At 45.3% G+C, this 127,644-nt stretch overlaps 4 protein-coding genes across 7 annotated transcripts in view; 2 read left to right on the top strand and 2 right to left on the bottom strand.

Moving 5' to 3' along the window:
- Window positions 1-2,664: 2,664 nt before the first annotated feature.
- On the bottom strand, window positions 2,665-31,802 carry ALDH18A1 (aldehyde dehydrogenase 18 family member A1). Of its 3 annotated transcripts, none has more exons than XM_068140479.1 (18): window positions 31,712-31,802; window positions 28,843-28,965; window positions 25,340-25,563; window positions 23,545-23,694; window positions 23,350-23,454; window positions 21,772-21,930; window positions 21,090-21,180; window positions 20,233-20,357; window positions 18,538-18,682; window positions 15,802-15,875; window positions 15,044-15,143; window positions 13,682-13,902; window positions 8,852-8,989; window positions 8,548-8,743; window positions 8,264-8,385; window positions 5,541-5,727; window positions 4,466-4,561; window positions 2,665-3,503 (listed from the first exon to the last, which is right to left on the bottom strand). In XM_068140479.1, the coding sequence occupies exons 2-18, from the start codon at window positions 28,934-28,936 to the stop codon at window positions 3,322-3,324; spliced, it is 2,409 nt and encodes an 802-aa protein (XP_067996580.1). In that variant the 5' UTR covers window positions 28,937-28,965; window positions 31,712-31,802; the 3' UTR covers window positions 2,665-3,321. The 3 variants fall into 3 exon arrangements, with proteins under 3 accessions (XP_067996580.1, XP_067996579.1, XP_067996582.1); XM_068140478.1 differs by having other exon boundaries at window positions 21,778-21,930; window positions 31,712-31,793; XM_068140481.1 differs by lacking the exon at window positions 28,843-28,965 and having other exon boundaries at window positions 31,712-31,796.
- Window positions 31,803-35,427: 3,625 nt separating this feature from the next.
- Window positions 35,428-46,733, bottom strand: TCTN3 (tectonic family member 3). Its single transcript, XM_068140477.1, has 13 exons — window positions 46,467-46,733; window positions 45,747-45,868; window positions 44,907-45,037; window positions 44,476-44,584; window positions 44,287-44,405; window positions 43,428-43,463; window positions 42,962-43,036; window positions 42,741-42,866; window positions 41,643-41,738; window positions 41,284-41,381; window positions 40,525-40,690; window positions 38,528-38,665; window positions 35,428-37,732 (listed from the first exon to the last, which is right to left on the bottom strand). The coding sequence occupies exons 1-13, from the start codon at window positions 46,700-46,702 to the stop codon at window positions 37,511-37,513; spliced, it is 1,674 nt and encodes a 557-aa protein (XP_067996578.1). The 5' UTR covers window positions 46,703-46,733; the 3' UTR covers window positions 35,428-37,510.
- A 1,901-nt stretch (window positions 46,734-48,634) lies between these two features.
- On the top strand, window positions 48,635-114,984 carry CFAP46 (cilia and flagella associated protein 46). The gene is made up of 57 exons (XM_068140474.1): window positions 48,635-48,699; window positions 49,910-50,034; window positions 51,214-51,345; window positions 52,770-52,834; window positions 53,351-53,515; window positions 55,689-55,812; window positions 57,178-57,272; window positions 58,035-58,142; window positions 59,029-59,128; window positions 60,132-60,230; window positions 62,363-62,553; window positions 63,723-63,951; window positions 64,659-64,782; window positions 65,218-65,341; window positions 66,087-66,217; window positions 67,270-67,418; window positions 68,328-68,452; window positions 70,259-70,471; window positions 71,856-72,069; window positions 74,877-75,058; window positions 77,521-77,652; window positions 80,916-81,081; window positions 81,919-82,003; window positions 82,112-82,250; window positions 82,731-82,914; window positions 83,353-83,512; window positions 84,128-84,318; window positions 85,574-85,687; window positions 85,986-86,147; window positions 86,500-86,648; window positions 87,866-87,964; window positions 88,263-88,392; window positions 89,290-89,436; window positions 90,643-90,843; window positions 91,072-91,178; window positions 91,903-92,073; window positions 92,831-92,966; window positions 95,522-95,710; window positions 96,586-96,774; window positions 97,414-97,548; window positions 98,413-98,592; window positions 99,496-99,663; window positions 100,729-100,826; window positions 101,450-101,529; window positions 101,937-102,088; window positions 104,233-104,354; window positions 104,765-104,847; window positions 105,491-105,655; window positions 106,616-106,692; window positions 107,173-107,233; window positions 107,313-107,348; window positions 108,230-108,332; window positions 110,159-110,271; window positions 110,894-110,975; window positions 112,075-112,211; window positions 112,669-112,755; window positions 113,463-114,984. The coding sequence occupies exons 1-57, from the start codon at window positions 48,651-48,653 to the stop codon at window positions 113,582-113,584; spliced, it is 7,596 nt and encodes a 2,531-aa protein (XP_067996575.1). The 5' UTR covers window positions 48,635-48,650; the 3' UTR covers window positions 113,585-114,984.
- Window positions 114,985-117,137: 2,153 nt separating this feature from the next.
- OAT (ornithine aminotransferase) overlaps window positions 117,138-127,644 on the top strand; it is a 16,055-nt gene continuing 5,548 nt past the window's right edge. For both annotated transcript variants that reach the window (XM_068140476.1, XM_068140475.1), the window contains exons 1-6: window positions 117,138-117,237; window positions 120,920-121,146; window positions 121,772-121,996; window positions 122,105-122,200; window positions 124,986-125,113; window positions 127,125-127,247. In XM_068140476.1, coding sequence (XP_067996577.1) covers window positions 117,155-117,237; window positions 120,920-121,146; window positions 121,772-121,996; window positions 122,105-122,200; window positions 124,986-125,113; window positions 127,125-127,247 — 882 coding nt within the window. In that variant the 5' untranslated portion in view covers window positions 117,138-117,154. The remainder of the gene's footprint in view (window positions 117,238-120,919; window positions 121,147-121,771; window positions 121,997-122,104; window positions 122,201-124,985; window positions 125,114-127,124; window positions 127,248-127,644) is intronic.

Below are 127,644 nucleotides of genomic sequence, written 5' to 3'. Positions count from 1 at the left end.
TCAGAGCTCTCGCAGCCGCTCCGCACACCGCAGGGCCGCCCCTGCCTCCCCCGCCCGGCTGTGCCCCCGGCCCCCTGCCGCGCCTGGGGCTGTCCTGCCTTGGAGCTGTCCTGTCCCAGCAGCACCCTGGCCCCCTGCGGCCAAAGGAGGAGGCGGGGAGGCAATAACAATATTAATGATGTATTGATCCAAACGCCGCCGCGCAGGAGACACGAAGTGAGGACAGCGACAGAGCCGGGGGCTCGGCGCCTGCGGCTGCCCTCCACTCCAGTCGGACAGCTGCAGCTCCGCGGCGCACAGCAGCAAGGCGCCGCTCGAAGGCGCGCGCGCGGCGTCCACAGCACCGCGCGGCTGCACAGCGCACTCGCGGGGGCAGAGCAATTCGCCTCTCCGGTCCCACAGCCGCGGAAGGCTCCATGGTGCAGGTCCCACCTCGCTCGGGACGCGCCGGCCCCGTGGTACCGCCGGTTTCCATCCTCTTTAGAAAAGGATTTTTGCTTTCAAATCCTTTTAGACTATAAATTAATAGAAACGTTCCGTATCCATATCGGCTCCTGTTCAGCTCCTCACACTAACACCTACAAGTTTAAGTAATTTTTAATCTCCCCCACCGACTCCCTAAGACTTTTCAGCCATTTCAAGCATTCAGTGCACTTGGAGAGGAGGCAGCAGCACGGAGGACTGCCGGGGGACACACGCCGCTGCACAGCTGCAGTGTCGACAATGAGACACAGGGTGGCAGCACTCAGCCCTGCTGCGGCATCTGCGCCTGTGGGCCGGGCGCCGCTCCCCTGTGCAGTTTTTTTTCCATCTGAATTTTAGACCAACAGACACACAAAGGAAAATCCACTAGTTTTTATTTTTCTGTGCACAATTTATATTTCGATTTCAAAAACTCCTGTGGCTCTGCTCAGGATGTGCTTTTCTGGAAGCCTTTCTAGATAACAGAAGAGACACAGGGGGGTCACGTCAAAGCCTTGCTGCACAAAAATCACTGCCCTTCTGCAATCTCTCGATAAACAGCACAGCTTTTCCTCTGCTGGAACACCTCAAACTCACACTTTTCCAGGGCTTTCCCTACCCTCCAAGAACGTTCAGGCATTTCATGAGGGGCTGCCCTCCTTTTCTTTTTATCACCCCGAGCTGGGAACAGCCTTCTGGGTAAGGTTTGCACCTTCACCTTGAAAGTCTCCAGAGAAGGAGATGCCACAACCTCTTTGGGCAGCCTGCTCCAGGGCTCTGTCACCCTCACTGTAAAGGAGTTTCTCCTCATGTGGAGGTGAAACCTTCTATGTTCAAGTTTGTCTCCACTGGCCCTTATTATTGTGCACCACTGTAAAGAACTTGTCCCCCCACTTGACTCCCACCCCTCAGATAGTGGTAGACATTGATCACATCCCCTCTCAGCCTTCTCCAGTCTGAACAGCCCCAGGACTCTTGTCTCTCTCCCCAGGTGAGATGCTCAAATCCCAAAAATCATCCTTGTGGCTCTCTGTTGGACTCTCTTCAGCAGGTCTCTGTCTCTTGAACTAGGGATTCCAAAGTACTGCAGGTGTGGTCTCAGCAGGGCAGAGCAGAAGGGGAGAACTTCCCTAGCCCTGCTGGCCACACTTTTCTTGCTGCACCCCAGGATGCCATTTGTCACATTGCTGTCCCATGCAGAACTTGCTGTCCACCAGCACTCCAAGGTCTTTCTCCATGGAGATGCTTTCCAGCAGGGCAGCCTCTAACCTGTCCTGGTGCCTGTTGTTATTCCTCCCCAGGTGCAGGAAGCTGCACTTGTCATTTTTTAACTCCCATGAGGTTTGCCTGCACCCAGCTCTCAGCCTGTCCAGCTCTCATTGGACGTCAGCCACCCTCCCAGTTTTGTATCATCAGTAACTTGCTGAGGGTACTCTCAATCCCCTCATCCAGACCATTGATAAAGATACTGAAGAAAACTGGGTCCCATACTCCCCAGTTTCCCCTGGGGAACACCACTGGCCACAGGCCTCCAAGTTGACTCTGTGCCACTGATGACAACCCTCTGAACTCTGTTGTGGAGCTGGTTTCCAATCCACCTCACTGACCAATCATCTATGCCACATCTCCTGAGCTTTTCTATGAGGATGTCATGGGAAACTATGAAAAGCTTACTGAAGTCAAGGTAGATGACATCCACTGCCCTGCCCTTGTCTACCTATGTGGTCACAATTTCATAGAAGGCCGGAGTGACATTTGCTTTGTTCCAGTCACCAGGCACCCCTCCTGTTTTCCATGACTTTCCAAAGGTGATGGAGAGGCACTCAGCAACATGTGCCAGCTCTCTCAGCACTCATGGATGCACCCCAACCCAGGGCCCATGGATTGTGTTCACTTGCTAGGAGTGATCTCTGACCTAGTCCAGACTCCCTCCACAGATGTATCATTTTGTGGACAAGTGTTCAATACTCAGTAAGAAACAGAAGAGGCTTCTGTACAGCTCAGGGAACAGCAACAGAGTACCAGATGAATGTTGTGGTGCTAGACCCTGCCATGCCCAGCAGGTCTACAGGGTGCTCAGGGAGCACCAGGCCACCTGCTGTGCCTTGCTGGTTGGAGGCAGAGCCTCCCTTGCTGCTGTGCACCAAGGAAAGCTCTCTTCACATTCTCACATTTATTCAGGAAAAGCCAAAGCAATACTACTTTAAGAGGAGGGACTATGGAAGGTCATGTTTTATATAAAACCAAAGAAAAATAAACCTTTGGTACAAGTAACAAAATTTATACAGTATACAGTTCTGTTATTTATCTACACTAGTCATCAGTACAAAGACATGAAGATAGAAAAGGTTTCTTAATCAAAAGCTTACGAGGTGTTTTGAACATCTGTCCTCTTACCAAAAGTGATCAAATACAAAGAAAGTGTAAAGCTTTCCTGCTTTTAAGAGCTGCCATGATCATGACTGAAAGACACACAAAAAAGCAACTATCAAGTTTGTTCCCCAAAACAGGTTTTTGAATAAAACACTTAACAAGAAAAAAGAAAGCTCTGTGTCAGAGCACATTTGCTATAGGAAGCATTTTGGGGAAAAAAAAGTTAAAATGCAGCAGATATCTAAGTCTTCAATTTTTTACCTTTATGTTTCAAAGAGGCCTGGAACCCTCTGGAAAAAGTGAGGTCAGTTTACAGATATGAAGGAAACAAAGAAGGGGGGGGGGGGAAATATCTTGGAAATGGGTTAATTTTGTATTCCTTGTACTGCGCAGTGACTGAGTTTCCTGAAGATGAAAACCAAACTCCCTCCCCAGCGAGTGCCCTGTAGCCTGAACATCTTCACAACTACTTATACCCCAGTGTTCTTAGTTGGTATTTCTCTGAGGGAGAGGGAGGCTCTCATGAAGATACTTCATGGTCCCGTGCTCTGAGAAGTCAGAAACAACATGATTGTCCCCTCTCAGCAGCCACTTCGTCGTCAGGAGTCCTTCAATTCCCACTGGTCCACGGGCATGGATACGAGAAGTACTAATTCCCACTTCAGCACCTGTAGGAAACACAAGATAAAGGTAGTTTATTCTCAGAAGACATTCACTTCTTACTAAGAAGTTTTGCACTTCGATGTGAGAACAGCTGCCTGCCTTTCAGTGAGCTGCCTTCCTCTGCTCCTCCCCACAAGCCAGAACTCATGTTTACTTGATTTAAGAAGTTAGAGGACCTTAACTACGAATTTTAATGCTTATACTTGTGGCTGCTACATTTATTTTTAGAGAGAAAGAGAGGTGGGTATCTCTTAGATTTGTTTCCTGAGAGTTTCATGCTTACAAAAGGCAGCTGAACAAACCAATTGTGATCTTATGTCCTTTTTCTTTTTTTTTCCCAATCACATTGAAGAGCTGCAGTTTTTAATCACATGGAACACTGAAATGTTTCAGATGACACAGTAATAGCCTGCTACAGAGATTTCTGAGTTTCAAGAAACAATGTTTCCCTCATTTTCTGCAGTTCACAGCAGGTGAACCTGTTCATTTAAGTATGTGACATCCCATTTACTTCCTGCCTTTCATTCCTCAACGCTGCAGGGCTGGCACACATCAGCTCAGTGTGCCCCACAGCAACAAAGCAGGGCACTCTTTATAGCATCAGCGGAAAGATAAAAGACAAACCGTTCACCAGAGCTGGGTGCCGCGCTGCATTTCCTATCATTACACACATGCAGCATTTATTTCAATTGACTAGATCTGCAGAGGATTCAAACCATCTTTGCTCCCTATTGTTAACCGAGGCAGTCTGAGCAGCAGCATTAGCTGCCTCTGCAGAAGAGCGATGCTGGACGGTCTGCTGACCTATGTGGATGGCATGTCTTGGCTTCAACTTCTACAATACCTTTCCTGAAAACCTTAGACAGTGAGATCAGAGATGAGTGCTGTCTTCCAGGGTTCAGAGTGCCACAGATCCCACACAACAGCAAATCCTGCAGTCATATCCCTGCGGTATTTTCTCTCTTACCAAGTCCAAATCTGTAGCCGTCAGAGAACCGGGTACTGGCATTCCAGAAAACACAAGCGCTATCCACATGCTGGAGGAAGAATTCTGCTGTTTCCTCTGGGGAAGAGGCAGAGAGAAAAAGAAAATCTAGTACATACAGAACAGTCAGGTGCTCCAATAAACACTACGTAATACAGTGAGCAAATAGAACAACACAACTTTGACATGCAAAGCCATCAGACAGTACTTGTGAACAGTCTAGGTTACTGCTCACTCATACCTTCTTCCCAGCACGCTTATCAAGTAGATACAACTGCGAATGGTACAAGAAGCTTGCAAAGATTAGCATAGAGCAGAAAGCTCTCCTAATTCTAAATACATCCAAAGCTAACCTAGGAACAGGGATAGTTGTATGGCTAGGAAGAAAAGACGGCTCTCTCTTGCAACATTTTCAATCAGAGAGTTAAACTACAGAGTCAGTTCTCCTTTCATCTCAAACATGGAACTGTTCCAGATAATTAAAAATTCTGAACCAAGCTGCCACTGCAGGTGATGTTTGGGAAATACCATGCAGAAAAATACTACATGGGTCAGCTGACTCACCCAGTGTAACACAGAACATGCGAGACCTGAGCATGCTCAAGCAGTGACGCATGCGTTAGTCCTCTGGAGGACTCCGTTCCCTGCAAGGCTGTGAGCTGCAGGTTACTCACTCTTAGCGACAAGACGAACGTTAAAAATCAGCTCTGTTTCCACTGAGGTACTATAGAAGCTCACTTCATCAGTCTTCAGTGGCCTAAACACATCTCCAGGAGATGTTCCTGCAAAACCCTCTGATGCACTAAGTCTGAAGAACAGAAGCAGACAGCAATTTGCCTGACAAGGGCCTGTGCTCACTTGCTCTCAGCCAATCCCTTAAGTCCATTCCTTAATCTCCTGGAACGAGGAGCCCACAGCGTGCCTCCTCTGAGGCTCCCTTGGCTCACATGCCTACTACAGACCCAAGAGAACAACTACTGCAATGTAAGCAGTTACAGTAACAAGAATCAGCAATGAAACCAAAGCAGTAGCTTAAGGATGCAGACTGATCACTAACCATTCTCTGTGATGATAACATCCGTGTGAGAACTTCCATACTTATGGATATGTTCAACAGCCTCTTGGACACCATCCACCACCTCAATGCAGCACTCCAGGTCCCCATACTCTGTGCGCAGTGATTTCACTTCTGAAGGGCTGAATGTCAAGTAAGATGCAAACTTTGGGCCAGCATGAATCTTCACCTGTAATACCAGAAATATTTTATGCTGCTGACCATACCAAACCCTTCCAGGTGATAGCAAAGCTTTCTGTGGCCTATGTGTGATGACGTTAACTTTTTCACAGCAGTCCCTACAATGCGGTGTCTTGGACTTGTGACTAAATGAGTTTTGAAAACAGACTAGTGTTTTGCCTGTTGCTGAACACAACTTGCAGCATGTCAAGGCTTTTCTCTTTTCCCCCAACTCTGTTCTCCTAGTGAGAAAGCTCACAGTGTGCTGGAAGCTGGTAGGGGACACAACCACGACAGCAGACACAAACGGTCCAAAGGGATGTTCAATGTACAACACTACTACCTGAGACAAGGTGGGTTTTGAAGAACACAGGCATCACTCAGGGACTGGCTGGGCACTGCTCTGCTTGTGACAGATGGTAAGCAATCAGCTTTAGCTCATTTGCAAAGGGTTTTAAGGCTTCAGTTTGGTTTTGGTGTAGTAGGGTTTTTTTTAAGTTTTTGTTCTTCTTGTTTTCTTGGTTTTGTGAGAGCGCGCGCCCGAGAGAGCACGCGCGCCCGAGAGAGCACGCGCGCCCGAGAGAGCACGCGCGCCCGAGAGAGCACGCGCGCCCGAGAGAGCACGCGCGCCCGAGAGAGCACGCGCGCCCGAGAGAGCACGCGCTGTATTTTCTCCCCTCTTCCCTTTTTTTTATTCCTCTGCCACAGTATCATAGAATCATTCAGGGTTGGAAGGGGCCACAAGGATCATCCAGTTCCAACCCCCCTGCCATGGGCAGGGACACCCCACACTAGATCAGCCTGGCCACAGCCTCAGCCAGCCTGGGCTTAAACACCTCCAGGGACAGGGCCCCAACCACCTCCCTGGACAACCCATTCCAGGGCTTCACCACTCTCATGGGGAAGAACTTCCTCCTCACCTCCAGCCTGAATCTCCCCACCTCCAGCCTCATTCCATTCTCCCTAGTTCTATCACTACCTGAGATCCTGAGCAGTCCCTCCCCAGCCTTCCTGTAGCCCCCTTCAGATCCTGGAAGGCCACAATGAGGTCACCTCGGAGCCTTCTCTTCTCCAGACTGAACAGTCCCAACTCCTTCAGTCTGTCCTCACAGGAGAGGTGCTCCAGCCCTCTGCTCATCCTCCTGGCCCTGCTCTGGACACCTTCCAGCACCTCCAGATCCCTCTTGTCATAGGGGCTCCAGAGCTGGAGGCAGTACTCCAGGTGGGGTCTCACCAGGGCTGAGTAGAGGGGGAGAATCACCTCCCTCGACCTGCTGGCCACACTTCTCCTGATGCAGCCCAGGATCTGGTTGGCTTTCCGGGCTGCAAGTGCACACTGACAGCTCATGTTGAGCTTCTCCTCCACCAGCACGCCTAAGTCCCTCTCCTCAGGGCTGCTTTCCAGCCAGTCACTTCCCAGCCTGTATTTGTGCCTGGGGTTGCCTCAACCCAGATGCAGGACCCTGCCCTTGGTCTTGTTGAACCTCATGAGGTTGGCTTGTGCCCACCTCTCCAGGTCCCTCTGGATGGCCTCCCTTCCCTCCAGCCTGTCTGCTGCACCACACAGCTCGGTGTCATCAGCAAACTTGCTGAGGGTGCACTCAATGCCACTGTCCATGTCACCCACAAAGATGTTGAACAAGCTTGGTCCCAGGACTGATCCCTGAGGGACTCCGCTTGTCCCTGGCCTCCACTGGGACATGGAGCCATTGACAGCTGCCATTGTCCTTCACTTTAATTTTCTTTCAACCCACAAAGTTGCTTTTGACTCCTTTTATGGTGCTTAGGGTGACTCCAATGCTCATTTCATGCAGTGTTAAGAAACATTAGCCTAGGCTTTGGCAAACTCAGCAGGCTGGTGAACTAGCAACAGCGTACAATAGCTGACATGCCAGCTCAGCTGCCTACCATAATGCACCCCTCGGTCAGGACTCATTGGAAATGAATCATGCAACCACATCACTTAATCATCCCGATGCAGCTCCTGCTACCTTTCTTGACAAAGCATGACCCATGTCAAGACAAGCAACTAGTGCACTGGCCATCTACTGTTCCTTTGATGTACCAGGAGGGAAAATGAGTGGGGATAAAGGCCATACAAGGTTTAAAAAAGTCACGGATGGAGTAGATTCAGAAAGGATTAAACAAGAAGGGGAATTCACTTGGGTAAGAAGCTAAATTAATAGACTCAAGAAGAAGAGACTTTGCCTCTGGGAGGTTAACAGCAGTTAAAGTCAGAATTAAGAAGGGTAAAGAAAGAGCTGTGTACGTGTTCTTCTATGGCAGAAGATGATCTCTGAAACAAAAAAGGAACTACTTGTACCCCAATAATGACATGCAGATGTCCTGAAGAAGCTGCCTTCAGATAATTTCTATGGAGCTTGTGATTGTGTGGAGAAGCAGAGAAAGTTCTCTGTAAGTTCATTTACATGTACAAAGAAACATGGATAAGTTAAGAGTTATGCCATCACAAACTTGCACCACCCAGACCAAATGTTTCTAACACGCTAGGCAAAAGCCCTCACACGAAAACGCGAGCAACTAACCTGTTCTACCCTCAACATGTCAATGATCTGATCGAACAACGGGCTCCTCAGCAAGTCTCGGTGAATTAAGAGCGTTTCCAGAGCATTACAGGCAGCAGGATATTCACACTTGGAGTCTCTGACTGAGGTTTAAGAGTAGATAATTGGTTACTTAACATTCACGACCAAGACTTTGAACAGCATATGATTTATCAATTACCACAACCACATCATTATATTCCAAAGATGAGAAATGGAAGTTGCAATTACACCGGTGAAATTCCAGACACCCTCTCCCAGCTTACTTATTCGTGTGACCTTCTCAACGCTGGCATCTGCGTCCACGTACACATGACAGATTCCTTCACTATGTCCCATCACTGGGATTCCCTTTGCAGCTTTCTGGATGTTCCTGACTAGCTGTGAGGAACCACGTGGAATGATTAGGTCTATCAGCTTATCCAAACGGCAGAGATCTTCTACATCCTCCCTCGTGTTCACCTGTGAGGGGTTGCAATACAAACAGTCTACGTTTTGAGCTCAAGTTCTGCCTGTGCTTTTTATATAAACCACAGCAAGGCAATTGCTGATTTCATTCCAGGCACCTACTAGTTGCACCGCATCTTTGATTCCATGAGTGGAGAGTGCTTCCTGTGTCAGATGATGAAGGATTTGATTGCTGTGTGCTGCCTCCTTCCCTCCTTTAAGCAGCAAGCCGTTTCCACTGGCTATGGCCAAAGCAGACACCTGTCACAGAAGGATTTATTTTTAAAAATAGTTTTTAAAGAGCAGAGAAAAGTCATCTGTCTTGTCTGTCAGAGTAGCAACACCAGAGAGGTTGAGAACAGGGGTTTTAATCTTACCAATGCACTCGGTGTCACTTACTAGTTTTTATGTTACAGTACCATAAACATCATGACAACGATGCAGCAGCACACCGAGCTCCAGTGATGCCAGGTGTTAGAGCTTCAGGAACAAACGTGAGGGGCTTGGAACACAAGCCCTATGAGGAGAGGCTGAGGGAGCTGGGGCTGCTTAGCCTGGAGAAGAGGAGACTCAGAGGTGACCTTATTGCTCTCTACAACTACCTGAAGGCGGGTTGTAGACAGGCAGAGGTTGGTCTCTTCTCCCAGGCAGCCAGCACCAGAACAAGAGGACACAGTCTCAGGCTGTGCCAGGGGAGGTTCAGGCTGGAGGTCAGGAGGAAGTTTTACACAGAGTGTGATTGCCCCTTGGAATGGGCTGCCCAGGGAGGTGGTGGAGTCGCCATCGCTGGAGGTGTTCAGGAGGAGACTGGATAGGGTGCTTGGTTGCATGGTTTAGTTGATTAGGTGGTGTTGGATGATAGGTTGGACACGATGATCTTGAAGGTTTCTTCCAACCTGGTTTATTCTATTCTATTCAGAGGAAACTGCAGTGGACAAGTTAGAGCAAACCCTGGACATAGGCTCTAGTATGAACTGGGAAGTTGTGTGAGCAATCACTCCAAGAATAATATTTTTAGGTGCAGGAATTCTTGTCCTTAACCATTCCAGCACAAAGTGGCTAATGAGCTCTTCCTACGAGCAGGAAGAACATTTTCATTGTGGAGTTTAAAATCTGATTCATAAACAGACAACAGTTGCCTTGAGTGTGGGGGAAAAGCCTTCCAGACAACAGGCTCAGCATCACCTGCATCATTTTGCTTTCATGTTTATCAGCAGAAGGAACAAAATGCTATCATTGCCTTTCTGTTTAAGATGCCAATTTCACACATTAGAGTCTAGCAACACAGACCATACTTAAAAAAAACACTCTAAATAAGCCACTGCTTTCTGCAAGTCAGATAAAAAGTTACTTTTGCTGTGCAAACACATGTCCAACCTGTTTAATCTTCACACAGTAATTCTTATTAGTGTTTCCCAACTGAACTGGAAACCTCCTTAACACAGGGGTAAAACAGAGGGTTTTGTTCTTTTCCACCTAGGAGTATGTCATGGGTGAGAAAGCTCTCCTTTACTTTCTTCTTTCCTCACCCCAATCCCATTCACAGTGGCCTCACAATTTGTCCATTGGAAAGAAAGGGAAAAAAAAAAAAAAAGTAGTACATACTCCCTTAGAAAACGAAATTGCCTCCCCTCCAGAATCTTTAAAACAACTGAATTAAGGATGTTTAGTAGTTTTTGGTTTTGGTTGTGGTTTGCTTTTTTCCACTGTACTACCATCCCCTGGGAAAGCTTGCACGTATCATTATCATCATCTGTATGCACATCACCAAACCTGCACTCATTAGTGTGTATCAGTGTGGGTGCTGTCAAGATGTGGACTCCAGAATCAGCCAGGCTCACACCTATCAAGCAGTTATTTAGTAGCACACTTTGACGTTTTTCTGTATGAATCAGCATCTACACCCATCAGATACATCTCCTCAGATCACTTCCTGCCCCCTTCTAAATCGAACGGGTAACAGGGTTTGATATTCTACCTCATCCTGCTGCCAGGATTGACAAGAGTATCGAAAAATAAAAAATACTTCAGAAAAATACACAGAGGTGTCATAGTCTAGAAAGCCTGCCTTAGGGATATTGTGTGTGCAGCTTATCAGCTGGATACTAAAAAGCAGTCTCGTGTTTTCAAAATGCTTTATACATATCTTGCTTCTCCAAAGGTCAGTTTCATGGGAGAAGGTAATTTAAATAAAGAGTTCTCTTCTGCAGACGTAACAGTATGATTAGGAGCTCATTTGAGAAAATGAAAAGAAAAACACTAAGCAAGAACTAAGACACAGAAACATTTGTGATTGAGAGGAGAACAGAGGATAAGCGGTTTCAGAATGCTTGAGCCCCTTCAAAGACCAGAAGAGCAAGACCACACTTCACAGCAACAACTGGACTTGGTGGCATCTACAGGAAGGAGTCTGTGAAAGACAATTGCAATCTGGCCTTGTAAGTATTAGAGGCAAAGTTGTTATTTGTATATGCTTTTAAATCTCAACCAGTGATCTTCAACTCTTTCACCTTTAGTGCAGCTCAAGGCCAAACTCTGAGCACTGACCTAACACTGGGAAAGCTACCTCCAGAGAGCAAACTGAACATGGTCTCTTCAAGGGCAAAGTTAATTTTCCCCTGTAATTGCTTACCCAAACATGCATGAGATGAAGCAATAAACTGAGAGGAGGCAACTGCTCCTTGCACTCAGAGATCATCCTACTATCAGCTACACCATGGGACAGAAACCATGCAATTCAAATGCAGAAGTATCAGAGATGATCCTCTGAAGCTGCATCAGAGAACCTGACAAGAGTGTGATGACAGGAGGCTGGCAGGAAGAAAAGCAACTACTCAGACAAGCTGTTCCATGCCTGTAAAACAAAAGCCAGGGGAAAAGCCAACCAAGAGTCAGTCTGGTGTAAGTTTCGAGAGAAGATAAGAAGATAAAGATGGAACAGAAAGGAGACATCAGCTACAGAAGGCAAGAGACCAAGGTAGAAGTTCAGGAAGACAGGCTACAATTCAACAAGGAAACACATTGGTTGTCTACAAAGAACAGAGCTAGCAGCACTAATAATGGTGGAGAAGCCAGACCAGTGCCTTTCTGTTTCAAGGGACCTTCACCTAGAGCATACTTCCTTTTGGTATGAAATGTGGAGGGACCACTCGCAAAATTCAGGCATGAAGAGCCAAGCTGTGAAGCAGCTGAGTCTCACTTCCTCTTAAATTGCCTGTACCCATCCCTTTCCCTTTAAACAACTTCTCATGTGTTAGAGAACTCCTCAATCAATCTTCCTCCTAGACACCCAATGTGAATTGTGGGAGACACTGTTGATAGTGAAGGGGCTTTTGTTTTCCTATTAAAATCCACTACATAGTTTCATAGTTTCATTCAGGGTTGGAAGGGACCACAAGGATCATCTAGTTCCAACCCCCCTGCCATGGGCAGGGACACCCCACACTAGATCAGGCTGGACAGAGCCTCATCCAGCCTGCTCTTAAACACCCCCAGGGACGGGGCCCCAACCACCTCCCTGGACAACGCATTCCAGGGTCTCACCACTCTCATGGTGAAGAACCTCCTCCTCACATCTAGCCTGAATCTCCCCACCTCCAGCTTCATTCCATTCCCCCTAGTCCTATCACTACCTGACATCCTGAGAAGTCCTTCCCCAGCCTTCCTGTAGGCCCCCTTCAGATACTGGAAGGCCACAATTAGGTCACCTCAGAGCCTTCTCTTCTGCAGACTGAACAGCCCCAAGTCCTTCAGTCTGTCCTCATAGGAGAGGTGCTCCAGCCCTCTGATCATCCTTGTGGCCCTTCTCTGGACACATTCCAGCACCTCCACATCCCTCTTGTAATAGGGGCTCCAGAACTGGACACAGTACTCCAGGTGGGGTCTCACCAGGGCTGAGTAGAGGGGGAGGATCACCTCCCTCGACCTGCTAGCCACACTTCTCCTGATGCAGCCCAGGATCTGATTGGCTTTGCGGGCTGCAAGTGCACACTGAGAGCTCATGTTGAGCTTTTTGTCCACCAGCACCCCCAAGTCTCTCTCTTCAGGGCTACTTTCCAGCCAGTACACTACAGTTGCTTAGTAAAGCAGTCAGGAGTTAGAAAGTAAGATCAAGGTTGCCTCTGCAACATTAGTTCATCCCCCATGTTTTTGTGCATTCTAACAGCATCTACTCACAGCAATGCTCCCATACAGCGCTGCAGATGAAGCTATTTGCCTTTAAGATGCCTGCCTCATTCCTGGCACAAGATAAATTACATCCACTCATAGGACATTACTTGAGATTTTTCACTAGCCTTTCCAGCAACTTCAGTTCTTAAGAATTTAGAACATCTTTCTTCCTCATACCCATCCCACTACAACCAGGTAAAAGCTACCATTCTGCCTCACTGCACACAAGCAGAATCAGGACAGGATAAACCACTCAAAGCCTGGAAGTTTTCTGCTTTCTGTGCTCAGCCTTTTATTTTTAACTATTTTCTTCTTTGTATTCCGCGCCCCCCCCCATATATTCCAAACAGTTACCAATTAATTACCAGCATCTGTATGAAAGAGCTCCTATTTCATCTCAGCCTTTAGCTGGCGTGCAGCATGGACCGATAAAACAAGTGCTTACTGGTAGGAGCCTCCCAAGCCAGGAGCTAGTTCCTTGAATGCACACTCATAAGACAGTGGCAGGAGCTGCACCACCTGAACTTCAGAGAAACCCTTTTGTACCTTGAGTTTAAACAACCAGACTGAAACACCAGGCCTGAATGACTCAGAACACTGCACAAACAAGTGCTGAGAGTCTCCCTGCGGGAAAACGGGGATGCCAACGGAACCAATTTGGGAAGAGCCCGAGCAAGAGTCCCTTGAAACAAGGCCTCTTGCAGCCTCAACTGCTCACCAACAGAGGTGTCCCCCCCAAGTCACCACAGAGCGGCCGCAGTGCCGCCCGCCCTCCCCACGTACCTGTGGCAGGCAGTCAGGCCGGGACTCAAAGATGACGAGGAGGACGCCGATGGGCACTGTCACCTGCTCCAGCTCCAGGTCCTTGGCCACGCGCGTCCTGCGCAGCACGCGGCCCACGCTGTCCCGCGAGGAGGCTGCAATCTGCCGCAGGCCGATGGCCAGGCTGTTCAGCTTGGATGTGGACAGGCTCAGGCGCTTCAGCAACGGCAGCGCCAGCCTCCCTAGGAGACACAATGACTGTTGCAGACTGGCCTGGACAGGCTCAAGTAAAAGCTACTGAAGTAGTGAACCAAAGGTAAACTCAACTATTTCCCATGCCTCAGCAAATGAAAAATGCAATCCAGTAGCCACAATAAAACCACTCAAAGGTGACAATAATTTCACCCACCATCACATTTTCATTTAATGTGGTTTAAGTGATTTGTACATGAAGTGACATCAACACCCACAAGAGTATTTGTCCTATTTCAAGAACTGCTTATGTGTCTGAATCTCTTACAAGTGTCTACCTTTGCAGTGTTTCTGGAAGGCTTGGGGAGCAATTTCATCTTTTGATGTCACAGACAGAAATCCCAAAGCACAGGCATACACACAGCCCTTCTGTTCAGAATGGGCAAGCTACCTGAATTTTCCAGTCCGAACACATTCGGACAGCAAGTTCACCGCTCTGGCAGGAAGAGATGGTTCCCCTGGACCCTCAACACAAAGCGTGACAATCCAGGATACCTCATTTTCATACGCTGGACATCTCCCTATGGACACATCCCAGTCCCAGCCTCCCCAGGAACGCAGCAGTCCAGCACAGGAGAATGGGCTTAATCTGAGCCTCCCAAAGAGAACCTTCCTCAGACAGAAGGGGACGTGGGGCTTTTTGGAGCTTAAGTATAGAGATGACAGCCTTCCCCTCAGGAGCCAAACATTATCTTAAACAGCCCAGAAAATGCTCACTTTATGCATGGCACTGACAGAGGTGGTGTTTGTTACAGCACATTTACAAAGCCAGTGGCCTCTGGCAAAACAGATCACTACTTCGTGTTGCTTTGGTTTTGGTTGGCTGTTTTTGTTGTTGGGGGGGGAAGGGGACAGGTTTGGGGGCAATTTTTTTGTTGTTGGTGTTCTGTTGGGGTTTTTTACAATACACTGCTTACTGTTTTGCAAAGCCTGAGGATCTTCCCTGATGAAGGCAACTGTTTTGTGTAATTACAGACGCTGCACTGCTCACCCCGACAAGCTCTCAAGGTCCTAAAATCACTAATCTGTGACAGCTAATCCCAGGTGACAGAAAATTCCAGTTCTGCTCATTTCCTTCAAGGCCTGGAGAGATTAAACACATTCATGATATGGAAGGACTTGAAATACTACCTTTGTTTTCAGCCTCTTCTAAGTCCTTTTTGTTTGCCAAGAGAATTTCTTCTCTCTGGTCAGTTAGTAAGTCAGCAAGACGATAAATGATCTCTGCTCTCTGAAACAGAAAAGTTTCTGAGCTAATTTCTTACACACAGCCCCTGCCATTTGACATCTGGTCCCCTCAGTACATTTATGTTGACCAAATCTTCTCACTGTCCTGACTCCCCTGGTACCTGGAGCCAGCTGAGTTTTCCAGCCTGCATCACACTGAAAGACAAGGCCACTGTTTGGACCTCTACTGTGTTTTTAATTATCTTGCTTTCCACAGTCAGTCTTCTTCCCCAAACTCAAAATGTTCTTCCTTTAAGACCCTTGTCGTCTTCACAACAGATACCACATTTTACCCACCCAGCATCGGCGCAGCAATTGATAGTCTACATCTCCTCTTTTGCATAGCCTACACGCACAAAGGAGGGAATGGCGCAAGTTATTCCAGGTAATTCCGCAGCAGCTCTGAACTCAGCTTATCTCTGAGTGATATCTGATGCCATTACACTTTTCTATAATCCATGGAAGAAAGCATGCATTACTTCATAGTCCCAAGGTACATTTTCTTTCTGCTTTCATCACCTCTTTCAGCATGCTACAATCCAAGTGATGGACTGGGCACACAAAGAACAGATTCTTGTCCCAGGGGGCACAATTGTGTTATAAATCTGTGTTGTAAAGAAGCCACATACAGCTTAACAAGTGGGACCATATTGTTCTGTCACCTGCTCAGGCTGTAGAGCTGCCAGGGTCCTGCCACCAGCCCGAGCCATTTCACCCTGCTGCTCCACTGTAGGACCTGCAAAAAAACCCAAGATACGCTCAGCAGACAAAGTAACAGCACACATGGAAGTCAACACCAGCCCTCTCATCTTCCAGTGCTCTGCCCAAAGCAGGAAAGCAGCAGTTCTTAAAGAGACACATTCAAGAAGTCTGTTGCAGGCCAAAGCTGAAAATCTGTCACAAAATACTGCTACAGCCCCAGATGTGAAAAGGCTTCTCCTGGATTCTGAAAGGCCAGCATGTCAGGCAAGAGTGCACCACGTGTCAGAAAGACTCACAAGGCAGACAGGAAAGGAGGCAAACTGTCAAGCTGAAACACCCAACTGAGAAAACCAGAGAGGACAACAAAATAACAAGGGGATGTGCAAGAGAAGCCAAAATCCCATCTAACAGCTTGCAGAAAAATTGCTTTCCTTCTGCTTCACTCTTTCTGCATTTCAGAAGGGCTCATGTAGAAGAAAGATGGTATATTTGTTGGGTTTTTTTTGGCAGGATCTCAAAGAATATGTCTCAAAGTGCAACGACACAGAATGGAATACTTCTGTTTCACCAGGTTCGGGCAGCATTTCCCTGCTACCTGAAGCTACCTCACAAGCAGGTCATGGATAAACAAGTTGTGATTTTTAACTAAGATTGCCTGGAAAGCAGATGACTCGACAGTGATAAGTGTGACTCTTTGATTTGAGAAGGGGCCCACAGAAATTGCCAGAGCAGAAATTCCAACGTTACGGAAAATATCAAGAGGCAGAGTGGGAAGGGTAAGAAAGGAACCGGTGGACACGTGATTAATTAGACTTACTTAAGAAGCGTTACAAGGGTTTTTGTGAGCAAAGTCATGCCTTACTAAGTATGGCATGTTTGGTGCTCATCCAGAAAAGTGACAGGGATGTAAGCAGATGCAGCTGATCTAAAAATGGTACATGCATTTCCCAAGTGTGTACTTTGGAAGACAGCAGACAACAACATTTTCCACAACAGCAGAAGAGTCTGTAAAATTCCACAGGGACTTTTGCTGTTTGCCATAGCAGAAAGTGACTCAGAATGGGGTCACAAGATGATAATCTTTATGACTGATGTAGACTTATCACATTAGGGCTAACAGAGAAGTTGTCATTATCACACTTTTCCTGCAAAACAGCTTTCCAGAAGAGGATCTGGGGGTCCTGGTGGACATGAAGATGACCACAAAGCCAGCAAGCAGCATGCCCTTGCCACAAAGGCAACTGACAGTGTCCTGGGCTGCCTTAGGAAGGATGCTGCCAGGAGGTCAAAGGACGTGATCCATGCCCTCTGCTCAGCACTGGAATACTGTGCCCCGTTCTGAGCTCCCCAGTACAAGAGTGACATGGACACTGGGGAGTGAGTCCAAGGAAAGGCCACAAAAGATGGCAAAGGGACTACAGCATGTCTCATCTGTGGAAAGGATGGATGAGAGACTTCAGACTGTTTACTCTGGAAAAGAAAGCTCAGGAGGCATCTCATCAGTATGTACATATACCTGAAGGGATGGTGTATAGAGGACGGGGACAAGCGCTTTTCAGTGGCACCCAGTGACAAGGTTAAGAGACACAAACTTGCTACATGCCTCCAACCAGGCCCGGCACCACTGACCACAACCCTCTGTGCTCTGCCATTCAGACAGTTCTCAATCCACCTCACTGTCCACTCATCTAGCCCACACTTGCTGAGCTTACTTATGAAGATTGTTATGGCAGACAGTGTCAAAAGCCTTGCTGAAGTTGAGGCAGACAGCACCCATGGCTCTCCCCTCAGCTACCTAGCTGGTCACACCTTCATTTCTACCTTGAGTGCTATATGTAATTCTGGGTTTTGCTCATCTCAAAAAGGACACAATAGAATGAAAAGTTTCGAGCAAGAGAAACAGAGACAAGTAGGTTTTTGGAACAAGTGACCTTTGGTACAAATGAAAGAGAAATAATGAAGGCAAAGATAGATGTTTCATGTCTTCAGAGCTGAACAGGAGTTGATCATCCATAAAGGTGGCAGGGGCATCAAATAAAGCTATTGGGAAGAAAAGTCAAAACCTTCCCCACCCCTGAAAATCCAAATTAAAACAAGTGGTTCTTCATAGTTCCAGCACTAAGGTTTACACCCAGTATCTAGTTAGGGCTCTTGACTATTTTGACACAGAATCCTGGGGATGCTAGGTCTTTATGTGGGTTCAAATTCATACAAGCAATCCATTAAGGGTTTTTATATATCACGAAATTCAGCTCTGCTACATTGAAATTCTGCTCTGCCGAGGCGACAGATCTTTAGTCTGACCTTCTCCAGCAGCTATGACACCATGCCCATAAGGCAGGAGCAGTAAAACATTTCTGCCTACCACAACAGAAGACTGAGGTGTCAAAGGAATTTGTGCTAAGAAATTAAACACTATCTTAGTTCAGCTGCACGTTCTATGTCCAGATTTTCATATCCCCATGGCTAAAAATGGGGAAAATTCTACTTGCTGCGTTCTTCAAATGCAAGTCTGATGCAGCAGTTTATCATCTGGAGGGAACATTTTCTATTCCTGCTTTAGAAAATACCTTCCACAATCTGTTTTTCCAGAGGAGTGTGGTTTCCCAGTTATTACACAGATCTACCCAAATTTTGACTCCCACCTTTCAAGAAATCTCTACAACTCTTCATGTACACACAGCCTCTGTACTCACCTGCAGGTTTTACCTCTGAAAAAAAGGTTCCAACTTTTTTTCCTTCCACAATATCTGTAATGACGTGACCTGAGATCTTTGGGTGGGTTCCATTGGCAATCACTACAGAGGTGCCTCCTTGGAGGGCCCAGAGAGCTGCTTTCACCTACAGCAAGGGACAGAGCCAGTTCTAGGAAATTCATTTCTGGTTTGAACCGTCACTCTCAGCAAGACTTTTCCCACCACTCTGATAACTGATGCTTGTAAAGAGCATTCAACAGGCCACAGGAATGCCCACAGGTAGTCCCAGATGAGCTCAGCTATGTGTGCTTTGCCCTCCCTGAGCTGGCTGCCGCTTTGGAAGGGCGCCACAGCTCTTCCCAACAGCCAGCTTCTTTTCAGGGCATCTGCAAGGGTGCCTTGCTCAAATGCTCTTCATCACCACTGCCTCGTGTTACAGGTTCCTCTTATACTGGGTTTAAGGAACCCTAGGTGTCTGGGATTTCTTTAAGAGATTCTGTTGCCCATTTCTGACACTGATGAGCCCTCGATAACTAATACACTTCAAGTGACCATGGGATTTCACTTGTGCTGTGGAGCACTGCTCCAGCCATTATGGCATCAGGTGAGAACATTATGCAGTATCTTTAGCTGTCTGAATTACTCATTAGAGTTTGATCAGTCCAAGCACTCATTGAGAGCCTGGTTAAGATACAGAGGTATCCTCATTGATTATAACCCTTTGGTGAAGCTATCAAACTGCTGGGCTGTCATTAATTTTCTCTTAAACTCCTATGTAACTAAGAGAGAAGCTAAAGGAACCCATACGTTGTTCCAGGGTATTCACACAGTAGTTACAGCTGGAAAGGATCTCTGGAGATCATGTAGTCCAACTGCCTGCTCAAACAGCGTCAACTAGAGCAAGTAACTCAAGATGGTCCAGTCAGGTTTTGAACAGCTCCAAACACAGATTTCACAAGTTCCCTCATCAGTGTGCTCCAGTGTTTCAGCAAGCGCACTGTGAAGTTCCTGCATTCCAGTTTAATTTCTTCTATTTCAGTCTGTGCCCACTGTATCTGGTCTGTTCCCTGGACACCACTGAGAAGAGTCTGGGTTTGCATTCTCTATATCCTGCCTTCGGATATTTATACACAAACCTCTTCTTCCCAGGGGTAAGCAGCCCTAGCTCTCAACCTCTCCTAGAGACAGAGGCTCCAATTCTTTAATCATATTCATGCCTCTTGGTTGGATTCCCTGTAGTATGCCATGTCCTTCTTGCACTGCAGCATCTAGAACCAGACACAGCCCTACAGACATGGTCCCACTAGAGCTGAAGAGAAGGAAGTAGTATTTTCTCTCAACCTGCTGGCTATGTTCTTTTCTAATACAACTCAGGATGCTGTTGGCCTGCTTTGCCTAAAGGGCATACTGCTGGCTCACATTCCACATGGTGTCTACCAGGACCCTACGTCCTTTTCAGTGAACCTGCTTTCCAGACAGTCAACTCCCCAGCCCACACCAGCACACAGAGTTGGTCCTCCCTAGAGGTAGGACTCAGCATTTCCCACTAGTGAACTCTGTAAGGTTCCTGTCTGCCCATTTCTGCAGCCTGTCAAGATCCACCTGAACTGCAGCACCCACTATCTTCTCCATTTCCCTTTCTCACACCTCACTTTCTTTCAGAATAAAACCCCTATAAATGTTCCGTATTTCTACCTTGGCTTCCATGCCTCCCATTCCCACTCGGGATTTGGTTCCAAATGTTACAGACTGCTGGTCTCCCGGGTAGAATATGTCAATGAGCTTCGCATCATCGGAGCCTGGAGGGCTGTCAAAGAGTCCTGAAATAATGAAAATCCATTAGTGTCATACACTCTCATCATATATATCCTCCTCACCCATGAGACAAAAAGATAAAAAACCAATCCATCCATGAGGCTGGAAAGCTGTCAGTCCACTTTACAGGGCTGGAAGCACTCAATGAACTCTGACTTCTGTGTGAGTGGAAGCAGGAAACATGTAGCAGGCAGACTCAAGAACTGTAGCTTTACCAAAAGCATGATGAGTAAGAAACCGCTGCATCCATTCTTGCATGCAGCATGGCAGCCTGCAAGCTGAGAAGTAGTGACATTTGGTTGAGGTTGCAGAAACAGTTCAAAGCTTTTCTATGTTCAAAATAAGAACTTCGGTATGCAAGCCCACAACTGAAGAGGCAAAGGACAGTCCTCACCAAAATCTCAGATACACCAACACTGGCAAGCTATTGTAGAATATTATTTGGCATATACTCCTTGCTCCAAACACATAGTCTTTAAGCTGCATATTACTCATGGAATTCTGCATGGTTTTCTGGAACAAGTCTCAAGGGCTTTCTCACCCACTCAGATTTAGCAGTGGGGCAGACAGTCTTTGGCTTCAACAACAGCATCAGCATGGGGTGCATGCCTTTTGAGGCACATGGCAAATTGTCCCTGTACCAGACAGGAACTGAGGAGCTCAGTGAAGGCCAAATATAGATTCGAGTATCTGACATACTTCGATCCAACAAGAAAGTAAAGCAATGACTCACAAACCTTCTACATCTGAGAGAACAATCAGGAGATCGGTTTTCATTTCCACAGCAAGTCGTGCTGCCAGACTGTCATTGTCCTTCACACTAATCACCTGCAATGCACATTCCTATCAGCAACACTGAACTGCAGGAGGCACCAGGAAACATTTGGCTGCAACATACAAAAGCAAGCTACTGCTGCACTACCAGGTCCTTCTGAGCTCACCTGCTCACATGCACTGGAAACTCAGAGGTGATCTTTGTGTGAAATGTTTTTGTAATGCAGTAAAACTTTTGGAATATGCTTTTGGAATGCCGTAAACCAGTACTAAAATGACAAGCAGCATGATCAGCACCTGCATTCTCCACCTCAGTGTCCAGTGACAGGACAAGAGGTACTAACTGACCCTGGTTTAAACAAGGGTGCCGTACCAGATGCCCTGCACAAGTCTCTGACAACTTTAGGTGGAAACCAAACAGGGCATGCTTGCTTTTGGCACAGCAGACATCATCTGCCCTGCTTTCAGCCTACATTGTTGTCTCACGTCAGAAACAGACAGGTCAGCACAGTCTGCCAGTACCCTCTGCCCACAGTATTTTTTGTTGCAGGCGTCAGAGGTCCCCAGTCATGGCATTAGTGAAGTATACAGATAGTGTTGTACCATCTATAAGCAGGACCAACTCCCTTAGAATACTTTACCCACATTTACCCCCTGCAGATCACTGTTGGGCTCTGGAGGTGGGACAACAGCATCATTAGTGTTAATTATAGGGACAATATTCATTCTTAGTAGCTCGTGCAACGTTCCATTTAAGTTCCGACGTTTCTGTTCATCGTGGAAATCCAGATTGGTGACTAAGATCTGAAAGGAGGAGGAAATCAACACATATTGAGCCCACCACACAACATCATGATGAACAAATGTGTTCACCTTCAGATCAGTACAGAAACCTAAGCCACGCTGAAGGAGAGAGAATCCAAGAGAGAAATGCTCTTTTCACAACACTTCCAGGTTTACATGCCTTACCTTCCACCAGAGTCTACAATGGCCATTCTCAAGCTGACAGATCACAGGCTCCAGGAATCAAATTAGAAACAAAAATAAAAGCAGAATGGGGATGCTGATGGTAACTACTAAGACCCTAAACAATTTGACAGATTACTCAGGATACTGCATTTCCTGTTTTCCTTCCCACTGTGATGGTTCTACTGTCACAAGCAGAGGGGGATTTTGTCTCAAGTTTTCTCAGCTCTAGAGCTCACTTGTTTTTCTGAAAGAATCTTGGTCCACCAGCCTCCTGTATGCAGACAGCATCCCTTTTTGTTATTGTCAGACAAGAAAAAAACAAAACCTCAATGCTTGCTCTGAAGATGTTTGGGGTTTTGTTTGTGGTTTTTTTCATTTTTACTTTGGTATTGGACAGTTGAGAACTAAGCAAACAACTCCCCCACCACAAACATTACGATAGCAGTGGGAGTCAATGTGTACACTGACTTCACTGGCATGAGCAACTAATTCTTCTAAATCATAAGAATGGTGTTGTCTGCAGACCTGAACAAGATTGTGATCTAGTGCAAACTGCAGTGACCGTCAGCTATCCTGCAAACATGTTAGTGATGCCAGCTACACTGCACTACAGGGAGAAGTTCCTCCAAGTGAGGTCTCATACTAGGCTCCTACACTCATTAGAAGTGTCTCAATGAGTGAAGTCTTACAGCTGATGCAATTCTGTGTTCTCAGAGTATTTAAGATAAGCAAAGCCTGTTTAAGAGTTGTTCAATTAATACAGCTGCAGTATTCAGCAAAGGTGGAAGACCCAAGCTATGGATACAATCACTCACAAATTAGAAAGGCTTGAGGAACAGATGGACAGCGAGTTCTGAAATGTGCATGGGTGCTTCTGTCAGCTCTACAGACTATGTGCAAGTTCAGCCACTTGTGATTTTTAACCTCTCACTTTGGATTGCCAACTTCAGCTTTTGTGAAGTCCTTAACAGAAACCACCCCCACCCCACACACTGGAGCAGGACACACACAAACTCCAAAGTGAAAAAGCATATTTGCTCCACCTTGACAAGAGGTCACCCCCTTTCAGAATTACTTAGCAAGCCACTCTTGCACAAGCTGCTGTGTACACTACAATAATAAGCCCCCAAAGAGGATGACAATAGAAATGCAAGACCACAATAACAGCATATACAACCATGGCAAACAAATCCAAGAGCAATTCCATCACTAATTGAGGTAGTAAGTCAGTCTAGGAAAGACAAAATCCCTTACCTGAGCTGCACAGATGCTGTACTGTGTAAACATGGCCTCGTAGAGAGCCATTAGTCCACTCTGGCCAGCTGCTGCACAGGCTCGGGCCTCCAAGACTGGGATAGCCTACAAAGATAAAGACCAGCTGTCAGGCAGTAGCTGTAGGAGGTATTACCCAACGTTCAAGGAGGAGCAGGGGTGCCCCCAGGCACTCACCATGTCTTTGAGCTGACTCTGGCCAGAGTGCAGTGCCTGCCTCACGCTCTGAGAGAGCAGGATCTCGTGGCGCAGCCGCTGCTTGCCGAAAGCCACAGCACCACTGGTGACAATCATCATCTCCCGGCCCTGGTTCTGCAGCATTGACACCTGTGAGTGCAGACACGAGAAACAGGGCCTGCAGTAAGACCACTGCCAGCACAATAGCTCTGGCTATTACAGATAACCTTATACTCAGCAGTTCTTGCTTAGGCGACTGTTGTGTTCCATCTGAGGATGCACAAGGCAAGGTGACCACCCTCCAAGATACTTCTGAACACCTTCCTAGCCACTTCGGAGCTAGGCAACGGCCTCCATGCAATCTGTACCTTCTGCCAAATCTGCTTTCCACACTACCAGTCTTTATGAGAGAGTCATGCTGGACTTTTCACAAGATGTATTATAAGGTAACACTTCATACTCCTCACCCCTCCACCTCCATTGCTACAGATTAGGAGAGGTAAGATATGAAAAAGCTGTAAAGTAGCAGCTGGACCTTCCACAAACCTCCTTAGTCACCATCCCTTCCCAAAGCTGCCATTATATAACAATTTGGAATTCTAGGAGTGAAGAACCTAACTCTGAACAGTATAGACTTATCTACTTCTTCCTTACATGTATCTGACCAGATTCTTTTCTAAGCTCCCCAGCTAAATGCCTTAAGTTCATTTATTGACTTTTCTTCCCAGAGAAGATATGTCCAATCCTCACCAAAGCAGTAACTCCCCTTTGCAGAACCAGTCCATGGTTGATCCTACCAGCTTTTCCTGCAAGTAATGAGGTTTCAAGCTTTCTCCTGGAGAAAATCTGCAAATGCTCAGATAATCAAGATGAGTCTACTTTTCCTGCAGATTTCACAAACTTCAGTGCCACCTTCCTGCTAGGTATAGTTAATGCTCCAGTCACGTTACCTACGCATAAAAATCTCACTGTGGAAATCTCCCCCTCAACACTAGGTCTGGCTGACATGAAGTTTACTTCCTTCCCCAGTGCCCGTATAGTGCTGTGTTCTGGGTTTCAGGACCACAACAGTGTTGGCAACATTCTGATGTCCTGCCTGATACTAAACAGTGTTTGCACAGCGTCAAAGCCTTCTCTTTTTCCCATGATAAGCAGTACTTGCACAGCTTTAAGGCTTTCTTTTTCCCACTAAATCCCATCACAGTAGGTATGCTAGGGGCTGTGCAAGAAGCTTCAGAAGGATGCATTTGGGACAGGTAGTAAGAACTGGTCAAAGGGACATTCCATACCACATAAGATCATGTTCAGTAATAAAACCAGGGCAGGAGAATAGGAAAGGGGAGTGGGTCATCTTCCAAGGTGGCTGCCGCTCAGTGACTGGTTGGGAGTTGGTCTGCTTGCTTGAGGTAGTGAGTGATCACCTTAGCATCACATGTTTCTTTTCCCCTTTCCTTTGCTTATTATAACTTTATTTCAACCCATGACTTCCCACTTTCGCTCCTCCTGTTTCCTTCACAATTTGACTGGTGATGAGGCAGAGGTGGGGGAGCAAGCAAGCATCTGTGTGGGTGCTCAGCTGCTGGTCAAGACCATCCCACCGCATCTTCAGGCGCCAATTTACTGAGTTGCATGATTTATGCTACCACAGCACAGAGGCACAAAGGGGGGAAATCCCAACACCGCTTTAAAAGGCCACCACTGTTGCACAAGATCTTCCTACAATCCTGTGTGTCATCCAACAGCCACCAAGCATCTGAAGCTAAAAATGAGCATTCCACAGCAGTCCCAGAATTACCTGCTCCACAATAGATGCCAGCCGGCCGAGGGCCAAACCACACTCATCCCCTCGGGTCACAACAGCACTGCCCAGCTTCACCACGATGCGCTTGGCATGCTTCAGCTCGCTGCGGTGCGCAAAGGACTTGCCGTGCGTGCGGCTCAGCGGCACGGTGATGAAGGGGATGTTGCTCCAGCAGCGCAGGGACTCGCTCCTCACTCTCTGGCTACGGCCAGGGAAATCTGTGATTGAAGAAAGAGAGACACAGAGAGAAAAAGGGCAGTTTTAAGTGTTTCCTTCAGACTTTAAGCCCCATGAAGTGGTCAGGCGGTTGGACTAGATGATGGGTGCAGGTCCCCTCCAACTGATCTAAGTCTAGCTTAGTCACTCCTAAGCAATAGCTCATCTGAAGAGGTAGAGGCTTCTTCACAAATCAGTAAATTGAACCCTCAGGTGTGGTCAGAGAAATCTCATTTTATGTATCCGTTCAATCTCTCTAACCTTGATGCTCTGCGACACAAAATAGATTAATTTGTAACCTAAAGTGGGTGTAACTTCTGCTGGAGAAAAGAAGAATGGACATTGTGCTACAGAAATAAACATCCTTTAGCAACGTTTTGAATTAATTCTTTTGCTCATTATACACACAGAAGCAGCTTAAATGATCAATCATAATTGAGAGAGCTGCACTAACATGTCACATACACAGAAGTAGAAAATGGATTTCACTTGCCCCTCATTTTCACGAGGGCATACTTGTGAACCTACATAAGGCCTACCATACATAGGAAAAAGTGAAGGAGTCAAATTTAGCTGCTCTTTGTAGCCTTATACATTAGCATACGGACATTTGCTTATCCCACACACTACAACTAGAAAGGTGTAAAAGCCATTTCCAGTTCTCTTGCCTACAGCTTCAGGGTTTAGGAGCTTCCAAGGAGGCAGCTGTTGAGGCATAACCAGTATCTGAAATCACTTTTTTCCCAGAAAAACAAGGAAAAAGACAACGGTTCTAGAACAAACAGAGAATCTGATTCATCTCCAATGAAGTACTAATTGCTAACTATCCTCTGTGACTGTCAAAAGCTATCTATTTTAGGTATTTTAGACTGGACTGAATTCGGCTCCCACATTACATAGGCAACACGCTTCAGGTGAGGAAAGCGCATTAGCTTGCTTCACAGGTGGCTAGGGAGAAGCCGATCCAGCCACGCAGACTGTGTCTGGGACAGAAAGGTTTCCAGGCGCTGCAGTTTTGAAATCCTGCACCTTGTCAACAGCTTTGACTCCTTAATAAAGGAACGGAAACGTATGGAAAAGACTCAAGAGTTCGGCACTGCAGATCCTTCCAAGTAACCTGTGTGAAGGTTGCTTCCCAGGAGTGAAGCAGAATTTCGCAGTGCACAAAAGCTGAACAGGATCCCAAGAGAAGCAACGAAGAACAAAATAAAACTGTGATAAATGCTCAATTCAGCTTCAGAGCACAACTGGTGAAATAACCAGACTTGCTTCAGTACTGGATAGTGGCTGCTGTCAACAGGAAGGACTAACGTTCACAGTGTCAACTAGTTCACTGACTTTGCAAAATGTGGAATATTTAGAAGCACTACAAATGCAGAAGTCAACAGAGCTAGAGTCAGGAAAAAGTTTTGTATTATCAAGACCTTAACATTTGTTAATTCATATGAATATTAACAGCAGAACTGCTAACACACAGACCAATGGGAAACTAATCTTGCATGCAGCAGTAGAGAGTCAATCTCTCAATCTAAGAGAGGCTATCTATACACACCGGCTGTACCGCAGACCACTAATCAAAGAGACAGGGACCCCTTCTCTCAAGTCAGGACTTCAGGGAACAGCTATTTACTAGGTACCTATGTATTTACACTCTGGTTTCCTGCAAGCTTCTAATCCAAGTAATTTTCAATCATAGACTCATAGAATCAGTCAGGGTTGGAAGGAACCACAAGTTCCAACCCCCCTGCCATGGGCAGGGACACCCCACACTAGATCAGCCTGGCCACAGCCTCAGCCAGCCTGGGCTTAAACACCTCCAGGGACAGGGCCCCAACCACCTCCCTGGACAACCCATTCCAGGGCTTCACCACTCTCATGGGGAAGAACCTCCTCCTCACATCCAGCCTGAATCTCCCCACCTCCAGCCTCATTCCATTCCCCCTAGTTCTATCACTACCTGAGATCCTGAGCAGTCCCTCCCCAGCCTTCCTGTAGCCCCCTTCAGATCCTGGAAGGCCACAATGAGGTCACCTCGGAGCCTTCTCTTCTCCAGACTGAACAGCCCCAACCCCTTCAGTCTGTCCTCACAGGAGAGGTGCTCCAGCCCTCTGATCATCCTCCTGGCCCTGCTCTGGACACCTTCCAGCACCTCCAGATCCCTCTTGTCATAGGGGCTCCAGAGCTGGAGGCAGTACTCCAGGTGGGGTCTCACCAGGGCTGAGTAGAGGGGGAGAATCACCTCCCTCGACCTGCTGGCCACACTTCTCCTGATGCAGCCCAGGATCTGGTTGGCTTTCCGGGCTGCAAGTGCACATTGAGAGTTCATGTTGAGCTTCTCCTCCACCAGCACCCCCAAGTCTCTCTCCTCAGGGCTACTTTCCAGCCAGTCCCTGCCCAGCCTGGATTTGTGCCTGGGGTTGCCTCAACCCAGATGCAGGACCCTGCACTTGCTCTTATTGAACTTCATGAGGTTGGCTTGTGCCCACCTCTCCAGCCTGTCCAGGTCCCTCTGGATGGCCTCCCTTCCCTCCAGCCTGTCTGCTGCACCACACAGCTTGGTGTCATCAGCAAACTTGCTGAGGGTGCACTCAATGCCACTGTCCATGTCACCCACAAAGATGTTGAACAAGACAGGTCCCAGGACTGATCCCTGAGGGACTCCGCTTGTCCCTGGCCTCCACTGGGACATGGAGCCATTGACAGCCACTCTTTGGGTGCGGCCATCAAGCCAGTTCCTTATCCATCTAGTGGTCACCCCTCACACCCATGTGTCACCAGTTTGGAGACCAGGATGTGGTGCGGGACAGTGTCGAAGGCTTTGCTCAGGCCCAGGTAAAAAACATCAGTTGCTCGCCCCTCGTCTATTAACGTTGTCACCTGCTCATAGAAGGCCACCAGGTTGGTCAGGTAGGATTTGCTTTACTAAAGATGTCTGTGGGCTGAAAATGTAGATAGGGGAGCAGGCATAATCTAATCCTGTCATCCAGGAATGTATGAGGTTGACATAAAGAACTTGTACAACAGCAGTACTTTCCCAGCTGGTCTTTCTGTTTGGAATGCATGACAGAATGAAAAATACATCCCCTCACACCCCCAGCTGAATCACTGAAGGAGAAAGTACCATTAAGAGAGTATAGCTTCAACCACAACTCACTTCAGAGGCTGTAAGTTTTGAATGGTGTTAATGAGATGATTCTCCTTTCAACAGAGGAAAGAGCACAGCATGCCCAGACACATACTGCCCAAGGTTATTAGAGATGTGTGCTTTCTCTCATACATACGTAGACAGGAGACAGCTGCGACGGCATGGGGTGAGAACACAAAGCACCACCCAGGGGAACGGACAAGAGGACTCAGTGCAGCTTGACACAACATTTTGAGATGCCTCTGCAAACCAAGGATATCTGTAAGTTAAAAGGAAGGGAGAAAGGTAGTAAAAAACACGGTATGGTTAAATATCAGTGAACATCCATCTCTATTTCTTTCCCCACTGCCTCCCCAACTCGTTCTTTTAGTACACTCTTAACCCAGTTTCCTTGTGCAAGCGACAGACAGCCAACTCTCTCCACTTTGCAGAATTCTCACTGTGATTTAGAAGAGCTGAAGGACTCTGATCCCTTCCTGCTGGCAGAAGATCATTATTAAAGGTCAAGATCAAAATGTGGTTCCCCAAGAAGGGAAAAGACTATTAGTGAGTCTACAACAGAGAAAAGTCACAACTTTGTTCAGAAAACCAAAAAAAAAAAGGGAAGAGGTTGTATCACCCAGAATCCCTTCTACCCCTGTTACCCTGAGTGGAACCAACAGCTCCCTCTTCACAGACCATCTCCCTTAGCAAACACAACCAGGCACTCTGCCTGAAGTTCTACCTGCCAGATATTTCCTGTGACAACCTCTCCTGTCAGGCCTTCAGCTCCCACTGCAGCAATAATCCTGTCACTAGAATGCAGATCCATACTAGCTAGGTCAAGCTGCATTACCTCCTTCCTTGCTCCTCCTGATTTATCAGGGAACCACTTCACATTATCACTACAGGGCTGCTTGCAACCAAACCCAACCTTGCCATGGAAGACTGCCTCATTTCCTTTTGTCAGGTACAACTTTGCTAAGAGGAAGTAGCCAAGGAGGAATGAGAAGTGGTAGATGGTATCAATCTTTTGAAGGAAAAAGCATTGCAAAGAAATTGCATGATTTTGAAACTAGCTTCAGAGAAGAAGCAAGGAGACTAAGTTAACAAGAAGACAGAAATGGACATTCTAAAGCAGTAGCACAAAAGGAGATACATGCAATGGGAACGATGGTGACTAAGTTAACAAGAAGACAGAAATGGACATTCTAAAGCAGTAGCACAAAAGGAGATACGTGCAATGGGAACAACGGTGCCAGAAAGCACAGACAGAGCACGCGGCTGTGAATGGGAAGCCAGTCTGAGGCTGCAGAACAACTCCTTTCTCTCTTTTTACTCCAACAAGAATTTAAAATTAGTTTCAATCCTCATTGCCTATTCCCAGCACTTCCACACCTGGTATAGTCAGGGTCTTCAGTAACAAGCCCCAAAGGGTGCATAATTAAAAAAATTTTAAAAATAGATCCCGAGTGTCTGCCTTGCCTGGAAGGAGAGGAAAACATAAACACAAATGCATTACTCAGGTCTGTCTCCAAGACTCTAGTAGCAGCTGAATTTTTCATTTTTTTCCTTACCAGGTAAATGTACTGTTTCCAAACTAACCTCCAAAACTGATTTTAAAAAATATCATTCTGGCACATCTCTTTAAATATCCAAAGCTATGCTTAAATTACTGCCCACAGAAAGCAACCTACTATTGGCTAGTTTTCACGGATTTATTATATTCACAGTATCATTTAGGGTTGGAAGGGGCCACAAGGATCATCTAGTTCCAACCCCCCTGCCATGGGCAGGGACACCCCACACTAGATCAGCCTGGCCACAGCCTCAGCCAGCCTGGGCTTAAACACCTCCAGGGACGGTGCCCCAACCACCTCCCTGGACAACCCATTCCAGGGCTTCACCACTCTCATGGGGAAGAACTTCCTCCTCACATCCAGTCTGAGTCTCCCCACCTCCAGCTTCATTCCATTCCTCCTAATCCTATGAGCAGTACAGTACATTTAGATTCTGGTGCAGATCAGCGCAAAAAGCCTCAGTTAACTTCCCAAGCAATCAGCAGTCTCAAACCCAAAACTGGTGCCTTCTAACAACAATCCTCAACACTGCTTTTTCAGTAGGTTGGCTGCAGGCCCATGGGATCTCTGCAACAATCTGCAGTGAGTTGATAAAACAGAACTAAATAAACTGGGTTTATGGGTTTACATATAATGGTCAACATTTCAACTAAGTGTTAGGAGACTCCACCTGTAAAAAAAGTCTGGAAACCAAACTCCTACAGAAAGAGTTATACTGTACTACAGCCAAGCAATTAAGCAGAGACAAACCAAGTTCCAAGGAAATGCACACAAGTTTAATGACGTCTTTTACCATGGCACAAATAAATGCGCTGTAGCCTTCAGAGGGGTTGTTATTTAAACAGCTTTGCTATCTTACCAACTCAAATTTTGCAAGAAGAAAGTAAAACCCGTGCAGTTCTCGGTGCGAACTCGAAAGCAGGAAATTTTCCGAGGCAAGCCAGCTCATCAGAACTTATTAACATAAAGCAAAGCTTCAAATAAATTGTCTTTAGAGCAGTTTGCAAATATCTTTACCCAGGCCCTGTGGAAGTTGTACACCGAAATAAGAGGCAAGTCAAAGCGACAGCTGCCATGCAATTCTCTTCCCAAGAACCCATTCCAGGAGAACAGTGCGCTCGCAGCAGCCTGCATCTACTGGCACTGCACTGTGCAGCGGCGTAAATCGTCACTGGCCTGTCAGAGCCATTCTCGCCACTCAACGACTCAAGAGACAGAGGCCGCGGAAGCTCCGTGTTGCTCCCCCGCCTTACACCTTGTCTGCAAGGAAGCTGGCAGCGCACGCAGGGTGATGCTGCACGGCGGCAGCTCTAGAGACGGGACTGGGACCTGCGCCTGCCTGCGCTGCAAAGGCCAAGCTGACGAGCGGAGCGCTTCGCCCTCGGGGCAAGCAGCAGAACCTACTCCAGCACAGGCTGCCGCAAAGCCCAACGGCAGACAAGTCACCTGTAGCACGTTTATCACGGACACTCTCCGCGTCACTCCTCGCCCCAGCGCCGGGACCACACCGCGCGAGCCTAACGCCGACTGTGGGACACAGCCCACAGCAGCGGCGCCGGCGAGGAAGCCCGGAGACGGCCCCCCTGGCCCGCCGCAGCCAATCCCCGGCCTCCCCAGGCGGCCGGCGACAGCCCCCCTGCCCCACCGCAGCCAATCCCCGGGCTGCCGCGGCAGGCCAGCTGACCCGCCGCAGCCAATCCCTGGGCTGTTGTGAGGCGCGGCGCTGCCCCAGCAGATGATGTAATTCTTCTCCACGTTGCAGCACAAAATCCAGGGCTTTGCGAGTCACGGCATCAACAACTGTTTTCTGTCTAGCCCCAGACTAGTCCAGACAGCTCTGCCCACAGCACAGGCTACCCCGCCAGCTCCCACATCAGCTTCCCCTGACCTTGATTCTCCTCTCTCAGATGTTTGCAGTCTGATCAGACAGCAGATGAAAGGGAGCTGTAGCCAAATCTTTTGAGAGTGGCTTTACTTCTGTTTTCTCCACTGTAGCCCAAACCCAGCTGGATAATTTATTTCTGATGACCTATCTTTTCTCCAGAAAGAGCTGCACTCAGTATCCATCAGCATCTCAGCCTCTGAGAACCATGTATGCTCAGCTCAGCATTCCCTACCATTCCTTATTTTCTAAGCCATTTGCCTTTACCTAACTTTCCTGTTTTATTTTCTACCTTCACCATGGCATTCAGCTTCTATAAATGCTAAGCTTCTATAAATGCTAAGCTAGTACCTAAATCCTAGTGGGGAAATTAAACCACACATCAGTAGAACAACAGCCTGTCAGATGCCCAGATAAAGTACATGGACAGAACAAGAAAGAAATTAAAACTACCTGAATATTCTCCTGGTCTCCAGCTTCTTGTGGCTCTGGGGCCATTTCTTGTGGCTCTGGGGAGGCCTGTGGATGTGGTCTACCTGGACTTCAGCAAGGCCTTTGACACCGTCCCCCATAGCAAACTGCTGGCTAAGCTGTCAGCCCGTGGATTGGACCACTACACTCTGTGCTGGGTTAGGAACTGGCTGGAGGGCCGGGCCCAGAGAGTGGTCGTGAACGGTGCCACATCCAGCTGGAGGCCAGTCACCAGTGGTGTCCCCCAGGGATCAGTGCTGGGCCCTGTCCTCTTCAACATATTCGTTGATGATCTGGATGAAGGGGTAGAGTCAGCCATCAGCAAGTTTGCAGATGACACCAAGTTAGGGGCAGATGTTAGTCAGTTAGAGGGTAGAAAGGCTCTGCAGAGGGACCTCGACCGACTGGAAAGATGGGCAGAGTCCAATGGGATGGCATTCAACAAGTCCAAGTGCCGAGTGCTGCACTTTGGCTACGGCAACCCCATGCAGAGCTACAGGCTGGAGTCGGAGTGGCTGGAGAGCTCCCAAACAGAGGGGGATCTGGGTGTGCTGATCGACAGCCACCTGAATATGAGCCAGCAGTGTGCCCAGGTGGCCAGGAGGGCCAATGGCATCCTGGCCTGCATTAGGAATAGTGTGGCCAGCAGGAGCAGGGAGGTCATAGTGCCCCTGTACTCTGCTTTGGTTAGGCCGCACCTTGAGTACTGTGTCCAGTTCTGGGCCCCTCAGTTTAAGGAGGACATCGAAACACTTGAACGTGTCCAGAGAAGGGCAACAAGGCTGGGGAGAGGCCTTGAACACAAGCCCTATGAGGAGAGGCTGAGGGAGCTGGGGTTGTTTAGCCTGGGGAAGAGGAGGCTCAGGGGTGACCTCATTGCCCTCTACAACTACCTGAAGGGTGGTTGTAGCCAGGAAGGGGTTGGCCTCTTCTCCCAGGCAACCAGCACCAGAACAAGAGGACACAGTCTCAAGCTGCACCAGGGGAGGTTCAGACTCGAGGTGAGGAGGAAGTTCTTCACCGAGCGAGTCATTCATCATTGGAACGGGTTGCCCAGGGAGGTGGTTGAGTCATCGACCCTGGAGGCGTTCAAGAGGAGATTGGACGTGGTACTTGGTGCCATGGTCTAGGCATGGGGTCTGTGTTGATAGGTTGGACTCGATGATCCTCGAGGTCCTTTCCAACCTAAGTTATACTGTGATACTGTGATACCTTCTCTACACTACTCACGATTTTATGGGCTTGTAGTGCACCCACCTCATTCCTCCCTCTGCTGTGCTGCTCAAGTTGGCCTTAAACCTTTCTTGCACCAGAAGTACACCCCCTGCTCAAAGCTACAGCACCCACCCCCCTTTGTAGAACAGCATGATTGTAGCCAATGATGTAGCACAAGCCAGAGAGCAGCACTGCAACTCCTTAGAGTACACTGCCACTAACAAATCAGTATAGGATGCTTTTGCTCTCCTTTGTACCAAGGCTCTTTCATATATATAAAAAAACATGTCCACTGCTCTTCCTCCACCTTCCTGATTATGCTACACACAGTACAGCAATTATCCAAGGGAGAATTGAGAACTGCACAGAGCACTCAAGTTTGCACGAAGCAAGGTTTATACAGTGTCATGATTAGTCTTTTACCCTGCGCTCCACTCCTTACCTGGTAATTTCTACTACTCTGTTTGCTCTTTGACTTTCACTACACCTTGAACTGACTTTTCAGAGAGAGTATCCAGATGTTCTCTTCCTTAGATGCTGCAGATGAACAAAACAAAAATACATTCTGAATACCTTTAATTTTTCTTCTGATGCAACAGCAGCAACCAAAAAATTACTGAAGCTAAACCTGAAAGATGCTCACTCCGCCTATGGAAGAGTAGAGTAGACCAGACCAGACCGGAAGAGACCTTCAAGATCATTGTGTCCAACCTATCATCCAACACCACCTAATCAACTAACCCATGGCACCAAGCACCCTATCCAGTCTCCTCCTGAACACCTCCAGTGATGGTGACTCCACCACCTCCCCAGGCAGCCCATTCCAGTGGGCAATCACTCTCTCTGTGTAAAACTTCCTCCTGACCTCTAGCCTGAACCTCCCCTGGTGCAGCCTGAGACTGTGTCCTCTTGTTCTGGTGCTGGCTGCCTGGGAGAAGAGACCAACCTCTGCCTGTCTACAACCCCCCTTCAGGTAGTTGTAGAGAGCAATAAGGTCACCTCTGAGTCTCCTCTTCTCCAGGCTAAGCAACCCCAGCTCCCTCAGCCTCTCCTCACAGGGCTGTGCTCCAAACCCCTCCCCAGCTTCGTTGCCCTTCTCTGGACATGCTCCAGCAAGTCAACCTCCTTCCTAAACTGAGGGGCCCAGAACTGGACACTGGACTCGAGGTGTGGCCTAACCAGTGCAGTGTACAGAGGCAGAATGACCTCCCTGCTCCTGCTGGCCACACTGTTCCTGATGCAGGCCAGGATGCCATTGGCCCTCCTGGCTGCCTGGGCACACTGCAGGCTCATGTTCAGCCTACTATCGACCAGCACCCCCAGGTCCCTCTCTGCCTGGCCGCTCTCAGCCACTCTGACCCCAGCCTGTAGCACTGCATGGGGTTGTTGTGGCCAATGTGCAGAACCTGGCACTTGGATGTGTTAAATCTCACTTATGACAACCCCTGGCAAGGAGTTATCTCAGAAGAGACAGGTAGCAACAGGTAACAACAGAAGTTCTTCACTGGCACAAATACAGGAAAGGGAAGGTATTCTAAAGTGACTAAATGTAACATACTTGTTACAAAACAGGGAAGAAAGCTTTATTTCTTACCCTTTATAAACTGCTTCTCAGTGTCATCCAGAGCAAATCTGAGAAGGCAAGCACGTACACGTATTTAAGGAAATAAAACTGTTCTTAGCGTCATAGTAAAGAGACACTAGCCAAAGGTTTTTGGAAGCGTGTAAGCCTTGCTCATTAAAGTCTCTCTCTACAGCTTTATTACTTCTCTCAGAGAGCTATCAGGTTTCCTTAAAAAACCTCTTATCTAAACCTGTTCTATCTCCTGTGAAGAAACACCAAGCGAATAACATAGCCTTATCATCACAAGTCAGGTGAAACCCGAGGTACTAACTTTAAGGGGTGTCAAGCAAGTGTCAGGAGAGTTTAAATATTTTCTTTTGGCATGAAGAAATCTCCTAAGTAGACACAAGAGGCAAGCAAGGAAGAATTATCAAGGGAAGTGATAGCTCTGCTGTCACACTGCTCCAGAAAAATGAGACCGAGCAGCTCTCAAGTAGTGTGGTGCTTGCAGGGGTCCATACCATCACTCTGCCAGCAACTCCATGCAGTAGCAATGCCCTGGAGCTGCCACGAAAATTTGAACCGAAGTCCGCAGAGCTCTGGAATGCTTTGCGAGGACCAGAAAAGGGACGACGCCTTTGCTGCCTCCATACCGCTACAGGTTTAAGGATGAGGTTTTTATTTCTTCCTGGAGGCGTCGTTCCTCTGCTGGCAGCAGTGAAGCAAGGCCCCTGCTCCGCTACAGCTTACTGCGCCGTGGCGAGCGGCAGCGATGCCCCGCCAGCCTCTGCGCCCTCCCGAGGCGGTGGGAACGGCCTCTGCCCCTGCCTCTCTGCCACAGGCTGCTCCCCCGAGACCGGACTCAACTGGCGACTCACAGCGGGGAGGGGACGCCCGGCTGTGCCGGTCTCCCGGGCCGGGCACGGCCGCACTCAGCGCCCGGTACAGCCGCTCCGGCCCTGGCCTGCGGCACAAGAGGCGTTCCGGGGCGATCGGGCGCGGTGCTGGCCGCCGCCTTCGACCCGGGTCCGTCTCCGGGCGGCGCCGCCGCAGGGGGCGAAGCGGCAGAGCGGCCGCGCCCTCCTGACCTTCTGTCAGTCAGGGTATCTCCCCAGCGCCTTTTTCGGGTAGTTTTTTCCCTCTTTGCGTTTGTAATGAGGAAGACAGCACAGCTGGCACACACAATGGATGAACGAAAGAACAAACAGAATGTTCACATTTTCTTGCCCCTACAGTTACTTGACCTTAGGTGGGAGGGATTCTTTTCGTTATCTGATGAGGTTTAGGTAAATAATACATTGCTTAAAAAAAAAGGAATGTGTATGGCCCAGCAGGCTCATAGAGCAGATTTCTTCAGCCTCTGAGACACAGTAGGGGAGATGAGATAATCAGAAAATCAGTAAACTTACATTCTGGTCCCTAGAGGCTGAGCCAGAGCTGTGCTGAAAAAAGCTTTAATCTCAGAGTAGATCCACAACTCTTCCTAAAATAGTTGTGCCTTTTTTGTTTTACTTTATGACTGTTCACAACTCTCTCTTGCTGTGCCACTCAATGTCAATTGTATATCTGGATTTGAACAGGCACAGAAAAATAAGTCAAAGACTCTCAGAGAGGCATGACTGTCAGGTAACAAGGTTAGAGATTAAAGGTGACTGGCAATGTCTATTTATAATTCAGGCTGTCTTGAAGGCTCCTGTATTTTAAATGCTCAATTATTCCCATGTAGAAAAATCAGGCGCTTCAAGAGGAAGACTGAACGCAGCTCCAAAAGGCCTGGACTGAACATTGCTCGTGTCTTCATATTCCTGGGTTTAGAAAGCACTCTAGGTTTCTAGAAACGATGAAATGTTCATTTTAACGTCCTCCTCCTTGTTCCTCAATGCAACATCCCTTGATCCTTCCCTCTCTCAAGTGTTTCACTGCAGTGAGGGGTGCAGATGCTACATACAGAATAGGGGCAGGAGAGGACGCAAGGCAGAAGCTCATCCAAGAACAGAAGGTGCATAGATACCAGGCACAGCATAAGAACCTGAGGAGAAAAGTCTGTAATAACATTCTCAAGGTATCAATTTGCTTACCAAACTTCAAGTCCAAGTCCTGTCTATGAGACTTTTCAGAAGCAGAGAATACCAGATATTATTAATATCAACAAAAAACAGCCAGCCAGGTAATCTCTGTAACTTTGTTCCAAACTCAGTGCCACCTTGAATGGGAAAAAGATGTCAAATGGGAGCTTCCAGTGCCCTTGGGGCTGGCCTCGTGGTGCTTCTGGCCATCCTGTCATGTCAGTGAAGGTCACAACAGTTGTCAGAGGTACCATGCTTGTGCTCAGGAGCTGTAATGAGAAGGAAAGCACAGTTTAGCAAGCTTCATGCAGAAGATACATCCTTACTCAATCTGCTAATGGAGACTCATTGTAGATGACTGCCAAGCCAGATGTCTTTAGGGTGGTAGGCCTTAAGTGTTCCAGGTATATTTTCATGTTTAGCAGCTCCTTTTTCCCAAAATGGATATTTAGCAGGTAAGTTGAGGGCACAGGCCTCAGGAAACATCAGCAGCTCCTGTGCATCATATAAAGTTACCTATTTTTCATAAGATAAGATCACAGGGACTTTGAGCAGGTGGCTGCCACCAGAAACAGACAGGGCTGCCACCATATTTGATCCTTTCAATAAGAGAGACCCAAAACAAGGATGATTTTCTTCCTCACATTTAGGATATTGTTTCAGAAGAGAGACAACTGGAACAGGGAAAACTGATCTGCTCAGGCCTCACTTCCTTTCCATTTCAACAGAATGCTGTATGACAACAAATGCACTTGGTCCTTGAGCTGTGGGGAGTACATGCCTCTATTTGGACTCTGCAAAGATACTTCACAAGCTGACTCCTCCTACACACTTGCACCAGCACCAATCCTGAGAGCTGAATGAGGACAGCACTGACAAGACCATAAACCCACTTTCCTCTAAGGAGTTGGTAAACACAAACTCTTATGACAGCAGCCAGACCACTGCTAAGGTTCTGTCAATCTCCACTTAGTAATATCAAAAGCATTTGATTCCTTGGTTCTTAAATAACCTGTGACTCCCACTGAATTACTTCTCTGCATGAGGGGTTGTAAATTCCATACCTTCAGGGGGTAACACTGATAGAAGTACCGTGCACCCAGTATTTGAGCTTGGGGGTTGGACAGGAAGCCCACTTTAGCCCACAGTATCTGAATCTCCAGGGTCACAGGAACCATGCAGCAGGAAGTGCAATTCACAGCCTGAAAATATAACCCAAATCTTAATACAGTATTTAAAATGTGAAAAAGGACTGTTATGGTCAACATCTAATATTCTGGTCACAGAACTTGCATCAGTCACTTCAGGGCTTACCTCATAACTTTTGGTCAGGACAAAATTAATAGACGAGGGGCAAGCAACTGATGTCATTTACCTGGACCTGAGCAAAGCCTTCGACACTGTCCCGCACCACATCCTGGTCTCCAAACTGGTGACACATGGGTTTGATGGGTGGACCACTAGATGGATAAGGAACTGGCTTGATGGCCGCACCCAAAGAGTGGCTGTCAATGGCTCCATGTCCCAGTGGAGGCCAGGGACAAGCGGAGTCCCTCAGGGATCAGTCCTGGGACCTGTCTTGTTCAACATCTTTGTGGGTGACATGGACAGTGGCATTGAGTGCACCCTCAGCAAGTTTGCTGATGACACCAAGCTGTGTGGTGCAGCAGACAGGCTGGAGGGAAGGGAGGCCATCCAGAGGGACCTGGACAGGCTGGAGAGGTGGGCACAAGCCAACCTCATGAAGTTCAATAAGAGCAAGTGCAGGGTCCTGCATCTGGGTCGAGGCAATCCCAGGCACAAATACAGGCTGGGCAGTGACTGGCTGGAAAGCAGCCCTGAGGAGAGAGACTTGGGGGTGCTGGTGGACAAAAAGCTCAACATGAGCTCTCAGTGTGCACTTGCAGCCCGCAAAGCCAATCAGATCCTGGGCTGCATCAGGAGAAGTGTGGCTAGCAGGTCGAGGGAGGTGATTCTCCCCCTCTACTCAGCCCTGGTGAGACCCCACCTGGAGTACTGCCTCCAGCTCTGGAGCCCCTATGACAAGAGGGATCTGGAGGTGCTGGAACGTGTCCAGAGAAGGGCCACAAGGATGATCAGAGGGCTGGAGCACCTCTCCTGTGAGGACAGACTGAAGGAGTTGGGGCTGTTCAGTCTGGAGAAGAGAAGGCTCCGAGGTGACCTCATTGTGGCCTTCCAGGATCTGAAGGGGGCTACAGGAAGGCTGGGGAAGGACTTCTCAGGATCTCAGGTAGTGATAGGACTAGGGGGAATGGAATGAAGCTGGAGGTGGGGAGATTCAGGCTGGATGTGAGGAGGAGGTTCTTCCCCATGAGAGTGGTGAGACCCTGGAATGTGTTGTCCAGGGAGGTGGTCGAGGCCCCATCCCTGAGGGTGTTTAAGAGCAGGCTGGATGAGGCTCTGTCCAGCCTGATCTAGTGTGGGGTGTCCCTGCCCATGGCAGGGGGGTTGGAACTAGATGATCCTTGTGGTCCCTTCCAACCCTGAATGAAACTATGAAACTACCCATTTCACAGCTATATCCACCTCATTTCTAAACAGAATGCCTCAGCTCTACCACTTTGCATTCTATTAGACCATATCCTGACAGATTATTGATTATTCAAATAGAACTTCCCTGTACTTGGATTGCAAACATTGAGCCTTATTAGGTAAGATAGAAAATTGAAAATCAGGAAGGATGATAATAATAAAGACTAATAGGAAGTAACCAGGTACTATTAGTTCTAGAACACTGTCAGAATAAATAATGCAACACAAACTCTTTTTGCCCATTTAAATAGCAGGAACAAGATTCAAGAGATATTGTCAACATCTTTCTGTTGTTTAGTAAGTCTCCTACTACTGTGAACCATAATAAGAATGGCTGCTTACAGACACTAAGACCCCTGAGAGTCTTAGAAGAAAGTAAGCCCTACAGAAAAAGTAAGCCCAGATGAACAAGCTGGTTCTTCCCCCTCCCATGCCCATACTTCTCCAAGGCAATAAGAAGATGTGAAAGGAAAAGTATTCACAGCTGGTCTTTTTTCCTTTCTCCTACCTGCACACTGCAGTTCTGAATCAGAATGGTTGTCCACCCTTCCTCCTGGGCTGAATGAGCACTGCCAGTTATGGCAAGATCCTCTGCTTTACTCATTCCCTGGAGAGCCTTGTACAACTCCTGCTGGATGGAACTACAGTTACCCTCTTCCAGTGCTGGGGACAGGCTGGAAATGAGACAGTAACAGGTTTGACAAAATTATTTCCAGGACAGAAAAAATCCCAGTCTGCAAACACCCTTCCTATTGTAATGAGTATTTCTTCCACTCTTTTAATGAGTCAGCAGAATCATTATGGAAGTGCTGCTATTGAATGGATGTAGTTTCAATTCTCTCTGCAATGAGAAGTGAGAAGAACATCCTGGCAGGATAACACATGGTCAGGAAAACTGGCAGCTCTTGGCCCTCTTACCATGGCAGTGGTCATACACCTGCCCTGTCAGCAAGAGAAGAATGATCCAAATCTTTCTAACAGTCATTTTGGAAGATTATAGTTCATTCCTTAAATACAGACTCCACTCTTGCTCAAGTCATGTTGCCAGACTACAGCCTCAAAATGGCCCAGAAGACCTTTACAATGGTGGGGTTGTTCTCTCTAACATTCAAGTCCTTTCAGGAGTATATGAAAGATCTGTAGATCCATTGGTGACCCTGGGGAAAGACCTAGGCTGCACAGCAGTGTGTGACAGACTGTGGAAAAATGCGGTGAGTCTACAACATCCAAACATGTCAGGAAGGGCAAATGCAGAGTGTATTCCTACCTGAGCATGCAGCCTGTCCTCATATTTCTTCCAAACTGGACTGTGTGTCTGAGGAACTGTGAGCAACTTCCATCACCCTCACTCTGTAAAATGCTCATCTGACAGGCTGTATGTAAAGAAGTCAAACAAAAGCAGACAATGTAGGAGAAACCCAGATTGTATTCAGCAATTCTTTCACCCCAGTTTCTTCCTTATTCCTGTCACAGGATTTCAATTCAGTTGTGACCAAAAGGTCTGCTGATGGCTGCAACTTAATACTGAGGTGTGCCCTTACAGGCAGAATCTCAGAAGTCCACAGGAGAGTACCAGAAGTTAATAAACCCAGTGACAAATAAAACCTGACAGCAGAAAAGGGATACATGATGCATGGCACCACTGCTGGCAATCAACAGTGGTGCTCCGGTGATGTAGCCAGGGTTTCCACTTCTAGGCAACATGTGAGGAGGAGTCCTGGTCTACCAAGAGGCAAAGGGAAGAAAGAAAGATGAAAACATCAGTGCCAGTGAGCTCCATCCATCTCAGAAGATCAAGTTCACATTCTAAAGAATGTCAATCTAAGGCCATTTTTTGAAGGACAGAATATTGTGCACTACTAAAACCTCCATTATTGGTTTCCAAACCCTCTTTCTAACCTGGCAAGTTTGTTCTGCAGTCCAGGAAGTCAAAACTGAAGGTCAGTACCCTGAAACACAGATACTACCAGGACAGCTCCTGAGGCAATTAATTCCACTTGGTCAGAGCTTGTGTCTAAGGAAGTGAACATATCAGTCTGGGCAATTCTACAGGCCGTCTGAAGAACAAACCCTGCTCTGACCCTGATGCTGAGCAGCAGATTCTACTTCTAGATCATTTTATGGGAAGAGCCTCTGGGGATAACTTGAGCAAGGTTGCATTGCACACTTATCAACCCCTGAGGGTCACCACAGCCCACTTTATATTGCCTCTAGGGGACAAGGTTTACATGAACTTCAACACACCTTAGTATTTACCACCCCCTCCAAAGTGCTTCTTTTTCCTGCTGCATGGGCACAGTTAAGTAAGTACCTGGAATAAATTTAGCAACTTTGCTCATAGATACTGAACACCTCAGATACAGCACCAGCTCAAATCCTTTCTTTTGCAAGGCCATACTGATGACCCTGATCTCTTCCTTTCCCCTTCTGCCTTTACCAAATCTCCAATAAAAAAAACCCAGATAAAAATAATCAGCCCCTTCAAAATTCTGCAGTGCAACACTACACACTTGCACTGAGCCTGGATTTTTTCTGAGAACACGGTTTACTTGAGACCAGATCAGGGTCCCCTCTTTCCTTCAAATCACCAGCAGGGTCCTAGGGTGGTGGTACTGCCATACCACTGCAGCACTGCTCCAATCTTCTCACATCATCTGCACAAACTGAGTCACAAATTATAGACTACACACTTGGCAAGAACCCAGGGAGGATGGGAGCACTGACCCAGAAGTACAAAGTGAAGCGCTGCTGCAGAGAGGATCCCGAGTTCCCAGAGATGTTGCTCACTTTGAACTGGACAGAGACACTCTGAATTCCATGCGTGCCACTGAATTCTATCCCATAGATCACCTGAAAGTCCCATTCAGGGAAAAATTAAGAGGCAGAGCCAGGTAAGAGGGCAATCTCCTGAAGCTAGTGTTGAGCTGCCCAAAGGAAAGAAATACCTCAGAAACAACATTGTTACATGTGTTGCCTTCCAGGTAGGGAGCTCCAGGTGGTGCAGCTGCAGTGATCTTTACCTGGGGACAGGAAGCACATGAACAGCTAGCAACCCTTTCAAAGGAGTGTGCCTTTCTTCAACACTGGTTTCCCATCCAAGCCAGATTTACCTTCCTGTGGTAGCTGTAATATGTGGACATGTCACCTTGCTCCAGATGCTCATCACCTTCTAAGAAAACAAGCTCCCTCTCTGACTCCAGCCTTATTTATACCCATTAATTTAAAAGCACATCTTTCTTTACATCCTTTTTTCCCGATGATGTCTCACTATAATGCCCAACTCATTTTGTCTCAAACACACAACCTTCCCATTTGCCCAAATTCCCAGCCCCTGAGCATTTCTATGAATGGGTAAGATTCCAGACATTTTGTTTCAGAAGCAGAAAATATTTTCTTTGGCAATAGACTGACCTTCATGGACCACACAGTGGTGTCAGCAATTGGGACCTGGGAAAAACAAACAAGCAAAACCACTACCACCAAAAATTGATTTTCTGGGTTTGCAAGTACCTAAAGTCATGAAGCAATCACTAAATAGAGCCTACACATCATACTGACAAAAGCTACTTTGTTTATTCATCTAGAAATCACGTACGTAATTCACAGGAAGCAGTTTCTAGAACATCAGAAGATGGCCCTGCTAATGACCTGCAGAATGCAGATACTTTAAAATGCCAGCATCTTTGATTCAATTCCTGGAGACCCCACTTCTGCAATTAACTAATGACTTCAGTTTCCATTTAAGGAAAAATTAATTTTTCCTTTGCCACAGTGACAAAGAAAGGCCTGAAAATAAGAGTTGAATTTGACTAACAGAAGGCCCTCTCTGCTACAGGTATGTAGACTCAGGTTTCAAATATAAAGGCATACCGAGTCATTAGCCCTAATAAGATATTAACATTTCACTGCCATTTTACCTTGAACACCAGAGAAACTCTAGAAGGTGAAGAGCGAGGTTTTTTGTTCACTTCGGTATGATCAGCATAATGAACCCAGAACAACCAATTGATTATTTTAAAGTTATTGTCAGGATCAGTACCCATTGAACACAGTAAGAATTTGCTAACAACTGGAATTTCTTGGAAAGTAGTTTGAAATGAGGGATTATCACCAATCCTTACATTGTAGACAAGACTTCCAGTAAGGTCTCAACAATGGTGACACCAGGGATGCCATACTGGATGACCTTCAGTTTTCCAGTTAGCTGAAGTTGCAAGGAGTCAAGCACATCAGACGTTGAGCAAAGGGAAGAGTTAGGACATGTGCATACCTTTAGCACCACAAAGTCACGGTAGTATGAGGCAGCATCTAAGGCAGGGTCAGTAACGCAGCTCTTGCTCAAGTTGGTGAAAATCCGAGTACAGCTTGTGCTTTTACTGTCCAGGAAGCCTGAGTAAAGACATGGCAAAAGATAAAACAGAACCAAACCACCCTAAGGAATTCTTCCCCCTTTACTGACCAGCAGGATTTCCATCAGCACAGAGTCCACTGGCTCCCATTGCTCCTGGCTGTCTAAGTGTGCTCAGTATGCATGAAGAGTCAAAGTAGATTAAGATTGGATCACCAGCCTGAAAAGACAATTTGGAGAAATCACAGACACAGTAACTGTGGAATACTAAAGCCAAGTGCACTTGGTTACATCATCAGGGCACAGAAGCACATTTAGACTTCTCCTTAGTGTGCATTCAGTTTTGTCTAAAGGGTTGGCCAACATTTTAGATATGTTAAAACTAATCAGAAACTGTTTACACAATATGGAATTAAACGAAAGAGATAATATGGAGTATAGGTAGAAAAATAAGAATCTTTCAGTGTTCTCATTAGACCTCATTACAGACAGCTTTAGTAAAGGTGCATCTGCAAACCGACTGCCCTTTGCTTTTGGCTTACCCGGTAAAAGGCAGGGAATGATGGCCGGACTTGGGACGGTGCTAAGAAAGAGTATCTGCCATACTTCTGTGAGAACTTCAAGAAATCAGATTCTTTTATATCCTGGGGCTGCTGAAAATAGTTGAGCAGGGCTGGAAGTTGAAAAGAGAAAAAAAAATATCATCTGCCAATATCAAATCATTAGAAGAGATAGACTTCAGAAAATAACTACTGTGCCAGTATAGATAAGCTAAGTACTGTCTTCTATTAGTTAATCCATAGCAACACTGCTAAAAGTCTACTAAGATATATGAGCAGGAGGATATAGCAAGTACTAATTGGTAGTGTTTCATAGGAAACAGGTGCGACTTTGCAAAAAGCATGAAAGCTGCTTAGGACAACTATCTTCATATGCGTTCTAATCTCTGTAAGGTGCCCAGATTGGACACCCACTGCATTTTACTGACAAAACACTACCACGATGTGAGTTCACTAAAAAGCAACACTAACAGGAAGTACGAAAATAAGCATATGAAACAAAGAGTACAAGATACGATGAGAAATCACTTTCTGGAAAGAATAATAGGGCTGTATTCCAAACATCAACCCTTATTTGCTGCTCTAGGTGTAGCAAACAAACTGGCATCTCACATAATGGAATGGCTCACAGAGGCCGATTTCTGTTTAGCTAGGGACTCCGTGCTTAAACTGTGTCTTTGGTGACTGGCCTAATTCATTATGTTCCCCCTGGAACTCCAACAGCCCAGATAATTAGTCACAACTGTGACGTGTATTTTTTAAAAACATTGCCTAAGCAGAGGCAATCGATGCGTTAAGTGTGCAGGACAACGGGTTACTCACAGTCCTCCACCTGAACGCAGAACAGCAGCTCACGCCCCCCAGGGACAGCAACAGTGTCAGTAGGATAAGGGGTGTTGCTTCTGAACACGAGTGAGTTTTCCACGCACACTTGACTCACGGACCTGCAAAGAGAAGCCCGCCAGTCCCCAGCACACTGTTAATAGGCTGTTCTTGCATCGTGGCAGAACACAGTACTACTTTTTGTAAGCTTGAATTATTGTACACTTTGCACTTATAGCCATTTTTTCATTGTAGAAACTCCGTGGACACTCTATTTGTACATTCAGAAACCACTCTGATACTCCCCCATAACAACCAGAGGCGAAGAAATTCAGTGTCCGTGTATTACGGATACAGCTGCCACCTTCAAAGTGATGGTCCACACACAGATTTTACTCCACGTAGCTGCTGCTGCCTTCCCCACGGAGAGCACCAGACAGCCTGCAGCTGCTTCTTCACTGCGTTCCAGTTGTATTTGGAGGTCTTTTTTCCGAAGACTTCTGCCTCCCAGCGCCAACAGCCCCGTCACAGCAACCCACCTCTGCTTTACCGGGCCACTCAACGCTGGCCTTCCCAAGCCCCCCACTCATAATGAAGGTGACCCCGTGCCCGAGGCCTGGCGGTCCAGGCGGCTGAACGGCGGCTCCCGCTGGGTGCCCGCTCCCTGCCTGTCGGCCCACAGCGGCCCGCGCGCGGCGGCGCAGCCCGTCCCCTGCACACCTGCTACCGCTCCGGCGGGACGAGGCGGCGGCCCCGAGGCCGCGCAGGCTGCGGGCGGCGGGCAGCGGGCGGCGGGCGGGGAAGCTGTTGGCGGCAGAGAGCTGTGCGCGGGCCGCTTCCTCGCCTCGGGGACCAGTCGGACGCGTGGCCGCTGCGACGAGCACGGTGGCAGCGAGGATAGAGGCGACCAGGCGCGCCCGCAACGGGGCCAGCACCGAGGCCCAGAACCCGCGCATGGCGTCCCCTCGTCGCTAAGGAACCCGGGCCGCCGCCCCTCCGGGCGAGGCGGGAGCGAGACGCATGCGCGCCCGGCCTCTGTGCGCCGTGTCCGGGCCCGCCTCCGGGCCCGCCTCCGGGGCGGGGGCGTGCGCCCCGCCTGCCCCGCTCCCCAGCTCCCCCGCCGCGCTCCCCAGCTCCGCGCTCCCCAGCTCCCCGCTCCCCCGCCCTTGCGGCCGCCCGAGCTGCTCGCGGGAAAGCTGTGGAGATATCCGGACCAGCTGGATTGAGCTCGGTTTATCACAACTCTTGGGCCCATCCAAGCAGTTTTTAATCCAGCGGAGTCCATATGATTATGCCATGGACCGCAGGGTTCTGGAGGAGAATGCTGTGGGAGATGGTGTCACAGGCTTTACTGACGTCTAGTAGGCACCTTCCAAGCTTTTCCCTTCATCCACTCTGCAGTCACCTCGGCACAGAAGGAGATGTTGGTCAACCAGGTCCTGCCTTTCCTGAGCCCACTCTGGCCGGGCCTGATGTCACCAGTATCCTGCACCTGCTGTGTAAGTGCACCCAAGGATGAACCGTTCCATAACCTTCCCTGGTAACAAGGTCAGGCTGACAGGCCTGGAATTCCCAGGATCCTCATTTCTGCCCTTTGTGTAGATGGGTGTCACATTGGCAAGCCCCCCAGCCCGCCGGCACCTCCCGTTAACCAGGACTGATAGAGATGACGGAGGGCAGCTTGGCAAGCTCATCTGCCAGCCCCCTCAGCGCTCTGGCGTGAGTCCCATCTGCCCCCATAGACCTGTGAGTGTCCAGGAGGCAGAGCAGGTCTTTAACTGCTTCCTCCTGGCTTATGGGGAGTTGGTGCTGTTCTTCAGCTCCATCAGGAGGCTGAAGACTTGGAGGATAATGGGTCTGACTATGAAAGACTGAGACAAAGAAGGCATTAAGTACCTCAGCCTTTTCCACATCTTCGATAGCAATGTTCTCCCCTACACCCAACAAAGGGTGGGTATTTTCTGTGGCTTTCTTTTTGTTGTTAATCTATTTGTAAAACCCTTTTTGTTCTCCCTCGTGGCAGCAGCCAGGTTGAGTGTTAGCTGGGCTTTTGCCTTTCTGACGCTCTCTCTGCATGACTTAACTAGGTCCTTGTACTCTTCTTGAGTTGCCTGCCCCTCTTTCCGAAGGTAGTAAACTCTTTTTTTTTTTTCTCTTGGGCCCCTGCAAGAGCTCCGTGCTCAGCCAGACCGGTGGTCACCACCGTCAGGAAGGCCCGAAGGCTCCGGTTGTGTTTCTCCTTTGTTCAATATAGCAAGGTTGGCAAAGAAATAAGATGACGATCGGATTGTACCAGCCGCTATCAGTGCTGCCGTCGGCTCCGTTGGGTCTCAGGTGTCCAAGGCGGAGGGAAGGGGAGGGCTGCGCCCGGGTCCCGCCGGCGGCTTTCGTCCCCTCGAGTCAGACGGGGGCGGGGCTCCGAGAGTGTTGTGGGAGCACTGCTAGGAGACGCGCGCCGGCGGCACCGGCAACGGCAGCGCCCGTCGGGTAACGGCCCCGTGCCGCCGGGGCCGCCAACGGCAGCGCCCGTCGGGTAACGGCCCCGTGCCGCCGGGGTCGGCAACGGCAGCGCCCGTCGGGTAACGGCACCGTGCCGCCGGGGCCGGCAACGGCAGCGCCCGTCGGGTAAGGCACCGTGCCGCCGGGGCCGGCAACGGCAGCGCCCGTCGGGTAACGGCACCGTGCCGCCGGGGCCGGCAACGGCAGCGCCCGTCGGGTCACGGCACCGTGCCGCCGGGGCCGGCAACGGCAACGCCCGCCGGTAACGGCAGCCTCGGGGCCGGGGGACCGACGCTGGCCACCCTGTCTGCGCGTCCCCGGGCGGACGCCTCGGCAGCTCGGGAAGTTTTCGGAAGGTCCGCTGAAAACGTCTCCTTTGTCAGAGCTGCGCCGCGGCGGAGGGGCATGGACCTGGCCATCAGGGAGCGGCTCCTAGCGGCAGAGAGCCGCCGAGGTAAGGGTGGGGCAGGGGGAGCGGAGGGAGGCCGAATTCTGCCCGTCTTCGGCAATAAGTAAAGCAAATATCGCGCTTTAAACACCAAAACTGCTCGTTCTAACACTGTTTTTCTTCCAAGTGTGGTTGACAGTAGGCTGAACATGAGCCAGCTGGGTGCCCAGGTAAGCTGAGAAGGCCAGTGGCATCCTGGCCTGTATCAGGAGCAGTGTGGCCAGCAGGAGCAGGGAGGTCATTGTGCCCCTGTACTCAGCACTGGTTAGGCCACACCTTGAGTCCTGTGTCCAGTTCTGGGCCTCTCAGTTTAAGAAGGACATCGAGACACTTGAACGTGTCCAGAGAAGGTCAACAAGGCTGGGGAGAGGCCTTGAGCACAGCCCTGTGAGGAGAGGCTGAGGGAGCTGGGGTTGCTTAGCCTGGAGAAGAGAAGGCTCAGGGGAGACCTCATTGCTCTCTACAATTACCTGAAAGGAGGTTGTAGCCAGGAATGGACTGGTCTCTTCTCTCTGGCAACCAGCACCAGAACAAGAGGACACAGTCTCAAGCTGCACCAGGGGAAGTTTAGGCTGGAGATGAGGAGAAAGTTCTTCACTGAGAGAGTCATTCGTCATTGGGATGTGCTGCCCAGGGGGGTGGTGGAGTCACCATCCCTGGAGGTGTTCAAGAGGGGATTGGATGTGGCACTTGGTGCTATGGTCTAGTCATGAGGTGTTGGGTGACAGGTTGGACTCGATGATCTTTGAGGTCTCTTCCAACCTTGGTGATACTGTGAGAACATTAATCTTCTGAATGCTTTAAACGTGCTTCAGAGCTGTGAAATGAAATAATTGCTGTGGTGTGCTTAATTTGAGCTGGTTTTCCTGACGTCGTTTGCTTTCTGTGGCAGCTTCAAGGATGTCCCCTCGAATTTCTGTGGCAACAGAAAGAGTACTGCCGAGTTCAGGGAACTGAAAATGGGGCCTTCAAAGTAGTTCACTTGTCTCTTAGCAGTAGTGATTTTTAAATTGCAAGAGAGTTGTTAATACTTCATCGTACAGCTGTCTGACTTTCAACAACATTGGACTTTTTTTTTACTTAAATATTCATAATTTGTTTCTGTAAAGGAGAAACAGAATGTCATACAGTTCATCTGACATGCTGCAGACATGCCTGCCAGTCTACCTTGCAGCATATGTTACCTGTTACCTTCTTTATTTCTTTTTTATTTCAGATGCAGAGGCTTTGGAGAGTGCTTACGAGTTGATCAAATCATCCAGCCAAGGAAAATCTGTGCTAGACTCATCGGACAGCTTGAGCACTGACTTATATGTTTTATGTGCTGAACAAGCACTTCAGGTTTGTAATTTAGGCAGCATTGAACAAAACCATTTGTATGACATTGTACTTACAGTTGTTAAAATTACTACTTAAACATTTTCCCAGAAGTACTCATGAGAAATACAGTCCTCTGTTTTTGGAGAGCAATTGTTTAAAACATGCATTTTCAGTTAAAACCCAGATGCTAAATTATCACTTCTTTCTAATCATTCAGCATTTTCAGTTAAAACCCAGATGCTAAATTATCACTTCTTTCTAATCATTCAGCAAACTGTGGTTTGTCAGGCAGTTCATATAAATGCACAGTACAAAATCTGTACAAAGCAGGAACAGCAGCTACCACCATGGCCTTCATCCAACGTTGTATGCAAGATTCCTACTGGATGTAGTCTGAAAATCTTCAATGAGTTCTCTCATCTTCTAGCCAAGTCCCAGCCAGGGATTTGAAGCAGTGTGTGTGAGCTCACCAACATGAGCACCATTCTATGAGTCTGCCGTGCCTGTTTTCTCTTGTTACAGAGAGTCATAACAGCTGTGTTGTAACTGAAGAAAATGTGTTTGTGAACACTCCACACTGGTCTAAAGAAGGAGAGATGACATTCTAATTCTGAAAGAGCGTTGCTAATTGATGTGACTTCTATAAAGTGTGGTGGAGGTTATCAATTCTGAAATATTTGTAAATGTTCATGGGTACAAGTGATGGAAATTCAGGCAGACAGAATTTCTATACACCAATATTTTTTTCCAAGCTGCAAGCCACTCGTTCTATCTGTTGTCTGAAAACTGAGATGCAGCACTGACACCTGTATAAAATCCTGCAGGCTAGTATCATTTAAAAAAAAAGGCTTAACAAAAATTCAGGTAAGAATTTTGCCTTTAAGTTAACAATTCTGTTAATGACTATTAGAAACATAGGCTTATTTTGAGTACTGTAAGAGGCTCTACGAGTGCCTCGGAAGCTTTGTTACGTAAAGGAGCTATTTTTCTGTACATTTGCATTGGCAAAGGTCTAGCTTGTGAGTTCAATAGGTCTGAAGGGGTTTATATGAGTTTTAATCTGCAGCTTTATGGACTATAATTTGCATGCTGGTAATGCAGTTAGATGTTTCACTTGGAGTAGGCATGCATTTTAAAAGCTAACAATTCTTAATAGTTGTTGCATTTTAAAAACACTGACATACTTTTTGTTGTTCCTAGCTGGGATATCTGGAAATGAGCAGAGACTGTCTGCAGATGTATTTTAAAGGAAAATTTCCTGTGAACCAGTTTCTTGGCAGAGCTTATTTGTGCCAAGGCCAACTGCACACTCCACTCTCTACGGATAATTTGGTGAGAAATTATGAAGGTTACATTATAATAGGCCAGTTTTCAAGAGTATTTCTTCTTAGTTTTCTATGTGTAATTTAACATACACAATTGACTGTGTAGTTTAATGTGACTTGGGAAAGATCAAAGAAAAATATCTTGGCAGGTGGTTTGAGAGTAACCAAAACTTACCAGCTGAGTTAGATGATGTTGCAAATACTTTGGGGAGGAAAAAAAGAGAATGCTTGCAACATTTTTCAGACAGTCAATTGTTTTGAAGTCAACCTCTTCCCTTTTTACATCAGTATGATACTTTCAGACCAGATTTAGTTACACTTGGTAAAACAATTACCATTTTATTCTTAAGGGCCAAGTGCAGCTTTTCTATGTTAGTATCTAGTACCTCTCAGACTCTTAATCCTAATTTTTTCTTTAGTTGGGCAGTTGCCACTCACTGCTCAGCAGCCTTCGTATGCCAGTCCCAGACTCCATTAAAAACCAGTTCCAGCTCTCTGGGAGTCTACTTACCCTGTTCTATCTCATCAGAGAGGGTCCTTGGGTGTCATCCCCTTCCTGCTCATCCAGTTCCACCTCTGCTTTGCCATTTCTAATTCCAAGCTTTCAAAGTCCTTCTTTGTCATCCCATCCATCATCTTTATATCCTCACACACTGTGTACACATTTGATCAGACTCTTCCTGAGCTGCCTTCTCCAGGCTAAACAGTTCCAGGTTCTTGTAGCCTTTCCTCGTATGAGAGATGCTGTAGTCCACTCGTCATCTCTGTGGCCTTTCGTTGCACTCCCTCCACAGTGTCCATGTTTCTCTTGTACTGGGGAGCTCAGAACTGGGCACAGTACTCTGATGCTGAGTAGTGGAGATGGAGCACCTCTCTAGACCGGCTGGCAGCATCCCTCCTAAGGCAGCCCAGGATGCTATAAGTTGCCTTTGTGGCAAAGGCATGCTGCTGGCTTGTGTTCAAGCTTGATGTCCACCTCTGAAAAGCTGTTTCCCCTCTACCTTAATGATAAAAGAGCATGACTGACAGGCCATTCAGCTGACATTTTTCTTGGAGCTTTTCTGAAGAAAATCATGCCTCAAGTTTTAGAATGGGGCAAACGTTTTGGAAGTTTCTGAGCTTTCTCTGTTGAAAGCTTAAAAATAAGCAGCCTCTCAGTTCTGGAAAATTTCAGTCCTGATAGTTAATGTTTGGCAGAAATAAAGAAACTGGGAGTACAGCCTTAGTTACAATTTCAAATCAGCAAACAGAGTCATAGGCAATGCTCCTGACTTTTAGTTACTCTTCCTAGGGCTCTATCTTACTATGGCAGCACATTTTATTTGACATTGGTCTGAAAATCTATGAGATGCAAACATACTGAAATAGGAAAATAACCTGATTTATAAAAGCCATATTCAAATTGCTTTAACAACTATTGCTTTGTCCTAGGAAGAGTTTGAGAAATTTGTGATGTTTTTTATGAAGGCTATAGATGTTGCCATCCATGATCAAAGGTAGGCCCTACTGGTAAGATGAACTCTTTGCATCTCAGGAAACGTTACTGAATTAGATTTTCGTAGTTGTCTCAGATTTTACTGCGTGGTCTGGAAGTAGTTGTTCGGCTTTTTTTGCTATTGTGGACTTTCCTCGTGTTCTGTTACTGCCTTTCTGTAACTGCTGTGCCTGCTGCAGCGCTGTGGAAATACTGAACAGTCTGAAATAGAGGGGATGAATCAACATGTTTAAGGCTGGTGGATAACCTTTGAGTGTTTCTTCCCCTTTTATATTTATGCTCTGTAGAGAGAGAGCAACGTGTTAGCTTATTTTAAGTTGTTAGTTACTGGGTAGGGTAGAGAGGTTTCCCTTGTTCTTGTGTTGTACTTTTGCTCTCAGTTCTTAGAAGTCAGGATTGGTTCTTATCTAAAAGCACAGGAAATGTTCCTATTTTTGCTTTTTAGAAGTGTCTTAAAATGCTCTGTTTTGTTTATATAAGTCTATGAAATGCTACCTTCTTGATTCTTGTTTTTCAGATACTATTTTTTGATATATAATGCCTCGGTTCTTTACTGGCAGCTTGTGAGGCCCTATCTTAAGCCTGGGTTCCGCTATTGTCTTATTCCCAGCCTTTCTGAGATAGTTAAGGCATTAAACCAAACTGAAGAAGAAGACAGTGAATGGAGAGCAGAGCTCATGATGTATGTTTAATTACATTTTTTCATGTGGGTATTTTGTGGTCTTCTTGTACACGTGGTTTCCCCCTAAGGGAGTCCTCAGTGCTGTGTATTTCATTCGTAGCACTGTAGATGCATTTATTGTGGAGATCTTAATTTGTAACATTTTAAAGATATATAAATGTACACTTAACATAAAAGGTGCTTCATTTTAATATTTTCTTCAAGTTTAAAATTTTAGTGGCAGAAGCAGCTAGGCCCTCGGTCTGAACTGAAGTATCACAGTCATATTGGATGTAGTGTTTGAATCATTGCTTATGTGCAGCCCTTACAGTGAGGAGAAAGACAAACTACTGTTTTTCTTTAAGAACTGTTTTCTTCAGGTAAAGAAATACAACCTTTAAACAGATAAACAAAGATCTCTCTGTCCTCTGATCCTTGAAGAGACAGCCTGCTAAGGTTATGAGAACATAGTCAAGATACCTTCTAATTTCTTCTTTTGTTATGAAGTCTGACTTTACATATATTGGCCAAAGGTATCTTTCTTTTTTTCCCCTTTTGTTGACCTGTAACTGTATGTTGAAATAAAAATGTAGGAAAAAACAACGAGCAAAATAAGTATTTGTGTTGCAAATACAGCCACAAAGAATACAGAGATAAGTTGTCATCGGCAGTGATGTGGTCTTTCCGTGTCACTCGTGCTTGAATGTACAATTTGGTACTATATGGTCATCAATACAATTAGTTTGGATCAGCCTTTTTCCTTTCTCATTAGTAATTATATCCGGTTTTCTTCCCTATGAAATTAAATGCTGTCCCTGCTCATTTGGATATACTGCTTGGTCAGATGTTTTAGACTGTAAATGAAACAGGTCTTCTTTTAACCTCTCTTATGCAAAATTTAAGCTCCAAAGTTATGAAAAGGGAAAAACCAGAAACAATCAACCCAGCGCACTGCCAGTACTCTTACGCACATCTGCATTCTTACCAATTATTTTGTAATACTTTGATGATAATTGCTAATAAATGTTGTATTAACGTCCTACATGTCCTGAGTAAAACTGAGCATAAACTTTGAGCTGTCTCCACCGAGAGAAGCAGTTTTATGTTGTCCTGGTTTTACCTCTGCTGGCAGGTGAGTCCTAGCAGTCCAATTAGAACAGAGGTATTTTCTCCTTCCCCCGGCACCCCCTGTGTGGGCAAAGAGGAAAGGAGCCAGGAAAAGCCAAAATGTCAGCTGAGGACAATTTACTACTCTGTTGCAGGGATGTCAGGTTACACAAAAGAAAAACATAAAGATAAAAACCAGGGGAAAATGTACCTGTGTACACACAACTGTGAGAAACCACTCTCACCATGTGCAGACAGAAACCAGAGCAAAAAGGGACAAACCCCAGCCCAGAAACTGGGCAGAAACACAGAAATTCCAGAAAAGGAAGCACGGCAAACTATAGAATATATCACAAGTCCCATGAACCCTGGACAGCCCCTTTCCTGTCATACGCTGAGCAGGATGTGTACAATATACAATCCAGCCTACTCTGTTGCTCTGTGCCACTTCGGGGCAGGGGCAGCCCCATTCCAGCATCCCTTGTCCCTCCTAGTGGGGCCAGTCAGCTTAAACCAATACTAATGTGAAAAATTAAGAGTGACCATGTAATTTTTCAAGGTCAGGAAGCTTTTCTCAGAGGCATTTTGAGCTATCCTTTCTTTAGTGTGTAACTGATGGTTTTATTGCTCTGCAGTATTTTCTTTATAAGCTGAAACTGGAGGGAAATAAAAAATTCAGTAACGGAATATTCCAGAAGGTATGCGAAAGGTAATCTGCAATATGATGCACGCAGGGCTTTTGTACCAAACATACTTCTGAGGTATGATGAGAACAAGCAAGTGCACACAGTGCATTTCTGTTATAAAAGTAACGGCAGCATTTGTTTTTGCTTACACAGAATCCCAGAATCCCAGAGTGGTTTGGGTTGGAAGGGACCTCCAGAGGTCATCTGTATCTAAATAATAACGCTAAATAATATTATCAACAACAGCAATAATAATTATTAGTGTTTTGAGGCACTGAGTGCTTGTGCTGCATTTATGAGTGGTATCGTGAATATAAAGCATCTCTTGAAAAAAAAGCAGATAACAGTTATTTCAGAAGGCATGAATAAATATTGAGTACAAACGTTTCTTTGATCTGCAGAAATTTACTGGAGTGTTTCCTCGACGCTTCAAAACTGAAAGACGCAAAAGAGTTTTCATCTGCCGCAGCAACCTTCATTAAAGAAAATGTTCCAGATAAATATTCTCAACTATTTTCTCTAATGGTAAACCATTTTAAACTTCCAATAGGACAGGAGCCTCCTCTGTGTTTCACAGGAGCACAGTTATAATTGTTAGGCGTTGTTTCCTTCATTAAAGTTTCGTGAGCTGCCAAATGATCCAGCAGACACACAGAGATTTTTGCAGCCTCTATGTTTTTTATACTGTAAGCTAAAGTCCTGTCTAACTTTAATAGGATGTGCTCTGCTCCATTTTAATACAATGTGCTATCCTCAGGATAACTGTTGTTTACCCTGACAGTTCTCTTTGGGAATAATGATTGTTAAAACAGGAGGTATGATGGGTGCAGCTTAACCTGCCATATACTCTTGAGGACATATTTAGCATCTGTTGACTTCTCATGCTGATAATGATAACATGACCCTATGTGAACCCTATAAATAGTTCTGGCAATCAGAGCATAAGGCAGTAGGTCACATTCCTCACGTGTCCTTAGTTTAGGAAATAAGAGTGCAGATGAATGTTGCAAAAGCAGAATAGGCAACTAAAACTTGGAAGTTGGGAGCAGTCATACTTTCTTCCATTTTGCTGCAATGCCTATGTGTTTTGTTTGTTCACTCCCAATCACTGCATTTCAAGAGCATATATTTATAATATAAAGTAATTCAACATTTGAATTAAGACAACCAATATACAACCTTCCAGAGGTGCAATGTTAATGCAGCAATAACGTTCAGGCAAACTCAGGGTGACTTCTGTATTTTTTAGAGGCAGTATTGAGCAAAGCTATGTAGTTCTAAAGTTACACTTGGGGCCTGTGTCTCGGCAGGGCTACACAAGTGTGACCCAGAGTGTTGAGTGCTTCAGAAACAGCATACTGCAATCCTGCAAAACTGTTCTGCTGCAGCTGAAGTAATCAGTACTGATTGCTGTGGGCAATCAGTGTGAGAAGAAAGGATGTCCCCACGTTTGATGTGTAACTCTATAGTTAACTTGAAATAACTAGAGTTTATTGTAATTTGTTGATAATATTTTTTGCTGTGTGCAATTTATAGTCATGGATCAGTTTGAACAGGTCTCATTTCTCGTAGCTGGATGAGACGATTTAAGAATAAGCACCGTCAAAAGGTGTTAAAAATGCATTTGTTAGAATTTCAACTTGGATGTTAGTTCCACAGTTAGATTTCTGCTAATATTTCTGGTCCTCACTAGGTGAAGATCAATATATCTCTACTAGGTAATCTTTATGGTATCTATGCTGGCCAACACAGGTTGTTGTAGTCGCCTCATTGGCCTCAAAGTTTGTGAAAAAGCCTACAGTCAACTTATGTGCTTTATTGTAGCCCTCTAAATTGTCTGTCCTTTGCTCACTTACTTCATCAATCAATAATTAAATGTTTATTTTATAGGTGTATCACAAACTAATGGATGTTTCCCAGGTAGAGAAGGAAATACAACATTCTATCCGTTTTTCAGTTATTTATAAAATGCAGACATTAAAATCGTAAGTATTAAAAAGCCCTCTTGAGCCTCCACTTAGTTGCTTGATATTACAGAGGCAGGGTCCGGCTCTGGTGTGCTGCATGTCAGCAGGAAAATCACCTGCAAAATGTGGTTTCTCAAAAGGAAAACTATAATGACAGACCTGCCTAGAGACCAGCCTCAGCTACAAAGTGAGACAGTTCTTAGGGAACGTAGTACAGATATTACTGGGTGAAAGAAGTTAAGAGATTGAAAGACGGTTTTGTATCCCACGGATTGCAGTGTGGTACGCAGGCCATGTATGACAAAGTAAAGAAGAAGTGGGGAAATTACAAGGATAGGAAGCTTATTACTTTCTTATCTTTTTAAAGGCATAAAATAGTTTCGAAAATCAGACTTCATAAAAAAAGTTAATTTAGTGTTTTTCCAATGTCTCAACACTTCCCCATTTTAAAAGTGTAAGTTATTATAGTAGATTAGCATGTGTTGCCATTATAGGAAAGGAGGTCTGCACACCATTATTCTTTGCTTCTGGAATGAAACTTGCTGTCTGAAATATTAATCATGTGGAATGTTCTACTCAGTATCTGTCTGTCTCTGAGTAACTTGGCATACTGAAGTAGGTCTTGTTGACTTGATTTGTAATTTGTTTTTAATCTGCCTTTTAAAAATCGAGGTGTCCTGCTGATAGATCGGACTTGGAGACACCCATTCTAAAGTTAGGAGAGTTCTTTCACATTTTCAATATTTATTGTGATGAATTCTGATCAATTTCTGATTGCAGGCAGTGGGACACAAATGAGTTTCCAAGTGATGCCACTGAAAATCTGAATTCCTTGTATGTACTTCTGAAACAATACGAGGTACCTCCAGCATCTGTTCTCAGACTGAAGTGAGTTTTACTTGTCATGGATCTATGAAAGTTGATGCTGCTTCCACTGAAATCTCTGCATATTCCCACTGACCTTGAAGAGAGTGAACTTGTACTTAGTTGTGATAGTTTGTGTTGGGGTAACACTTAGGTCCTGTTAGTGAACTTTTCATGAAGAAACCATGACTGAATATCTTCCATAGCCCTTTCTTGGTGATGAGATTTTTTAAAGGTATTGGAATTGACAAGTCCTTTTCAGACTTTAGTTCATTTTTAGTTTTTCTTGGAGCCCTTCTCAATTCTTCAGCATAATCTTGAAATACAGATTAAACTGAGCTCTATTCCAGCAGTTACATCACAGCTGATACACGTGGAAGTAGTACTGTGTTTTTACTTGCAAGGTCAGTCTTCTGTGATGATAGTCAGATGTCTCAGGCTTGTCCTGACCCAGGCAGACCCTAGGCTCCTTCTGTCATTTGTGGGGATCTAAACGTTTACAACAGTCTCCAACTGTGTGTGTTCTGTTCTTTGTTCCTAAATAACCAACCAATGCATTTGCTTGTTGTGTGTGCCAGCTGACTGCACTGGATTTACCCACTACCCACAATCTTTGTTATTTCACCCTCTTTGTGCTGCCTACCTTTAATTCTGTACTCTTCAGTTCTTAGGAAAGGTTGGTGCATGACTGCAGTAGAACTATATCCTCCATGGACAGAGGAACTCCTGTATTTTTTCATGTGACCCAAGTGTTTCTGTAAGCATTAACAGCATAATATTTTTTTTAACATTCAAAAGAAGTTCAAGGTTTTCAGATACATCGCACAAAGTTACTTTCATATGGTGCTTTCCTAATTCCATAAAAGACCAATAGCAGAGTTTCTGAAGTGGTGTTTTTCTGTTTTTAAAGGATTCCTTTGATTCTGGAACTAGCTCATTTTTGTGTGAAAGTAAATTGCTTGAAGCTTGCCTGTGATTGTATTCTGGATTTGAAGAGAGCTGAGATTACTGTAAGTATTGGTTTATATTAATTATGGTTGGATTTATTTTTTCAAAAGCATTTCCCCTTCCCCCATTGTGATTATACTTCAGAAATAGTACTGATGGTGCTGGGATCTTCTGTCCGTGTCTGTATTGCTTATGTAACTGTTAATACAAACAATTACTTGAATAAGTGATCAGGGCCAGGCTGTCCCAATGTGCCGGGAGACAAGCCAGCGAGGGAGACAGCTGCACTGCATGTGCAAGGAGCTTCTAAAGGAATTAAGGGGGAAAAAAAGAGGGTGCATCACCTTTGGAAAAAAGGAGAGATATCCCAGGAAGGGTTTAAGGATGTTGCTAGGTCATGCAGGAAAAAGAGAGGCAAAAGCCCATTTAGAACTTAGTCTGGCCACTGCTGTAAAGGAGAAGAAAGAGTTTCTATAAATACATTAATGGCAAAAGAAGAGGCAAGGACTCTAGTGGATGCAGAGTGGACTATAGTAACAAAAGATGAGGAAAAGGCAGAGGTATTTATTACCTTCTTTGTCTCAACCTTCAATAGTGGGACAGGTTGTCTTCAGGACAAGTGGCCTTCTGAGCTGCCAGACGGAGCCAGGGACCATATAGTGCCCCTGTAATCCAGGAGGAAGCAGTAAGGGACCTGCTGACACACTTGGATCCTCTTCCTTCACTTAAAAGATGAATCCTTTAATAAAATTGATGAACAAGAATCCACTAGAACTGAAATTAAATTACAGTATGGGAAAACCCAAATGTGTACTGGTTTCCTTACTGTTTGTCTGGCAACAAACAACTTGAAAAATCCTGTTGAAGTTATTTTGCAGCTTCAGCTCAGTAGAAAGTGACTTCTGTTCAAATGAGAAATGTTACCCCCTTTCTGTTGTTTCCATAACTAGTATTGTGGGGTTTTCAGGGAGAAGGTATTGTGCTGTATTGCTGAATTTTCATGGGTTTAATCTTAACATTATTTTAATTATTAATATTAGAATTTTGTATATTAATACCTCATAGGACCAAGGGAAACTTATTGAAATACAGTGCCTGGAAAGTGAATATGAAATTAAAAAAATGGACACCAGAACTATGACTTACACCAAGGGAGCTGTTGAGGTAAGTTGTTTAACTTTGAGAGAAAAGTTTCAATTTGTTAAACATGGACAACTGCATTGGACTTAGGTGTCTTCATTATGTTATGCTGATCAGGAACTCCTGTAAACCTCTATATATTCCTTCTGCTTGGGCTGCCAATACGAAAACACCAAAAGTAAAGAGGGCTTGGATATTCCTCCCTTAGGACTCCTGTTTGGCTGCAAAGGTTCACAATGTGCTGCTTTCTAGAGTAAAGATGGTAGCATTGAGGCATGTGAGGGCAATGCTCTCTTGTTTTCCTGTTTGACCTTGATGGGAAGCGGTTTCATAGGGTATCTCAAGCTGGAAGGGACCCACAAGGATCACTGAATCCAGCTCAGGTATTATTGCAGGGTAATCTCATACAAATCCAGGGAAACAGAGATTATTCCTGTTAGATTGTCATGCTGGGCAGGATTTTCTGATTTCTGTAGTCAGTTGATTCGGTTATCATTCAGATCATCAAAAGCAGAAGCCTGAGTTGTTAATTCTATCAGTAGGGTCAGTAGATGCTTACAAGGAGCATCCCTGAAGGGAGGTTGTAGCCAGGTGGGAGCTGGTCTCTTCTCCCAGACAACCAGCACCAGAACAAGAGGACACAGTCTCAAGCTGCACCAGGGGAGGATCAGACTGGATGTTAGGAGGAAATTCTACACAGAGAGAGTGATTGCCCGTTGGAATGGGCTGCCTGGGGAGGTGGTGGAGTCACCATCATTGGAGGTGTTCAGGAGGAGACTTGACAGGGTGCTTGGTGCCATGGGTTAGTTGTTTAGGTGGTGTTGGATGATAGGTTGGACACGCTGATCTTGAAGGTCTCCTCCAACCTGTTCTGTTCTGTTCTGTTCTGTTCTGTTCTGTTCTATTCTATTCTATTCTATTCTATTCTTACTCCATTCCATTCCATTCCAGCACAACTAGCACAGGCACCTAATACTCCTATGCTTGTAGGAATGTGCATTGTGGAAGTGCATAGCGCCAGTGCACCTGACTGTTGTTAATCTGGAGTTCAGCAATTCCATTCACCTTCAGAAAAAAATCATTATTTACTCATAATACAAAATTAGTAATAGATAATAATGAAAAAAGAGGATATGGAGACATTTAGGTATTTATAAGTATTCCAGCCACAGTGTGTGCAGTTGGAGAGGTTTTTGTCCAGATTTTTTTCTTTTCTTTCTTTTATCGCATAACTAAATAATTAATGCATGCCCGTTATGCAGGTGAGGATTTGCTTTTAGATTAAATAGGAACTGTAATGGGTTGGGGCAAACCCCCTCCCCACCACGCGCGGAAATGACGACTCAGGCAAACGGATTGCAAAAGTGATGGAAAGTTTAAATAGAGAACAGTGAGTGTGTACAGAGAACTAGAAACACAGTGACAAGAGAGACCCCAAAACAGACCCAGAAAGATTCCATCCCCACCTGAGGGTGCACCCAAACCCCCAGGGCTCCTCCTTCCCCCCCCACCAGCTAGGCTAGTCTCGGCTGGCCAGATCTGAGACTGCCCATCCCCCTGTGGCCTTGGGCCTAATCAGGCCCATGGCCGGGAGATCTCTCCCCCAGTTACCGGGTGTCAAAGAGGAAGGAAAGAGGAAGTGCCAGACCCCGCCATAAAACTTATAGTGGTGCAAGGGATCATGGTAGGAAATAACCTAATGTCCTGTGTCCAGCCACTGGGCTGGACTTCTGGACACAGAAAACACCCCTGTAGCAGAGGGCACCCAGCCCAGACTACGACAGGAACCAAATTAAATTGACAAATCCCATTCATAATATTGTTTTTTTTTCTTCTATACTTCATTTGTAGCTTATTGTACAAAAAAACCCAACCAAAACCTCCCCTCTCTCACATCAGAGAGACTTCTGCCTGAAATATGTACTGGCTGCACGGAGTGCCTAAAAGAAACATTCCTTACTTATCAATGCCTGTTTTTTTAAACCCAGCTTTTATTAAGAAACAATGTTAAAAAATAAATTACTTAAAAATTGGAATATTTGCTAAGTCTGCTGCCAAGGGACAGCCTTCTGTTGGAAGCACACCTAAGGTTAAAAACTGGAGGAACATGTAGGAAATTTTAGCACTGTGTGCTAATTAGTTTTTCGTTTGTGTAGGCTCGGCTGGAAGTGATAAAAGCCCTGGGGTTAGCCCTAAAACGTGCAGTTCAGTTGGGAGATGCTGGTGTGATTCAGGTGGTTTGTGCAACCCAGTGGAATCTGTGCCTGCCGCTGCTACAGCACAATTTGCGTCAGTGTGTGCGGGCACCCTTGGCGGCGGTGGCTGGTGTGCTCGAAGCCATTGACAGGTAATGTTCACTGCTTCCTTATAGAGGGCTGGTGACCGAGCATAAGCCTTGTGTAAGAGTCAAGCTTTGTCACCTTTGAGAGTTTGCCACTAGCTTTTAATAAATTGGTGTCTGTGTATGGCGTGCATTTCCTTGTTAACTATTTCAATACAGGCTCCTTTCAGGCAGAAGCTCACACTGTTTAATGGCCTGTTTCTTAGGAACTGAAAAATACTATGGCTAACCAAAGTGAGGTGAGGAAATTCCAAAGCTGCAGTATGAGTAAATGTGTTGTAGTGTGATTTAGATTCTGGTACTCCCTTCAATTTCAATGAAAAACATACAATTAGAAAAGGACTTCTAAGCCCATTATGGCTTGGTTATTATGTATGGAATAAGACACTTCTTGCAGGGTACTGTTACTGCATCTTCGGGGAGGCTTTCGAACTGGAAAGTCCAATGTGTTAAGAAAATGTGTAGTGGTTTTTAGATGTATTCTTCTGTTTGCTGTTCTGCTGCACAGAAGCACCTGCGTAGCTTTGACTTTTCATTAGGGTGGAACAAGTAAACCTGAGTATGTTCTACTTAGTTAAATGTGGACTTGCAGGTAGGCCAGCTGCTAAGAACAGAGATGGTAACTTGGGTGGCAGCGCTGGCTGTAATGGACAGGTCCGTCCTTTGAGCAGACCAGGAAGTGGTTTCTGGTCAAAGTGTTACAGAGGCAAGTGAGGAATATATTTTCAGTGTTTCTTAAAGGGCTAGGTTTTTATCTGCATAAAGGGGAAAGGAAAGCCTGAAGAAGCAGTCATGCACCTGTACAAAAACTCTCTTGTGTTGCTGTACTGTTATTCAAGCAGTTGAGAGCATGCTATCAGCATGTGTGGCTGATGTGTAAGCTAAAGGTCAGTCATGGCACTTTTTCTCTGAGCTAGTCTGCAAGCTGTGCTGCTTCCTCGTGGCTGTCTTTTCTTGTGGAGAGTTAATGAAAGTAAGTGCAGTTAAATTTTTGAAGCCATTTCATTCAAAGGGCATAATAGTGAAAATGAGAGACAAGTCAGTTAAAAAGGGAATACCTGTTTCCATACTGGAGTCTCTCTTGATTGCTGGGTAGTTTTTAGGTCTAAGAATTTTAGTGTGCTTGATTGGAACATTTTACGCTACATTCAAAAATCTCAATTCACGTTCCTTAGCACGCTGGTTTTGTTGCGGTGCCAAGTTCATATGGAAATAGCTCGCATTGAAGAAGATGGGGACAGAATAGAGGCTGCTGTGGAGCACTTGCAAAAGGCTATGCATCTAGACAAGAAGGGGCATCACCAGGAGTACCTGAGACTGACTTTTAACCGCCTGCATTTGTGCACTGTGCTGCATAAGTCACCTGAGCGTCCAGAGGATCGGGCAGCAGTGCTGATTGAACAGGTAATCACTGAGAATAAGATCAGTAGCTGAAGCAGATTTGCTTACTAAATTCTGTCAGAGGAAAGGCAGTGGTTTAGTAGAACTGTCTAATAGCAAAGCCATCACCAGCTTGCTTTCCACAAATTGGCATTGGTTGGTTGCCTTGAAAAACTCTGTGAATTCTTTGTGGTGATCAAGGATGTTTTCCCAGTTATGTTCAAACCTTATTTCTTGGGGGAAAGGGGAAGTGATTCAGTTGCAAAAACATCAGCAAAAAAGAAACCTTAATCATCAACAGTTAAGATTTCATTGCATGTTTTAGTTAATCAGCAGTGGCCAAAGAGCTGGAGAAGTGGGCCAGTGTGAGCTTCAAGAAGGTCAGGGTCCCACACATGGGTCAGGTCAATCCCTGATATCAATAAAGCCTGGCATATGAAGGGGATTAGAGCAGCCCTGTGGAGGATGACCTGGAGGTTCTGGTGGGTACAAAGCTGGGCATGAGTGAGCACCATGTGCTCCCGGCCCTGAACCAACTGTGACCTGGGCTGAACCCAGGAGTGCCGGCAGCAGATGGAGGGAGGGAATCCCTCCCATCTGCTCCACTCTGCTGAGAGCCCACCTGCAGTGCTGTGTCTGATCTGCATTCTGATGCATTTAGAAAATGAGTTATATAAATGGGAATGCATTTAAAATGAACCTTAGACCAATTGGTTCTTTTTTTTAAGTAGGCTAAAACGGGGGGAGAGCAGAGGGATAGCGTGCGAAAAAGGAGGGCCCTTCTGGTGAATGCTGGTCGTGCATTAGCTCCTGATTCATTTCATATCGTCCTTGACAGTGAGAATGAAGTTAAAGGTAAGGGTACATATGTGAATTGAAAAGTAAGTTCACTCAACTTTAACTGCTTTGCACTCTTACAGGTTGGAGATAATGTCTTGTGGCATGATGTAGAGAGTATTGCAATACAAATGCGGAATTCCATGACAGAGCTCCTGTTGACTTCGTTAGGGATCTAAGATTTATGTTGTGATACTGGGAGAGGAAAGGTTGCTGTTTTTCCCTTTGATTTCATCTGAATCTTGCTGTTGTGCTGTAGTGTACTGTATGCTGGCCTGGTGGAGGGTTATTCAGGTTGATTGGGTTGGTTTGGGAAAGCTTTAAGTACTGACAAAAGAGCTGGATTTCAAGTGTCTCAGAAAGTATTGGTGAATTTCATGGCATACCTTTCATGTGGATTTTTATGTCTCTAATGTTTTCAAATTAACTTAAATTCTTTTCTTCTTTGCTAAGTTTCCTCAGGTAAAAGTGGGAGTCAAATAAGCTACCTCTGTGCAAAAGCACAGCATCATATTAAAAGTATAGAGAAAGCTGATGAACATTTGAAATACGTCGGAGGTGAAAATGAGGGAGAGAGGTAATTACTATAGACGAGAAGTTTCCCTTTCTTCTTGTGTGTAAGTCTCTAATGGGAAAGTTTCCTAATGCAGCTGTTAAGTTACTTGATGACACCTTGTAAGAAGCTTCAGCTAGACCTGGCACAGCAATTAAGCATGAGTTTAACTTTGAAAAGTTCCACTGGTTCATGTGCTGTGCTTAATGGGTAGTATCCTGCTTCTAATCCTTTCTCTCACACCCCCCGCCTCACCTCACCTATTCTGTTGACAAGAGCTGAACACACAGTATAACGAGTGGATGAAGATTGGAAGAGTGAGTAACTCGATGCATAGCTGAAACGTTGCCAAAGTGTCATTTTAGGCTCTTGTGTCGCATCGCCTCCTACAAATGTTTGTGACCAAAAGTGAAAATCACAGGCCTTCTTTTGACTGTTTGCATATCATTTTATCATTCTTCATTTAAAAGAAAGTGTTTCCTTTTTGTTGCTGCACTGAAATTTAAGCTGTTTTCTAAAAAATTCTAAGTCCAAACTTGTTTTCAGGACTTACTCTGAAATTCTCCACACCAGTTGGGAAATGCTCATTTAGTTTATTATGTAAGAAGGATTGTGTCACCCATTCTGCAATGTCGGTATACTGCTGTCCAAAACAAGACTCATTGCTATGCTGAATGGATTTCTTTCTGTATTAGTAAAGAATGAAGTACTAGTGTAGTCTTTGCTGCTGCTGAAGTCTCACTCTTTCTGTGTGCTTTTCCTTTGGCAGAGTTACACTTTGGGCATATCTAGCAAAAGCTGCACGTAAAGGGGAAGTGTGGGACGTCTGCCGTACAGCCTGCAGGTTTTGCCTCTTGTATGAGGAGGCTTTGCTTAGGAAGGTAACAAAGCCTAAAAAAAGTAAGAGAATTAATTATTTTGGATGTTGTAAAAGGAACTTTTTCCTAAGTTATTACAGTTACTCAAAGGGGCCAGCCAATATTCTTATTGTTTTCTTCCCTCCCATTCCCAAGTTCTCTGAGGCTCTGCTCTGTCACTGCAGAATGGATACAGAAATCAGTTAGAAGGTTTTCTTCTTGAAACCATGCTCTGCCTTCAGGAGTGTTTCTCTAGTGCTAAACAAAAGTACTTACAAGAAATGTATCTAGGGGTTTTTGTGTAACATTTCATAACACTCACCTTAAATATGTGAAATTCTAGTATACACCTCTTTTTCTCTAGCTAGTGTTAATTAAATTTAGATACTGGAATATGTAGGTATGGTTTAAAGTATTAGACAAAAACTGATAAAGTTAGATCAAAGAGTATTGAACTGGGTAGCTTGAACACAGCCTCTGGTTCAGGTGACTGCTTGGATGAAGAGTCTGAAAACTATGAAGATAGGCCAGGAAAAAATGTAGCTTTGTGCCTGCTACTTTTTATACATTTTCTCGAGCACCCACTATTGGCCAACAGTGTAGAGGGAGCCCACTGTGACAGGTTTCATGCTCTTACTTTTGTGTTTATATTAAAGTAATATTGGTCCTGTCTCTTCATTACTAAACCAAACAAAAATAATGCTATTTTTCTCTTTATTGATGAATATGCTGCCAGAAAGTCAGCCCCATCCATGATTTAAACATACTAAGATGCTAGCCACTATGTAATGTTCAGCACTTCACTTTCATTGAAGCAATAAAGTTGAACTAGAGGCCACTTGTTATATTAGTATTAATGTAATTTCTGGGCTGGAGCAAGTTACTTGCTGTAAGTATTGATGTTTATGCACAAAAGTAGCAATATCACAGGCAACCAGTACCTCAGCGGTGCTTCAGAAGGTTTTGATTCCAATATATTGCAGTGAGGACCCCCAAAAATTGAGTGAAATAATTTGAAAATGGAAGTGACTTTTTTTCTTCTGATGTGCATGGTAATAATGATGGATTTGTTTGTGTGTTTGTGTGTTTGTTTAGTTTTAGCACAGAACAAGAAACTTAGTGCAACTATGATGGATGATGATCAAGGAGAATTACCAGGAGAATCAGTACTGCCTGATAAATCCTTCTCTTTTGAAAGAGATTTACTCAGAATATGCGCAGAAATTAGATTCATTAATGCAGAGGTAAATAAGTTACACAGCTGCCACTCATATCTTCTTCATTTAGCTTCGTTTTATACGTACTGCTATACATAAAGCACTGGAACTTACAGTTATTGTTTATCTCCATGGGAACTAAAGGAAGTAGTAGTTTCCTGAGGCACCTTTATCAAAATACTATGTGAAAGTAACTGTACCAACAGTAACTGTAGCAATAGTGTCACAGCACTTTTTTGCAAGGGTTTTATTGTGTTTGACATGTGCCATTTGTGGTGAGTTAACGCCTGTTCTGAAAAGAAACAAAACAGGGTGGAGGGCTTGAGGGTGCTTTACCCTCCCTGCAGGGCATTTTCCCCCCTGTGAAACTGAGTCTGTTCCCTGCCCAGAGGGGGAGACCATGTGGCTCATTGGTAGCACATAAGACTCTTCAGTGGGAAGGTCGTGAGTTCAAGCCTGCAGTGGGCAGGAGTGGTCTCTCTGGGCAGCAGTGTCCTCCCTTTATATACCCTAGCTGGGCAGGGAGGGGGGAGTGGGAGAGACTCAGTTTCCCAGGGGGGAAAATGCCCTGCAGGGAGGGCAACGCACCCGCAAGCCCTGCACCCTGTTTTGTTTCTCTTCAGAATGGGCATTAACCCACCACACCATTATATTTCTGGATCCTTAAAGCTCCAGCACGATTAGAGAAAAATAGAATCAGTACATACGTTTAAAAATGCCTTTTTATTGTCTCAATTAGCTGTTGGCAACTGGGAGATTATGAAGTATTTTACCTTGTGTTTCATGGAGTTTTACCTGCCTGTAGCACATCTGAAGAAGCATTTTGTGCTCTTTAATTTTTAAAGAGGCTAATACTATGTCTAATACTAATACTACATCACAGCCTTTTCACAGTGATAACCTGGGTAGAAAATACCTTTGTCTGTATCTTTCCAGGCAACTATTAATTTATTAAGATTGCAGGGAGCTGAACTGAATGATTGTGCTGTGCCTCCAGAATGTGCAAGTCCAGGAAGTGTTTTGTATCTTCCTGAGAATGATCCAGAATGGAAAATATACAGGTGAGACAGTATCTTCTTAGTACAATTCATTGTCACCAGGTGCTTTGTGTTTGTAGGTAGTTGTGGTAATGGGAAAAGGAAAGTAATCTAATCAACAGCTTGAAATAATTTTCCTTTAGTTTGCTTTCATTATGGAGTGTACATTTTATTTAGAATAGAATAAACCATTTATTTAGAATAAACCAAACCAGGTTGGAAGAGACCTTCAAGATCATCGTGTCCAACCCACCAACCAATCCAACCCACCCAAACAGCTAACCCATGGCACCAAGCACCCCATCAAGTCTCCTCCTGAACACCTCCCATGACAGCGACTCCACCACCTCCCTGGGCAGCACATTCCAATGGGCAATCACTCTTTCTGTATAGAACTTCTTCCTAACATCCAACCTAAACCTCCCCCGGCACAGCTTGAGACTGTGTCCTCTGGTTCTGGTACTGGCTGCCTGGGAGAAGAGACCATCATCCGCCTGTCTACAACCCCTCTTCAGGTAGTTGTAGAGAGTGATAAGGTCACCCCTGAGTCTCCTCTTCTCCAGGCTAAGCAACCCCAGCTCCCTCAGCCTCTCCTCACAGGGCTGTGCTCCAAACCCCTCACCAACTTCGTTGCCCTTCTCTGGACTTGTTCCAGCAAGTCAACCTCCTTCCTAAACTGAGGGGCCCAGAACTGGACACAGGACTCAAGGTGTGGCCTAAGCAGTGCAGTGTACAGGGGCAGAATGACCTCCCTGCTCCTGCTGGCCACACTGTTCTTGATGCAGGCCAGGATGCCATTGGCCCTCCTGGCCACCTGGGCACACTGCAGGCTCATGTTCAGCCTATCATCAACCAGTAGCCCCAGGTCTCTCTCTACCTGGCTGCTCTCAGCCACTCTGACCCCAGCCTGTAGCACTACATGGGGTTGTTGTGGCCAATGTGCAGAACCCGGCACTTGGATGTGTTAAATCTCGTGCCGTTGGACTCTGCCCATCTGTACAGCCTGTCCAGGTCCCTCTGCAGAGCCTCTCGACCCTCCAGCAGATCAACTCCTGCCCCCAGCTTGGTGTCGTCAGCAAATTTACTGATGATGGACTCGATGCCCTCAACCAGATCATCAATAAAGATGTTAAAGAGCACAGGGCCCAGCACTGATCCTTGGAGCACACCACTAGTGCCTGGCTGCCAGATGGATGTGGCACCATTCACCACCACTCTCTGGGCTCAGCCCTCCAGTGTCAAAGGCCTTGCTGAGGTCCAGGTAGACCACATCCACAGGCCTCCCCACATCCACCAGGCGGGTCACCTGATCATAGAAGGAGATCAGGTTGGTCAGGCAGGACCTGCCCTTCCTAAATCCATGCTGGCTTTCATTTAACATTTATTTCTCTTAAAGTAGAAGCTACTATCCCAACCTTAAAAACTGTTAAATATGTGTTATATTGACATTTTGACCATGAAATTCTATGTTTAAAAATATCTGTCCCCAAATCAAAAGGTCTCTGTCTTGCTTTATTGGTCCTGTAAATACAATGATGTCTGAGTACCTGAGTGTCTACAAGGACTCATTTCAGTTTGCAAAACCAGTCTGTTCCATCCACTCAGATTAGATGAATAATGGAGAGTAGAGCACAGCAAGTAGCATTCTTCTCTCTGGTATCACATGATTCTTGCATGTGGAAGAGTGGAGGGTGGAGAATTCTGCGGCTGCAGACTTAATAAATGTTGTTGTTATTGATACAGATGTATTACTGCTTATCTAGCCTTAGGATGTAGTTCCTTTTATTGTTGACATTTTGGACTAGCAGCATCTTTACGCTAATTTTGCAGTTCATGGATAGACTACTTATCTCAGTATGCTATGGGAAACTTCCAACGTGCAGCTGAAATAGGAGAAGAGCTGAATGAAGCCTGGGTTGTTCACAGTGCTGTAGTGTATATCTTAAACTACAACAGACATCTTATCTCTTCAGGAAGACAGAGGCAAATTGTTAAGTATCTGCAGACTCTGCTTGGAGCCATCCAGGCTGTTGGGCATGATGGGTGAGTTTAGATGTCTGGTTGTAAATATGTTCCTTTGTCTGAAAAAGAGAACATATTTTTACAAACACTGTATATCACTTTGTGCTGTGGAAGACTTATTGCTGCCTTTCATTACTAGTAGAAGGACTTTGGTGTATACAGAGAGTGTTCAGAAGGGAGATTTAATTTTCTGGTGTAAGTATGACTTTTTTAATCTTTTCTATTTGTTCTTTGAATAGTAATTCACTAAGAGACATACTAACTTTAGACTAAGAAATATTCATTTCTCTTCTTTGTGGACACATGGAACGGAATTTTGTTGAGCTGGTCGGGAAGAATCAGGAGTATTTTCTTAACCTGAATTTGCAGGACAGTTCTAAATGTGTTTGCTTGCTGACAGTTGCTCTGAAGTTGAATACTAAAGTAAATTGTCTTTGTAAATATTTGTACTCAAAGTAAGGAGGTTACTACTGGCTCTGAAATATAATAGGAAAAAAAAAGAGAATGTGCACATTAACAGAAGAGAGGAATGTAGATCCCGAAGTGATTTGGGGAAATCCTGTTTTGTGGTAAATGCAATGGAAGAAATATTGTCTATGACACAGGCCGATGCTGAAGTCAAAGTCTGACTGTGGAGCAGAACCCTAGAAATGGCAGCATGTTATTGACAGTGTCCTCAGCACTGGGACAGCTGTAACTGGAGAGCAAAGCCCAGAGTGCAGTTTGTGCATGGAAGAAGACTGGCAATACTTGCCTGATTCTGATATTTATATTAGCTTGTATCAACAATAATCTTCTCCACATAATTCAGTTTGTGTTCTCTCTCAAAAAACACAAAAGAGGAAGGAGCAGCAGACTGTGAGAGTTAGTTGTGGGGTTTTGTATGTTGAATCAAGGTAACTGGTTGTGACCGTTTGAGGCTGTCCCATTGTGGCTGAATGTTTATAAACGAAAGACAGATCTAAACTAATTTCATTGGTAGATTGGTAGAAAGCACCTTTGAACTTGGAGTTCAGCAGAGGAGAGAATCTCATTCCTATGTCATTTTGTTGTATATTTCTGTATATATTGTAAATACTGTAAATTCTGTATATATTTACCTGCATTCCCTAAACTGCTTTGTAAATATAGCACACAATCCCTTTGCTAATCCAGCTGCGTTTTTTTTACTTTTCCATTTTCTTCCCTTTACTTACGGGGGGGGAAGAAGGCTTTGCGGCCTTCCCCTTCAACCCTCGACACTGGTCTAGCAATGGGTTTTGCTTTTTACATTTAGATTTTTGCTTTCTAAGAAAAATCTACATTTTGAAGTGATGTTTATGACTTGACAGCAGCAAACTGTGTTACTTCCTCTTACTTGGATCTGGTGGCAGCATGCACGTTGGATTTTTGTTTGCTTCCACAGAAGTGCTGCGACTCTGTTGATGTTATGTGATGCTTTGGCTCGGGGCTTAATGCTTCCTTGGATTCCAAAGCCAGAATTTGCTGAAAAGGAAAAACAAGATGCAGCAACAGGCAGAAGTGAAAAAGCTGCAGCAAAGAAACCTGACAAAGCAAATGTTAGCCTGCCTTCTTCAGTAGATCCCAGTGGGCTTCCTGATGTCAAGGCTGCCTTAGAGGTACCAAGCCCTCATGTTTTGTGGTCTGTTTTGATGTGCTGTCATATGTTGTACTGCACTTAAATTAAATTGCAGATTTTTTTGCAAAACAAATAGCTACCATCTCTTACAATTGCTGCTGCCATAGGTCCTCCCCAAATGCAGGCTGAAGCTCCTTGCCAGCTGGGGCAGAGCACTGTGGCTGCTATCTGCTGTGTAGGTTGACCTAATGGAGATGGTGTTGGGCTGAGAGCCATGGGTGACAGTTTACACATCACTAATAGATGGCATGATTCACACAAAGAGCTTTTAAAATTAATCTTGTGGTTCAGTCTTCTGTTTTTCCTTCTTGGTGTTTAGATTTGTGAGTTTGCCCTGAGTGTGGCAGATGGAGCCATGCCTGATGAGGCAGTACCTGTTGCTGCACAGCAACAGATCATTGCTACATGGGTAAAAGCAAAGCAGTTAAATCAGCAGCAGATCAGTCACAAGCTTGGGACAGAGGAGGTATTTCTGAAATCCTGGATAATGTTGAAATTTTATTTGAATAAAATTAATATTTACTTGCCAAAAAATAATCTATTAATGTGAATTATTTATTTCTGCTTAGAATAAGGATGAAGCACAAAATCTCATGGCACAAATTCTTGTTGGTCTAGAAATGCATTCATGTAATGGCTTGGGCCTCATGGATTTCACTCTTCCTAGCTTATCTCAGGTATTCAGTTTTGTTTTACCAGCTGTCAAATGCTAAGAAATTACACGGCATAAATGTCATTTCTCTTTCAGTTTTGGATGGAGGCAAAATTATTTCTGAAGCATTTATCATACCTTGATTTCCTTTGAAACTTTCCAAGAGATTAAATAGTTATGACAGGCAGAAAATATTTTCTGACTATTTTAATTTTCAAAAAGGCAGATAGCATTAGAATAGGAGTAATAGAATTGTTCCATGTTGCTGCAACAGATTGTTTCCCTAACCATCAGGTGAACACAATGGGTTCGTGTGAATTTGGTACAGAGAACACTTCTGACCTTTCATTTTGTGTGAAGAAAACTTTATAGAATCATGGAATCATTATGGCTGGAAAAGACCTTTAAGATCAAGCTCAGCTGTTAGCCCAGCACTGCCAGGCCACCACTAAGCCATGTCCCTCACCACCACATCTACATGGCTTTCAAACCTCTCCAGGGATGGTGACTCCTCTACATCTCTGGGCAGCTTGGGCCAGGCCTCAATTACCCTTTCTAGGAATAAGCCATTCTTAATGTCCAACCTAAACCTTCCCGGATGCAGCTTTAGGCCATTTCCTCTTGCCCTTGTTCCTTTGGAGAAGAGACTGACCCCCCACATGGCTCCAGCCTCCTTTCAGGCAGTTGTAGAGAGTTGTATTTTGGGGTTTGTATTGGAAGGATTCAGATTTTCAATAGAAAACTTCATGTTAGAGTGAATTTACTTTTGGCAGTTGCTAGGTAGAACTCAACTACAATTTGTTACTATTTCTGGCATTGGGCTTTTTGATGAGTCTCATATGAGGCATAGTGCCCAGAGTGCTTGCTTTTGATCAGTCTTCCATGCTGTGTAGAATACATACATAGAATACATACATAGAATAAACCAGGTTGGAAGAGACCTTCAAGATCATCGTGTCCAACCCATCAACCAATCCAACCCACCCAAACAGCTAACCCATGGCACCAAGCACCCCATCAAGTCTCCTCCTGAACGCCTCCCATGACGGCAACTCCACCACCTCCCTGGGCAGCCCATTCCAATGGGCAATCACTCTTTCTGTATAGAACTTCTTCCTAACATCCAACCTAAACCTCCCCTGGCACAGCTTGAGACTGTGTCCTCTGGTTCTGGTACTGGCTGCCTGGGAGAAGAGACCATCATCAGCCTGTCTACAACCTCCCTTCAGGTAGTTGTAAAGAGTAATAAGGTCACCCCTGAGTCTCCTCTCCTCCAGGCTAAGCAGCCCCAGCTCCCTCAGTCTCTCCTCACAGGGCTGTGTTCCAAACCCCTCACCAACTTCGTTGCCCTTCTCTGGACTCATTCCAGCAAGTCAGCACAGTGTAGTGCCATGCCTTTCCTGTGACCCTGCTGGCTACCAGGCTGTGCTAGAGGAGCAGGGGCAGTGCAGAGTGTGTCCTTAATGCTCAGAAGAGTGAGCTGTAGGTTATGGATTCAGTTACCACATTTATAGTTTTGTTCCCTTTTAAGAGCTTTCTTGAAAGACTATGATGAGTTTCCCACTTAGCTAGGAATCTGGTGACATGTCTAGCACTAGTGTGGCACAGCTTATATAGGGATCTAATGCAGGCTGCTCTACAGCTTTTGGCCAGAAATCAGGAGTTGGCTTTAGGTATTCATTCCGTGGCTTTAGGAGAGTAGTGTTATAGTTTCCTCATTTTGACCAATTCAAGATCCTGTAATGAAACAACATAGGGGACATTGTTGTTGTAAGGCTGATTTCACCTCCCATTCTTACCTTTGGCTTAATTAAAATTGGCTCTGCATTTCAGAATTCCTGTGCCACTCATTTTCAGAAGAGCCCTGGCAGGTGCTGCTGGTCAGAAGGCATGTGCACTTAACAGCTGGATTTACACACACTGTTAGAATGCAGCAGGGTGAATGATGCTTTTCTGTTGTGTATTCTGCTTGTTCTTTCAATTCTTTGTTTTTCTGGATTATTTTATTGTGTACTTGTTCCTTCTCCAGGTGGCTTGTATGGAGGGTACAGCTGTGAGCATGTAAGTGCTGCAGAAAAGAGCATGAGTAAAACTTAAGATTAAAACTCTCTGTTTCTCTCTTTTTTGTTTCCCAGTTGGTGAAATTGGCTTTGGAATGCAGTTGGTCAGATTCCTTAGTGGAATTGCAGATACTGACACGACTGATGTATTTTGCATATGAATCCCATGATTATGAGATAGTGATGACTTGTTCCAAAAGGATCTTGCAGACAGATGAGAAGTTCTTGCACAGTAGAGATGCTAGGAGAGGTGGAATGTAAGTAGATGGCATTTTGCCTGATACTGTGGTGTATTTCAGCTGGGTTTCGAAGAGAGAGTATGTGGGGGAAATGTATCTGATCACGATAATCAAAAGGGAAAAAATCTTTTTTTGCAAAGAAGCTGTACAGTTAGAGGGGAAAGTGAAGTTTTCCTACTTGTGCTGACTGTTATTACCAGTTGCTTGAGTGCTGGAGGTGATGTTTTAACCCTGCTACACAGCCTGAGTAAAAGGCACCATCACATCCAGATTGTGGCTCTGGATCCCATTCAGGATCCTCCAGTCCTGGCTCACAGGTGAGGTCCCAGATGACTGGAAACTGGCCAACGTGGTCCCCATCCACAAGAAGGGTCGGATGGAGAAACCTGGTAGCTACAGGCCTGGCAGCCTGACCTCAGTGCCAGGGAAAGTGATGGAGCAGATTATCCTGGCGGCAATAACTGCGCACCTGAAGGATGGCCAAGGGCTCAGGTCCAGCCAGCATGGATTTAGGAAGGGCAGGTCCTGCCTCTCCAACCTGATCCCCTTCTATGATCAGGTGACCCGTCTGGTGGATGTGGGGAGGCTGTGGATGTGGTCTACCTGGACTTCAGCAAGGCCTTTGACACCGTCCCCCACAGCAAACTGCTGGCTAAGCTGTCAGCTCGTGGATTGGACCATTACACTCTGTGCTGGGTTAGGAACTGGCTGAGGGCCGGGCCCTGAGAGTGGTAGTGAATGGTGCCACATCCAGCTGGAGGCCAGTCACCAGTGGTGTGCCCCAGGGATCAGTGCTGGGCCCTGTCCTCTTCAACATCTTCATCGATGATCTGGATGAAGGGGTAGAGTCAGCCATCAGCAAGTTTGCAGATGACACCAAGTTAGAGGCAGATGTTGGTCAGTTAGAGGGTAGAAAGGCTCTGCAGAGGGACCTCGACCGACTGGACAGATGGGCAGAGTCCAATGGGATGGCTTTCAACAAGTCCAAGTGCCAGGGGCTGCACTTTGGCTACGGCAATCCCATGCAGAGCTACAGGCTGGAGTCGGAGTGGCTGGAGAGCTCCCAAACAGAGGGGGATCTGGGTGTGCTGATCGACAGCCACCTGAATATGAGCCAGCAGTGTGCCCAGGTGGCCAGGAGGGCCAATGGCATCCTGGCCTGCATTAGGAATAGTGTGGCCAGCAGGAGCAGGGAGGTCATAGTGCCCCTGTACTCTGCTTTGGTTAGGCCGCACCTTGAGTACTGTGTCCAGTTCTGGGCCCCTCAGTTTAAGGAGGACATCGAAACACTTGAGCGTGTCCAGAGAAGGGCAACAAGGCTGGGGAGAGGCCTTGAACACAAGCCCTATGAGGAGAGGCTGAGGGAGCTGGGATTGTTTAGCCTGGGGAAGAGGAGGCTCAGGGGTGACCTCATTGCCCTCTACAACTACCTGAAGGGTGGTTGTAGCCAGGAAGGGGTTGGCCTCTTCTCCCAGGCAACCAGCACCAGAACAAGAGGACACAGTCTCAAGCTGCACCAGGGGAGGTTCAGACTCGAGGTGAGGAGGAAGTTCTTCACCGAGCGAGTCATTCATCATTGGAACGGGTTGCCCAGGGAGGTGGTTGAGTCATCGACCCTGGAGGCGTTCAAGGGGAGATTGGACGTGGCACTTGGTGCCATGGTCTAGGCATGGGGTCTGTGTTGATAGGTTGGACTCGATGATCCTCGAGGTCCTTTCCAACCTAAGTGATACTGTGATACTGTGATACTGTGAGTTCTGTTAGCCAAGTGAGTCACCAGATCATATGTGTAGTTGATTGGAGTGTCTTCTGGGGAGCACTGCTTCTCTGAAGTGGTCTTTCTGCAAGTTTCTCATTTCCAAGCAAAAAGTAGCTTATTCCAGCTCTTCTGCTGATACAAACTGCATCCAGTGCTGTAATGGCTCTGGTACGTGAAGGGTCTACACAGCTCATGGAGTGAGATGGAGCTGTGAGTCATAGCAGCTACTGTACCAAAGCTCTGGTGTCAGGTAGTCCACCTAGGCGTGTGGCTTCAACAGGAATGTAACTATGCCAGAGAAGGGCAATGAGGCTCGAGAGAGCTGGGACTGAAACACACATTCTCTTCTTTTAAAAATAGTAGAATATGAACCCAATCAATTTCTCCTCAGTCCTGTGCATGCTTTCCCGGTCATAACGAGACCGATTCCAAAAGAAAGCATCAAAAAACTCCAAATGCATTTTCTCCCTTTGCTAAATGTAGATAATGTTTAAAAATCGGATTCATTGTTATTTCCATCAGAGCTGTGAAAAAGATACTGCATTTCTGATATCTTTTCACAAAATACTCTGTTTTTCAGCTATTTTCTGATTTAAAAAGTCAGAAGAAGCATGTGTACCCTCTGAAGCTATTAAATAACAACTTGAAAGTGTCATTACTAGGAACTGGTATGATCTTGGACTGAAGGCTGGCACTTGTTGAATTGTTTGCCTTTATTCAGGCCTGGAAACACGGCAACACAAGAAATGTTAAGCATTGCTGCCTGTATACAAGGAAAGAGTATAATGGAAAAGTCCTCTGGAAGAAAACACATGTGTGTGTCAGCATCAGAAGCCTTTGTCCAGAGTGCCAGGTAAGTTTGATCTTAAGAGACTAATATAAAACAGACCTAAAATTTCATTTACAGATTTGGAGGATCACTGTATCCTCTCCCAATTAAGTAAGGATCTGACCGATTTTTACACTTGAGCAGATTTACCGAGTGTTTTCCACATGGAATTGCTTGTAATGTTGTAGCATCATAGGAAAATCTGGTTGGAAGGGACTTCAAAAGGACTCTAGTCCAAATTCCTTCTCAGCCTAGGGCCAGCTGAGGGCTTTATCCAGTCGGGGTATTGAAAGCCTCTGTGAATGGAGGCTGCACAACTCTGTGAGTAACCTGCTCCACTGCTTGACTGTACTCACGGGGGAAATGTTTCTGCTTATACCCACTCTGAACCTTTCTTATTTCAGCTTACACCTGTTGTTACATGTCCTTCCATCCACTGTGAAGACCCTGGCTGCTGCTTCTCAATAACTTTGCTAGGTTATTAAGAAACTTCCCACCCTTAATTCTCCCAAAGCCAACTCTTCTCCACACTGAACTACCTCTGTACCCTCAGACCCTTTTCTTAAGGCAAGTGCTTCAGTCCCTGGATCATCTTGGTGGTCTTCCACTAAGCTTGTTGCAGGTTGTCCCTGTGCAGCAGCTGTTGGGTGGCCTGGATGCCACAGTGTTGGGTGGTGAAACTGGTGGCCTTGTCTCACTGTGATCTGGAGTGCTGACTAGAGGGTGATAATCAATCCCCTCGATCTATTGTCAGTTCCTGCTTATAGAGCCTGGGATATGCTTGGCCATTCTTGCCAGAGCCCACTGCTTGCTTGCTATCCACCAAGATCTCCGGGTCCTTTTCTTCAGAACTGCTCATCAGAATAGAATAGAATAAAGCAGGTTGGAAGAGACCTTCAAGATCATTGTGTCCAACCTATCATCCAACACCACCTAAACAACTAACCCATGGCACCAAGCACCCTATCCAGTCTCCTCCTGAACACCTCCAGTGATGGTGACTCCACCACCTCCCCAGGCAGCCCATTCCAATGGGCAATCACTCTCTCTGTGTAGAATTTCCTCCTAACATCCAGTCTGAGCCTCCCCTGGCACAGCTTGATACTGTATCCTCTTGTTTCATAGTTTCATAGTTTCATAGTTTCATTCAGGGTTGGAAGGGACCACAAGGATCATCTAGTTCCAACCCCCCTGCCATGGGCAGGGACACCCCACACTAGATCAGGCTGGACAGAGCCTCATCCAGCCTGCTCTTAAACACCCCCAGGGACGGGGCCTCGACCACCTCCCTGGACAACCCATTCCAGGGTTTCACCACTCTCATGGTGAAGAACCTCCTCCTCACATCCAGCCTGAATCTCCCCACCTCCAGCTTCATTCCATTCCCCCTAGTCCTATCACTACCTGATATCCTGAGAAGTCCTTCCCCTGCCTTCCTGTAGGCCCCCTTCAGATACTGGAAGGCCACAATTAGGTCACCTGGGAGCCTTCTCTTCTGCAGACTGAACAGCCCCAACTCCTTCAGTCTGTCCTCATAGGAGAGGTGCTCCAGCCCTCTGATCATCCTCGTGGCCCTTCTCTGGACACGTTCCAGCACCTCCACATCCCTCTTGTAATAGGGGCTCCAGAACTGGACACAGTACTCCAGGTGGGGTCTCACCAGGGCTGAGTAGAGGGGGAGGATCACCTCCCTCGACCTGCTAGCCACACTTCTCCTGATGCAGCCCAGGATCTGATTGGCTTTGCGGGCTGCAAGTGCACACTGAGAGCTCATGTTGAGCTTTTTGTCCACCAGCACCCCCAAGTCTCTCTCCTCAGGGCTATCCTCCAGCCAGTCACTGCCTAGCCTGTATTTGTGCCTGGGATTGCCTCGACCCAGATGCAGGACCCTGCACTTGCTCTTATTGAACTTCATGAGGTTGGCCTGTGCCCACCTCTCCAGCCTGTCAAGGTCCCTGTCAAGGTTGTGGTGCTGGTTGCCTGGGAGAAGAAACCAGCCCCCGCCTGTCTACAACCTCCCTTCAGGTAGTTGAAGAGAGCAAGAAGGTCTCCCCTGAGCCTCCTCTTCTGCAGGCTAAGCAACCCCAGCTCCCTCAGCCTCTCTTCATAGGGCTTGTGTTCCAAACCCCTCACCAACTTTGTTGCCCTTCTCTGGACACATTCCAGCAACTCAACATCTTTTGCACCCAGTCCTCAGCCTCTGCTCTTGTAGAGCATTGTATTAATATTGTGAACTGTGTGTCAGGAACCAAAAGTGTAAAGATTGCTTTAAAAAATAAATAGGCAGGAGAAGGTGCTGGAGGCATGAAATCAGTAGCAATGCTTTGCTGTTTGGAAGGAACAAAATAATGAGCGGCATCAGGCAACTAGAGCTCGGGGCAGATGGAGATGTGGTGGCTCATACAGGCTGTTAACGTTGGAGAGTGGTGAGTGGGGTTAGCCTAGCTGCATGACAGAGCTGTTGGGGGATGTTGTGTTGTGGATGAAGCTGTCTTTTATGCAAAGCACTGTTTCAGGGAGGACTGAGCATGTATCTATAGACATAGCTCAAGAGACTCCGAAAAGGAGACAAGCGGTGAGCAAAAAGCTAGGCCACAGTGAGGCTGGTTAAGACATAGTGTATGTGACCATATACACCTTAAAAATCATGAAACTGGGAGGAAATGACAAAGATCACCATTCAAAACCTGCTTTTCTGAAAACCGTGAAACTGTTCATTGGGATAATACCAATCCCTAATTCTGAGCTGAATGCTAAGGCTTTTGCTCACTCACGTGAAGATTGCATGGTGTTGCAACCCTGATCATGATCATGCGTGGATTACGCTTGAACCAGTCTGAGTGCAGTCAGAGGCATGTGTTAAAGCAGGACTGTGCTGTGCAAAATCCATAGCATTTTAATAATTGTTGTGTTCTGTTGGTGTTTTTAGAATGAAATATTAGCATAACAGGAAGCCAAAGTGTTGAAGCCGATGAGATCATCTCAGGTAGATTTCTGCTATGTTTTAAAGGAAGACTCTTGAGCTATTACTCCCCAGCAATAGCGTCTTGTATCAATATAGTGAAGTTTACAAAGGGATGTAATATGGGTCTTGTTTGTTGCTGCTTCTGCTGAATGTGTGAAGTTGGTTTGTATATGAAGATGGATAATAACTTGGGTATGATGCCCATGATGAGATCATGTATGGAGGTGGTGATCAGGTGAACCTACATGTTTGGGGAAGTAAAATCCCTCATTTTGGCTAAAGTTTGATTGTTCTTCATTAAGCTGTACTTCACTTTCTGCAGGTTTGCAGGGAGAGCTGGAAGTTATCCTCTTGTAATGTTTGCAGCTAGACACTTTTGGAATACATGTTTGCCCTTGTTAGGTTCTCCTCAAGACAGAGGGCAGTTTAAAGAACCCACTGAAATATTTCTTAAGAATATAATCAAAGCAGAATCTAAAAATAAACAGGTAAGAATATCTAGTAAGTATTGTTAATTATGCTTGGCTGAGGGATTGGTATTGTTGGAAGAGTTTGGTTTGTTCTGAAGCTCTGGGTGCATATTTCAAGGTGCCTTTCATATGAGGGGAAGGTGACTTCTTTGTCATAAGCACATACAGAGTTTCTTGCCTGCATTCCACTGGTGGTTCTTCTGGTCTTAGGCAATTGTACAACTTGCAACGGTTCTCTTCAAAATACCTTGCTGTCTGAAAGGCTGTAGTGTTTCACTTTGTGAAGCTTACAAAAAAGTCGTGTTTAGGAAACACAGGAAAAAATCTGTCACTTAGGAAAGCATGACAGTAGATCTGAAAACACAAACTGAGGAAGGGAAGTGTAATTAAATTAAGATTCTCACATCTGCAGATTCAAATTCCTCTTCTACTTGCAAAAAGGGATTTCCATTTTGCAGAAGAATTTTTGCTTTGCATATCTTCAGTTTGGTAACAAATGATTTAGTGCTTTGGCAGTAGGAAGGAATTAGAATCCAACCTGTGCTGGGAGTCAGGAATGAAATGAGATGCTTGTGGCTTGTGAACAGCATGTGCAGCCTGGAAAGGTCACTCCTTTGCAGTCATGTGGGTGATGAATATTGAATGTTGCTGAGTCAGATTATTGCTGTGTTGGGTTTGTATCACAACACTGGAGGTGGCTGTGGTTCTCACCTCCTGCAGAAGTGGCTATTTAAGTAGCAGGTTAACAGTTGATACTGCTTTACAAGTGAAGTAGGAGTGCAGTAATGCATAAAGACAGGTATTAACTGAAAGATAAAGGTCTTTTTACAGGTTTTCTCTTTTTTGTCTTTTTAGGAGAAGAGAGAGTTGTTGCCTTTGCATCAGTGGATTACAAAGGATTTTCAAAGTATTGGACTATCAGATGGATGCTTTCTCCCAGGTATGTCCTTCCTTCTTTTGATCTGATCATGAGCCCCCCCCATTATTTTGTAATAACATGGCTCTAAATTTGGAGTATACTAATAAATCCTTTGACTATACTTCACAGGTGCTAAGGAAGATCTGACATTAAGAACCTCCTTATATGGGTTATTATTCCACATATATGCTGATCAAGCTGACTGGGAGACAGCACTGAAAGTCTTGGATGAAGCTATTCAGGTTTTGCCTCCGACAAGACACAGGCTGTAGGTTCTTTAGCTTTTTTTTGTTACAAATAGCATCTTGATTCTTGACAGGTATAAAACTCTTGAGTAATTTTTGATTTTGCCTCAGGAGACTGTCAGCCTGTCACTTCTTGGAGCAGAAAACACAGTTGTGTCTGTCTGATGAGAAAGATGTAGGTCAGCAGTGCTTCTTACCATCAGTCTGTTTAGTTCTTAAAAACTTGTGTAGGATCTTACTTTTCCAAGAAAATGGGTGCACGAAATGTGACTGTGAAGCAGAAGCTTTAGTTTTCCTAGCTGTAAACCCATTTTTGCTAAATGAAAGTAAATTCTCTAGGTTACTGTTTACATGGTCTTATCCAAGTTCAAGGATACATGCCCTGTTACATCCCTTTGTAAACTTCACTATATTGATACAAACTTGTGTATCTATTCTAATCACAAAGGTTGTCTTTACAGGTACAGATACAAGTAACTTGCAATTTGTATGGTCTTTTCTAGCCTCATTTTTAAGCATAGAGTTACAGTGAAGGCAAGATTGGGATGCAATTTTACAATGGACATTGAGAAACTGAGAGATGAAAGTGAAGATTATTTGTCACAAATGTGGCATCACCTGGTGACAGTCTCCAGCACTACTGTTGGACAGTTAAGCTGTTTCCAGAATGCCATCACTGCTGTACAGGTTTGTCAGGTGTCACCACACCTTCCGATGCTGATGGAATTGAAGCTTCTCAGGTGACTCACGGGCTTGCAAATTCTGCAGAGTTTAGAACTGAACTGGCAGGAAGACACTGTACACCAGCCCTTACTTTTTATAACTTTGAAGTTGCTCTTCAGTAGCAAAACTTGGTGTGGCTGAACTTAGTATCCAGTAAAAGTGCAGCTGAGTCCTGCCAAAGAAAAATGTTTAAAAGTAGCCAGCTGCAAGAAGCTTTGCTAAAGCAAAGAATTAACTGCTAGAGTCTTCTGTTTAGCATAACGGATTATGTGATGCCTATAAAACTGCCTGCTGTCAAATTTTTCTGTGTTACTTTTGTTAAGACTAAATTGGACTTTTGACTATCATTCTGATGGTTTACCTCACCAAATAGAAATTCACTCTTCTTTATTACGTTTATAGAAACAAGAAAATGAATGGCAGAAAGTTGATTACCTGCTGGAATTCGCTCAGTGGTTATATTGCAACCAGTTTCCCCTCAATGATGTCATTAAACCTCTGGACTGGGTGGTAGATCTCTTGCTACCTAAGAAATTTTCTATGCCATCCTCACAAGGAGAAGGTATGTGAGAGGTGTATACCCTTCAGAGGAATTTCCCAGCTGCAACTGCCAGGGATATTCTTAATTTACAGCTTGGTTACCACAAGGACTGGATGCAGCTTGGCTGTGTTATCTCCAATGCTCTCTGTCATTTGTTCTGTGTGAGCTTGAGTACATCTGTGAATGCTGTGTCCTACCATGGGGACCAGTCCTCAGGCTTTTGCTACAGTAAGGTACAGCTCCTGCCCTACCTAGGGATTCCTGAGTTGTGAGATGCTGCTGCACCCTTTAGGCATTGGTAAGTACTGATGAGATCCCATTAAGCACACTGGTAAGTGCCCACCTCTGCTTCCAAAGCGAGTGCTGACCGGCTGGGCTACTTGCTGGTTAGGAAATGGTCTTTGGTCACTGTAGAAATCACTGCATTAGGATCAAGAAGACTTTTCCAGTTTGACTACAATGCTACTTAAATGACTGAGCTTAGACTGTCTTTCCCACAGATGTATTTCAATAAGATATCGTTAAAGTGTGCATAAATATTTTCGCTTTCAAATAATAAAGTTAAACTTTTGAACACATTTAAAATATTCTCACTGCAAGCAGAAAAAAGGACTGTACTGAATTTTTTGCCTACAGGACACTTGAAGGTAGACACTGGATCACATGATGCCATGCCCCAGATGAATTTGGAAGATTTGAGCGATATTAAACAATTGGAAGCTTTGTTTAGAGCACAGACATTAATGGCTTTCATTTCTGGCTGTAGTTCTCCTTCTCATCAGCAGCACTGTTTGATGGCCTATGCCTGTATCCTCCGGATCTGGCAGGTGAGGTGGTGTGAGACAGCTGTGTTGTGTTGTTGTTTTGCAATGTATTGGATTACATCGCATTAGGGCAGTGGATTTCACAGTATCTTGGAATTAGGGTGCCAGGTTTCTGGTATAGCTGGTGTGTAAGGATCAGACAAGAAAACTCAGGAAAAGGGAGAAGAGATGTTGCAGGTAGAAGCAGTGGCACCTTCTTTCTCTGGAGTATGTTCATATGTTTTGTGCAAAAGGTTCTAAAGTGTTTGGTTTAAATTTGTTAAAGAGTCTTAGAAGTATCAGAGCTCATACTGAAAACTGCTGGTAGCTCTGAGGATGGACCTTCACTTAGGTTCAGTTGTGTGACAGTTAAATGCAATTGATCAGTTTGTGAAGTTTTGAGAAACAGGGTAGACAGGCAGTGCTCACTGATTAATATTTTCCAACCAGCTTTTCATTGTTACAGCATTTTGAATCAAACAAATCTTTGATTTCTCAAATAGAGTTATGCAGCTGTCAGTGCCAGCTGTAGGACAGTGATAGTCAACCTAAGAACTCATGTTTACAGCTAAACAAGAATAACAACCATGTGGCATTAAAGGAGTGAAGGTTCTGCAGGGTAGCGTAACCTTGTTCTGGAGTACAAAGTAAAGCAGGCCTGAGTGCAGATGTCAGGTCCTCAAACAGGCTCTCAAGTGTTAGGACTTCAGCGACTCAGCAGAAGATGCCAGAATGAACACCTGAATAATCCAAGCCAAGTCAGCTGCCTCTGACTTTTGAAATCTAAAATTCTCACCAACTGTGCAGCATCCAAGATTACATTTATTCTTATTTTTTGTTCTACTCTTGATTCTCCTGAGAAAAATAGTCTTTTCATTTCTTTTATATAACATTCGCTAGTAGCATTATAGAGGACTAATCCAGAAGCAGAACAGTGGCTCTTCAGTCTTGTAGATCACTCTGCCATGGAAACCATCCCTTACAGAAGACTCAGCGACCCAGACTAGTGGTTAAGAAAAGGAATTGAATTTCCAAGTGTACAGGTTAAAAAAGTAGCAGTAGCATTTATCACAGGGAAGATGATGAATTGCATTGTCATGATCATCCTCAATGCTTGCCCAAATAATGTGAGCATCTAGGAGTCTCTCAAATACTGGTTTTCTGAAGAAAGCTCCTGTCACAATATGTAACACTTACTACTAGCTGTAGGTGGTGACTTGCTGTAATTAACATTGCTACTGAGTACTGACAGTAATTGACTAATGTTTTGATTGTCTAGGTATCGCTGTCCGCATCAGGACCAATTGCAAAGTCTTCACAACTTACAGCTCCTCAGAAGGTACAATCAATAAATGCTCCTAAAACAAAGAAGGACAAAAAGAAAGAGCAGCAAGTAAGAGCCCTTTCCTGTGGTGCTCAAACAATCACCTCTGAGAGATGGTTCCCTGGGATCCTTTGTGAAATAGTTCAGATGCTTTCCTGTAAAGACTGCCATAACCTGTGAAGTATTTCTCTGTCTCTCTTGATGGCATGGGCCTGACAGGTCATCAGTGCACAGATAATTTCCCTTTGTCAAAATGCTGTTGTTTTGTGAAACACGCAGCCTGCAGGTCACAGCAGCCCCACCAAAACTCAAAGGGTGCTGAGCAGGTGCTTTTTGTGGATGTTAGCTGAGTGTTCTGTTATCTTAGGTTGAAGTTGTGACAGAGGAGCTGAAAAGGAAACGATCAGTGGATACCTTACCAGCCAGTGTGGAGGAATGGGCTCATTATGACTGTCCCAAGGAAATGAGAGACGCTCTTAAAGAGAAAACAAACAGCTATGGAATTAACTGGGACAATTTCCCAAAACCTGTAAGTACAATCCTCAAAACTCTGGAGCATCTAATATCTAGGAAAAAAATTGGTAGCAGAGAACTATGTTGCTTTTTTGTTTTTCTGTCTGTGCAATAAAAAGCTTCCAGAAGTATTTCTTTGTACCAAGTCTTCATTATTACCTCAAGAAGTGGTGTTCTCTGTATGCTCTGTATTCTGAATGAGCTTAATATACAGGATTAATTTACTGGCTTGCTCTGTACCTAGCTGCTTTTTCAGCTGGGAAGTTTATTATGATTACTTTAGTGACATTTGGAACGTACTAATTTAACATTTATTCTCTGCAAAATGATGTTTATACTGACTGAATGTAAAAAAACATTCTTTTCAGATGTGTACTTTGTATTTTATGGACCTTTTATCTAAAGAGCTACAGAAGATTTTTTGCCCCCACTTGATTCTTCCCATCTTTCAGCTAGCTGAAGTTATTGCTAATGAAGTTGTGGGATGCAGAAGTTTGTCTGATCTTTATCACCTTCGGTTTGTATCCTTTATTTTGAATAGAAAAGAAGCTGGAGCGGATTATCACTTCGCTAAAATGTAACAAGATTTTCTGTGACTTACTGTTTTATATTGGCAACGATTAGTTTTTCTTTCCTATTTTATGCATTTTAATAACATTTTCATTAATTGGTTTGCTGTGGAGTTAAATCCACCAAGTTTCTCTGTTACTGAACATGATCTCCACAAGGAAAGGTTTAAAAGACTCTGAACCCAAGCCTTGTTCATGTGAATAATTTTTGAAATGCCTTTTGTCCCTTAACTGAAAAAGCAAATTTCCATAAGGGTATTACTGTGCAAGAGGCAGACTCCCATTTTGCATCAGAAATAGTCTTTAGCTTAAGAACCCAGTGAAGTATCCCAAATCAGGGCATTCTCTTCCCTACAGCTGTGACACTCTCATGCACTTTTGAAGTGTGTTGCATAATGTTTGCATAACAATGAGCAGTTATAAGCAATAATTGTTGGCTTAATTTGCAGTAGTTTGTGAAATGGCACACCACCTATTTTTGTACTGCCTGAAACTGATCCCACGTTGCAGAGCAGATAAGTAGTGATGTATGCAAATGAATGTGTGCTCATCTGGGTTGCTGCTTGATTAGTGAGTTCTTGTATTACAAGACAGATTTTGCTGTTGCTGACTCTGCAAGGTTTGGGGTTATTTCACGGTATTTTGTTAGTATTTGTGACCTGATTTTTGTGTGATCAGACGGGTGTGCGTGAATATGTTACCCTTCATGCAGTACTGAGAAGTAGCTTAGCACATACACATGGGTGGGATCTTTTGCACACTGCAGTGGGATCACGTTCTGAGTAATTTGGTATTTTCACTACATAATTTTTGCCATTGAGTTGGAGAGAGATGGCTTTGATGGAGGGACTTAAAGGTCAGTTGGATAGGGCTTTGAGCCACCTACTTTAGTGAAAGGTGCCTGTGCAGGTGGTTTGATCTTCAAAATAAAGCATCTAACTCAAACTTGTACTCCTTAGCCCATAACCTCTATCGATGGGCAATTTCAACTAGCTCATTTCCCCTATTTAATTAACATTTTTCCTTATTGGGAATGTTATTCATTACACAGGAAGGGAGGATTGACCAACGTGGAGTGCTGGCTCCTTATGTATATTGTGCTTATTGGAAGCAGCATGCGGATGTTTCTGATTGTTTCTTAAACCTTGATTCTTTGTATTCTTAGAATCGCGCTGATATGTTCAGACCTGAAACTGAGTCAGGCATCTTTGTATCATGAGAAAGCTGCTGGAGAAGCACACATTAGTGAATTGGAACAAGCAATGTAGGTGTTTTCACCACAGAGGCTCTTTTTAGTTGAGACTTTTCCCTACAGTTGATAAGGGGGTTTGGAGGGCAGAGGGGACCAAAACAATGACAAAAAAAACAACCAAAAAACCCCCAGAAAAACAAACTCCATGATCTCTTAACACAGATTTGGTGTATCAGTTGTTACCTTAGATTCTGTGCCTGATTGTTTTATATCTTTCCACAGAGGGAGAAAGGTACCTTACACGCTAACATTTCATGATGAAGAACTCGTGAAATATCCCTGAATGTACTCTTTCTTTCCTGTCATGTAGGTGTAGGCATGAGATTGCACTGAAAAAAGAAAAGCAAGCTCCTACTGAGACAGAAGATGGAAAAGCAGTTTCTGCAGATGGTCAGCTGAGTGGTAGTAGGGATGAGAATATCCTTGCTTCAAGTGAAAAGGTTTTTGTTTCTACTACAGTTTCTTTAATAACTTACTTTTATTTTTATATACTTGTTTGGTTTTAAATATTTTTATACTTGAAAAATACATGGACACACAAGTCACTAAAAATGCATCCTACTTAAATTCTGCTGACAGGCTTCAGCTGGCAGTGAGCTGTTTGGCATGTTTTTATTGTGGGACAGGAAGGACAGAATCTGCATTCGTACACAATACAGCTACTTTTCTACTAATGGGATTTGTCTCTAATGCAAAGCAAAAGAAAAGACTGAGAAGCAAAAAACCCCAACCATTGTGTTTGCTCTTGGTCTTGTTTTCTCTTCTTCCTCTCTCCATTACATCACTGCATACTGTTTTGCTCCCTCTTACACACTGTTTTAAAGAGATGCCAATACTTAACTGTGCTGTTCTGTCTCTTCTTTAGGATGATGATTGCCTTACTGATATTCTTGAAGCTTACCTCCACCTCCTCTCTATTATGGGAGTTCTGTCTGTGTTTTCGTCACATCATTCTGCTCTCTTTGTATATTTGTCCATTTTTGTGCATGTAAAAAATTTGCTTTCCTAATTGCTAATCCCTCTTGTGTCACCTCTTTTATCCCTAGCAAGTAGTTTCTTTATTTGATTTTTTTAGTTACTACCAAGAATCAACTTCTTCACAACAGTAGCTGATCTTACAGTACATACTTACTAGTTCAGTGCCTTTTGAAGAGTATGAAATCCAAATCTCACAGTAAATGTGTATGACCTGTAATATAATGCTGAATTTCAAAGTTAGGGCAATAGTGCTGGACTGTGAAATGTATCAGGAATAGAGTGTCATAGTTAGTATCAATGTATATTCCTCTAGTTTAGTTTTTAAAGTGGTGAAGGAATAATATTTTGTTGTTTTTCAGGCTTTTGAGTTCAATGCAGTAGCAGGAAAAGGATCGAGTGCACTTTCTTTCCCTTACCTGTGGATAGAAAAGGCTGAAGTACTGATCCAGCTAGGCTTGTATCAACAGGCAAGACTTCTGCTTTCAGAGGCCCACGGTGCAGCTCAGGTACATCAGAAACTAAGTAGGAAAAGAACATTAATAAAACCTGGCAGAAAATGTTCATTTTGATGCAGTCATTCCTAATCATCATCATCAAATTGCAAACCCAAACTTTCCCCTCTTTCCACCCCAAACCTATGTTGTTTGAGTTTCAGCACACACAAGGTCTATATTTAAATATGTGGCACTTGAATCCAACTGTGGAAACTGTCTGAAGATTATTTCAGCTGTGAAGTAGTCTCAGCATCTCTGTCTGCTTTGCAGTGACCTTGGAAGATGTGCGAACATGGATTTTATTATGGTTCTTCTGCTAACTGTGCTTTGATTGACACTGAAATTATGATGTCATTCTAGCAGATTTGGAATAAGTGTCTGTGTGTTCCACCAAATAAATCCACATCACCTTGTTATTACAAAGAGATTACTTTGTTCTTCCTACATCTCCTGTTCTCCATTATAGCTTTCATCTTGGCTGTATGGACTGAAACAGAATTACTGCAATAAATCCTTTACTTTAAAAAGTGTAATTATGCTGCTATTCCACATCATAATTTTTCTTACATGGGCAAAAACTGCCTATGTGTTTGTCATGAGTCATGAACAGCTTGACCAACAGTACTTGAACAATGGCAACTAATAATATTTAAAGACCTCAGTAATATGTGTCTTGTGATGTAGTGTTGTACATTGAGAGCAGTTCAAAGGACATCCGGGAGGACAGTGGTTTTTATGGCAGGATTTCTTGCTAATACCCTGTGTGTATGCTCTAAGGTACTGTGCATGTGGCTCTTGGGTACTTCTAGTATGTAGTTTGTAACTAGCGTACAGTAGCACTGCAGGTTTACTGGAGTGTCAGTGTATCGAGACCTCAGTTGACAGAAGGCTGTCCTCACCACATGGCTTCATCAGATAACAAGTGACAGCAGATCCAGACTAAGTGATGGCAGGAAGAGGGCTTATAGGAGGAGGTATGGCAGCACAAAGAAGTACAGAGCGTAGGGGAAGATTTCAAGTCCCTGATAAGAAGTTGTTTATGTTTTTGGAACAAAGCAAAGTAATAAAAGGAGTAACTAAGGGATTGTGCAGACAGTTGAGGAAATAACATCCCCTGATTTCTGTGCCTGTGCAGAAGTTCAGTCTGAAAGGTGAAGAAAATTAAATAGAAACAACTGTAGTACATCTTTTGTATATAGGTCACATCTTTCTTCCTAGGAACTGGGGGCCCTGCATGATGTGTCAAGGTGCTTGTACTTACTTGCTGTATTGGCCAACCTGGAGAGAAACCACGGGCAAGCTAAAGCACTCCTTGAGAAAGCACAGCTCCTGGGAGGAAATGAGCAGTTTTGGTACAACAGTACTCTCAGTCTAACAGAAGCAATTTTAGAGGGAGAGGAGGAAGGAAGACAGAGCATGGTAAGGAAGTTTTTTGGGTTTGATGCTGCTTTTTTTGCAGCAGTGGTGCCTCCCTCTGTTCACATTAATGTGTTCATTTTCCACATTTAATAAAGATTAGAACTTCCAGTATTGTTTCCTAGCATGCATTTGCCTTACAAATATCTTAAATAGTTGTACAGATACTATGTCTAGATCCTGAAAGGTACTACTGTATGTATTAAACCCCTTTTCTGATGTCACGTGCAGGCTTGTGAGATACTGGAACACACTGTAGGTGTGCTCAGATCTGCTTTAGAGAAGAGACCCAACAGGCAGTCAGAGTTGGGTTTTGTAATTGCATCCCTTGAAGCCAGGTAAGTGCCCAGCCTCTACTATGAAGCTCCAATGCAGATGCATGGTGGGTTTTACCATTCATCTTTATTTCTGTAAGATGCATTCTGTGGATTCTTTACTATCTTTTTTTCGCAGTAGTTTATGGTTTTCTGGTTTTTATTTAAGATTTTCTTTCCAATTTCTTCTCATATACAGCCCTACTAAGCATTCTCTTAGTAAGGCAGTTCAGATACCACAACCTCTTGTGCATAATTTGTGGTGTAGTTTGCCCCACAGAGCAAGATTCCTCTGCCTGTGCAGGGATGTCTGAGCAGATCCTTCCACAACTCCACTGTGGTCTGCAGTATGGACCTGCTTCTCACCATAAACCAAGGGTAAAACTAAACAAGAAACTCCAAGCACAGAGAGGTTAAAATGTGTGGGTAAAAGGATGTAAGTGTGTAACACCTACACTTCCTTCTCTTACAGAAATGTAAACTTTGGGGTTGGAAGGGGGAGCCTCTTAGTCTTCTCAGTTCAACAGATTAGGCCTGGGCAGTTTGAATAATGAGATGCATGGAACAAGTGACATTTCTAATCTGACAATACAGTATTTTGATTTCTTTTTTCAGGACCAACTGTAATTTTAGACCACAAACTCAAAGAAATTCTTACACTTTCAAGGAGAACAGAGAGAAATATGTCTGTTCTCAAACACAGCCTGTGCTTTCTGACTGCTGTCTTGTCCTGAATTTCTATTCCTAGGAAAACAGCCATTCAGATACATTCTATGGCAGTTAATGCTGAGCCTTGTCAGTTGCCACATATGTTACAGGAGTCTTACAATAAATTAGTTCAAAGTGAGAAGGACTTCTTTCACTATGGGCATAAACACTGCAGTGCTGAGATCCTGCTGGAATGTGCAAATGTGCACAGGTAAGATTACAGCTCTCATGGCTGAGGTTTGAGCAGTGCACAAAATGTATGGTTTGCATTTTCACAGTCCAGTTAAAGATGGAGACGAGCAGAGAATATTGGCAGGGTTTATATCTTGGTGTTACATTGCTACTTGCATTTTTGATGTGTTAAACAGTGTAGGGATGAAAATTCTTTTCACTGGAAGAAGAGTGACTCTTATGGTACTAGTGATGTTCCTGTCACAACAAAGTACCAAGGTCTCTAAGTCAGCTTTTTGTCATCCCATTTGTAAAGGCATTTTGGCAGCCATGCTCATGTATTTGCAGGCTTCTGCAGTCCTTACTGTTGAAAGGTTGTTGAGAAATTGCTGCAAAGAGCAGTATTTCAAAACATGGTATGCCTTCACTCCCAGCTCTTTCCAAGCTGTCCCCATGTGAAGTCTTGTACTTGGCTATTCTGCCAGTTTGTGCCTGGTGAATACAGACTCCAGAACAGGAGCTGCCTCTCTTTGTGTCTTGCACTGTAGCAGTGCAGCTCCAAAGAATGAGACCTTGAAAAAATAATGATGTCTGCATGTTAGTATTCAGTTCACTTGTCCTACTGGAACATTTAGAAAAGAGGTGCAAAATCAATCAGGTTAATCTATTAATTAGCTAATAATATGTTACTCTAATAATTTTATTACATGTGTGTAATAGCATTGAGATCATTACACTGCTCACCCCTACCCCCTTTTTTACATTAGTTCCTTTGATGTTGTGATGATTTGTTTCAGGATGGTTGCCAAGCAGGAAAGAAGCAAAGAAGCAAAACATAATCACTATCTGGATGCTTATAGCTTAGCTCAGAGGGCTGTGTCTGAAACAGAGGAAGTGTTCCATGATGTTTGGAGCTTGTTTGCAGTTAATGAGGTATGGATATTTATTTGTATTTTTCTGATCAAGGAAAGAAATCTGATTTAGCTGCACTGCTCACTTACTCTTGGGTGAGTCCTGAGAGCTCCACACCATACTATCTTCGTATAGTTATAAACATTGTCTGAATGTAGAAGGAAGCATTGCATGCCCAAACAATTTACAGTGTTCAAAGAGAAAGAGAGAAGCAGAAATTAGAGGATTTGTTTGTTCTTTATCAGTCTACATGTGGAGATGTTTCTGTTTCTCTAAGTGCCTCACAGTTTTAAGATTCTCCACCATAAAGTGTTTGTTTTTCAAGAGAAAGAAAAGAGAATAATATGTAAGTAATAGAATAGAATAGAATAGAATAAACCAGGTTGGAAGAGACCTTCAAGATCATCACGTCCAACCTATCATCCAACACCACCTAATCAACTAACCCATGGCACCAAGCACCCTGTCAAGTCTCCTCCTGAACACCTCCAGTGACGGCGACTCCACCACCTCCCCGGGCAGCCCATTCCAATGGGCAATCACTCTCTCTGTGTAGAACTTCTTCCTAACCTCCAGCCTGAACTTCCCCTGGCGCAGCCTGAGACTGTGTCCTCTTGTTCTGGTGCTGGCTGCCTGGGAGAAGAGACCAACCTCTGCCGGCTTACAACCCCCCTTCAGGTAGTTGTAGACAGCAATAAGGTCACCCCTGAGTCTCCTCTTCTCCAGGCTAAGCAGCCCCAGCTCCCTCAGTCTCTCCTCACAGGGCTGTGTTCCAAACCCCTCACTAACTTCGTTGCCCTTCTCTGGACTCGTTCCAGCAAGTCAACCTCCTTCCTAAACTGAGGGGCCCAGAACTGGACACAGGACTCAAGGTGTGGCCTAACCAGTGCAGTGTACAGGGGCAGAATGACCTCCCTGCTCCTGCTGGCCACACTGTTCCTGATGCAGGCCAGGATGCCATTGGCCCTCTTGGCTGCCTGGGCACACTGCAGGCTCATGTTCATCCTACCATCAACCAGCACCCCCAGGTCCCTCTCTGCCTGGCTGCTCTCCAGCCACTCTGACCCCAGCCTGTAGCACTGCATGAGGTTGTTGTGGCCAATGTGCAGAACCCGGCACTTGGATGTGTTCAATCTCATGCCGTTGGACTCTGCCCATCTGTCCAGCCTGTCAAGGTCTCTCTGCAAAGCCTCTCTACCCTCTAGCAGATCAACTCCTGTCCCCAGCTTGGTGTCATCAGCAAATTTACTGATGATAGACTCAATGCCCTCATCCAGATCATCAATAAAGATGTTAAAGAGGATGGGGCCCAGCACTGATCCCTGGGGGACTCCACTACTGACTGGCCACCAACTGGATGTGACACCATTCACCACCACTCTCTGGGTTCGACCATCCAGCCAGTTCCTAAGCCAGCTCAGAGTGCTGCTGTCCAAGCCATGGGCTGACAGCTTGGCCAGGAGTTTGCTATGGGGGACGGTGTCAAAGGCCTTGCTGAGGTCCAGGTAAACTACATCCACAGGCCTCCCCACATCCACCAGGCGGGTCACCTGATCATAGAAGGAGATCAGGTTGGTCAGGCAGGACCTGCCCTTCCTAAATCCATGTTGGCTGAGCCTGATCCCTTGGCCATCCTCTAAGTGCTGTGTTAATGCACTCAGGATGAAAGCTTGTGTTCAAAATCATGCATTTCTTGGCCCCTCAGTTTAGGAAAGATGTTGAGATGCTGGAACATGTCCAGAGAAGGGCCACAAAGCTGGGGAGGAGTCTGGAGCACAGCCCTATGAGGAGAGGCTGAGGGAGCTGGGGTTGCTTAGCCTGGAGAAGAGGAGGCTCAGGGGAGACCTTCTTGCTCTCTACAACTCCCTGAAGGGAGGTTGTAGCCAGGTAGGGGTCGGTCTCTTCTCCCAGGCAAGCAGCACCAGAACAAGAGGACACAGTCTCAAGCTGTGCCAGGGGAGGTTTAGGCTGGATGTTACGAAGAAGTTCTTCATAGAAAGAGAGACTGGCCATTGGGATGTGCTGCCCAGGGAGGTGGTGGAGTCACCATCACTGGAGGTGTTTAAGAAGAGACTTGATGGGGTGCTTGGTGCCATGGTTTAGTTGATTAGATGGTGTTGGGTGAGAGGTTGGACTTGATGATCTCAAAGGTCTCTTCCAGCCTGGTTAATTCTAGTCTAGTCTAGTCTAGTCTATTTTGGATCATGAAGGCCTGCAGCCTGCTTTGCTAGTGTGTACCATTATTATAGGCTAGCATCCAGGGCTTTTTCTGCTTTGCCTTGTTTAAAAAGCAAGCATTTTTGTGCAGGTACCAGAAACATTATGGAACTCCTTTGTACCAGGTACATGACATGTGCAAAGCAAAAACCTAGCTGCTCCTTTTCTGTGCAGCTGCTTGGATTGCTTGGTCATTGATTTGACACTGACATTTGAGTCACTCACACACCTTCATCACAGTATCCCTGACCTGTTCAAGTATTTGCTTCTTCAGTTAAAAGAAATACAACATTCTAACTTCTTACCAAGTAAATACATGAAGGTATCTGAAATGAGAATTCTGCTCTTCTGAATTTCAGACTGGAAATATCAGTATCCCCTTAATGAGGCAACTAGCTAACAGGAAATTAAATCTTGTAGAAATTGTTTTGGATATTTTTCATCTTATTATTACTGAGAGAAAGCTTAAAAAAATGGGAGAAGCGTCATCTCATGAACTCGTGGAGGCCTTCCTCAGGGGAACTGCTGAAGATGATGCAGCAGAACAGGTAATGCAAAATATTTAGTCCTGTGATTCGCCTGTAAAAGGTGTGGCAAAGTTTCCCCTGATGTTTTCTATAGCAGAGCCTCTTCCCCTGCAGAGGAAGCTGGCACCTAGTCACTGGTGTGGTTTTACAGCAGAGAAAGCTCACGTGTGTAGGCTTTGCCTTGGGGATGGTTTATTGGGGTTTGGGGATGGTTTATTGGGGTTTGGGGTTGGTTTTTGTTTGGTTTGGGTTTTTTTTTTCTTTTTTTCTCAGATTTTGTTTCTCAAATGCACAGATTTAAAACCCACTAAGACTAAGGTTTTTGGTTGCTGTCTTCTTTCTGAAGCAGTTTTAAGCAGAACTGATGAAAAGGAACATAAGAGTTGCACCACTGGAGCAAGCAGTAATTCTGGCCCATTGTTCTATCTCTGACAACCAGAATGGGCAAGGCAGTTGCAGGAGAGCACAGTATCCCCACTGCTCTCAGCAGTACCCTCCCCTCAGTACCGGTTGCTGTTTGCTCATGGGTATTACAGTGTGCTTTGTGAGTGAATTTGTGCATCTATTAATGACACCTGGGTTGCAGTTGAAGGCATAATCACATCTTACAAACCTGAGAGACTGAAAACAACAGACAGGCTGAACTGAGATTCCGACTGAACTGAAGCTAAAATTTAAAGTTGCATTCTACCAGTCTACCAATGAAATTCATGTAGAATATCTGTTTTCATTCTTACACCAAAACATGCAGCCAGAGTATTCCAGTAACTGTCCCTTTCTTAAAGGCACAGCCTAAAACAGTCACAGCATGTAAATATATGTTTACACTTTTTAAGTATCTTTCTCTAGGTGTAGGTATAGATGAGCAAATAAACACAGTCCTGTGTTTTCTCTAGGCCTGGGAGCATATGGAGCACACTGTGGGTCATGTTGCACTGGCTCAGTTAGCAAACATACGGCATCTTTGTAGAGGCTGCCCTGACATCAAATCCAAATGCCTGTGCCTCACTGGAAAAACTCTCCATTTGCTTGCCATCGATGTAGATCCTGTACATTCAGAGCTTTACTGGGAGCCAGATGTTATGGTTTGTAGTCTTTTCTGTAAGTTGTGTAAAGTTGGTACACCAACAGGTGTTTTTCTCTGTAGACACCTATAGAGGCTTTACATACTGCACATAAGCCATAATAAAACGTACCGAACCAGGCAATTTCAAACACCTCCACCCACGTGCCATCCTCAGGTAGATAATTGTTTTATGCATTCCTGAGATATGCTAGTTACAGTATTTTCAAAAGAGAGAGAAAAACATAGATCCTTGAATGCCTTAAGGGATAGGTTGGTCTTTGAATCCATGCAAACAAGAAGTAATGGTCTGTAGATTAAAAGCCCAGATCCCTAAGTTCCTTTTGTCTTGTAGGAAGAACACCATGTAAGAAAAGGAAAGCTGACTGACTCAGTATAAATTCAGTGATAAATTAAATGTCAGAAGAAATTAGCCGAAGACAAGTATCAGAAAAAAACCTGAGAGTCATATGGCTGTCATAACAAACTGAGAAATATTCATGCCTGGTAGTATTAAACCTCTCACCATCAAGGCATACATACAGTGAGATCATGTCTTTTATGATGAGTTCCATGCTCACCTAGGCCTCCGTGAAGGAAATTAAGCCAGGCCTACTTAATGGAATGATTAATTATTCTTTTTTCCTACTGTGCTGAGTAGGAAGAAGCTAAATCAGACATTTCCAAATCTTCCTTGATGGTATCAGAATGTGGTGAACAGGGAGTGACAGACAGCAATTTGCCAACTGAGCAGCATCAGTATGATGAGTGTAGGAGGAAAATACTGGAATTAAAGGTATGTTGTGCTTGCATTAGAATGTGAATGCTTCCTTTTTATGGAGTAACATTCACCCTACCTTATCAGTTCTGTTTGCACTGATGATGGAAATGCTTCTAATGTAAATTTCTGAACCACCCAAAACCCAGCTGTCCGTCACTACTGTCCATCCTGCCTCAAGACATGCGTGGGAGCTCCTGAGGGAGCTTTCCCACTTGATACCACAAAGACATAATTTCTCCTTTCGTGGTTTCCCACTGATCCAGCATGGAGCAGCCAGGAGGAGATGAGCAGGCAGCTTTCTCTCTGCTTCACAGGTGCACCTTTCTGAAGGAGCATCTTACAGACTGGGAGCACAGAAAGAGAGAACTTCTGTCAGATTTGTACAATGTTTACCAAATTTAAGTTGTATGGTATGGTGAGCTGGTTGATTACTACAGTTAAAAGCACACCAGGAACTGGGGCTGTAGAGCTTGTGTTACTAGTGTAATCAATATATGCTTGAGAGAAGAGATCTGTGGGTTAATTTGTATTAAATATAGTTAACTGTCAATGGAAACAACTGTTCTGAGACCTGACAGCAAGTTCCTTCATTCTGAACAGCTCATGTTGCCTCTTCTGCTAGGTACATGTTTTGTATTAAAGAAAGTGTCTTGTAAAGACCTTAATTTATTGTTGTGTAATAGATGGTGGTGTCTGCTAAACAATTAATCTGAATTTGCATATTTTCTTCATACATTAAATGTAAAATTCTGCTTAAAAAGGAGCAAAAACATTGAAAGTGGTAATGAAACTCTTAACACACTAGTGACCTGTATGTGTAGAGAACTCTTTAATGTTAATACATGTTTTAATATAAGCCCCTTAATTTTTGTCATCTAGAAGGAACATGGACTGTCTCAGAAGTACCTTTCTCAGTCCAGTGAAGCTTTGCTGCAGTCTGTGTGCGTTGCATTCAGTCATAATGTTACTGATGTTCTGGCTTCTGCTAGCTTAGAAATGGTTGAATGCTTTCAACAATTTGATCCAGTTGCAACTAGCCAGTTTTTGGCCCTTCACCAGGTAATGCAGCTAATGTGTTGTTCTTCTTTGCAGTGTAAAGAGGGTGGTTTAAGTTACTGAAGCAAAATGGGTCCTGACCATGCAGAGCACAGCGCATGGTTACATGTAAGAGCTGGCAAGTGGTGAAGGTGATCAGATCTGTGGCAGTTCAGATTGCTTGGTCAGTCCTTTACTGCTGCACCCCTGCACACAGCAAATTGTTTATGGTTTGCTGTCCTAGTTGTTAGTGAACAAGCTGAGTAGAATGCAAAGCCAGGCACCAAAACCACGAGTCATGAATTTTACTGGGCCAAAAGTTAGACTAATTTGGTCACTATCCTGCCCAGAAGGGTTTGTATTTAAAAAACCAAACCCAAATGGTGTAACATGTCACTGCATGCCAACGTTCAGCCTTCCTGTGGCCTTTTTGAGTAGGTCAATCTGAACTGCATTTGTTTAATGCCACGGCTGCACTGCAAGCAGAGACCAGCAGACTTTAGCTCTTAGTTCATCAGCTCTTAGCAAGCATCAGTTCCAAGGACAGGATTGGTATGTTTGCTGAAAGGAAAGGGTATAGTCTTACCCTTTATGTTGCTCTTTGTAGGAAGCCCATTAAAATGTAAAAGCACAGAAATAGAGAAGATGCTTAAGTGCCAAACACAGGCATTACCTCCCCATGCAGAACTGTAGTGACTAAATGCCAAAGCACAGATGATAAATACAAACACAAAACTCAGTTCTAGCTGTTTGTGGTTGCCAGGCTGAATTTGGAACACAAACAGAAGGCAGGCTTTTGCTAATCCATCTCCCCTGTCAAGCAAGAGATGTTCTTCTTTACCACATATATGTTACAACAAACACAGAGTATGTGTGCACTTTGATTGTTATGGGGATGGAAAACAAACAGATGCAAAAATTTTGCAGAGCTGTTCAGCATCTCTGACGATGAAGAGTATCCTTCTAGCAGCTACATCTAACACCAGCAGCTCTCAGCTGGCAGCATTACTGCATCTTCAGAATCATTTACAACAACACAGAAACACAAGTGATCTTCTGAAGAAGGTGGAACAGCAACTGGCTGCTACTTCAATGGTAACTTCTTGAGATGCGCTACTTGCTGGGGGCTCTTATGTCTGTACATAAACACAGCCATACATGCAGATGTGTACATCCACACACACATACACAGAAATGCCTATCTCATCTCTTGTCTCTAAAAGCCATCAAACATTTTGTTATCAGCATGCGAGTCACAGGCTGGCTTGGCGATGAACAGAAGTTAGCTTTTAGTGCTATGCTATGGTGTGTGCTGTCCCCTGCTACCTGTGTGGCATGAGCTGTGCGAGTCAAGTCAGAAGGGAGATTTTTAGGATGCAGTTCAGTATTGCTGGAGGTCACACTTAAATCATGAATGCCATGTGAGCCTCACCCACTCCAGCTGGAGGTGCCATTGTAACAGAGACTGTCACCACCTGGGCAGCATCCAGCCATCCTGTTTGAGATGCTCTGGTCCCCATGCAAGTGTTACCCTGTTGAAAGAGCTTGATAATGTTTGTTTTGTTTTTTCTTGAACAAACACTCTGCCTAGGAGTCTAGGTGTCAGTTAAAGTGGGATATTGCAACCTGGAAATTTAAATAAACCAACCAGTAAAATGTAGTTCATGTCATTTGTAGTTCTGGAGCAAATCATGGGTTGACTTTTCTGGGAGACAAATGAAGCAAATACCATTTTGTATAGTTCTTTTTGGTGGGGGGATCTGTTCCTAAAATTGTGAAGAACATGTTAAAATTAATTGTTCTGTTCCCTTCCTTTGCTAATGTTTTGCTAGGATTTTATGGCATTTTAACTTCACAGATAGTGTGCTGGCTAAAACTGTCATGTTGACAGAGGAATATGTTACAGTTCTTACAGAATGGGTGAGGTTAGAAAAGAGCTCTGAATGGCATCTTGTCCAAGGGTTCTGCTCAGGCAGAGCCACCTAGACCAAGTTTAGACAGCGCCTCCTGTCCCCAGCCCATCTGCTGAGTCTTTGTTTTGGCTTATTTTATATATTAGCACCTTCTTTCCTACAATTATTATCAAATTTCTGATGAAATAACTTAGATGGGTGTTTATAAAAGCTATTAAAATAATGCTACTTTTGAATTGCTGCACAGGCATGGAAAAATCTCTGTATTCCTGTTGAACATTTTAACATCATGGATGAATTGCCTTCTAATTTCTGTGTAATGATTCTCCAGCATTCAGAAGACAGGTATGAAATATCCTCATGCTGGTTTAGCGTTGCTTGTTACTAGTGTCATCTTTTTTTACCTGCAATAATCACTGGTTTAGTTGTTGGTGTTTATTGCCTCTTATTCCTAATTTTGCTGGGTGTAAATTTTAGGGTAGTGCTCAAGTGTGACTAAATTCATATATATTGTTTTGGTTTTGTATGAATAAAACTGCCTGCAGCTCAGAGCTGTATGTTTTTCCAGTACTAGTGATTTCCTGAATTACTTCTTAAATCTCCAGAGGTCACTGCAAAGTTTCAGGTATTCTAAATTCTCTTAGTAGCTTCCAGCTCTGATTGCTTATGCTCTTGAAGTTGTTGAAGGGGTGTGTGTGACAGATTTAGCTTTCTAAAGCCACAAATGATGCCATTACTGCAGCCTAATCTGCATCATGAACTGAACTACGGCAACTGACTGAGTACATTACTTTCCTTAAACCTCTCATTAGCTGCAGTTAGATCTTTCAGGTTTTTGCACCCTAAGGTGAGGGTAAATAATTGCATCTTGACAGTATTTGAAAGCACATTAGAGGGTGTAACTTTGCTTTGTACAAGCAGAGCTGAGCAGTCCAGTGATCTACTCAGCGGTTTTCTGCTTTCCATAGATCAAATCTGTACAGCTCATTGATTGAGAAGCCAAAAGTAAATACTGCAGAGCCAAAGGGAAGAGCCATGCAGCTGAGGGGTAAGTGCCTCTTCTGTTTACGAGAGAAAAGTCTTTGCACTGATGCTGTGAGAAGGCTCCTGACACTCACTCTGGGAGGCAGTAACATCTCAAAATCATTTCAAAAATAATTGTCAGTCTTACTAATAGCAGAGGGAAATCAGTACCTAAATATCTGTATTTCATGATGAGAGACAGTGTCTGCAGTCACAGTTTACAGAATCATCGTTTATATTTGGAGGCCAGAGCTGTTAGAAGTCACTGTAGAGAGCTCTTCACCGTACATTTCTGTGTATATGTTGTGCTAAGTGTATTCATGAACAGTTCTTCTCAAAGCATACCTTTGCTTTAGATGCTGATGGCCTCTGTACGGTACAAATATGATGTCTCCAAAAGGCCATTAGATACTGTTCCCCTCCTTTTCATAGTGCAAGCAAAAGTTTCCCGGTGTCCTGTGAGTCGTGGAACATTCTCTGCTTTGTTGGAAAAACTGCATCTTTACAAGCAGCAGCAGATGGAGAGTCATCTTAGACAGGCTGCCGTTCAAAACTTAGATGGGTGTGTCTCCAAAACAGAGGAGGTAACATCTTTGATGCCTTATGTTTAGAATCATATGAAGAACATGGTACAGAACCACCATAAACGCTCTTGATGCAGAATTTCCCCTTTGTTCCCAGTGTATCATCCCTGCTCTCCACAGCTGCTAAGTGCTGTGCGCTCTGCTTCACAATGTAATCTTACAGTGCCGTCCTGTTACCCCTGTGATCATGTTTTCATGTCACTCAGTAGCTTTGCAAGGTTCAGTGGTTCATCAGAATTGAAAATGGATGCAGTTGAGATCAACAAGAGGACACAGTCTCAGGCTGTGCCAGGGGAGGTTCAGGTTGGATGTTAGGAAGAAGTTCTATACAGAAAGAGTGATTGCGCTATGGAATGGGTTGCCCGGGGAGGTGGTGGAGTCGCCGTCATTGAAGGTGTTCAGGAGGAGACTTGACGGGGTGCTTGGTGCCATGGGTTAGCTGTTTGGGTGGGTTGGATTGGTTGATGGGTTGGACACGATGATCTTGAAGGTCTCTTCCAACCTGGTTTGGTTTATTCTAATAAAGGTTTATTCTAACTGACTTGAAAATGTGCTGTCCCTCCAGTACTGCATTTGTGAAGATGCATTGCCTCCCACATCCCACATTGGAGGTGCTGGTTGATGGTAGGCTGAACATGAGGCTGCAGTGTGCCCAGGCAGCCAAGAGGGCCAATGGCATCCTGGCCTGCATCAGGAGCAGTGTGGCCAGCAGGAGCAGGGAGGTCACTCTGCCCCTGTACACTGCACTGGTTAGGCCACACCTTGAGTCCTGTGTCCAGTTCTGGGCCCCTCAGTTTAGGAAGGAGGTTGACTTGCTGGAACGAGTCCAGAGAAGGGCAACGAAGTTGGTGAGGGGTTTGGAACACAGCCCTGTGAGGAGAGGCTGCTTAGCCTGGAGAAGAGGGGACTCAGGGGTGACCTTATTGCTCTCTACAACTACCTGAAGGGGGGTTGTAGACAGGCAGGGGTTGGTCTCTTCTCCCAGGCATCCAGCACCAGAACAAGAGGACACAGTCTCAGGCTGTGCCAGGGGAGGTTCAGGCTGGAGGTCAGGAGGAAGTTTTACACAGAGAGAGTGATTGCCCATTGGAATGTGCTGCCTGGGGAGGTGGTGGAGTCGCCGTCACTGGAGGTGTTCAGGAGGAGACTTGATGGGGTGCTTGGTTGCATGGTTTAGTTGATTAGGTGGTGTTGGATGATAGGTTGGACATGATGATCTTGAAGGTCTCTTCCAACCTGGTCTGGTCTATTCTATTCTATTCTATTCTATTCTATTCTATTCTATTCTATTCTATTCTATTCTATTCTATTCTATTCTATTCTATTCTATTCTATTCTATTTCTATCCCATGGAAGCCCCAGTGGCCCCAAGGGAAAGAACAGGATCATAGCCCTCAGCTCTTTAATCAAACTACCTTAGCTGGGGATTTATAATGCGGAAAAGTTTCTTTCTAGTGCACACAAAACCTGTGGCACTATAGCTGTTTGTTTATTTGGACCCAGGAGAGCCAAGTCTGTTAGTCACAACATTTTGCTTCAAGGACGGAACTATTTGGAAATCCAAGCCTGTGGCTATGAAACCTCTAAAATTCTAGAGGATGAAGACTCGTTCTGTAAGGAGATTGGTTTTCACAGTGAACTGGAGTTGTGTAGCACAAATGCATGCTGGAAAAGCCTGCAAATTCCACATCAGCTCCTAGGCTGCAAGGGGACAGAAAATTTTCTGCACGTGAAATGTGCAGTTCTATGTCCTAGCATTCTGATTTACTCTTAATTTTGGCTCCACTAGGGAAAAAAACTTAGACTTTTCAGTATCAAACATAGTATAACAAAAACAGGTGTTGACCTATTCCCACCAGTAATACAAAGGTAAAAAATAACAGATCATACTGAATTTTGTGTTCTAGTTTTCATTGTGTTGGTGACACAGCTGTGACACATCTGGTGCTGGGGTGACAATTCTGGTTTATTCATCATGAGCTTCTTTTAGTTACAGTGCTCATTACTGCAGGTTGCTGAAGTGTTGTTCACTTCTGGTGTCTCAAATAGTTTAGTTTAGCCTCTGATTTGACTTCGTACATGACTCATCCTTGTTAAATGGCATTGTGTGAGTGTTCCCTTTCTTGCTGCACTCTGTGTAACAGATTCCCCCAGTGAAAACAGGTGGTAATGGGCATGATGTGACATCAGAGTTCTCTGAGATACTAGAAATGATGGAAGACTATCTGAAACCTGTGCTCTCCCAGTGTGATCTGTCTGGCGTCAGGTAAGACATTTAGACTTGTTTTGCCCTCCTTTGTGAAAACAGAGCAGTGACTCAAGCCCAGCAATACAGGAATGGGTTTAGCAACAACAGACCCCACTGAACAAACTTTTACATCTTGAAAGACAGTGTATGCAGGCTATGCAAGAGTCAGAGGACTGAACCATACAAGAGGCTACTGACCATTTCTACTGAGCACTGTTCTCCTGCTCAAGTTGCACAGATGGAGTTAAGGGTGAAAGATTCAAATGTCACTTCTTAAGGATGGGATTTCCAAAGGACAGGGACTCCAAAGGGAGTGCATCCTTTGTGCAAAAGTTCATGGAGAGTGAAGCCTCTTTGTGTTTCCTGTGAAATTGTTTGCTTACATAGCAAGTATTAGTGCTGGTAATACTTCCCCTGTCATTCCTCAGAGCACAGAGCACATCAGTTTCAGCAGCTGAATCAGGAACAACAAAAGTGAAAAATAAGGACAGCAAACACACTAGAAAGCAGGGTAAGTGCTCTCTTGAGAACTCTTTCTGTGTGGACCTACAGCAAAATCCTGTCACTTCAGTTTCCTTTTTTTTTCCAAAGCCAGGGAGAAGAAAAAGGCTTTAGTAATAGTTTTATCTGTTTATTTTCTATATCAATGCAAGTATTTTAGTTTACTTCTGAAGAGAAGTGCAAAGCTACACAGGTTACAGACAACTAAAAATAAAAGGCTTTATTACAAGCCAGTCTTTTCAGGAGAAGGGCCAAAATAAAGAACTTTCTTAGGTATATTGATCTCCTTTTCTTATGTGTTTTCCTGCTTTTTGCTTTATGGACTCTCACAGGTTGGTTGCCTTTAATGCAAGCCTAATTCTGGAGTATGTCTCTATATACATTCAAGTCCCTGGCTTGCTTTGGGAGTGAGTTTCTTGCATTGTTACTAATGCTGCTTACTAATGGGGTATTTTTCCTTCTGAAGAGTCAGTGCTCACAAGTGCATGTGCATAGAAGCTTGACAACATCTTAGGAGTAACGGTGTCAAAGGAAGTATTTTAGCATAATGCACTTCATCCACAGCGAATGGAGTCATACAGTAGAGGAAATTGAGCTTTTTACAGCTAACTGCAATTGTTTCTATACATACATGTCCTGTCACATTTCTTCAGGTACACCTCCGGACTTGGAACCGTGTGTGGTGTTACTAGGAGATCCATTTTTTATGGAATTGCCTTTGGAAGCCCTGAGCATCTTTAAAGGGAAAGGAATAAGTTGTGTATGCAGAGACTTTTCTCTCCAGATTCTCTACAATCGAATGCACCTGGCTGAGTCAGGTACCGTCAGACAAACATTCTCTGCATTAGCACAGCAGGGCAGCCAACAAGATGCTGTCAATTTAAATAATAGCAGTGGCCACACAGAAGAGGCTTCCAGTATGGAATTAACAGTACAGGAGACTTTCAGTAAAGTGCAGGCTGATTATAGCTGCGGCGCTAAGCTAATTCAAATAACCTCCACACACTCAAGAATAATGTGCAACTCGGTGCAGTCTGAGGGGCTTGCAGCATCTCAGCTTTACAGATGTGCACTTAAACTCTTTAAAGCTGCTTCCAGCTGCTTTAAACATAAGTGTAAGAACTTTGCTCCCAGTGTAAAAAACTGTAACTCATTGAGGTAATTCCTCTCCATAGAGCTAAGACAGCATGAAAGTCTCAGGTCAGTCCAGCAATTCTTGTGCTATGCATGAGCAAAAGCAGATCCCACAGGCTTTGTGGCCCTGCTTCATTACTGCGGACACTTGCACCCTGTATAAACACTCCAGTGAGGTGTTAGGTGAGGCAGATGAATGCTTGGTAAGCTAGAGTGCTGGAGTGCTTGCAGCACACCCCAGAGAGAACTGTCTGAGACATCTCCTTCGGGTGATGGTCACATGGACAAAACCAGAAGACAGTTTCCTGTGCTCTTTTAAAATTCATTCAGTGAACAAAACCTCAGTTCAAATATGACCCTGTTGTGATCTCTGTGTGTCACACCAGAGCTTTAGTAATTACTGTTCAACTCTGTCCTAAATCTGTAACACAATGCAGCATTTGCATGTCTTAAGGGACCACATCTCTTGCTTTTAGCAAGAGGGTTCAGGGAATGTCCTTGCCTTGCTGTGATGTGAAATCAGTTTTTATTTTGCTACTCCACTTCATAGTTGTTATTGCATCCTAACAACTATGAGAAGTCCTTCAAGAAAGTTGTAAAGACTGCCTTTATCTTTAAAAAAACACATCTCTTCAATTCCACAGAGACTGAAGTTAAAAGAGATGCTGAAATATCTACAAAAACCCAGCCAAAAGCTCATCAGAAAATGAATGTCAAAAAGGTGAACTTTCCAGTTTTTAAAAATAAACTCAGTAGTCTTTTTGTGTAAAAAATGTTAAAAAACTCCAAGTGGATGCAGAGCAGCTCAAAGTGCAGCTGGAGCTGGGGAGTAAAATGAGTATCACCCATGTGCATAAGAATTTTGCCATGATGATGGAATGGTGGTTTCCTGGAAAACTGGTGGTGTTTGTGTATATGGCCATGGTAACAGCCTTCCAAGGAATGCTTCACTCCCCTCAGAGTGCAGTCCTGTTTTCTGTAGGGTGTGCACAGTTTTGTGGGTGCTGGGGGGGGTGTGGCTGTATTTGTGCACACCTGTGTATGTTTATGCATTTCAGGTAATGCTTATGCTTTCCATTTCCACTGGTAATTACTATGCTGCTCTTAATGCCTTCAGAACATCATTGTGTTAGCTGCTTCACACAGGATGCAATGCAGTTAATGTCTGACTGAGAACTCTGCATGTGTATTTTTGTTCTAGGCAGCAGTTAATCGTGAGTTGCCCTCCAGTTGCTTGTCTGTCGATACTCATCATTTTAAATGTATCCTTTCACAAACTATTAGCTCATGGTTTCAGTCCAGTTTTCTTTTTGTCACTGTTCACACTTAACTGTTTGTCAGATGTTGTGGACCCCTACAGTGAAGGACAAGATGCAGGTAATGTGTTAAATATTTTCTCCACAATCCATGGAACTCAGAAATTCTTGTGACAGGAAGTGAATTGTTGACAAAATACCTAGCCTTTCATCAGCACAGTGCCACCTACCACCTAGCCAGTGGTGCACCAGTGAGCCAGTATATCCTGGCTCAGGAAAGGAATTAGATTGTCCTGGGATTTCTTTCATATCACTAAATACAGACCTAACATCTCCAAGAAAATATTGTAGTCCAGTTGAAAACCATTGACTGTATTAGGAGAGCAGAGCAAAGAGCGTTTCAGGTGGAAGGGACCTACAGCTGTCACCTAGCCTAACTGCCTGACCACATTAGGGCTGACCAAAAGCTGAAGTGTGTTGTTAACCCTTGAACACTGAGAGGCCTGGGCATTCAGTACCAATCCAGGAAGCATGCTCCAGGATTTGACCACCTTCTCAGTAAAGACATGCTTCCAGATGTCCACTTGGAGCCTGCTCTGATGCAGCTTTAAGGCATTCCCAGGCATCCTGTCCCTGGCTCCCAGGGAGAAGAGTTCAGCACCCACCTCTCCATGGTGGAGCTGCAGAGAGCTGTGAGCTCACCCTTCAGCCTTCTTCTCTCTAAACAAGACAAACCCATAGACCTCAGCTGTGCCTCACAGGCCTTCCAGTTCTGTCACCAGCTTCGTTGCCCTCCTCTGGATGCACTAATTCAGTTTGGTGCAAACAGAAAATGTTACAATTGCTACAGTTTAAAGGCAGGCTTAGCTTTCAAAAAATGGGTATATAACAATGACTTAGGCACCCCTAAATATTACATTGCCATCTAAAAATGATTGGAATAAAGGTTGCCCAGCATCCTCTGTAGCATGCTAAAATCATGATGAAATTCTGTTGTTGCAGAAGCTTTAAGCCCTTCCCAGAAAATGAAGGAAATCCTAGAAAAACACCAAGCCCAATTTACACTGCAGTGGGAAGGAGTTACTGGCAGCGCCCGTGTTCCGAGGTTTGCAATACTCTGCTTCCAGGCTTTAGCCGTGGTTCTTCCTCAAAACTGAGCCTATCCCAGAGGTTTCTGTCATAAACCAGAGTTAGGTTTTTCTGAGCTGGGAAGCACACAGCTAAGTATTGTGTTCCAAATGCATGTTTAGGTCTGGAATTTATCTGAAAATGCACTGTGCTTCTTGCTTCCTATCAGACGCTGCTAAACATCTATGGATGGATCTACACACCCCTCTGTGTATGGATCTACACACCCCTCTGTGTATGGATCTGCACACCCCTCTGTGTGTGGATCTACACCTCTCTGTGTCTGGATCTACACCTCTCTGTGTCTGGATCTACACACCCCTCTGTGTGTGGATCTACACACCCCTCTGTGTGTGGATCTACACACCTCTCTGTGTATGGATCTGCACACCCCTCTGTGTATGGATCTACACACCCCTCTGTGTATGGATCTACACCTCTCTGTGTCTGGATCTACACACCTCTCTGTGTGTGGATCTACACACCTCTCTGTGTATGGATCTACACACCTCTCTGTGTATGGATCTACACACCTCTGTGTATGGATCTACACACCCCTCTGTGTATGGATCTACACCTCTCTGTGTATGGATCTACACCTCTCTCTGTATGGATCTACACACCTCTCTGTGTATGGATCTACACCTCTCTGTGTCTGGATCTACACACCTCTGTGTATGGATCTACACACCTCTCTGTGTATGGATCTACACCTCTCTGTGTCTGGATCTACACACCTCTCTGTGTGTGGATCTACACACCTCTCTGTGTATGGATCTGCACCTCTCTGTGTATGGATCTACACACCTCTGTGTATGTATCTACACACCTCTCTGTGTATGGATCTGCACACCCCTCTGTGTGTGGATCTACACACCTCTCTGTGTATGGATCTACACCTCTCTGTGTATGGATCTACACACCTCTCTGTGTATGGATCTGCACACCCCTCTGTGTGTGGATCTACACACCCCTCTGTGTATGGATCTACACATCTCTGTGTATGGATCTACACACCTCTCTCTGTATGGATCTACACACCTCTCTGTGTATGGATCTACACACCCCTCTGTGTATGGATCTACACCTCTCTGTGTATGGATCTACACACCTCTCTCTGTATGGATCTACACACCTCTCTGTGTATGGATCTACACACCCCTCTGTGTATGGATCTACACCTCTCTGTGTATGGATCTACACACCTCTCTGTGTATGGATCTACACACCCCTCTGTGTATGGATCTACACACCCCTCTGTGTATGGATCTACACCTCTCTGTGTATGGATCTACACACCCCTCTGTGTATGGATCTACACACCCCTCTGTGTATGGATCTACACCTCTCTGTGTATGGATCTACACACCCCTCTGTGTATGGATCTACACACCTCTCTGTGTATGGATCTACACACCTCTCTCTGTATGGATCTACACACCCCTCTGTGTATGGATCTACACATCTCTGTGTATGGATCTACACACCTCTCTCTGTATGGATCTGCACACCCCTCTGTGTATGGATCTACACCTCTCTGTGTATGGATCTACACACCTCTCTCTGTATGGATCTACACATCTCTGTGTATATCTACACCTTTCTATTAAAATAATGGTTTTTAGTAGTCCCTAGGAGCTCTCATACTTGCCATAAAACTCTACAGTCTTCTTTCTGTGCTTTGCATGCTGACTTTCCTTACAGATACTCGAGGAGCAGGTAACAGTGGGGTGTTTGCTGTGGATAACTGCTGAGAAGTACCATTGTAAAATCCTAACTTCCCACCTTTCCTCTTCCTTTCAGCCAAGCTGAATGGGAGCAGCTGCTGACAAACTGCAGTGGATTTCTATTCTATGGAATGGAGAGATTCCTGTGTCATGTTTTACTCAACAGACTGGTTGCTATGAACATCCCAAGTGAGATAAGCAAACTGAAAAATACCTTTTCTGATTACATTCACTTTTGTTCCCAGTTGTGTGTATTTCCTGCTGTGATGTGATCACAGCACTGATGTTGGCTGTTAAAGGCCTATTATTTTGTTACATGCCTTTCCTCACAAATAAGTTTAATCTCTCCCCACTTCCAAATGTGGGGTTTAAGCTTCAAAAATGGAGTGATCATCCAGTAGTCTTCCTGGAAACTCCTCTCACTTACTGTGGAATTCAGTGTTTGTTAACCAAGTGCAGCCATGCCTCCACCTTACAAGAGTGTGTCCCTGCAGCATTGAGCCACAGAGGTGGCTAACCTGTAGTGAGATGGTGTGTGGCCTTCACTGCTGCTCATCCTGAGTTGGCACAGGAAACAAACCCTACAAAATGCTGTGGAAAAGAGTGGCAGGGTTACATCCAGTAATGCTGGCATAACTTCTTCAGGGTGCTGTACTTGAGAGTTTTGGCTGAAAGATATAACTCTCCTGTTAGCTATTTAGATTGTGCTCAGGAAAGCCCCTAACCTAAGAAGGGCCTGAGGTGCTAGTACGTGTTCTGCTGGGCATTATTACTGGTGCAGATATCACTGCTGTAGCAAACTCTTTTCCAGAGTGCCGTCTGATGATACTTCTGGATCTGGTGCGTTCCAAGGAGAGTTACCAGAGAATTGCAAACTCTGGGACCTGCAGAAGGTAGGAGAAAGTTTATTTCAGTAAAATCCACAATAAGCAAAATTTTCATTGCTAGGCAAAGTTAAAATGTTGAGCTGTAAACGTTCTCATTTACTTGTGCACGTAGAAGGTCTCCTGTCGAAAGCTGAGGAGGAGTTTGCCTCTTGGGCACACCTATGTAAATGCCAGCACGGAGTGCTTGTAGAATCACAGGGTGATTGCAGCCTTTCATTTGTAATACCCTTTGGCACTTACCCCAAGCAGCCATTTCCTAAACCAAAACAAACCACAATGCCTTCAGCTAGTTTTTCACACTCTGAACTTTTTAAATCTCCTTTAACGGACTGGTGAATTGTTCCACAGGAATGACACATTTAAGCCTAGAGCTTTCAGAAACTTTGGAGTAACATTCAGTTAAAGTAAGTCACACAACCCCACAGAGAATCAGACAACATCTCCCCAGAAGATTACAGAAAACTTTAATTATCATCTTCTGGTAAAGTTGCCATGAAACCAGAGACTAATAAACATAAAATTCAGCCTTCAGTTTACTGCAGCTCCAGCCCTGGAGTGTGTCACTCACTTCCCTCCCATCACTAATAGCATCTGTACTTGTTTAAATATCTAGCAGTAAAAAGTCTAATCCCACTTTGCAAGTGATTTGCTTTTAAGTCTCCACATGAATCCTGCCCTCCTGACAAGGAGCAGGCTTTCAGCTCCTGCAGCATTTGGTGTTTTCCTTTAGCAGCTTAAGCAAAACTAAGCAATTCTTTTCATTCAATTTCCAACATTTTGACTCTTACAAAAGGTATCCTACAGTATTTTTTTGTACAAGTTGGTGTGTTACTCCTCCTCTTGCTTTTCCTGAGATATCCAGAGCTGTAATGTGTCAGGGAGCAATCCACGTGGCAAAAGTGTGTTATGAAAAGACAGAGAGTTACCTCATCTCCTGGTGTTAAGTGTAAGGTGGTGTATGAACATTAGAAAATACTTCATGCTCAGCGCACAGGAAAATGCAGTCTGGGTTCCCTTTCTGTTAAAAGGACTGTGTATGTGGTTATAGTTGTTGAAATACTATGTAGATTTTCAGTTTATTGATCTTACACTTGATTTTCCTTAGTTGCCTACGTGTTGCTGTAGAGGGACCCACAGAGACAGCAATGCTTCTAAGCCTGACTGGTGTTGGGTCCATAATAGCCAACCAGTGGTTCACTACCTTGCAGGAGAATGCCCAGAGGCTGGGCACTCTGTTAGAGAGTGAGTATTTGCCCTGGTCTGCCTTGGTATCTGTGCACTCAGACAGTGTCCAGCTGCTTGTCTCCCATCTCTCTCCCTTTTTTGCTTCTCAACAGTTTTTGCCCAGTGTTTCCATAGCAGGTAGACTGCAGGAGCTGCTGTGTTGTTGACAGTTTGACCTTTCAGACAGATCAGGAACCAACTTCAATTGGTTTTGGTGGGAGGGTTCTGGTCAAATGGTGAGACTAGAATTTCCATGGTGAAGAGCAGTGCCCTAGGACTAGACAATCTGCAGTTACATAAACACTGGGGGAAAGAGCCGCTGGGAATAACTTGCAGCTTCAGAGATACAGAACTGTAAAGATGTCCTTTTCACTAAAGATGTCTACAGGTGAAGGCACCAGGCTGTATGGTTGATATTATCTTACTTTTTCAGAGCTTTCATTCAAGTCTCTCAGAAACTGACATTTCTTTCCAGGTTTGCTGAGCATGGGTAGAACCACTGGGCAGGCTGTCCGTCTTCTTCAGGAGAGTCTGGCTGCCAAGGGAAGGGATTCCATTACAAGTAAGGATTGAAAAGCTGAGTACAAAAGGCTGACGCTGCATGTTAACTGGAAGCTGCTACACACAGGGGTGGGCCACAGGTGTGAAGGAAACCTTCCACATTTTTGTGATGCTTCTTAGGGGGACTGAGAGTGGGAAGACCACTGATAGATGGAGGGGCTGTATTTTGCATACATAAAGCTTTGGGGTAGATGACCAAAAGCTAAAATTCATGCTCCACTGAAGTGTTATAAAATGAAGCAGTGTGGCTGAAGAGTGACCTCAGGAGCATGACGTGAGCCACACAAACGGTAGGGGTTAGAGACTGCAGAAAGTTAAGGGAAGCCTGCAGTGATGAGTCTGCACTGCCAAGTGCATGCCATACATATTAGAAATCCCACCTGGCACCCTGGTGCAGAGAAGAGGGTTTTTGAGTAGGACAACTGTTTATAAAATCATACCATTATTTTTTGTTGTATGAAACTTCCCTCTTAAGGGTTCTGTTACAACTTACAAGGACCTAGAAGTGAGGAGAGAGTTCAGAGCAAAACCTCGCCTGGTTTTGGGGGCTGGTTTGTTGTTTTATTCAGAAAATGTTTCTTGGTATAGAGGTGGTTATCAGTAGTACACAAATAATGTAAAACCCCACAATTATGAGTCAAAGAGAAGATGTGATCAGGTGCTGCTCTTACATTCAGAAATAATAATGCTCTTAAAATACTTCCGCAGTGGAAGCGGATTCGGATCAAGCAGAGGATCAGACCATTCACCCTTGCTCAGCTCTCCCTGCAGACCACCCATCCTCTCTGAACTGTGTGCTGTATGGCTTACCCAACGCCGTGCTGGTGTGATTTGTTAGTCACACCAGTGCTGTGCACAGGGCACACGCTCTGAGCTACAGCAGTGCAGGCTTGCTGACAGACTGAGCTCTGCTCCAGAGGTTAGGAGTTTGACAGCACAGTAGGTGGTAGGAAATGATCAAAGGATATTTCTTGTAGAGATTTCACTTAGCACTCTAAGGTTTTCTGAGCACAGTGAATCCTTTAGGAGAATTTGGTGAGTAGCAGCATACTATAGCTGGTATTTTCAGACACTCACAATTGGAAAAAACTTTCCTTCACATATTTGGTTTGTACATGGAATAGTTGTCAGGAGTGTAGCTGAAAAAATTACCAACTCAGTATTCTGAGTGAATTGATTTTAATCTTTTTACATAGTGGTAGTTGTGGTTTAACTAGAAAACAAGGTAGTACTAAATAAAATGTTCAGTACATTTTGCTTGCTTTATTACCCCATAGTTTACCTGAAGATACATTTGAAGATACATTAAATTATTCCAGAATATATAATAAGATAAATGAGATGATTGCACAGATTTTGCAACATTCTCTAATAATCATCATCAATACTTTAAAACCACTTCATTTGTGGTGGCAACAGTAGAAATAAATGTACAGTAATTTAACACTTAGGGATAACACAAAGCTTTGATCGTTATTGCAGCTGAAACCAGTCTGGGTCCTTGCTTATTTTCAGCCTTAAAATTTGAGGTATTTCACAAAAACATCAGACCTTTAACCAGAAATAAAAAGGTTTCAGTAGCTCCCAGCTGATAACTACTTCTGGACTGAAGAAACATGGCATAGTACAGCCACATATTCATTCAACAGACATGACTGTGAAATGTGTTTTGTAATTCAGCACCCAAGGTGCAACAAAGTTGGTGCTTTATGCATTCACCTTTGGCTGCAGCTGCAGGACACAATTCCTTGGCAGAATTAGGCTAGGAAGAGACATAAATACATCAGCAATTGAACCTAACTGCCTGTATATTTACAAAGAGCACAGTGTCATCTGTTCTACTCTGAGTCAAGCTACCTGCACCCTGGGAGAATTTTCTGTGAGGCGTTCTCCAAGCACATAAGCAATGCTGCTCCCTGACGTCCAAGGGCTGAGCAGTTTGGTTAGACCTGACAAGGTTCAGGATTGTTTCCAAACATAGGGTGGCTTTAGTGTGGGAATATAGGCAAATTAGCTGTAATGTTCACCTTGGGATACCATGTTTTCTTTGAGAAAAAACCCAACAAACTCTTTTCCAGCACTGATACACTTGTCAGGACAATGTATGAACAAAAAGCAAGAGGCAGCCAGAAGTCATCACTGCTAAGACTGAGGGTTTTGCCCCCTTCATTAGTGAGGTGGCTAAAATGGGAAAGTCAAATATTCTCAGTGTTTTTTCTTTTGCATTAAAACCAGCATCTGTTTATCAAACATCTCACAGCTTGTTCTCAAAGTCCAGATTTTCTGGTTACAAAATGCTCATCAAGTGTAATTTACTCTGGGAAACGGTCAGGGTTGTGCTAGCTGGCTAGTTACAGCCTGCCCTTGCTTACCTGCTGGCTCCCAGCTGAAAGCGCTGAGAGCACGTTGCCCACCAGCCATCCTGGAGTGGGCCTCATGCCCCGCAGGCTGACCTTCCAAAGGCAGCAGGGAGTGAAGACCAGGAGAAGGCATGGCTTCTTACTCTCCTTACAGCAGCACTTCTCCTAAAACGCTGGGGAGTACAAACCTACAGCTGCAGGCAGGCCCAGCACAGCGAGCAACAGGAGTGACCATGGCTTGGCTTGGAAGAGACCCACTTCCACTTGGAAGAGATCCACTTCCACCCCCCCTGCCATGGGCAAGGACACCTCCACCAGCCAGGCTGCTCCCTTGAGCTGCCTGCTGCTTCCTCATCCAGCCTGGCCTTGAACATCTCCAGAGAGGCAGCCACAGCCTCCCTGGGCAACCTGTGCCAGCATCTCACCACCCTCACAGTGAAGACTGTCTTCCTTGTATCTAATCTAAATCTACCCTCTCTTCAGTTTGAAATGGTTACCCTGATGCAGTCCCTCTCCTGCAGGTCCCCACTGAGTACTAGAAAGCTGCTGTAACCTCTCCTACAACCATCCCAAACCCTTCCATTTATCATGAATTTCTTCCCAGTCCCTCTCAAAGTTTACTCGTGCGCCCTATTCAACAGCAGCTTCCTAGGCTGGGGCAACCCTCAGCAAGTTTGCTGATGATACCAAGCTGTGTGGTGCAGCAGACACGCTGGAGGGAAGGGAGGCCATCCAGATGGACCTGGACAGGCTGGAGAGGTGGGCACAAGCCAACCTCATGAAGTTCAATAAGAGCAAGTGCAGGGTCCTGCATCTGGGTCGAGGCAATCCCAGGCACAAATACAGGCTGGGCAGGGACTGGCTGGAAAGCAGCCCTGAGGAGAGAGACTTGGGGGTGCTGGTGGACAAAAAGCTCACCAGGAGCTCTCAGTGTGCACTTGCAGCCCGCAAAGCCAATCAGATCCTGGGCTGCATCAGGAGAAGTGTGGCTAGCAGGGCAGGGGAGGTGATCCTCCCCCTCTGCTCAGCTCTGGGGAGACCCCACCTGGAGTACTGTGTCCAGTTCTGGAGCCCCTATTGCAAGAGGGATCTGGAAGTGCTGGAAGGTGTCCAGAGCAGGGCCAGGAGGATGAGCAGAGGGCTGGAGCTGCTCTGCTGTGAGGACAGACTGAAGGAGTTGGGGCTGTTCAGTCTGGAGAAGGCTCCGAGGTGACCTCATTGTGGCCTTCCAGGATCTGAAGGGGGCTACAGGAAGGCTGGGGAGGGACTGCTCAGGATCTCAGGCAGTGATAGGACTAGGGGGAATGGAATGAAGCTGGAGGTGGGGAGATTCAGGCTGGAGGTGAGGAGGAAGTTCTTCCCCATGAGAGTGGTGAAGCCCTGGAATGGGTTGTGCAGGGAGGTGGTTGGGGCTCTGTCCCTGGAGGTGTTTAAGCCCAGGCTGGCTGAGGCTCTGGCCAGGCTGATCTAGTGTGGGGTGTCCCTGCCCATGGCAGGGGGGTTGGAACTAGGTGATCCTTGTGGTCCCTTCCAACCCTGAATAATATATGATACTATGAAGTGGGGCCAGGATCCGACTAGCACTGCGGTGAAGCCGGCTGGGCAGTGACGCCCGGCGGCAGGACTCGGCTCGGGTGGCGAAGCCAGCAGGGCCGCGGACTTCAGCCCACCGAGGGGAGTGGATGTAACTTCTACAGCTGTAACTATTGGCCCCCGTTCAGCAGAGGGGAGCGAATCCCTCCCGGGCGGGGAGCCTGCGGCCTGAGGGAAGTGGCAGTGCGGCAGGCGCGGCTCCGAGGGCAAGCGAGCCGGCGGTCGCCTAGGCGCGACTTCTGCGCGGGGGTGTGCCACCCTCCTATTCTGATTGGCTAGTCGGAAACTAACTGGCCAATGAGGCATGTCCGTGAATGGGCGGGTCGGCACTGTCGCTCTGGGAGTGGATGGCGCGTGGGGGTGGAGCTGCCTATCATAGTCTCTAACCAATTACGGGGGGCAGCGGCGCGACGTCAGGCGGGCAGGGGCAGGGCAGAGCGAGGAGCGATGACAGCTGCCGCGGGCCGCCTCCGCCTCTTCGCCGCGGGCTCTGGCCGGGAAGCAGCAGCAGCAGCGGCGGCGGGCGGCAGGTACGACGCAGCGGGGACGGCCCGCCCCATCCCAGGCCAGCCCACGGGAGAGATCCCTGCTTCCCGCGGTGCTGTCTTGCCCCAGGCTCCGCGACGGCGGGACTGGGGTTTTGCGGACAAGGCCGCAGCAGGCCCCGTCGCCAAGGGAAACAGAAGGGATCGGGCTGCCCCACGGCGGCTGCTCTGTGCGGCGGCACGGGGAGCGCCGGGCCGCGGAGAGGGCCAGACCGGCTGTGGAGCCGGGGCTGGGCCGCTGCCCGCCCGCCCTCCCCCTTCAAGCGGTCTTGCCGTGCAGGGAGCGGGGATGTGGCAGCCGGGACGTCCCCGAGGGGTGGGCACAGACACCTGTCTCCTCTGCCTGTTGTCAGCCCTGCTCCCGGCCAGAACACCAGCTTGGCCTTTGCAGTGGCCTTGGCCGGGGCACGGGGAGAGGGTTCAGGTATTTCACTGCTGGGTTTCTGGTTCTTTCTCGTTGCCATTCTAGGTCCTGACCTGTGTCTGCAGGTGTGCTAGTCTGACACGGTGCCCAGAGTGATTCCCCTCTTGCTGCAGCTTGTCCTCTTGAACCTTCACCCCCTCTGAATTCAGTTGTTAAAGGCTGCAGTGCGGCTTGGGCTCTGCTGTGCTGTGAGCGCAGGAATCTGCGGGATGATCCGTGCCATTTCCCTCGGGATGTATCGCAGTGTATGTCAGGGATCAGGCACCACAACCATTCAGCTGAGCTGTCAGGTCTGCACACACGGTGCTCTTGTCTGGATATTTTTGCTCAGCAGCTGAGCAGAGTTGTTAAGTATGTTTTGAGTAGCTTTCAGGTTCTGATGCAAGACCTTTTGCACTTGCTGAAGCGCCCTGGCTTCTGATTCCTGCACGGTGCAGGGCATGGTCCTACTTCTCACTGCCTCACAGCAATTACAAGACTGGATTTTTTCAAACATGTTTTCCTCCCTTACTGTACCCCCCTCTTCTTTCTTGAAATTTCCCTTCATCTTGTCTTGCTGATCATCAAACCCAAGCTTTTCTTCACCTTTTAACTCCAGATGCATCCATAATCCTCAGCTTCACTCAGCTCTGCTCCATGTAAGCGTCTGCACCTCAGCTGAAATGAGGCCCCACTAGTGCAATTTCAGGGCATTTTTCCTCACCAAGGGGAAAGCTCTTGTAAAAGTTTCTGATTAATATTTTTTCATCAGAAAGAAGTAAAAGAACCTCAAATTTGTGGCCTGTAATTCTTGATGCAGAAAGGTAGCTTTCTGATACAGGGCAGATGAGAGTTTCATTTCTTTACAGCTTTCATTTCAAGAGCATCTGGGAAATCCCCAAATTAGTTACAGTATTAGCTGCTGTGCTGTGGAGGGGGCAGGACATCCCAGACCAGTTCAGTGTTAGGAGTTAAGCAAGTGGCACAGCTGAGCTCGCCCTCTGCCATTGTTTTTTCTCAGAGAGCTGTTTGTCTTTTTTATTTGCAAAATCATTGAGTGACAGTTTGAAAGGTTATGCACACAAATGACTGCTATTGAGTGGCATTGAGGGTAGCTGGTAAAATGCCCAGAGCTGTGAAACTGCAGTTCATCTCTCGGTGGAATGGAGACTATGGACTCTTCCTGAAGACTTGGATTTCAACAGCAGAAAATTGTCTTCTGACTCTGCTTAGAAATGAGAAACCATCACTTTATCACAGAATCCCAGCATGGTGAGGGTTGGAAGGGATCTCTGGAGATCACCCAGTCCAAGCCCCCTGCTAAAGCAAGGTCGCCCACAGCAGCTTGCTCAGGATCACAATGGCCAGGTGGGTTTAGAATTTCTCCAGAGGAGAAGACTCCACAGCCTCTCTGGGCAGCCTGCTCCAGGGCTCTGCACCCTCACAGGAAGGAAGTTTTTCATTAATGTCTGAGGAACTTGCTGAAACAAATCCCTGCTGGAGGGCCTTGTCCAGTGTGCAGACTTTTTCCAAAAGAAATGTAGAATAAAGCCTTGACTTAATATTTCTGTCTCTGAAAGCAGCATGAAATAACTCCCTTGTGTAGCCCATCCCTGACACTAACTGAATGTATTTTGGTTAAGTTTTGCAGTGTACTTTTGTCATCAGGTAGTGCAGCAGGGTGAAGGTTAATTTGCTCTTCAGTTTGCTGGTGAGGACAGTGCAAAGGAGGCTGCATTTGATAACCAGAGTCACTGTATTCTATGGTCTGCTGGGCCAGCTCATTTCAACTATACTATTACCCAGAAAGGTTGGACCAGATGATCCTTGGGGTCCCTTCCAACCTGCACTCTGTGGTGCTGTGATCTTCCTTTTGGGCTTATACCCTTTGCCAGTTTGTAAGGGTGATGTTCTGCTTTGAGAGCTCCTAGAGTCATGGGATTGTGTTGGTTGGAAAAGCCCTCTAGGATCATTGAGTCCAAATGTCAACCCAGAGCCACCAAGCCCACCAAACCATGTCCCCAGATGCCATGTCTGCGCATTGCTTGAACACCTTCAGGCACGGTGGTTCCACCACCTCCCTGGGCAGCCTGTTCAAATGCATGACTTCCTTTCAGTCAAGAAATGTTTCCTCATCTCCAACATAACCCTCCCCTGGCACAATTTCAGGCTATTTCCTCTTGTCTTATCACTTGAGACTAGGGAGAAGAGCAATTGAATGTGTCAGCAGATCTCATATTACCCTTCACTCCTGGCCTTGCCAAAGAGGTCTGTGTTTCCTTGGTGGCTGTCTGCTGTTCCCAGTACTTGGAGCTGTGAGAAGAGCTTGCTTGAACAGCTTTTGAAACACCAACTCAGTTTCCCTTCTCTGGGAAATACTTGATGTGTAGATGACACTTCCATATCAAGAGCGCAGTTTATATTGATCGAGCAGCAGCCTGGGGTGGGGGTTGAGCTGGAGTCCTTTAAGGCCCCTTCCAGCACCCACATTCTACAGCAAAAAAACCACAAGTTGTGCTGCTTAAAGCAGACTTCAGTGAAAACTAATCAATCAGCTGTCCAATTTGATTATATCATCAGCTAAACATTCTTTGGGTCAGATGCTTCTTCCCAGTATTGTGTTATTTATTTGTTTGTAAATATTACTGAGACTTGGGCAGCCAAGTCCTGAGGCCTTGAGCCGCCAGGTCTAGTTGGGAGGCATCCCTGTCCACGGCAGGGAGGTTGGAGTAGATGATCTCCAAGGTCCCATCCAGCCTGGGCCGTTCTGTGGTAAGAGTGTACTGTTATAATAGATTGTACACACATATTCTGATGGTATATAGTTTGCATTATTATAACACAAGTATTTAATTTGCTTTATGATTTTGTGACAGGATTGTCCTGCGGAAGTCTTTGCTGGACGAAAGGCATTTCAATAGCACAAGAAGTTTGATGAACTTAACCTTCTCGTTGCAGTTTAGATCAATAAATCTAGTGCCAGTTTAAGATAGAATGCAAAAGCAACACTTCTAGTTAGAATGATGGGACCAGTTCCTACACTTGTGAGTCTCATAGTTTAGTTTTCTTTCTGGTACTGTGTGTGAACATTAAAAGGAGAGAAAAATAATGCTGGTTAGTGCCACATTCAGTTGCATTTCCTGTAGACCTTCTTGACTGAGTTGCAGAGCAAGCTGAGAAGCCTGCAATCCTGGCAGTAAACCCACATTTCTTCTGACATTTCTCAGTGCTAGTTATTAACTAACTTTATTTTCCCCTCCCCAGGCCTGTGACGACATACCTGAAGTCCACAATGTTCTCCAAGCTGAGCCGCTCTCGCAGCGTCGCTGCTCTCTGCCGAGCTGTTCATGCTTCCTTGAGTTCTGCTGCCTCAGTTGCTCCTAAAAAAACCACCCAGGGATCTCCAACCTCTGAGTTCATATTTGAACGTGAGGCTAAATATGGTGCCCACAATTACCACCCACTACCTGTGGCTCTGGAGAAAGGAAAAGGTACTTTGTTTAGATTTCCCTGGGTGGGGTAGACGCTTGTGTGTGTGCAGGTGGGATCACAGCAATATGATCTTGACCTAACCTTTGGGATTTTGGGGGTGATGGGGTGGGTGGGACTGGGGTAATCAATTGAATGAAAACAGCTGATGCACTACCAACTGAGCCACTGGAAGGACTTAAAATTCCAGAAGCCAAGTTGACTGTATTCAGTATTCCTAAGATTGGAAGGGACCTCAAAGATTATCAAGTCCAACCTGTCACCCCAGACCTCATGACTAGAGTAGGGAGGACACTACTGCCCACTGCAGGCTTTGAACTCACAACCTTCCCATTAAGAGTCTGAAAGCTAATTGCTTGTTAGAGAGCTGGATCATTAAGAGAGCTCAGATCTGGAGACAATATTCCAGATGTGACCTCACTAGGGCAGGGCAGAGCAGAGCGGGAGGAGAAGCTCCCTCAGCCTTCTGGTCACACCGTTCTCTATGCACCCAGGCTGTGCCCTACAGAACAGCTAGGACTCCATTTGTGTTTGACCAGGCTGTGCTGGAGCTCTTGGCCTATACCATTTGGTACTGTCTCATGCCTTCTTTTATTTTGTGCATTGACCACCCCTTTGTTTTCCCAGGTGTTTATGTCTGGGATGTTGAAGGCAGAAAGTATTTTGACTTCCTGAGTGCTTACAGTGCTGTTAATCAAGGCCACTGCCACCCGAAGATCGTGAGCGCTCTGAAGACTCAGTCTGAGAAACTGACCCTGACATCCAGAGCGTTCTACAATGATGTTCTTGGAGAGTATGAGGAATACATCACCAAAATGTTCAATTACAACAAAGTTCTTCCGATGAACACAGGTACGAAAGTCCTTCTGCTCCTATTCCTTTGCCGCCGCTGCGCTTGGCAGGGTTTGTGCGGTGGGTGCTGCCCCACTGGCCTGTCTCATGCCCTGCTCTGTCTTTTAGGAGTGGAGGCTGGAGAAACCGCCTGCAAGCTGGCTCGGAAGTGGGCGTACACGGTGAAAGGAGTTCCCAAGTACAAAGCCAAGATCGTTTTTGCAGGTACGGGGAGCGTGTGTGGTGAGGTGTCCGGGGGCCAGAGCCCTGGAGGCTGTTTTCACGCCTGCAGCTGGAGCCACAACCTTCCAACATTCTTAACATTTCAGACTTTTTCCTGAGGCAAGTCTGTGGAAGGTCTCTGTAACCTTTGACACTTGATCTCAGCCTGTTAGCACTGTGGTACTCACGTACCTGCTGGTGCTGGTGCTGTTGAAAAACTGCTGTTGTGGCTACAGCAGCCTGCAGGGCCTTCAGGTTCACCAAGTGCCTCCTTCCATAGCATAAACTTCGGCCTTAAATACACTCTGTTGACCAAACATTCTGTGTATGCTGCTGGCAGTTTGACCGTGGGTAGTTACAATTAGTTACAAACTTTTAAAAACCGGAGTGCCTGTGATCTTAACAGAAGTGACTGTGAAAGCAAGAGAGGTGAGTGCAATTCCTGTGACAAATCACTTCCAGATCCTCTCCCTTGTGGAGCTGTGTGCATCGGGAGGCAATGAGGACAGTTGTGCTTTGTCAGGAGCTGCTGTTAATGTCTTGCTGTTGCGAGGGAAATGCAACAATGAGCTTAAATCCAGGGAGGAAACCATACTTAATAAGGTGAAGAGCAGTTGAATATAGAAAGTGAAGCAGCCTTGTTTGTGCTACTTAATGGTCTTAGCTGTCAAAAATTGGTGAGAATCACAGAATGGTTTGAGTTGGAAGGGGCCTTTAAAGGTTGTCTAGTCCAACACCCTTGCAGTGAACAGGGACATCTTCAACTAGATCAGGCTGCTCAGAGCCCCAAACAGCCTGGTCTGAGGTGTTTCCAGGGATGGAGCATTTACCACCTCTCTGGGCAACCTCTTGCTGGTGTTTGAGTTTGAGCCTGAAATCCCATGGAAAGTGCAGTCCTCTGTGCTCTTTTTAACCACTCCTTGGGTGTTCAAGCACAGCACCTTTCTGTCCCTACCTGGCTGGTTTGTACATACATTTACCTTCATTGCTCAGATAGGTGCCATCATAGAAGCCACATTGGGATTAAGCCTGCTGCCTTCTTAGGCCTTCTCTACCAAAGGTTTTCTTCTGCATTCACCAGGTCTTCTAGAAGCTGGCATTAACCCAGGAAAGCCATGCTGTAGTCTTGAGCATATGGCAGATGTCAAAGTGACACTGCTAAAGGAAAATGGGGGCCCTTGCACATCCTGGTTGCACAGTTCACACTCTTGCTCCTTCACCTGCCTGCTCTGCTTGTCTCTGTAACAGGGAGAAGTTACCTGCCCCTGTATGCTTTGCTAAAGATAAGCTTTATATCTAATCTGGGTAATTTATATTTGATATTCTTTGCTATCAGATGAAGTATTTTTGTCACTTCTAATGTTCAATGGTTCTGTGCTTTACAAAACCTTCCAGAATAAAGATTACTACTTAATTATTGACTTGTTTTTAATGGTTACAGTTGAAAAAAACTTCTTGTTGTTTGACTCTTGCTGCACAGAGTGGCTGAACTGTCACCAGGTAGCATTTAGAAACTGCAGTTCAGTTTGTCCTCATGTTGAGGTGGAACTTCCAGAAACCAGCTGTTTGGCAGAAAAATTGCTCTTGGGTAGCTGGGTCAGTCCACAAAGTGCTTTTAAACACCCAACGTGAGGTCAATTCTGTGCTTGATACAGCGAGCCAACAGAGAGGCTGGAGTGCTGAGGTGGAGACAGGCCGGCAGCAGCAGCCAGCCTGCTCTGCTTCGTGGGCTTCAGCCTGCAGGGCTCTGTTGCAGGATCCAGAGCTCTGGCACAGCCCTGAGGTGATGAGCCTGTGACTCAGCACAGCAGGGCAGGGATTGTTCTTTGCTGTGGTGAGCAGTGTCGTGCTGCTTACCCTGGCGGTTGGAGAGAAGGGATGCATCAGGAAGAGCTGACCTCAGCGTCTCCTGCAGCTGGAGAACTCCCTCTGCCCCTAGGATCACAGCTACACAAACTGGTGGCTGAAGGACAGGGAAGGCTTGCAGTGCTGTGAAGGCATGGGACCCTTCATCTTCCTTGGGCCTTTTATAGAAGCATAGAATGGTTTGAGGTGGAAGGGACCTTAAAGATCATCCTGTTCCAAGCCCCTGCCATGGACACCTCCCACCAGCCCAGTTTGCTCAAAGCCTCTCATTCAGCCTGGCCTTGAACACCTTCAGGGAGGGTGCATGTGGGAGCTCCCTGGGCAGCCTGTAAGCAGCTTGCAATAGATGAGCCCAGAGAATGCTGATTGAATGGGGATATGAAGATGAATATATCATCATCCTGAAGATAGCTGCTTCCTAGACATTGTGAAATAGCACAGTGTCACAATATTTTTACAAGTATAAATGCTTTCTCCTGGAACTTTGGGATGCATTTGATGTGTATCTTTTGATTTAGGCTTACTGGCAGCCTTATTTTTAGGACTTAAGTTCTGGGTAGTGTTAAGTTTCTCTTCCCTGCATTTAATGAGTGGTATTTATATACAGGCTGTGTATCTTCCTTAAGATTTTATCTTCCTGGGTTATTTTCAATTGTTCAATAAACAAAGCCCATGGGAATTATTTTGTATCCTTGCCAGGTCTTACAGTATAATTTTGTTTTAATGTATGCTTTTCATTTAGCAAGAGAAGGCAATTGTGGCCGGGATGTAAAACACCCACAGTTAGCAGAAGGATGCTAACGTGCTGGTGTTAGCACCTCAAATGCATTGTCAAATGTGAAGTGTAATGTCCTGTGCACTGTTCTGGCTCTTAGTCAGCTTTGTAACAACTTCCTTCTTTATACTTTTCATTTATTTTAAGCTGGCAACTTCTGGGGCAGAACCATGTCTGCTATCTCTAGTTCTACTGACCCATCCAGCTATGATGGCTTTGGACCCTTCATGCCGGGTTTTGAAGTGATCCCATACAGTGACCTACCAGCTCTTGAGGTATTTGATGACCTTTGTTCTCTCACAAGAAATAATTCTGTTGTGACTCTTTGCCAGCTGGGAGGCAGGAAAATGGAAAGCTTTTCCTTTGAAACGTGCTTTGGTGTTTTGATTTATGTATCTGGGCAGGTAAGGAAGATATATGTTATAACTATGTGTAGGAAATGTGTGTGAATTTTGCTTTGGTTTTGAATTCCAGTTTTGCTTCAGGCTGTAAAAGGAAAACCACGGGGCCTGAGATGTTCAAGGTACAAATGAAGAACAGCAGATGCACTCTAAGGGAATCCACATCAGTAGCATGCATTCTGAAGCCAATGTCTTTGCCTACTGCTCTCAGAAATGCTGTACATCCTTCACTGACCAGGTGACTGGGATTAACAGCAGCCACCAACAGCTCTTCCCAGTTTCACAGCACCCTTCAAGTCATGTTAGCCTGGTGTTTCACTGAGCTACTGAAACACTTGTGATTCTTTATGTCTCTGGGCTTCTGAGATGCATCTGGCAAGGTGCTGGGGAGGGTCTGAGGTCCTTGATGGGTCTGAAAAGTTTCCCACCTTTATAATGTGGTCTTAGGGATTAAAGGGTACATGGTGCTTAGTGGCAGCCACAGGGTGCTGGACTTGGGACCTGGGAGGGAAGATAGTTCTGAAGCACTGGGAACATTGCCATTCCATCATCTGGGTACATCATCTTCATGAGTGACAGGCTGGTTACTCCTTTGCTTGTGGGTCTGCTTAGGACACGAGTTGGCTGTGGAAGTTGGAGGATATATAGGACAGAGATGTTTGCCTTCTAGGAGTTTGGTTAAGGGACTCAAAGGTCTCAGCATATTAGATATGCATCATGGAAAAGTTCACTCAGATTTGAACCTACATAAGGCTGCCCATTGTGAAAGATTTCTAAGTATTTAGTGGCTTTCAGCCAACTTTATTGAGGCTTTGAATGTGCTCTGGAGACATGAAACTCAGATCCAGGTCCACCAGACTGATAACTGAATCTCCTGTTTATGGGGCAGTGCTGAGAAAAGCTGGCAATCATTACATCTCTTGGGGCTTGTGGACTTCTAAACCTTTTAGAACCTGATGGCACAAGAGTGTGGCTGTGGACTTTGCTTTAGGGTGACAAAACTGTTCTGAAGAGGCTCCCTTCCTTTTTGTCTGAGGTGTACTGGAGAAGTGTTAAGCAAGTGTTTGTCTTGCCTGGGGTAATGCAAAACTGAGTCTATTTCTGAGGTAGTTCAGGGACTAATCTGATAATCTGTCTGGGTTTGCACTTTTTAAGTTTGCAATTTCCCAAGCAAGCACAGCAGCTGATTTTTCAAGGCAAACAGTGACCTTGGCTCCTGTGTTGGACCTGAAATGGCATGCAGGGAGAGCTGTGTGACATGAATGCTGTTGCCATCATTTGAGGTGGAGCACCAGGGCTAGACATAGGTTCTAGTACACATTCATCTCCATATTTTGAGACCCTACTTAAAATACTGTGTCCATCTCTTGAGCCCTCAACAGCAGAAGGACATGGAACTGTTACCACAGGTCCAGAGGAGACCATGAAGATGATCAGAGGCTGGAGCACCTCTGCTCTGAAGATAGATTGAGTCTGGAGAAGAATGTGGAGAAGAGAAAGCTCTGGGGAGACCTCAGAGCAGCCTTCCAGTACCTGAAGGGGCTACAGGAGAGCTGGGAAGGGACCCTTGATAAATGCTTGTAGTGACAGGACAAGGGACAATGGCTTCAAACTGGAAGAAGGTTAAACATTAGAAAGAAAATCTTTACAGTGGTGAGGCACTGAAAAAGGTTGCCTGGAGCAGTTGTGGAGGCTGCAACCCTGGAGGTGTTCAAAGCCAGGTTGAATGGGGCCTTGAGCAACCTGATCTAGTGGGAGGTGTCCCTGGCGGTGGCTGGAGGGTTGGAACTAGATGAGCTCTAAGGGTCTGTCCAAGCCAAACCATCTGCAGTCTGTGAGTTTCTCAACAGGACCTGTTTTGTCTCTTCTGTTCCTGTTTCCACAGCGAGCCCTTCAGGATCCCAATGTAGCAGCTTTCATGGTTGAACCAATTCAAGGTGAAGCAGGGGTGATTGTTCCTGACCAAGGCTACCTGACAGGAGTGAGGGAGCTCTGCACGAAGCACAATGTAAGGAGCTGGCTGTGCCAAGGGGATTTAAACATTGCACACTGTGCTGACTGGCATGCCTTGTGAGGTCATCCTGGTGTGCAGGGTACAGCACCTCATGCTCTGTTGAATCATTGCCTTTCCTTTCTGTGGGATAGGGTAGGGGTACTTCTTGTGTTTCATGGATGTACCTCTCCAGGAAGTACTTAGGGCACATTTTCCACTGTTTCTTACTGCTGTTACCATTTACACTTTCTAGTGCATGTTCTTGAAACTGCATTTAATTTAACTTTTAATTTCTTTTTCACATGCTAAGTCTCTTGGGCCAGAAGCCAATTACTGCAGTGTCAGGAGACCTTGTTGCTGGAGTGTAAAAGTGCTACCAGGAGTTAATAACAGTAATGAGTCTCAGGAAATG

The sequence above is a fragment of the Melanerpes formicivorus genome, unplaced genomic scaffold (genome assembly GCF_026170545.1).
Source record: "Melanerpes formicivorus ecotype bairdi unplaced genomic scaffold, bMelFor1.0.p_v2 SCAF_6, whole genome shotgun sequence".
NCBI classification, from domain to species: Eukaryota; Metazoa; Chordata; class Aves; order Piciformes; family Picidae; genus Melanerpes; species Melanerpes formicivorus.
This window is presented reverse-complemented; position numbering and strand designations above follow the sequence as displayed.

Bases quoted from the DNA above. Each gene is read 5' to 3' on its own strand.
- ALDH18A1 (XM_068140479.1), bottom strand. From the start codon at position 28,936: ATGTTGTGTCAAGCTGCACTGAGTCCTCTTGTCCGTTCCCCTGGGTGG. The intron at 8,990-13,681 runs GTACGTGGGGAG...CTTCTGTGACAG, and splicing joins GGCCTGACTGCCTGCCACAG to GTGTCTGCTTTGGCCATAGC. The intron at 3,504-4,465 runs GTAAGAGAGAAA...TGTTTCCTACAG, and splicing joins CGGCTACAGATTTGGACTTG to GTGCTGAAGTGGGAATTAGT.
- TCTN3 (XM_068140477.1), bottom strand. From the start codon at position 46,702: ATGCGCGGGTTCTGGGCCTCGGTGCTGGCCCCGTTGCGGGCGCGCCTG. The intron at 45,869-46,466 runs GTGTGCAGGGGA...TTCTCTTTGCAG, and splicing joins TCCCGCCGGAGCGGTAGCAG to GTCCGTGAGTCAAGTGTGCG. The intron at 38,666-40,524 runs GTAGGAGAAAGG...TTATATTTTCAG, and splicing joins TTCAGAACTGCAGTGTGCAG to GCTGTGAATTGCACTTCCTG.
- CFAP46 (XM_068140474.1), top strand. From the start codon at position 48,651: ATGGACCTGGCCATCAGGGAGCGGCTCCTAGCGGCAGAGAGCCGCCGA. The intron at 82,251-82,730 runs GTAGGTTCTTTA...GGTCTTTTCTAG, and splicing joins CCTCCGACAAGACACAGGCT to CCTCATTTTTAAGCATAGAG. The intron at 95,711-96,585 runs GTAATGCAAAAT...TGTTTTCTCTAG, and splicing joins AAGATGATGCAGCAGAACAG to GCCTGGGAGCATATGGAGCA.